This window comes from Mustela putorius, unplaced genomic scaffold, assembly GCF_011764305.1.
Source record: "Mustela putorius furo isolate JIRA1106 unplaced genomic scaffold, ASM1176430v1.1 tig00000450_pilon_pilon_pilon, whole genome shotgun sequence".
Classification (NCBI taxonomy): domain Eukaryota; kingdom Metazoa; phylum Chordata; class Mammalia; order Carnivora; family Mustelidae; genus Mustela; species Mustela putorius.
The window spans coordinates 135,843-258,654 of record NW_025421385.1 but is presented as its reverse complement, the minus strand read 5'-3'; the positions used below and the strand labels follow the sequence as shown (position 1 = coordinate 258,654).

Genomic DNA, 122,812 nt, shown 5'->3' with positions numbered 1-122,812 from the left:
GATCATCTGCTCGGGCTGTCCCGCGCTCATCTCCATGACAAAGCGCGTGTTTACCTGGCCCAGCACCGGCGGGCGCGCCTTTGTCCCGGGTCGGATGACCGCGCAGCTGCTCCCGCCGCCGCGCGCCCGCCCCGAGTGGCCCCTCGGAGCTCTGCAGCGATTGAGCGCGCCAGGGCCGGGAGGGGGGGCGCGGGGCCCGGGAGCGGCTGTAGCGGACGCTGGCGCAGTGCTGGAGGGCTTCCCAGAGGTGGTGGCGGCGCCGGGCCGGGCGCTTGTTCGAAGCAGTGTCTGTGCGGGGTCAAAAGGGCCAGGCGGGCATGGACGCGCACCCCCACCCCGGTCCCGAGCCACTGGCAGGTGCGGCGCGAGGAGGCGCAGGGCCACCCCGCGGACCCAGGTCGACTTGGGGATGGTTCCACGCCAGCCGCGTCCATGCAGCCGGGGAGGGGCCCTTGCGGCGACCCCGAGGGTTGGGGGTCTCCAGCAGGGCCTCGGCGCGCCCTTTGTGCCCTCCGGGATGGGTGCGGCCGCTGGGATCCCAGACGCCCACGCCGGGCAGCGCGGCCAGGCCAGGAAGGCTCGCGGCTCCCTGTCACCTGCGCGAACGCTCGGTCCCGGGCGCGGGCGTCGCACCTGGGAGCTGCGGCCCTGCACTTGGCAGACAATGAGGAGGGGAAGAAAAGGCGTCGGGGGCGCCTTTCGGCCGGGCCTTTCCCCAGGCCTTACTCTCCCGGGACGCGCCCCGCCCGGGGAGGTCTCCGGCACCTGTCGCCCTGTCCCTGGGGCGGCCCGTCAATCACGCGGCCCGTGGGGGCGGGGGCGCGCGGGGGCTTCGGCCCCGCGCCCCAAGGCTCTAAAAGGGAGTCGCCCGGAAACGTGGCGCAGCCCTTGCGCTCCCCACGGAGGGTCCCCGCCGGACGGCGCAGCCCGGGGCCGCGGCCCGGGAGCCCTGCGCGAGGCGAAGCTTTCGAGCACGCTGCCCTTCCCTGGCCTCCCCACCTCCCCTTTTCTGTGAGCATCTGCCCGGGGAAGAACAGATGTGGGCACCTGCGGTGACAGGCCGCATATGTTCCATCCTATTCACAGGCATTCAGACGTGGCCACAATGAGCAGCCTTTGTGCGCGCAGTCACTAAATATATTAATCTGCACTCCCCAGAGCACCGGGCTGTTTAATTTTTCACTAGCAATAACATCTGATCTAATCCCTAAATCGGCTCCCAGAAGCCTGCCTTTTTCCCCTTTTCCCCACCCCCTCTCCCGAAAAACGTGTGAAGCTATTCAACCTTCCACCTGTTGCTGAACTGGGCGTGGGTTCTCGCAGCATCTGAGGTCGGTCCGGGCAGGGGTGGGGGGGGCTGGGAGCGACTGTGTGGGGGCCACTGTTGGGCCAATGGGCATAGCTCCGGCATGTTTGTCAGAAGGAAAATAAGCACAAAGTGCGGAGTGTGGCTCCCCAAATGTTGTGCAAACAAAGAATGATAATTATTAAACAGCTTCCAACCCAACCCAGCATGCCCACCCTTTCTGTGGAAGCGCCCTTAAAAATGTACATGGAGTCCCCAATTATCTTTTTGTTTATTAAACTCCAGCGGTTGTTCTAAACACTGGCCAACAGGCCACACAGCCAAGAGGTAACATAAATCTCAGATGTAAGACTTGGGTTTTTTAAGCAATTTTGTGGCATGACTCTTTTATCTTAGCACCCTTATTCTGTTTTGATTTGTTTTCGGCCACAATGAGTCCTTTAGTGCTATTGTGGGTGTCACAATGCCAACGGACCTCAGGCTGTGAATGAAGACAGAGGCAGTTTAAACAGACCAGGCTCTTTCTTTCCTTCAGTCCATTGTGATAGGAATGGGCCTTCTGCACTCGGCTGCTAGGAGACCGGCTTTGCAGAGCCCTACTCCAGCAAATGGGCTGGAGAGAAAGGGACCCCAATAAACAGCCTAAGTATCGGAGGAGAAAAAAGAAAAAACGGGACAAGTTTAGGCAAATGTCTTTTCACCTTCAAATCAGTACATTTCTTCGTCTCAGAATGTCATCTCATGCTTTCTTGAGCTGCAGTCCTTGCTTTTCGGTTTCCTCCCTCCACACCATTAAAGTTTTAGTCCCTCCCCTGTGCCACCTTCCAGGAAACAGAACGGGGACAGCACTGGCACTCCATCAAGGATTTCTTTCAAAATACTATCTTCTTTTAGGAAAACAGGAACAGGGCGGTGGCTGTTCATCAGTCATTATCACTAATAACTAATGACTGCAAAGTGCTTCAGGTGCTGGTCGCTGCTGGTAGGTATGGAGGGGCAAGACTGCTAAGTCTGGATTTTTTTAGGAATAGTAATAAACTTTTGCTTTCTTTTAATGGTAGGTGGAACTGTTCTTATTTACATTCATTAATTAATCGAGGTGAGAAATGTAGCTGTTTTCAGGGTGTTAAGGGTCCAGTGTGAGTGTGTTATGAATGACCCACCACCACCTTCATTTCTCAGTGGCTAGAACCAGTCACAGGCCACCACAGAGCCAACCGCAGTGAAGGCAAGTGGAAAAACCGAGACTGGCTTACGGAAATGACTGTTCAAAGCTGGGGCCATGGTCAGACCCACTTGCCCAAAGCACATGCATTTACTCATTTACTCATTCATGAACTCACCTGTCTTAGGGGCTGGAAGTCCAAAGTCAAGTTAGACCTGCTTTCTGCCACTTACGTGCATTACACAATGAACAGAGACGTCTTCTATTTTCGGAAAGAGTTTGTATAGGATTAATATGTTTTCCCTAAATGTTTGATATAATTCACCAGTGAGGCTACACGGGTCTGGAGTTTTCTTTCTTTTTTATTTTTTTAAAGAATTTATTTATTTATTTGACAGAGATCACAAGCAGGCAGAGGCAGGCAGAGAGAGAGAGGGAAGCAGGCTCCCCGCTGAGCAGAGAGCCCGAAGCAGGGCTCGGTCCCAGGACCCTGGGTTCATGACCTGAGCCGAGGGCAGAGGCCTAACCCACTGAGCCACCCAGGCGCCCCTGGAGTTTTCTTTGTTGGAAGGTTTTTACCTGGAAATTCAGTTTAACAAATAAATATATGGCTTAATAAATATAGGGTTACTTAGAATTTTTTTTTTTAAAGATCATATTCATTTGACAGAGAGAGAGAAAGTGCATGAGCAGGTGGAGCAGGAGAGGGACAAACAGGCTCCCCACTGAGTGGGGCTCCATCCTGAGACCTGGGGATCATGATCTGCGCCAAAGGCAGACGCTCAACCAACTGCGCCATCTGGGCGCCCCTCAGATTTTCTGTTCTTCTTTGGTCAGCCTCGGTTATTTCTTTGGTTCATCGAATTTGTCCACCTCATCTAAAGTTGCTCAAATCGTCTGCTTTTAACCATTCAGTGTAAGTAAAATCTGTGGTTCCGTCTTCCATCGTGAGTGTGAGTGATCTCTGTCTTCTTCTCGTTGTGGTCACTGTGGCTGATGGTTCATCAGTTTCATTGATACCAAGGAACCAGGCTTTCGTCTCACTGATGGTCTTTGCTGACTCCGGCAGAAAGTCACGGCGTCACCAGGCTTGTTTTCCTTTCTTCAGGCATCTCTGTCCTCCGCTTCCTGTTTCTACTGGCTGAAAATAGTAATTTCATATATTTTGTCTAGTTTTCTAGGTTTAAAGTGGAAGGACAAGTTCTGTAGGAATCACCCTTTCGTGGGCAGAAGCCGAAGCGGGGTGCCCAGCAGCAAGTAACAGGAAACCCTAACACCCACAGCCACACAGCACCCACAGCCCGAAGGAAGGCACATCACCAAAGAGAATGAAGAGGCAGAGCAGTTTTGGTGGTAGTTAATTTTTGGCTCACCCTCATTGTCCAGGCACAAGACGCCCCCCATGTTTCTGCTCCGGTGCTCTCAGACTGCTGGCCCAAGTGTTCGGTGGGCTCCCTTCCACGGCTGCGCGAAAGCTGCTGGGACCCAGAATTCCCAAGTTAGCATAATGATGACCAGGAGAGGAAGACGTACACTGTCTTTCTGTATGCCATTTTCACCAGCAAGAAAACACTTTGGTAATATTTAGAAGTCAGTATATTGTTATGGTGGGGCTTTTTTCTTTCCCAATTTTTGGATGGTGAATTATTATTCAAATAAAACCACATCAATCCGGGGCACCTAGGTGACTCAGTCAGTTGGACGTCTGCCTTCAGCTTGGGTCATGATCCTGGAGCCCTGGGATCAAGCCCCATGCCAGGCTTCCTGCTGGGGGGGTGGGGAACCTGCTTCTCCCTCTCCCTCTGACCCCACTGTGCTTGCTGTCTCTCTAGTGCTTTCTCTTTCTCGCTCTCTCAAATAAATAAAATTTTTTAAAAAACACATCAACCCACGTGATTGCTGCATTCAAAGAAACTCAGTTCAGCATTCAAATAAAATTAAAACTGACTCTGAATAAAATTTGAAGGCTATTTATTACCCAGAGAAACCTGCCCTAATCCTGCCCTTGCCAGAGTTTCGCTCTCACAGTTGACGCGACGTCTTTCTCTTCAACATTTCACTCTCCTAATTCTCCTCTCTCTACTTTCAACGGACAGGTTGTTTTTCTTCTTCCCTTTCCTACTTTTCTTCTCTTAAACCCCCCATCCCATTTTTAGATTCTCCCTGAAACTGCTGTCTCCTTTGTGTTTTCTCTTTTCTCCCCTCCCCACTCCGTGCTCCCCCTCCCTCTCCTTCCTCTTTGGGGGGCGGGAGAGGGAGAGAGAGAATCCCAGGACCCCGGGGGCAGGACCGGAGCTGAAGGCAGATGCCTAACAGACTGAGCCACCCAGGCGCTCCTGCTCTTACATTTCTTAAAAAAGAGTCTCTTAACGCTGTGTCTTCCGTTCTCACTTGGGTTTATTGTCCACGGACTCCCCAGCTCTAGCAGAGGAAGAGTAGTTCTTCTACCAGATTTCCAACACACAAACTTTTATGAACACACAGAAGTTCACCTCCCATTTTTTCAAAAATTGATTATAACATCATTTATATTAAATGACCATTCCTTCTTTACCTTATTAAAACTATGTAATTATAGCTGAGGCATATGCTGTGATTACATTTTCTTTTTTGTACAGATTTTTCTGTTTACTGGAGTCAGCAATTGCCTGATTTATTTGCTTGTTGACTTTTCTATGGACCTATTGCTTGCCATCACTAACTCCGAAAGATCTTTTAAAATATTCAGACACACCTGGTATTTCCTGGGGCTCACCCTCCTGGAACAATGTCCCTGTGGGGCCTCCTGCTCCAATTCAAATGGTCTTTTGTTAGGACTCCCCGCTTTTCTCTTCACTTGGATTCCCTGCTACCCAAGTCCTAAATATTCCGCTCTCTGGACTCATTTTGGAGACCTTTGGAAACCTTCAGCAGGTTTCCGAATAAAGTATTTGTTAGATAATATTTTTGAGCTCCATACCTCAATATTTCTTTATTCTCTCACACTTAACTAATATTTCGATTGAGAATAGAATTCCATGTTAGAATTATATTCTTCAGAATTTTGAAGTTAAATCTCCATTGAATTTCAGTTTCCTTGGATTTGACTGAGAATTCCCATTCTCTTCAGATTGCCAAAACTTCAAATGTGACTTTTTATTTTTCCCTATGGAAATGTTTAAAGATCTTTTCTTTATCCCTGGTGTCCTGAAATTTTGTGATGTGCCTTACTGTGGATAATTTCAGATTCGTTGTGCTGGGTATTTGGCAACTCTTTTCTTTCTTTTTTTTTTAGTTTTAATTTTTAAAGTTTAAATTTTTAAAATTTAAATTTTTTAATTTTTTAAAGATTTTTATTTATTTATTTGACACAGAGAGAGAGATCATAGGTAGGCAGAGAGAAGGGGAAGCAGGCTCCCCGCCAAGCAGAGAGCCGGATGCAGGGCTCGATCCTAGGACCCTGAGACCATGACCTGAGCAGAAGGCAGAGGCCCGACCCTCTGAGCCACCCTGACGCCCCTAAATTTAAATTTTTAATTAAAATTTTTAATTTTAATAATTAATTATGTTCAACTAGCCAACATATCCTTAGTTTTTGATTAGTGGTCTGTGATTCATCAGTTGGGTATAACACCCAGTGCTCGTCACCTCAGCTGCCCTCCTGAATGCCCGTCCCCCGGTTACCCCATCCTCCAACCCCTCCCTACTGTAACTCTAAGTCGGGTTCCCGGAGTCCACTGGCAATCCTTTCAATCTGAGAACACGTCTCTTAAGTCTGGAAGTTTTCCTGAATTACTTCTTGAGTAATTTCCTCTTCATTACCTCTGTTCTCTTTCTTGTAATTCCTATTTTTCACATGTCAAACTTTAATCTTCCAATTTTCTTATGCTTTATCTTTCTCCATCTCTTATTCTTTTTGTTCTAATATCTGAGAGATATCATCAGGTTTACATTTTAAATGTAAACACTTCTTAGACGTATCATTTCTTGTATAATTTTCAAGAGCTCTTATTTTTGGAATGTTCTTTTATATACCCCTCTCTATTTCCCTCATGGATATATTACTTTCAGAGACTGCAAAAAATGTTTTTAATATTTTTCTTTTTCCTAGTTCGTTTTCTCCTTTTTTTCTGTCTTCCTCAACTGTCTGTTGATCCTTGGTCATGTGTGTAAATGCCTATTGGAAGCTCCAGGAGGTAGAGAAGACTGCCAAGTGGTGGGACTCACCCAAGCAGTCAGAGAGGGCTTTTGTTTGACCTGTGCCCTCTGCCTCCTCAGTCTGGCTCTGCACAGACTGTGAGTGGTGTCCCCGCCGGCCCCTTGCACCACCTCAAGTCCGGCTCCGCTTGTTTCCTAGGTTCTCCTGCATGCGAAACCCTCCTCTTCCACTTCTGAGATCCCACTTCCTTCCAGACTCCCCTTGCTCCCTTCTTCATCCAATGTTACAGATTTTACACGGTTTCACTTGTTTCCTAATATTTAACGTATGTCAGTCTTTCTTCCCTGCCTCAGTGTGTGCTCCTTAAGATCAGAGACCGTTTCACATCCTTCTTGCTGTGGTACCCAATCAGTAGTAGGTGCTGAGCACCGGTGACTTTACTCAAAAAAAAAAAAAAAGTCAACAGGAAAGAAGAGCCCGTTAGGCTGAGTGGAGAGATTCCTTCCCAAAACTTTTAACACGTATGTGTGTGCTGTCATTTCAGTTTGGCAATGTTTTTTGAGTGCCTGATCTGTCAAGTGCTTTGCAAGAGACATTGAAGAGAACAGTATTTGGTCATTTTCCTTCCACTGAAGGTTGTTACTCCCTGGGGCTTACAAAGCCTACTGAGGTATGCTGTGTGGACAGATTCTGAGATGCAGCTTAAATAAACTGGTATTAACAATTTGACTTGTCAGTAATTTACTTAAAAATAAATCAGATTGGTTTAAAGGCGATTCTTCTGCCATCACACTTGGCTGCCAGATTGAAAAGAGAGGAGTGAAGTCCCTTCCTTCCCTGAGCCCCACCACCCCAGGCTCTCAGGTGGGGAAACCACCCCCTTGTGAACCGTTCCAGGACTATTCTGCCCATTGTACGTGGATATAACTTTTGTAACTGAGTCTGTCCACCAACCCACTGGAGCCGGTGACTCTCAGAAAAGGAGTAATGGACACTTGTCTCCACGGGCCCCTGGACCAGCCTGGCTCCCAGTGTGCCTCTCCCAGAGCAGTTCTTTCTTACGGTGCCCAACTCTCTCAGTTTCCCTGGGACTGATGGGGCCTTGGGCAGAGGGATTTCAATTTTCAAAACTGAAACGGGGGCGCCTGGGTGGCTCCGTGGGTTGAGCCTCTGCCTCCAGCTCAGGTCATGATCTCAGGGTCCTGGGATTAACCCTTGCATCGGGCTCCCTGCTCAGTCAGGAGTCTGCTTCTCCCGCTTACTCATTTCAGCGGGAGGAATGGGCAGTGGCTGCGATCCGGACCGCCCGATTGCATCTGATCCTCAGATGCCGGGTGCACGCCAGGCGCGGGACGTGCACGTCGCGGATCTTAAAGCAGCTTCACAAGTAAAGTGGACACACGGTGGCTTAGGAGCGGGGTCCAAAATCCGTGACACGCGGTGGAGGCGCTGCCTGACCCGGTGGTGGGTTCACCGCGCAGCTTCACCTGCCGCCACTCCGGCAGGACTGCCTCATCCCCGAAATTCTGCAGAGCCCCGCACCTGCCCTTGCTCCTCCCCCCAACTCTCGCGCGCTCCAGACTGGAAAACCCGCCCGCGGAGCCACGGGGCCTCGGGGCAATGACCGTCCCCCGCGGAGCCACGGGGCCTCGGGCAATGACCGTCCGCGCCACCGTCACGGCCACGCCGACAGGCGGCCGCAGGGCCCGGAGGGCTCGCGGTGGCCGAGCGCTCTGCCGGCTTCGGGAAGCCCCGGCACTGCCCCGACCTCGCCGCTGAGGCGGCGGAGGGGACAGAGAAGCCCGCCCCGGCCCCCGCCCCGCCCCCCGCCCCGCGCCCGTTCTCAGCGGCGCCCCCGGGCCCCCGCGGGGACGCGCGCGGCCGGAGCGGGGGACGCTCGCTGCCCGCCCGCAGCGTCTGAAGCCCCGGGATCCGGAGGGTCCTCGCTCCGCACCGGCCGGGCTTCGGGAAGGTTCCGCGGGACGCCGCCCGCCCCCAGCCGCCCCGGGACGGCCGCGGCGCTCCCCCGGGGCTCGGGGTCACCGTCGGAACCCGCCCGGGAGCGGAAAGAGGCTGCGCCGCCGACGCCCACGCGCGGCGGAGGGAGCGCGCGGCGCGAGCACGGAGCACCGCGCGGTTTCCGAGGCAACGGGCTTGGCGCCTGCGCAGCTCATTCCCGCGGCGCCCCGGGGCCGGACCTCGCAGGCCCCGCCCCTCCCACCCCCACCCCCCCCCGGCGCGGGGCCGTCTCGCGAGCGGAAGCGCTCGGGGCGGAAGCGCTCGGGGCGGAAGCGGAAGTGCGCGGCTGGCAGCGGCTGGGCGGAGGGCGGCGCGGGCGCGTCCCTGGCTGTGCGGGCGCATCTCTAGGTAGGGCCGGGCCTGCGGGGCCAGCGCCGTCCGGACCGCTCGCGGCCTGTCGGGCTCGGCTCGCTGCGCCCGCGGTTCTGCGGCTCCGCGGTTCCGCCGTCGCGGGGCCCCCGGGTCCGAGCCCTCAGCGGCCCCGCCCGCCCGCAGCCCCGCGCCGGACCCCGGGGCGCTCGCCGCCCATCGGCCCCCCCGGCCGTCTCCGTCGCCGTCGCCGGCACCGCCCGGCCCGGCCGCCCGGCCCTGCGGCTCTGCCCCTTGCTTCCTCCTCTTCGGCGCCCGCCCGACCCTCCTCTCCCCGCAGGGATGGGCGCCGGCTCCGGGCGCGCCCTGCGGTGTCGTCCCGGGGCGGCCTCCGACCGCGCGCCCGCGGCGCAGAGCGGCGCTGTCCCGCCCGCGGCCGTGGGGCCCTTGCAGGGGCGAAGGCGGGCGGGCGGCCGCGCGGGCGGCCCGGGGAGTGTCTGTGCGGGACGCGTCCGCGCGGGAGGCCTTGGCGCGGGAGGCCGGGCCGGGGGCCGCTCCTCCGAGGGGACCGCGGGGACCGTGGGCGCGGGCGCCCGGGGAGGTGGGGGAGGCACGCGCGCTCCGAGAGGGCCTGGCGGGAAGCCCTGGGGAGTTCGGGGCGAGGGGGCCGCGGACGGTCGCCCGGCGGCTGTGGGTGAGCGTCCTGCGCCGGGAGCGGAGGAGACGCCTGGGGCCGAGAACCCGAGGACGGCCGTGCGGAGCGGTTGGCGGGGAGGGCAGGAGCCCGTGGTCCCGGGAATGGCGCCCAGATGCTGGGCTGGTTCCGAGGGACGCCGGGGAGCAGGTCCGCGACCTCGGGCTCCGTCCGTTCCCGGAGCCGAGCGGTGCGCAGCGGCAGCCGGGCTCCTGCCGTGGCCGCCTCCTGTGTTCTCGCGGCCTGACCGCTGCCTCCGCTCGGGCCTGCCCGGTGTGGCGACCGTCTCGGACCCGCACGGCCTCGCCCGCGCTGTGTGTGGCCGCTTCCTCCCCGCCCGGAGCGCTGCCGCCCGGAGCGCTGCCGCCGCGGCTCCCGGCCCGGCCCGCGGTCCCCGGCGCCTCGGAAGGCCCCTTCTGCCCCCGGCGAGTTGAGTCTGCGGAAAGCACCGACGCGACCCCGGCTGCGCCCCGCCCCGGCCCGCTCGCCCTCCCGTCCACGCTCCTCCACCACCTCACCGCCGCCTTCCTTGCTGTCATCCCGGCCGGGCGGCCGTCCAGACCCGCGGAGACCCGGTCCCTCCTGGCCTCGGGTTTCTCCTCTGTTAGACGGACCAGAGGCCGGCGGTGACCTCGAGGGCACCTGTGCTTTTCCGTATGCGGAGGTTCTGCCCCGTCCCTGAGCCTGACTCAGGGTGTGGGTGACGAGGTGGACTTACTGTAAAGCTAATGAGGATCGGGCGTCCGGTGCCCTCTCATGAGCCCCTTCCAAGGCACCGGGAAAGGCCTCAGGGGTCTCGTGTCGACAATTTAGTCTTTTCTAAGACGCACGATCCCGTTTGTGTAGATTGCAGGCCCTGCACTTGAATCCTTATGAAACTAGCCCTTAGCTCCTCCTGCTGCCCTGGGGTCCGGTGCTGTGTGTGCTCCTTCCTGAGGCTTGGGCGGGGGAGAGGACCCAGTGCAGAGGACCCGACCCCTGCTGTAGCCTGGCTTGAGTTTGCTCTGGGAGGAGATGCCGGAGACCCAGCTCGGTGCATCTGGCAGCAGTGCCGGTACTGGCGGACCTCACTGCTGGGTGCCCGCCTCTTTCAAGAAGAGGTTAACCGTAAAAGGGGAACGTCCAGCTAATCGAGGTCTTATAGAAGCTGGAGCTGTTGGCAAATCAGGAATTCACTGTGTGCTTGCTTTTCTTGGTTTGAAGATGAGGCAGTCCTGGTGCTATCAGTTATTTTTATAAAGCTTTATAGCTAGCCTAAATAACTTTATTCTCATTTGCTTTTAGATGTCTGTAAGGTGTTCTGTTGGAAAAATTTTCAGAGACTAAAAACATGTTACTTAAGGTTTAAGTTATTTATATAAAATATGATATTATTAAAGGATTTTGTAGTAGTAGTTCAAAATCTACCAAACTGAGAGGTAAATCATTATTTAAGTTTTACCAAAAAGGGAATCAATGATCTACAAAGAGATTAAATGATTTGTCTTCGGTCAAACCGTAAATCAGAGCCATTGCCAACCAAAACCAACCAGCTCCTGAGCACCCTTTTCCTTATAAACAAATTTTACTCAAAATGTGGGAATCCGTTGCTTTTATTATAGAATGTTTGCTGTAGCGTGGACTCCGTTACTAGGCCCGTCAGCATGCCTGTCTAGCTGTGGACTCCCACGTGTGCACGCAGAGTGCCCTGAGCATGCAGCCGTGTACTGTTCTGTTCGTGCTGCAGCCCCGAGGGTGGTGAGTTATTGTAAAGTCATTTGCTAGTAAAACTGCTGCCAGCCAGGGTAAGAGAGAAGTAAGCCTTTTTGAAACAGCAGAGTCTCCTGCATAGTTTTGGGGCTTTGCCCATTAAGCACCAAAATCTTCCATCTAGGATGGCGGTCTTTCTAAAATATGTTATTTCCCTGCTTAATAGAATGTGCAGGATGTGGTATAAGCTTTCTTTAATGATCTCATGTAAACATTTTACACAGAATTTGTTGTGATGTAAATATTGTAGGACTTGTTGAGGCAGGGACAGCTGTTGCCCTGTTACTTGTTTGGAGTTTTTGTGTCTTTTAGGTCTTCTTAGTTTCCCTGTTAATGTCAGCTCCTAGCAGTGTCAGCTACTGTCGGTACCCACGTGCTGCCTCAGACGCCTTTCCGTATTTTTCTCTACTGTGGACGTAGGAGCTCGTCGTCAGACTGAGTAGAAAAGCGTCCGTAATAAATAAGAGCCTGGAGAGGTGTCCTATGAGTAAATTGTCTTAGCTTTGACTAAATTTGAATGAATTTAAATTGCATTCTTATCCTGAAATGTGGATTAAAGCATAAATTTTTACAGGCGTACATGAGTCTTTATTTATGTTCAGTGAGTGGCACTGGTTTTCACATTATGTGTCATTGTTCTTTAAGGGGTTTTGCAGAGCTTCAGAGGGTTAGGGAAGGGCCCAGTGTTCTCGGTTGTCCCCTCAGTCCTGACGATTCTGTGAGTGGCCTTGTGACTGGGAGAGCCTTCAGGAAGGAGAGCTCTCTGGACTGAGGACAGTTCTGCCATGAGTGATTTGGTCATTCCAGCACTGGAGCCAGCAGCAACCAGATCACTCAGATGGGGTGGTTAGGTGGGGGTGTGGCCTAGTGAAAGATGCACAAGCTTTGGAAGCCGGTGGGTTCAAATGTGGGCTTTGCTGTTAGTGTCTGTAACCTCAGGCAGGTGCCCTAACATAGCCCGCACTGCTGGCTGCTGCCCAGCACCAGCTCTTTGGTCTTTGCTGGTACCGCATGGCACGCCTTCCATGAGTCTGACAAACTGAGCATGGCCCAGTGGGACTAGAGATGGCTGGTGTGGGGCTTGTAGAGTAAGTGTACAATATGGTGCATTTTTGACACGTGTACACACTGTTGGACTTTCTTTTCTGCTGGGCCCTGTGCCTTTTAGTCTCACTCTCAGGGCTCATTTCTTAGTCAGGGACTTTGTCTGGTCCGTTGCTGTGTCCATAGCTGCTAGCACAGGGCCGGAGCGATTTCCTGAGCAAATACAAGAGTTTAGAACTCTGGTCTTTGGTAAGGGTGTGAGGGCCGGAAGAGGGTCTCTGCCTCCTTTTTCTTTGCAAAAAGAATTAGGACCACATCCCTTAGAGTTCTTCCAAAGTAGGTGTTTGGGTATTGGGCAGCCAGAACATGCAGAGTCTACCAGAGCCCCTAATTGATCTTCAGTCTTGCCTCTCTCCATCTTTCCTTCAGGGAGTCAGGGCAGTGTTTCTAAGTAGGATTTGCTTTACAGCCTTGACCAATATCTGATTTCCCCTGGGGTCAAGTCCAGGTACAGGTGTCTGGCCCGGTTTGCAGCCTCGTCTCCTCGGTCTTCTTCCTGTACATCAGAGTTCTGGCCATACTGAGAGTTGGTGTGTGTGGTTTTTTTTTTTTTTTTTCCTCTTCTTTTATAATAAAATATACATTTATAATATAAATAAAGTCCCAGGTTAAACTATTTAGCAGGACAGGTATTTTAAGTACCTTAGAAACCTCCATTTAGGGGCGCCTGGGTGGCTCAGTGGTTGGACCGCTGCCTTCGGCTCAGGTCATGATCTCAGGTCCTGGGATCAAGCCCCGCATCGGTCTCTCTGCTCAGCAGGGAGCCTGCTTCCTCCTCTCTCTCTGCCTGCCTCTCTGCCTACTTGTGATCTCTCTCTGTCAAATAAATAAATAAAATCTTTAAAAAAAAAAAAAAGAAACCTCCATTTACTGATAGAAAAAGGTATCACAAAATTTACAAAAAGATACGTTAAAAAAAATCTTCATTCCTTAGGACTCCTGGCCTCCCGTCTTCTGCCGGCTCCTCCTGGCTCTGGCCGCACCTGCCCTTCCTGCCTTCTGTCAGGCTCCCCAGTGCCCTTGCTCAGGATAGCTATTGTGGATCCTGGATCTGGGTTGGGTCTCCCTGCTGAGCATCCCCGCCCCCAGCTACAGCTCTGCCCAGCTGATTTGTTGTGGGTTGAATGTTTTCCTGTTGGAGTGTGAGTTGCTGGAGGGCAGGGCCCTCCTGTCTTGGTCATAGCTAGTGCTGCTTTGGTAAGTGACTAAAGGTACGTGCTAAAGGTGTAAACCAGATTCACGTTCACACAAGATCACCTGGTGGAGCAGAGTATTAATGATACCCCGTGGAAGCAAAAGGACTGCCGTGTGTGCTCTTACTTTGACTCAGCAATTCTCAAGATTTGTCCCAAGGAAATGCTCAGGATGTACTCAAAACTTCATATACAGAGATGGGATACACACTTACGGCACTGAGCATCCATTAAAAATAGCACTAGAGGAGAACATTAACACGGTGATTTGGGAATATATTCATGATAAGACACAAAAGTAGATTACGGAAGGACAAGAGTATCCGATTTTTAAAAGAAAATAATAATAAAGGCTGGAAATATGAACTCTAAAATTGTTGTAGTCGTTAATCTTTGGAAGATGAGATTATAGGCAGTTTTTTTTTTTTAATTTTATTTATTTATTTGACAGAGAGAGAGATCACAAGTAAGCAGAGAGGCAGGCAGAGAGAGAGGAGGAACCAGGCTCCCCGCTGAGCAGAGAGCCCGATGTGGGGCTCGATCCCAGGACCCTGAGATCATGACCTGAGCCAAAGGCAGAGGCTTTAACCCACTGAGCCACCCAAGCGCCCCTATAGGCAGTTTTTTTTCTTCCTTTGTGCTGTCTCTGAATTTTCTGCAGAGCTAGCTGCTTTTAAAATGAGAAATTTTTGTAAATAAATACATTCGTGATTTACTAAAGTAAACTATCTTGAAAAATTATAAATACAGTAAAACCTCACTAAAACTTGCAAGGCTTTGTTTTAAATTCTGACTGGTGCTGGGCTGATTTTACTAAGCTTTAGGCAACCGATGGTATGTTTTATGAATAAATTGGTAATATAAGTGAAATTGCATCAGAGTTTATGAAGTAGCTTTTATAATCCTCCTTATAGATATGAAGAATGAAGCTTATAGAATAAAGTAACGTGCTTGGAGTTTTACTGCTATTTAGTGGACGTTAGAATTTGAACTTCTAGAGCCTTCCCTTTTATCAGCTGTACTGTACTGCCTACTTGCTGTCACTTCTCCCTAGGATGCTGCTAAGAGTTAGGGTCATTCTACCAAGTCCTGAGTGTCTACCTCAGCTTTGCCCCTGTGTTCTGAGTCTTGGCACGTGGCCATAGCCTGACTGTGCTGGAGGGTCCTCCAGGACATCCCAAGTCTGGACGCCTGTACCTAGACACACAGTGTCTGTCATAATAACTAGAGGCCTTCCATTCATTTGACTAAGCTTCTTAGAGATGCAGTGTTGAAGAAGAAATACTCTGACACTGGCTAAAACAGTAAGGACTTTATTTAAGGCTGTTGTGCTAGGGGAGAGAGAACTAGGACTCAGCTTGGAAGGCAGCAAACACCTGGGGATGTGCGGCCAGCAGAGGGAAGGGCTCCAGAGAACTGGGGGGAATGAAGCCTTTGATCCGATCTCGAGGGTGACCGTCTATCAAGAGTAGGGTTTTTCTCCGGACAGACTCAGTAGTGCTCATGCTGAAACTGGATTCAGCCACGATGTACATGGGAGCCCAAAGTTGAGACCTAGTTGAGAGGAGGGCCCTGAGGAGCCTGATTGAAATCTGGTCCCGGAGAGCCTCTGGTCAGTAGTTTAATGAGCCCAGGGTGGTGGTCCTCTGAAGCATGGAGACCACCGCAGTTGGCAGCCCCTCTCAGCTTACTCATTTACCTGGTTTGTGCACTCATTAATACTCAGTAAACACGGAGCTAACGTGGTCCCTTATGCTGGTATGGGGTAAGCATTCATTTTGGGGGAGTTTTTAGTCCCCGGTCTTGCCTTGCTGTGTTGAAGGGGTCCCCTGCGTTTCTGTTTCTGGAGAGGTTAGAGTGAGACAGGGAAGAAGGGCAGACCTCAGGTGCCCCACAAGCCACGTGCGGCCCTCCCTGAGCGCCTGGGCCTAGCCAGCGCATTACCAGCGGAAGAAACATAGTCTGAGACATGGAGATGAAGCCAGGGAAAAGGACTGCGTGTTTCTTGTGTTGTCACCGCCACATGGGTCACTGTTCGGCACAGTCACCCCACACTGTGCTGTCTTCTGACCGAAGGTGGCTCCGGGACTCGGTGGCTTACTCTGGACTGGGGCCCAGGCACTGATGTTGCATGCTGGTTTGTAGCCTTGCGTCTTGTAGAGATACAAATTATTTCTCTCTGATAAACCCAAAGGTTTTGATTTCATTGCTCTGTAGGACTTGAACCTGATTTGTCTCCAAATGAAAATAGTTTATTTCCGTCGACTGCAGCTCTTCAGTGACGTCTGAACTAGCTTCCCAACTTGGGGGCTCACTCATTAATGGATGTGTGCTCGGGTTGTCTTCCAGCCTTGGAGAACTGCGTTTAATGCTGCCGGCTGCTGGGTGTGCTCTAAGGTGGGCACCAGTTTGCTTCTGGTCGTCCTGCAGACCCTGCTGTCTGCGTAGGCAGTGTGTCTGTCATCTGTCTGTCCGTCCGTGCCCCCTTCCATCTGTGGGCTGGCCCTGAGTCCGTTTGTCCCCATGTCCTGAGGGACTCGGCCCTTTCCATCGGTGGCGGACAGGTTGGTATGTCTCAGTGGACAGACTGTGAATAAGGGAGCTTCTGGCCTCTTTTCCTCATCTGCCTCATTTTCTGGTAACCTGGGATGTTGGGCTCGGTGCCCCTGCATGGAAGGAAGCTGTTCCGAGGGGTGAGGCCCCTTGCAGCGGGCCTGCCGGCCCCTCCTTTATAAGCGTCCCTGGGCTGCAGCTTTGCTTCCCGAACCAGCCTGTTAACTCCTTGAGGCCAGTGACTCTGCTTCTGCTCTTCCTTTGCCTACGGTCAGAGTCTGTAACCTACTGGTTCTTTGTTTCTCTTTGTGCGCCTGCCCTTCGATGCCTCTGTGTACTCGTTCATCCACAGGCAGGGGCTGGGCTTGCCATGCCGGACGCCGTGCTGGGTACTGGGGGTGTGACAGAGCGATGTCGTTGGCCTCGAGGAGGCCACGTTAATGGAGGTGATTCCCGGTTTGCCTTTTGGGCAGTAAGACTCCTCCCGAGTGAGCCATCTGTCTGCTTTCTAAACAACATTTATTCAAATAACGAAGACTGTATATACGTGTATACACATACGTATTTGCAATGATCTTTAAAACTGCCTCTAAGGAATGAAAAACCTCCGTGGGGTCGACCCTCCGGCAGTGCAGAAGTTAGGGGCATTGACCCTTTCACACAGCCAAAAATCCTTCTGACCCTGCCGAACTTCACTGATGGCCAACCGTGGAGGAGAGGCCTTGTTGATAACGGGCAGTGAGCACAGGGTGTGTGTGACGTGTACTGTGTACCGTATTCTTACAGAAAAGTCAGGAGGAGGAGAGAAAACAGTATTAACAGCATAAGGAAGGGGTAGTACATTTACAGGACTGGACTGTTTTATTGAAAAAATCCAGGTATAAGTGGACCCCCTCAGTTCAAACCCATGTTGTTCAAGGGTTAACTCTGTATGCTCTGAGCAATATTTAAGGAAATTCTTGAAAGGTAATATTCAAAGAACTTATTTTTTTGGGCATTTCTTGTCCCGCCACACTAAGTGCATTGAGGGGCACTGAGCTCTGCGCGCCGCGACACCGGAAGGCAGCACCCAGTGTCCCACGTTCCCAGGTCTTGGCTTACCCCCATTTTTTTTTTTTTTTTTGTAAATGCCATAGAGGAGCACATTGTAACGTAACATTCCTGCAGTAATTTGTGATTCAGAATGTGAGAAATCGGCAGTGTGAAAGAGGAAAACCCAGTACATGTTTGATCACAATAGTGAGCTTTTCACCGCTGGGTGGGAAAGGAGAGAAGCATTTGAATAAGATCGAAGCAGGGGCTGAGCCTGACTTCTCCCAAAATAAAGAGGAGAGTGTTTTGAGCAACTCAGTGTTGTCACTTGCAGTTTTAGGAGAAAAATGCTTGAAACAAAAATCCCTTTTTCTTGGTGAGGGAAGGCAGCCAACCCAAATGTGGCAGAGCTGCCACGCAAACTGGAGCCCCCGTCTGGGGGAGCAGGGACTGAAGGCAGGTTCTGTTTCGTTTCAGCCTGAGCTTCACGTGTGTCTTGAGCTGCCAGTGACTAACGAGGAGGTGGCCCTGGCCACCGGTGGGCTCGGTGGGCAGGTCTCCCCAGGCGCTGCGCTCCGGGGAACGTGGAGCGGCCACTCTGGGCCCGCGGGAGGGGCGGAGACCCCTCTGGCCACGGGGGGGGGGGCATCCGAGTCCGAGCCACGTGCCACCTGGCCGGTCATCGTGGGCCAACCCCGCTGTTCTGCAGCCAGCCGCGGAGTAACGGCCGAGGGCTTGTGCACCCTGAGCATGGTTTTTAATTAGCTCGGCGCACCCTGCTCTGTGCTGTTCGTTCTCTTTCCAAACCTGCGCCGAAGTACTGCGTTGGAATCTCCTGAGAAAAACCAGCCTGGCTTGGCTTCAGAAACAACAGTGTAAGCTTGTGAGCAGGGTCCGTACCCAGAGGCCCAGACTGTAGCACTGCCTCAGCATCGAAGTAATCTGGTAGAAGTCCGGTTTCTGCTTCAAAAACTCACACCTGGGGAATGTTCCCAGGGTAGAAGCTTGGCTGGGGAGAGCTCTCCGGTGGTTTGGGGTCTGTGGACGCGTGTGTTCCGCTGCGTTTCATAAGCTAACAAGAGAGGTTTCGCCAGAGGTCAGCGCACATGTGTGACATCTATGTCCACTCCATGCTTACATATGTTAGTATTAATGGCAATTAAACAGATAACTTTTCAAATTTTTTTAGGGGCCAGTGTCTGTGAACAAGCAGTAAGTTCTTAAAAAGAGAGTCCCGTGTGAGGGTCCCTTTTCTCAATGTCGTCGATTATTTGCAGTTTCTTCGTTTGTGAGCTGCAGCTGATCGTCTTAGGCCTGTCAGAGTTGTTTCAGAGCCTGGAGATTCTGTGTCTGGAGTGCGCGGTGCTGTGCGGCGGGAAGCGTGCGCACCGTGAGGCCAGAGTCGTCTCTCACGGGTGTGTGTTGGCGGCTGATGGCTGTCGCCCTCAGTCCCACGCCTGGAGAGGCTCCCTCTGTTCCGCCGGAGCTGTCTGTGCAGTAAGGACTTTGTGTCCGTTTCATCCGCGGCCGCGCGGCCCTGATGAGTCTTAAAACCAAAGTGAAAATCACAGGCCGTTAGGATCAAAGACGTCGTCATGGAATTTTTTATGACCAGTGACATTAAGATACTCTGCTTTGGTTTTCTCTAGAGTTTGAGCTCCAACTCGGAACCACCGTGTTTCTGTGCTTCAGAGCGAGCGGTTTTCCGTTCAAAGTCCCTCACCAACTCAGATGTTACAGAAATTTGGCATTGTGAATTTTTATCTTTTTCTTTTTGAGAGCGTCATTCAGGTATACTTGATAGACAGTAAAATGTGCTTTGTTTCAGTGTTCAGTTAGACAAGATTTAGCGTGTGTTCGCCTGTCAAACCATTACCACAGGTGAGGTAGTGAACATATCCGTCACCCGAAGTTTCCATTGTGTGCGTCGCTCCTTCCTGCCTGCCCCATGCCGGGCCAGCACCACCAGCTCTCTGTGCTGCAGCCCCACTCTCAGTGAACTCGAATTTCGTACAGACGGGTCCTCCGGTATGTACACCCTTGGTCTAGCTTTCTTCACTCAGCAAAATTATTCTGAGAGACATGGATATTGTGTGTGTCTGTATATGTTTTAGGTTTTCAGAATTAACTCTAGTCTTGAGTTCTTAGATGGGAAACACTACTTCTTTGAAAACCGTTGCCTTGTTTTTAGTTTGGTTGAGAAATCCCTTGAATGAGGGCCTTCATGCAAATCTTGGCGCGTTGCTGCGCTGTGTGGCCCTGGTGAAGGCAGCCCTGCCGACTCCTGCTTGGGTAAAGAGCCTCTTCCTCTTTAGTGAGAGCTTCAGGCTCCTGACAGGTGTGTCATGTTCCGTATCTTGTTAGTGCTGGAGTGCTTCGCAGCTGGAGAGTGAGTATTGGATGTTGTCTTGTGTTTGCTTGAAAGGGGTCATATGTCCAGTGGTCATCCATAATTACTTATTTTCCTTTCCAGATCCTTTCCGGGAGCTTTCCGGGAGTTCAGTTATGGGCGTGAGAGGTTTGCAGGGGTTTGTGGGCAGTACCTGCCCACACATCTGTACAGTGGTGGATTTCCGAGAGCTGGCAGAACGCCACCGAAGCGAGCACCCTGGGAGCACTCCTACCATCGTGGTCGACGCCATGTGTTGTCTCAGATACTGGTATACTCCCGAGTCTTGGATCTGCGGTGGCCAGTGGCGGGAATACTTTTCTGCTTTGCGGGATTTTGTTAAGACTTTCACAACTGTTGGCATCAAGCTGGTGTTCTTCTTTGACGGCATGGTGGAGCAGGAGAAGAGAGATGAGTGGGTGAAACGGAGACTCAAGAACAATAAGGAGATCTCCAGGATCTTCCAGTATATCAAGTCACACAGGGAGCAGCCCGGCAGAAATATGTTCTTCATCCCGTCGGGGCTGGCCATCTTCACACGATTCGCTCTGAAGACCCTGGGTCAGGAAACCCTGTGTTCCGTACAGGAGGCTGATTATGAGGTGGCCTCTTATGGCCTCCAGAATAACTGTCTTGGGATTCTTGGAGAAGATACTGACTACTTAATTTATGATACTTGTCCCTACTTTTCAATTGGTGACCTCTGCCTGGAGAGTCTTAGTACTGTCATGCTTTGTAGAGAGAAGCTCTGTGAGAGTCTGGCTATCAGCCTAGCAGACCTTCCTCTTCTGGCCTGCCTACTTGGCAATGACATAATCCCAGAGGGCATGTTTGAGAGCTTTCGGTACAAATGCTTGTCTTCGTACACTTCTCTCAAGGAGAACTTTGACAAAAAGGGTAACGTTATTTTAGCTGTAGCAGACCATATCTCTAAAGTTCTTCACTTGCATCAGGGTGAGAAAAAGCTGGAAGAGATGTTACCTTTGGGACCAAACAAAGCTCTCTTTTATAAGGGTGTGGCATCCTATCTTTTGCCAGGACAGAAATCTCCATGGTTTTTCCAAAAACCCAAGGGTTTAATAACTTTACCCAAGCAGGTGGTATCCATGAGTTCAGACTCTGAACCCAAGCAAGGAGTTCCCATGTGTGCGGACCCCGAACCCAAGCAAGGAGTTCCCATGTGTGCGGACCCTGAACCCAAGCAAGGAGTTCCCATGTGTGTGGACCCTGAACCCAAGCAAGGAGTTCCCATGTGTGCGGACCCCGACCCCAAGGATGGAGTTCCCATGTGTGCGGATCCCGAACCCAAGCAAGGAGTTCCCATGTGTGTGGACCCCGAACCCAAGCAAGGAGTTCCCATGTGTGTGGACCCCGAACCCAAGCAAGGAGTTCCCATGGGTGCGGACCCCGAACCCAAGCAAGGAGTTCCCATGGGTGCGGACCCCGAACCCAAGCAAGGAGTTCCCATGGGTGCGGACCCCGAGCCCAAGCAAGGAGTTCCCATGGGTGCGGACCCCGAGCCCAAGCAAGGAGTTCCCATGGGTGCGGACCCCGAGCCCAAGCAAGGAGTTCCCATGTGTGCGGACCCCGAGCCCAAGCAAGGAGTTCCCATGTGTGCGGACCCCGAGCCCAAGCAAGGAGTTCCCATGTGTGCGGACCCCGAGCCCAAGCAAGGAGTTCCCATGTGTGCGGACCCCGAGCCCAAGCAAGGAGTTCCCATGTGTGCGGACCCCGAGCCCAAGCAAGGAGTTCCCATTTGTATAGATCCTGAATCTAGGCAAGGAGTTCCCATATATGCACACACTGCAATCAAGCAAAAGTTACCTCTAGGGGCAGATCCTGAATTTAAACTGGAAGCATCCATGTGTACAGACCCTGCAATTAAACAAGACCACATGCATATGGAGCCTGAAGTCAAACAAGTAACTATGGTTTCAGACCCTGAAATTTTAAAGGTACGTAGATATGCCTGTCTGAATCTGGGATGTCATGATTGAAAATATACCCGTTGACAGATTGATGGATTTGCCAGTGAATATTTATTGACTTCTTGCATAGTTAAGGCACTGTGGGGGACACAGGGCAGGACCTAGCAGTGTAGTTAGTAGGTAGGACATGTGCATTGGCAGCTCACATTATAAAGTATGCTTCATATTGGTGCCTGCCTATCCTAGAAGAGAGCTCTGGGAATTGGAAGGAGAGTGATGACTGGGGTAAATACAGAGAGATGTTCCTGAAGAGGTAAGAGTGAACCAGACCTTTGTGGGAGCTGGACTAGGTAACAAATAGGTGTTGCCTTGGGGTACGAGGTAGACCAGTAGGCTGGAGTATGGGGTCTTAGGGGAGATATGGGGAGAGAGGTTGGAAAACGTGGAGTGTAGCCAGATTATGAAGACTGTTAACATGCCCCACTAGGAGTTGGGACTTAATTCTCAAAGCAACACAGAGCCCTTGAGGTTTTTATGGTGGGTTACTAGTTATTAACTACATGTGTGAGCTTCTGTGCTAGGTGGGTTACACATATTATCTCTTTTTTTTGTTGTGGTTGGTTGTTTTTGTTTTGTTTTTAAGATTTTACTTATTTATTTGACAGACAGAGATCACAAGTAGGCAGAGAGGCAGGCAGAGAGAGAGGGGGAAGCAGACTCCCCACTGAGCAGAGAGCCCCATGTGGGGCTCGATCCCAGGACCCTGAGATCATGACCTGAGCCGAAGGCAGGGGCTTTAACCCACTAAGCCACCCAGGCGCCCCTACACGTCATCTCATACCCACAAACCTGTGGCCCTGACAGTCTCCGTCTTCCGTCCACTTACACAGACCTGGGAATTCTCTGTCCTGGTCGTTGTAACTCTTCTCTCCTTGGAGCTAGTCAGTCAGTCTCGCCACCGGGTGTAGGCTGCTGCTTTCCTGGATGACTCAGGAATCTCTGACAACTCTTCTGTGTAGACTTTGGCCCCTTCCGATCCATTTACTGTGGTGCATGCAGAAATAAAACCCTTGATTTGGGTTCCATAACTCTTTGAAGAGTAGAAACAGTAGCCTTAAGCAAGCTATGGCCTGCCGTTACCTCGCTACGGCCACTTCTCCAGCTGGTCTGTCGTGGCCCTGCAGGTGCTCTTCTGCCCCCATGCTAGGTAATGCCTGCTAGTCTTTTTTGTCATGGCTGGGGGGGTCATTCACTCAGAGATGGCCCCTGGCCATCTGCCGCTGGGCACCTGCTGTGACATACACCTCGCTGGAACTTCATGCTTGCAACAGTGCTGTGAGGGCGGGGGTCGTGTTTGTTTCTTTTCACTGTGGAGCCCCTTTGGCCTGTCCCACTGTCTTGCAGTAGCTGCTCAGGAAGCCTTGAAGGCTCTATTCCCTTTTTCTTGTACCTGCCTCTCCTTCAGTGATGCTCTCCCCTTCCCATACAAGTCCATGGTTCTTCTGTCTTGAGAAGTCTCACCTCTTTCTCTGTTGCATGCATTGTAGCAGATAAGCTAACTTGCTAACATAAAAAATTATAGTGAGAAGTAGGATGTGATGTGTCTTTTTTTTTTTTTAAGATTTTATTTATTTATTTGACAGAGAGAGATCACGAGTAGGCAGAGAGACAGGCAGAGAGAGAGGAGGGAAGCAGGCTCCCCGCTGAGCAGAGAGCCCGATGCGGGGCTCGATCCCAGGACCCTGAGATCATGACCTGAGCCGAAGGCAGCGGCCCTATCCAGTGAGCCACCCAGGCGCCCCTGTGATGTGTCTGTTAAGAGAGTTATAGGTGAAAAAGTATGAAGGGGTTAAAATGATCCTACCTGGAAGCATCCTTAAGTGCTTCATAGAAGTAAAGAATGTGTAGAAGTTGGAGGGAGGGCGGGATTAGAACTCCGGGTGGAAGTGTAGTCGGACAGTAGGAAGAAGTACAGGTGGGCGGGGGTGGGGGTGGGGAGGCCAGATCCCAGCGGGGAACTAGAAGTCATCTGAACAGACTCATTACTCAAAGTCGGGAAAATGAACAGAGAAGGGCTAGACCTAACTTTGCTCAAATTCATTTGGTTTTACTATGAGGTTGGCTGCAGGAATGCTGGGTTAATACCGACCATGCAGAGTGGGTTCCCCACTCGTGACCAGAAGGCACTGTCCACATCATTTCACTTAATTGTCCTGATGCTGGACGCACTTGCCTCCATTACCACGTGAGGACACGGGTGTGAAAGGGCTAACTGACACCGTCTGCAGTCACATAGCTCCTACTCGACAGAGCCCGGTCCTCTGACTGACCCGCCGTCTGACTGCCAGTCTGACCCTTCGCGAGACGACATCTGTGTTCCCTGATGACACGTGGAGGACTGAGACCGTCGCCGTCAGTCGTGTGGAGGCGGGAGCACGGAGGAGTTTGTCAGGAAGCCTCCCCCTGCTCCTGGACTTAGGCGTCAGAGGCGGCGCGGGGTGTCGGCCTTGGAGCCCCTGTAGCAGTTGGCCTGAAGGACGGGATGGGGAAAGGCACACAGGCAGAGGAACCGCAGAGCCAAAGTAGAGCACGCAGGCTGCCTCCCTGTCTGGAAGAGGGCCAGTCTGCTGCTTGGCTGGCCCAGAGCTCCTGCGGAAAAGGACCTGGCCCCTGCTGGTTCCCAACTCACACGCATTTCCCATTTGTGTATGGTGTGCAAATGTCCTCTCGGCGTGAGCTCTTCACGGACCCTGACTTCCATTCACCATCCCAACACGACCCATCCGTGACCTTTCCTCTTTTACTGGACACCCTGGTCATCTCCCCCATCTCCCCTAGTTTCCAGCAAAGAGAGTTCTGACAGATTGGGTGAGACCACAAAGGGCAGCATGTGTCTTATGAAAGAATTTAGGACTTGGTTTTTATACATGTTGAGGAGGTATTGGATATCTTTAAACAGGAGTGTGATGTGATCAGGGATGTGTTTTTTGAAACATTGGTTATACTTGAGAGAATGCACTGGTGTGGCTGTTGCAGAAACCAAGGTAGAACACAAAAGAGCTAGAATTAGGACAATGGCAAAGGGAAGGAAGAAACATTCAAAAGTCAGTCTTGCTGTGGAGGTAAGGGCCCTCCTGTGTTCTGAGATGGGAGTCCCCGTGACTTAAGGGTGGGGAGGAAAAGTTTGACCCAGAGGGTACCTAGGAAAGACCATCCGATGCTTTGAAAACAGGCCTCAAGTTCCATTACTGGACAGGAGACAGCCATCCAGAAGTCATCTGACTGTACGTGGTCATGGAAACCCTCCAAGGAGAGGGTTTTGTAGGATGGAGCCTTCTGAAAACATCCGCTAAGAGAGGTGGTCCGACCAGGAGGGGAATGAGGATCGCTGACCCCAGGGGAGAAACCCAAGGAGGCAGCTTTTAAGAATGAGAGCAGAAATGGCCAGGACTGCCAAGTGCTGCAGAGTAAAGTGGAAACGGGGCTAGGTGGCTATTGGGGTTGGCAGTTAGGAGGGGTTCAAGGCCTGAGAGAGCCGTTGTCACACTGGGGCCTGGTGGAGGTCAGATGGCCAGGGTTTTAAGAGAACCTTGGAGGCAAAAGCCAGAGCTGGGGGTGCTTGCTCCTTCAGGAAGTTTGGTGGTGGAAGAGCCTCGGATGGGGAGGAGAGCGGGAAGCCTGCCTGCAGGGGGAGTTGGGCCGCTGTGAAGGGACCGCGTGTTGGCTGCGCTACGGCTCTCCCATTGATTGTGGGCTTCATGATGTCTTTGAAGATAATCGTGTGAAGTTTCTTCAGTTCTCTTTACATTTTTCCTTAAAATTTGTTCACAGCGGAGTCTTCTAGCCCTATCAGATAGGTGACTCCAATTCCAACATGTAAGAATTTCAACCCCACACAGTCTCCTAGAAACTCTTTGGTAGAAGGCTGTAGCGCATGGCTGTTACCCTAGGCACGTACCATGGCCAGAGACCTATGTGGTTTCCATAATGTTGGATACACTGAATTACACTGAATTAAAAATCCTATGTTAGGATTTTTAGATTAGGTGAATATGTTAAGGTTTTTCCATGTGTGGAGTGCTGTCTAGATCTATAGTTAAGGGCAGCGGTAAAAGGTACTTATTAGAAGACTCTGATCTAATTAGTGGATTAAAGTTCTAATTATAGAGAACTTACCTGAAAACCCCTGTATTCCCTCAGATTCTATACACTTGGCAAAATTGAAGATTTCTTGGTAGGGAGAATACAGTTTGTTACAACTTTCTAGATAGATTTGTTAAAATACATCTCTCTTGAAAATGAAAAAGACTCAGATATGGAAGAGGCAATAGGAGAATAAGTCAAGCTATTTTGCCTCAAAAGGATCGTTAAAAACACAACTATAATGTCGGTAGATTCAGTATCAGAAGGAGCACGTAGAGAAAGAAATAGCTCAGTTCCATTGACCTTCCGTTAGAGAATCAAATAACAATCCTTTAAAAAATATTTTTTAACCTTACTTACCTTAAAGTTGCAAGCTTTCTGCTATCCTGATTTCAAGACATTTCAGCAAGGAGAGAGACGTTCAGTAATGTGTGTGGCCTCGTGACAGTGGGGACGCTGGGAACCACGCGCTGTGGGCCAGGCCTCGCGTGCCGGTCTCATTAACCGTCTGCGTTGACGCATTTAACCCTGAGGATAGCTCTGTGAGGTTGGCACTTTCATTAAACCTACTTTATATCTGAAGAACGGAAGGAATAGAGTAAGATTCGATTCTACAAAAACAAATCAAAATGACTAGAACTGCTTAAAAGTATGTATAACAAGAATACTGATTCAGAGTTTTCAACATTCCAAGTTGTCCTAACACCACATTTTAGATGCCTTCTGTGGCAGACTGTTTGGATTTGAATTTTGAGTAGTAATCTGGATAAATCACTCCTGTACTAGTGAGAATGTTCTTCACAGGGGCGCCTGGGTGGCTCAGTGGGTTAAGCATCGGACTCTGCTCAGGTCATGATCTCAGGGTCCTGGGATCGAGCCCCACACCAGGCTCTCTGCTCAGCCGGGAGTCTGCTTCCTCCCTCCCCGCCTCTCTGCCTCTCTTCCTGCTTGTGATCGCTCTTTCTGTCAAATAGATTAATAAACTCTAAAAAAAAAGTTCACAGAAAAAATAAAAGCGGTATGTAGATTACTATAGGCCTGCGATCTTAGCTCCTTTCTTTAATTTTTTTAAAGTATTTTATTTCTTTATATGCAAGAGAGTGAGCACAAGCAGGGGAGAGGGGAAGGGAGAAACAGGCTCCCCACCGAGCAGGAAGCCAGACACAGGGCTCTCCCCCAGGACCCTGGGATCATGATCTGAGTCTAAGTCAGAGGCTTAACTGACTCAGCCCCCCAGGCGCCCCTTAGCTCCTTTTTTTTTTTTTAAGATTTTATTTATGTATTTGACAGAGATCACAAGTAGGCAGAGAGAGAGGAGGAAGCAGGCTTCCTGCCGAGCAGGGAACCCGATGTGGGGCTCGATCCCAGGACCCAGGGATCATGACCTGAGCCGAAGGCAGAGGATTTTACCACGGAGCCGCCCAGGCGCCCCACAGCTTCATTATGAGGAGAAAGTGGAACGCAGCCCTGTGTCTTGTCACCTACCTTGTGCCCACATTGCTGGTTATAAGGCAGAAACGGGGTGTGCAGTACCTGTGTTTGCTCAGTGAGGAATTACTGAACAGCTGAGCGACTGGTACGGTTCGGGACCCCAGCAAAGTGCAGTTTACTCAGGGAGGTCGGACCAGATAACTACTACAGGACCCGTGCGGGCTGACCCCATTAGGCAGGGGGTGAGCTGCGGCTGGGAGCGGAAGGCGGACCCGGATGAGAGAGGGGCCTATGAGGTGGGAGGGCCCTGAGAGGCGCCTTTCCTGGAGCCCAAGTGCGGATGAAGAAGGTTCGAGTATTCCTGAGGAGCAGAGAAGGTGCTCCCTTGGGGCTGGTTTCTGCGAGGTGGGTTGGTGTCCTGGGAAGAGGACACTGGGGCCTTGAAAGTTAGGGTGAGGGTGCTTTGAGGAGGGCAGTGACGGGGCCTGTTTCTAGGAAGACAGGAGGTCGGGCTGGAGAGCGGGGAGTGGGCTCGGGCCGGTTGGGGTCCGCACGGTGACGCCTCCCGACAGGCGCCCGCAGGCCGGGGGCCGCGGAGTCCGTGCGCGGAGCCCGGCGGGCGGTGGGAGGTCGGGAGGCGTGGTGGACAGCTTGGAGCCTCCAAGGGCCGAGGAGAGGACGCTGGCACGGCTCCGTGCCGTGAGTCCGAGGGACCGCGACCCACTTCCGAGGGCCTAAAAGCACCGGTGTTGGTTTTTCCTTCTGAAGGTCACTGTTTGTGTCCGAGGGGAAAGCAGCTGTGTTTGGATCTTGTGCAGGTGGCTAGAGCGCATCACGTGCAGGCCGAGAGCTACCTGGTGTACAGCATCATGAGCAGCGGCGAGATCGAGTGCGGCAACACGCTGGAGGACGCCCTGGACCAGGCCCTGCCCAGCCAGGCCTTCGTCTACCGCCCGGTGCGGCAGCGCGTCTACGCCCTCCTGCTGGGCGACGGCAGAGGTGAGCCGCGGCTCCGCGGGCCGAGACACACCGGATCGAGCCGAACGCGTTCTCGTCAGAACAGAGATAATCGAAAGGGTTTTTGTGTCTCTGCAAAATCTGTAATTGAGAAGCGCACTCGCATCTGTGGCACGTTCAGGGTCATCGCCGTGCGACAGCTCTGTCCGATTAGCAGACCGCTGAGCAGTATTCATTAGAGGAGCGCGTTGTTTTTATAAAGTGTTGTAGTTTTAGTCCATAAAAGGATTTGTGTTTTCTGGAAAAACACCTTGTTCTCCTGCAGGAGTGTGGGGTATGTTTATTATGAGAAGACCATGTCTACTTATTTTTCTTCCAAATGTGATTTTCATAAAATAATTCCATAAAATCTAGTACATCATATTTTAAAGTATAAGCAAAGTTTTCCTTTAGAGTGTTTTTAACACTTTTTTTTTTTTTAAAGATTTTATTTATTTGTCAGAGAGGGGGAGAGAGCGAGCACAGGCAGACAGAGAGGCAGGCAGAGGCAGAGGGAGAAGCAGGCTCCCTGCCGAGCAAGGAGCCCGATGTGGGGCTCGATCCCAGGACGCTGGGATCACGACCCGAGCCGAAGGCAGCTGCTTAACCCACTGAGCCACCCAGGTGTCCCTCCTTTAGAGTGTTTTTATTTAGGTTTTTCTCCTCTATATTTTCCTTGTGCGGCAACAGCAAGAGAGTGGGAGAGGACTGCCGGTGGCCAGAGCAGGAGAGCTAGGGGGCCTCCCTCACAGTTTGGAAAATCCTCTGTTTTTGGAAGAGTTGGGGGGCACGGGGGTAGAGAACGGCTCTTCATAGTAAAGACGAGTGATGCTTCACACGTGTAGTTACCTCTGAGGTGAGGTCCTGTTCCCCTGTGACAGGCGTCCAGGGGCTCTGGCCTCACTTGGCAGCGTTAGATGAGAAACGGGGCTGTGCACACCGTGATTGGGACCGGAGGCAGAAGCAGTAAGATCCCACTGAAACTGTGTCTGTGGTCCTTTTGCCTAAACTCCATTCTTTCCAGACGTATTAATGTCCTGCTGTTGTTCCAGGAAGTAAGCCTTCACATAGCCTGTGGGTTGGGACAGTCTGACCCAGGTGCTGTCCTTGTCCTTGGTCTGTTGCTGTGGAGCAGCGAGGCTCTCTGGACCCAGCTGCCATCAGAGTCTTAGCACCTACTGCCTTGTCCCACGCATGCTGTCCCAGTGCAGGGGCTTCTGTGCCCTGAGGAAGGCGTGAGCAAGACATTGACACTAACTGAACAACAGAAACCAAAGAACCTATGGAATAAACTTTGGGACCAGATAGTACTTAAATAATTTTTTCTATTTCTTTTCCTTACGTGATTTCTTCTCCATATTCTTTCTTAACTGCAAGTGATTTTGCATTGATTGTCATGATTAAAAAAAAGATAACCATGAAAAAAATTTTACATTGTAGAGGATTTGCTGGGAGTTTTTATTTTTTATTTTTTAATTTTTTTTTAAAAGGTCTTTATTTCTTTGAGAGAAAGAGAGTGAGAGAGAGCATGAGTGGGGCAGGGGACAGGGAGAGACAGGTCCCCCGCTGAGCAGGGAGCCTGATGCAGGTCTGGGTCCCAGGACCCCGGGAACATGACCTGAGCCACGGGCAGACGCTTCACTGACTAAGCCCCCGGCCCCCCTCATTAGTGCGGTTTTATTAACTACATTACAGACGTTCATCAGTTTCATCATCTGTTATACGTTCACTCATTTATTTATTTCTGTGTGTGTGTCTGGTTTCGTGGATTCTGTTCGATGTCAGGACGCAGAATCGGTCCACCCGCATGAAGGAGCTCTCTCATGCTGCCCCTTTGTGTCCTGCCCTCTGGCTCTGTCCCCTGTTCACCACTGGTTCGTCCTTAATCTCTGTATCTTGGTTTTTGCAAGAATGTTGCATCAATGTTTGGTCATGTCAAGAATGTCACCTACGTGTAATCTTTTGAGATTATGCATATGTTTTAAATATTGTAATATGATTCTTACTTTTCCTTTAAACCAGGGGCTGGCGAACTTCTGTGAAGGGCCAGATGATAATACATATTACAGACTTGGAGGGGCACCTGTAGTCTGTGTGACAAGTACACTCTGCTACTGCGCTGTAGACACGAGTGTCACAGGAGCGTAGCTGTGTCTCCATAAAGCTTAATCTACTTTTTCCTTGTGGCAAAATTTGAATTTTATATAGTCTTCCTTTATCACAAAGTACTCTTCTTTTGATAATTTTCTAGTCTAAAGTAATGTGAGCTTATTATAGTTTTCAGACTGTATAAAAACAAGCAAATCAGATTTGGCCCATTGACTGTCATTTTCCAACCATTATATTAAACAGTCACTTGCCTTTTAGAGCAGTTTACAAATGAGAAGTCTCTTAAGTGCATCATTTCTGGTGCTTTCCATTTCTTTGTGTAGCTCCAAATGTCCTTTGGTATCAGCTTTCTTCATTTAGAGAACTTGCTTTTACACTTCTTTTGGTGCTCATTTTATTTCCTAATTTTTTCCCCTGAAAATATCTTTATTTCAGAAGTATAGTTTTGCTGTATATATAATTTTAGGTATTTTGTTGTTGTTTTGTTTGCAAGGATGTTGTGTTATCTCCAGCTTGCATCGGCTGCCGTGTGGTGACTGAGGTCATCCCCACTGTTGTTCCTCATCTGTAACAAGTGTGTTTCCCTCCGGTTGTCCGTAAGGTCTCTCTCTGCACTGGTTTCCAGCAGTTTGTTGAGGCCGAGCTTTGGAGTGATACACCCTGTTTATTCTGCTTGGGATTCCTGAGCTTTTTAGACCAAAGAGTGTATATTTCCTACCAAATCTGAAGGAAAGTGAATTCTGTTCCATCGAACATTGTCTCCTGGCTGTTGTTTTCCTCCTCACTCTGGGCCTCCCCTTCCGGCCTGGTTCACTGCCCGTGGTGCCCATCACACACCCGGGCTTGCCCTCCAGCCTCCTTTCTCGGTGCTTCCGTGTGACTGAGTCCTGCTGCGCTTGCTTCAGGTTCGCTGAGCCTTCCTTCCGCGACACCTGTTCTGCTGTTAGCCCGTCCCAGGCGATGTCTCAGTCTTCACCCCCTGCGCCCCCATGCTCAGCTTTGCCTTTCAATCCTTAAATTTGGGGCGCCTGGGTGGCTCAGTCATGAAGTGTCTGCCTTCGGCTCAGGTCATGATCCCAGGGTCCTGGGACCGAGCCCCGCATCGGGCTCCCTGCTCGGTGAGGAGCCTGCTTCTCCCTCTGCCCCTCCCCGTGCTTGTGTTCCTTCTCTCACTGTGTCTCTCTCTGTCAAATAAATAAAATCTTTTAAAAAATAAATAAATTCTTAAATTTATGCAGTACCTGTTTTCAAGACCTTGTCCACTAATTCCATCAGCTCCCTCTCTTCTGGGCCTGTGCCTGTTAATTGACTTCATCCTCATAAGGGGGCATGTGTTTCTGCTTATTCTCAAACGCACTGTGTTTTGATCGCAGCCTGGAAGATTCTGGATCTGTGAAGGGTATTGTGTTCTGTCAGGCAGTAAATTTACCTGATCCTTTCAGGGATTGCCTTAAGCTTTATTAGGCTGGGTCTGTGGGGACTCTCACTCTGGAGCTGGAATGGCCCTGCTCCTGGGGCTTGGCCTTCCTGGGCTGTCTGTCACCTGAGTGTTAGGTGTCTAATGAGGGTCTCTGCACATTGGCTGGTAGGACTCTGATATTGTGGAGCTCTGTAGGGTCCACTGGTTACATGGCGGGGCAGATCTGTCGTCTTGTCCAGCCTCCCTGCGTTTTGCTCTGGACACGTTAGAGCTCAATTCTCAACGAGGTCCTCAGGGTCACCTCTTCAGATTTTGGAAGCTCCTTTCTGCGCAGTGCCTGCTCTGGTGTTCTGTGCTCCAGTCCCTTGGCTGTCACACAGTCCTGAGCTGCAGATTCTGCTTGTCTCAGAGACTTTCTTGTTCTGGTTGGACGCTCTTTCCCTAGGCTGCAGTCCGAGCAGTGCCTCTGTCCAGCTCAGGAATGCGGTGGTGCAGAAATGTGTCCGGAAATGGAGGTGTCAGACAGAGGACTGGTCCGGCAGGTCTGCCCCCGTCTCTGCCACCCCCCACCTACTCTGCCCCTGCTCCAACCCCTGCCCACTGCCACCCCCACAGTGTGGAAGGCCCTTACACCACGTTTAGCCTTTTTACGCGCAGATGGTCTCATTCACTTGCATTGCTCTAGAAACTCTATCCGTGTTGACAAATACAACTTTTGTTTTTCTGGCTCAGGCCAGTCTTCTGATTAATTCTGTTTGTCCCTTCTTCTGAACGTAAAAACCACCCCAGACTAACTTCCTCATCAGAAGTCCGTCCTCTGAAAGAAGCGTGTGCTTTTCCTTCTAAGCTCCTCTCGGTTTATGAGCTTGTTTGCCTGATGTCCTTGTCCCCACTGGCTGTCGGCTGAGCTCGCAGAAGCTGTTCAGGTGGCATCAGCAGATTCTTGAGTTTATGTTTAGAATATTAGCCTTTCAGGAGTGTTTTCATTTCGCACAGCTTTCCTCGGGAAAGGGTGATGGTAATGGTTGAGTTGCAGATGGCAGGAGCACGAGCTGAGCAGCTTTCTCTGCGCCCAGCCTGATGGACAAGTGGGAGCCACTTGTTTAAAGTGAGGTGTTTTTGGAACCAAAGGCATTTTTAACTCCGCAGGTGTAGACCCTGAGCCCTAGACCCAGCCTCTGACACCTGCACAGCTGTAGACCCTAGGGGTCTGAGCCGGAAGGTGCGGGCACCGGACAGATCCCTCATTGTGGCCACACGTTGGAGAGCGCGTCCGGTGATGTGGGGGTGCTGGTGACACTCCTGCCGGCGTTTTGTCAGAGGAGTGTGCGCTGCTTCGGTGGCCGCGTCGTGTTCCGGCCCCGGGAGGGAGCATCGTGCAGTCATCACCGTGACTTTACGGCACTTCTTCCTTCAGATTCCAGCTCCGTCTCCTTGTGAGAGTCTTCGCTTACTGTGTCACCGTGAAGCCTTGTGTATTTTAGGAAACAGAAAAGAACTGGAAAGATGCCAAAGGCAGAGCCTGTCCTGCTCCCTTCCTTCAGGTCGTTAGCAGAGCTGGGGAAGAGCCGCCTGCTCGCTCAGTGACACCCTGGGAAGCCCACCCGGCAGGAGGAGGCTGGTGGCCTCAGCACGGGCAGTCCAGGCGTGCGGCGCCTTCACAGAGCGCCTACAGGCCAGCAGCTCATTACCATCTGAGGTCTGTCTGTGCAAAAAAGTACGTGTGGGGAATTTTTTAATTTTTTTCAGGACTCAGGCCATATATAAATACAGATTAAACCAGCCTTATATTCCAGAACTACAAGGACAAATATTTTTCTTTAAAAGCCTGAGGGGTGGTTTATTAAACTTAAAAATTGAGCGATTGTAATCAACGAATTCTCCTCACTCTCCCCTCGCCTGCTGTTGCCCCCAACGTCTGCCCACAGGCCCTCCCTGCCCCTGCAGGCCAAGTGAGAGTGGTCAGCGAAAGCTAGCTGGAGCTTCCCTGGGGGACGGGTTGCGAGAGTGGACCATTGCACAGCTTTGCTCCAGGCAAAATATCTTCGTTACATACAGACGATCGTAGAGTGTGCATCGATGTTTCTGTTGTTTGGGAATAGCAGGAGACCAAGTTTGATCATGTCGTTTTCCCATTTTCTATATAAAACATTACAGCTTGGGGCACCTGGGTGGCTCAGTGGTTAAGCCTCTGCCTTCGGCTCAGGTCATGATCCCAGGGTCCTGGGACTGAGCCCCGAGTCGGGCTCTCTGCTCAGCGGGGAGCCTGCTTCCTCCTCTCTCTCTGCCTGTCTCTCGACCTACTTGTGATCTCTCTGTCAAATAAATAAAGTCTTAAAAAAATATATTACGGCTTGAAGGGAGTTAAACTAGCAAGGTCTTCTCTCAACTTCTTTATCCCTTTGAACACAGAGCCGAGCAAATTGAAAGTTTGAGTGAGAAAATCGACTTTTGTTTTTTTTGGAATTGCCAAACTCAAGTTTCCTCTTCTCTTTCTTGATTTTTAGGCATTTAAGAAGATTATTTCATTCTAATTCAGATTAACCAAATTGTTGTAAACATTTCTGCTATAGTTTCAAAGTGCATACCAGGCTAAAACCTTTGAAATTTTGTCTTTCCTATTTAGGCAGTTTTATTTATTTATTTTTAAATTTTTAATGGAGGTAAGTTGATATAAAGTACTGTATTCATTTCAGGTGGACAACGTGGCGACCCGACATTTGTATAAATTACGAGGCACTCAGCACATGGAGTCTGGTCGCTGTCGGTCACCGAATACACTTTTTCCAGGGTTGTTGATGCGTTCTCTATGCTGTGACTTCATCTCCATGCCTGGTGGTTTTATGACTGGAAGTCTGTGCCTCCTAATCTCCTTCCCTGTTTTCACCCATCATCTCACCCCCTTGCCTCGGGCAGCCACCACGTTCTTCTCTGTATTTAGGAGTATGTTTCTGTTTGTTCATTTGTTTTGTAGATTCCACATACAAGTGAAATGATTTGGTATTTGTTTTTGTCTGGCTTATTTCGCTTAGCGTGAGACCTTCTGGATCCATCCATGCTGCCCAAAATTTCATTGTTTTTTAGGGCTGACTGATACTCTTCTGTGTGTGTGTGTGTGTGTGTGTGTGTTGCATGCACCAGCTCTTTGTCTGTCCATTAGTCACTGGACACTTGGGCTCTTGCTGTATCTTGGCTGTTACAAATAATGCTGCAGCAAACATAGGGGTTCATAGGGGTTCATAGATCTTTTCAAATTTGTGTTTTCATTTTCTTCGGGTAAATGCCCAGAAATGAAATTACTGTATCACATGGTAGTTCTACTTGTAATTTTGGGAGGACGCTCCGTGCTGTTCTCCAGAGTGGCCACACCAGCTTGCATTCCCACCAACACTGCACAAGGTCTCCCCTTTCTCTGAGTCCTCACAAACACCTGTTGTTTCCTGTGTTGTTAATTTTAGCCGTTCTGACAGTGCGAGGGAGATCTCACTGTGGTTTCGATTTCATTTCTCTGATGATGAGTGGTGTTGGACATCTTTTCATGTGTCTGTTGGCCATCTGGATGTCTTCTCTAGAGAAATGTCTCTTCAGGTTCTCTGCCCATTTTTTAATCAGATTGTTTGGTTTTTTGATGTTGAGTTATAGAAGTTCTTTATATACTTTGGATACTAACCCTTATTGGATATGTGATTTGCAAATTTCTTCCATTCACTAGGTTACCTTTTGGTTATAGTGATGATTTTCTTTGCTGGGCAGAAGCTTTTTAATTATTTATTTAAAGATTTATTCATTTATTTATTTGAGAGAGAGAGTAAGAGAGAGCACAGGCGGGGGTGGGCAGAGGGAGAAGCAGTCTCCCCGCTGAGCAGGGAGCCCAGTGCAGGGCTTGATCCTGGGACCCTGGGATCACGACCTGAGCTGAAGGTAGACGTTTTAATCAACTGAGCCACCCAGGTGCCCTAGGGCAGAAGCTTTTTAGTTTGTTGAAGTCCCAATAGTTTATTTTTGCTTTTTTGCCTTTGCTTTTGTTGCCTCAGGAGATGAATCCAAAAACAATATTGCTCAGACCAAGTATCCAGGAGTTCATTGCCCCTTGTTTTCTTTGAGGAATTTTATAGAAAAACCTTTGAAATTATGTGGTATCCCAGAGAATCGGCTAACCTCTAGCATTTTTCAGCAATATCTGTTTATTTTAAGAGGATCTCGGGTAACACTTTGCTCCTGGCTCTGGGTTTTGAAGGACTGGGAAGTTTGTGTCTGTAGGAGGGATAATTTGGATTAAAAGTGAAAATGCGGGATGCCTGGGTGGCTCAGTTGGTTAAGCAGCTGCCTTCAGTTCAGGTCATGATCCCAGCGTCCTGGGATCGAGTCCCACATCAGGCTCCTTGCTCAGGAGGGAGCCTGCTTCTCCCTCTGCCTCTACCTACCATTCTGTCTGCCTGTGCTCGCTCTTCCCCCCCCCCCCTCTGATAAATAAATAAAAAATCTTAAAAAAAAAAAAAAAGTGAAAATGCTGCTGCATGAATATTTAGGTTTGGATAAGTCATCATATAATGCTTATTCCTTGTAAATGCTGACACATTTTCTAGCCACTGTACGCTGCCCTCTTACTCTCCTGTGGGAGAGGAAGGAGGGAAGGCACCCTGACGGAGCTCCTGTTGCCCGGCAGCTCACTAGGGTGAGGGCAGGGCGCAAGAGAACCTGCAGACGCTGCCTAGTGACTGCTCACCTCTACCCGCCCTGCCCCTCCTGAGAAAGCACTGTCTGTATCGCTGTCATTTCCTGCGTCCTTGCCGTAGTTTCAGATAGAATTTCATTCAAGGAGTAACAGTTCCGATCAGCAGGTCTGTTGGACCTTGCATCCTCTGGCTGGTCCATTTCTAATGTGGTAAGGGTTACGGGTTTTCCTGTTCACGCCTCTGTCAGTAGCCGTTAGGTACTGCCTTTTAAGCAGCCGGCGCACTCTTGGTCTGTGGCTGCGTGGCGTGGTCACTGAGACTCATTGGAATTAAGTCATTCACCTGAAAAGCAAAAGCTTTTGTTCTTTTGTTAATTAGGAGAAACTGTAGTTAATATGGACTTAATCCTCACTGGTCTAAATTATGAAGAAAAGAAGGAATCTGCTGTCTGTGGTGATGTAAACTTGGAGAAGTAGGACGCTGGAGTCCATGCTGCCCTTCGGCCTGGTTTGTGCAGATCTGGGGTGTGTGGAGCCTGGTGAGCTGGTTTTCGAGGGCGGCTCTTTCTTCCTGGGTTGTAGCGGAGTAGCTGACCGGTGTGTGGCATTTCCCAAAACTGACTTCTCCAGGTAGATTCCCTAGTAAGTGTCCAGTAAATGATGGCCGTGCCTTCTTCCTGCGTTCTTCAACGTTAAAGCTCTGAGAGGGCGACCCCAAACCCCGGGGTGTGGAGGGTTAGAACAGTTTCAGTTGAAAGATGGTATAAAATGTGGTTTTGTAAATGTTTTGATAATTTTCCAAAAAGACAGCCGGCAGGCTGGTGGAGAGCTCTTGTCCGTGAGATACTGCGCCTAGTGAGGTCTGTCTCTGGGTGTGAGAGAGTGCGCTCCGTTCAGAAACAGCGACCTGAAATATTCATTCTGTTGACTGCTTTTTAGTGTAATGAATACATAGGCCAAGAGGGTTACATAGAGAGTTGGGGGGGGGTTGTTTTTAACAACTACAAGAACACTTTTCAGAGTTCTTTCTTTCTTTTTGTGTTTGTGAGATTTAAGTTGAATGTGTTTATTAAACTTTGTGTTAACAGGCATCTGCCCTGGGCGTCGTGCTGGGACTAAGGACTGTGATGAGGTCTCAGGAGCTCAGTTGGGTGGCAGTGAGGGGGGGACGGTGGCGTGTGCAGTGTTGGCCAAAGTGCTGCGGCGGACAGCACAGAAGTCGGGGCGAGGAGAGAAGCGGGCTTGGAGTGGGGGTGTGGTGGACATGGGCCGAGGAGGTGAGAAAAGGCACGGTGAGTTTGAGGGTGTGAGGTTCGCCAGCTGAGGAGCAGGGGGTGAGCCAGAGACGGCTTTGGCTTCCCTGGGGACCCAGCCCAACAGCACACATCCCTGGGGGGTGATGGGCCAGAGACTCGGGAACCCTGCGGGTCACCATGTGCAGGTGCAGCTGGGGGTGCTGGGGCCGGCAGCATGCAGTGGGGTGGGAGCTGGAGGCTTGGCGTGCTCCCAGGTCTGCACCCTTCTGTTGGCACAGGGGGCTGCTGTTGTGGGATCTTCAGTTAGGACCAGTGTCCTGGTCCAGTTTTCATTGTAAAAAAGCAAAAACCAAAAAGCTCGCATTTGCATGGAGAATGCCTTGGATGGGGTGAGTCTGAAGGTGGTCTGAGCAGGGCTGGGCCCGTGTAGGGTAAGAAGCCAGGTCCCAAAGGGCCAGGGGGTGGTCTTGAGCGCCCTGGGGGAGGGGAAGCATCGGGTTCGAGTGCTGGAAAGACAGCAGCCTGGTGACCCCAAGGTAGGTGAGCATGTCGAGTAGGAAAGCCACCTTCTGGCTTTGCTCATGGAGTAAGCTAGAACTGAAGACGGACTGAATTTTTAATAGCAGTTAACAATCCAACATACGGAAATGCCTTTGTTCTAGATTATTCCTGCTAGCTTTTTAAATTGTCTAGTGTAATAATAGTCTTGATAGTTGCACAAAACACTGAATTAAAGACTAGAAAGAACTGTGCTACTCCCAGTTTTCCCTAAGTGTTGTGTGGAGCAATGCGAGAGCCCAGGAGGAAACACGCTGTGGGGATGTGAGAACTCCTTGTATTCACCAACTTGAAATTGGCCCCCAGTGGAGCTGGGTGTGCTCGCGCGTTAGCCTGGTGACCAGTATTGATACTCACGCGCTTCTCCTGACCCTGCTGTCTTCACTCAGATGGCGCCAGCCCCTGCCCCACCGTCAAGGAGTGGTTCGTGTACTCGGGGAACCCGCTGAGGCACCCGGACCTCGTCAGGCCTCTGCAGATGAACATTCCAGGTACAGACGGTTGGGGTTAAGGAAATCACTCATTTGTTCACCAGATACAAGTCCAGTAATGGATCCACCGTAGAAACAGATTTTTCTGGAACTGCACATACACTGATTTTCATGTCAACCCTGGACGCACAAGGAGCGTGTCTGTCTAATAACGTTCTAAAACAGAGGAGTGGGCCTTCGTCCCACAGATGGACCCTGGGCCGGTCTTCTGTCTGCTCTGCCTCTGTCTGCCCTGACTCTTGTACAAGGTCGACATCAGCAGACAGCAAGACACACCAAGGGGAGCACGGCTGTGGGCCCAGGCCCGTTGCTGCCTGATCCCCAGCCCGGTAGCTGGGCGTCGCTTAGTAAACCCGTGCTGCATTAACAGGGATTCTGATGTCCTGCTTGAACCAGCTCTCCTAACTCCTGCCAGAAGCTTGTTGGTGAACTGGAAAGGGAAGACAAAGGAAAGTCATTTTAGCTGAAAAATAAGTTTTCTCTTCTTGAGTGTTATCTTAAAACCTAAATGGGAGGGAATGAAAAGCAAAGTTCACCTAAAAATTAGCTGAAGTCTTTTCTTCCTGCAAGTTCTGAGTGCCTGAAACGAGTCAGGAGTTTGAGTGGGGACAGAGTTGTACCTGAGGGCAGGTCAAGGAAGAGGAGCTGGTGAGGGTCATTTTGAGGGTTCTTGCCATTGTTGCAGAGGACAAATGTTTTTCTGAGACTTTGATATTCCGTTTTTGTATGCGTTAAATTCTCTCGTGCCACTGTTGTTCCCAGCACGCAGGTCTCCAGTTTACCAAATACGGGTGCGAGGACTGCAAAACAATTTTCTTAAAAATGGAATCTTGTTGGGAAGGAAGGTGAGGAAAGTTACTATAGGGAGTATTTCCTTATTCTCTCAGCTGGTGATGGACTCGAACCACAAAAGGTATTTATCAAAAAAAGAAATGAAGATGAATTAACCTCTGCTTATACAGCAAGAGATATTTTTTCAGGCCAGCCAACCTAATTTTTCCATGTTTTATTATATATGTGATTTCTGTCTTCTTGGATCTTTCCAAAAATAACACGCGGAGAGGGATTCCTACTGTTTCTGTCGCGGTTTGAATTCAAGGGCGCATTGGGCTCCGCTTCATTCTATTTGTTAGTTGGAAAGGCCGCTCCCCAGAACCTTGTCGTCCACTCTGGAGGCCGTACCGTGATCACGAGGCCGCTTCTGGGGCTCCGGCAGGCACCCCTTGGCCCTGCGGGGGCTGTGAAGGTGCCGTGTGGGGCCCCCTGGCCGACGAAGAGCTTGGCAGGGGGAGAGCGGGGCTGCCTTAGCTGCTGGGACGGGGTGTGGCGGACACGAAGGACCGTTTGTGCTCCTGTTCGTGAGGGCACGAAAGTGACAGGGTTTCCATACTTCAGTACTTTTCTGTATCCAAGAGGAAAAAGTGCCAAATGGTTTCATTTATTTATTTTTAAAGATTTTGTTTATTGGACAGACAGATCACAAGCAGAGAGAGGGGGAAGCAGGCTCCCCGCCGCGCAGAGAGCCCGACGCGGGGCTCGATCCCAGGACCCCGAGACCAGGACCTGAGCCCCAGGCAGCGGCTCAACGCGCGGAGCCCCCAGGCGCCCGCCCGACGGTGTTAAGCTGAAGCGAGACAGGCCGCGCCCATCTGTGTCCCGGCAGCTCCCCTGCCCCGGCGGCCGCGCGGGCGCCGTCCCCGCCCCGGGCTCGGGAGACCCGACGTGGCGGGTGCCCGTGCCCTTGTTGTGCGACGGCGACCGTCCTGTGGGACACGGGTCCGGTGGTTCTGTTGTCCCGAGACGGCTGGAAGCGGCCGGGCTGCACCGATGCCGTTGCGGGGCGCGTCCCGGTGGGGCGGCCGGAGCGTCCCCTCTGCTGAGCCGCGGCCGTGCGGGGGCCGGTCCCGGCTCTGCGCGGTGGACGGACGCGGGGGCAGGCGGAGGACCCGACCGGCCGGAGCGGGGAATGGAGCGGCGGCGCGGGGGGCGGCTCGGCGGCGGCGCAGGTGCTCCGGGAGCCCCGCGGCCGCCCCGTGCTCCGGTCCGCGCGAGCCGCGGGGGGCGGTCGTGGGTCTCCGTGTTCCGGGTCGCGCCGCGTCTGCCCCGCTCGCTCCCCGCGCACCCGGAGACGCGCCTCGGTCGGCCTCAGACGCGCGGAGCCGGCGCTTCCTTCCCGCGGCCGCGGCCCCGGGCGGGCCCTCGAGGCGCTCGCGTCCTCCTCCGCGTGTGGCGGCCTGAGGAGCCTCGGACCAGACCCCAGACCCCGGCGGGCGCTCGGCAGGGCGTTCTCGTGCCCAGAGGCGGGGCGGCGCGGGGTTCCCTCCGCAGGCGGCCCGGCCCGGCTCCCGCGGCTGCCCGGTGGCTGCCCGGTGGACGTTCCCGGCGACGTCGTGTGTCCTCGCCGCGCGGGTGTTGGAACCTCGCCGTCGCCTCCGGAGCGCGACTTTCCCGGAAACGGGGCGCGTCGGTCAGCCCCGCTCGCGTCGCTTGTCCCCGCGGTCCGTGTGTCCCCGCGGTCCGTGTGTCCCCGCCGTCCGTGTGTCCCCGCCGTCCGTGTGTCCCCGCGGTCCGTGTGTCCCCGCCGTCCGTGTGTCCCCGCGGTCCGTGTGTCCCCGCCGTCCGTGTGTCCCCGCCGTCCGTGTGTCCCCGCGGTCCGTGTGTCCCCGCCGTCCGTGTGTCCCCGCCGTCCGTGTGTCCCCGCCGTCCGTGTGTCCCCGCGGTCCGTGTGTCCCCGCCGTCCGTGTGTCCCCGCCGTCCGTGTGTCCCCGCCGTCCATGCGGCACGTCCGTGCGGCCCCGGTGGCTGTACGAAGGCCGAGCGGCCACGGGACGGCGACGGCCCCGCCCGCTTCCTGCCCCAGAGGCCGCGTTCCGGGAGGAGAATCGGCGTCTGGAGCACAGTGCTGGCTCCTTGGAGGAGCGCAGACGGCGCCGCCCCGGCGCAGCAGCAAGCCCGAGGGCGACTCACTCCCAGGACCCAGGACCACGACCCAAGCCGGAGGCCGAGGCTTCCCCGGTGGAGCCCGCGGCGCCGCTGACGAGTCCGAGCGAGCCGGGTCCCAGCCCCCGTCGAGCGTTGGGCCACATCCCCGCGCCCGAAGCTTCCTGTGGGAGACGTGTGCGTTACCGCGTTCTGCTCTGTTCGTACCTGCGTGAGCGCCTTTACCTTTATTGTTATTTTTCTAAGATTTTTTATTTCTTTATCTGAGAGTGAGCATGAGCGAGGAGAAGGTCAGGGAGCAGCGGACCCCGTGGCGCTGGGGCCCGATGCGGGCGCAACCCCGTGACTCCAGGATCATGACCTGAGCCGGAGGCCGTCCAACCAACGAGCCACCCAGGCGCCCAGAACTCCTGTTTTGAATGATTGTTACAAATAGGCTCCTGAAGTTCACCCAGCCAGTTTGCACGTGAGGGTGTCAGGATTTTTAGTTTGTTTTCCGTTGGTCAGGAATGCTCTAGGAAACGGAATGCTAAGTAAACACTCATGTAAATCACACTTGGGGACTAAAGCCTTCACAGGTGAGCTCGAGACGTCGGCTACGTGCACGCTAATCTCGAGACTCTGACCCGCTTCGTGCTGACCGTGGACCCGAGCCAGACAGGCTTATGGTTTTTCTCCGCAGCCGTGGGCCAGGGAAGTCATTGGAAGAGGACGCTGATGAGGTCATGTGTTTCCGTGTGAAACGCGTGCAGAGCTGCCCCGGTCATAGGAGTCTCCTTATCCGCTCACTTCTGTTGCTGTGACAGCACAAACTGTGGGACGCCACGGCCTTGTTACTCATGGGGTGCAGGCAGCAGCCCTCTGCCGGGCAGACCCTCCAGGTGGCTCTGCAGAAGGTCTTCAGAGTTGGCGACCACAGAAGGGACTTCCCCCTGCTCCTTCCTCCATGGGCTCAGGTCCCTCGGAAGGATCCGAGGCGCTCCTGTCCATCTGTTCGCACAGAATCCTTGACCAAGCTGCAGGATTTGGTTTTTGAAGCTGATGTGTTCTAGATGTGATGCTGATTGGTGGCCTAGAGATGAGATCAGTTGTTTAGGTCTGTGGCTCTTTGAAATATCTCAGCTGCCCCTGGAGCTCTGGGGGAGGTCGAGGAGCCATCCGTGCAGGCACAGTCTTATTTGTCCCAGGAGCAAGGGTGTGTGTGTGGCGGGCGGTGGGGGGGTGGGGGGTGGGGAGGAGCTCTGGGCTGATCTGCCGTCCGGTCCTGATCAAAATAGGTAACTTTTTAAAAGATTTTATTTATTTATTTGACAGAGAGATCACAAACAGGGGAGCAGCAGAGGGAGAGGGAGAAGCAGACTCCCCGCTGAGCAGGGAGCCCAGTGCCCTGGGATCATGACCTGAGCCGAAGGCAGACACTTAACCGAATGAGCCACGCAGGCATCCCAAAATGGGTTTCTTTTAAACTGAAATTATGAGTGGTGTCTTTGTGTTAGGTAGGCTCAGCCCTCTTGGATTATCATGTGTTTAAACCACTTCATCTGGAGTGAGTTTCCCCATGGAGGAGAACTAATCTAAATGATCCTTCAAGGAAATTCACATCTTCTGGCTTAAGATGATGAAATCTATCAACCGAGAAGTAAATCTCTTGGGCCCTACTTAGGAAGAGAACCAACCTTATAATTAGGGCCATTATGTAGGCTCCTCAGGGTCCCACGCAGCCTAGCAAGTACTGCACGTGACATCAAAGGACTACAGCCCCGGGATATGTTGTCTCGTATTGGAGACAGAGATCCTTGGTTTCCGGAGAAGGCTGCAGAGGTATCTTGTCTCCTATACTGATATGTAAACAGGTGTTCAGTACCTAGTTTTGTTTTTTTTTAAGATTTTATTCATTTATTGAACAGACAGTGATCACAAGTAGGCAGAGAGGCAGGCGGGGGGTGGGGGGGGAGCAGGCTCCCTGCTAAACAGAGAGCCCGATGTGGGGCTCGATCCCAGGACCCTGGGATCATGACTTGAGCCAAAGGCAGAGGCTTTAACCCACTGAGCTACTCAAGCGCCCCCAGTACCTAGTTTTTGACCAAATAAATTATTAATTGAATTTAGGATTCACATTCTCGAATTGAATTAGAAATTTTTGAGGACATGGTTTTTCAAACTGGTGGTTTTCTGTAATCCGTTTTATCATTAGACCTCAAGAACCAATTTCTTTATCATTGCGAGTTTTTCTTTTCTTATCTGTGTTAATGATTTCTTGGCTGTTTTGTGGAAAAATATAGAATGGTATTCAAACTCTGCCTGTGTCCGAATCACCTGGAGGGCACGCTACAGCAGATGCTGCTCCCTGACCTCTGGAGTTGGATTAGTAGGCCCGGGGTGCGGCCTGAGAATTTGCAATTCTTTTTTCTCTTTTTTAGGATTTAGCGTGTGCATGTACACGCACGCGTGCACGCACACGCACAGGAATGAGAACAAAGGGGGGCAGAGGGAGAGAATAGTCAAGCAGAGTCCCCGCTGAGCATGGAGCCCAGTGTGGGCTTAGTGCGGGGCTTACTTCCACACCCCATGAGATCACGACTGGAGCTGAAGCCCAAGAGTCGGATGTTCCACCAGCTGAGCCACCCATGTGCTCCACGAATTTGCAGTTATAACAGATTCCCAGGTGACATCAAGGCCAGAGTGACGGCTGCTGGCGTGGAACTGGTTGTTCAGGACATCTCTTGCATATTGCTGCCACAAGTACTTGGCTCTCAGTATGTCCCGTGAACCTCATTTTTTCTGTTTTAAACTCTGTGAGTGAGCAAATGAAATGCAAGGTGCAGTGTTACCACTGACAGTCCCCACTCACTCTGCTGGGGACTTGGCCTCTCGGCTGTGTGTAAATGTTGTGTATGCATCGAGGAAAGGACTAGAAACTGTATTTTCAAACACAGCTATATGTGAGTGGTGGGATTGTAAATTTGCTATTTTCTGATGCTTTTTTTTCCCTTAGTTTTTTACAATGCATGACTTTTAGAGTCAGAAAAAATGTTTTTCAGCTACTTGAGTACATTTGAAATAGCTGTGATGATGGGACGTTCCTCACTTACCTTCTATCAGGGCTTGGCAAACGTCTGTATTTTAGGTTTTGGGGGCATCATGGTCTCTGCTGCCGTGGCCCAGCTCTGCACTTGGACCGTGTGGGACCACAGACAGCACCCAGGGGAGTAAGTGTGGTGCCGTTGTGGTGACACTTTATTCAGAGACATTGAAATTGGCATTTCCTTTGATTTTCTTGCATTTTTTTTTTTAATCACTTAAACATGTGAAAACTTATTCTGAGTTTAGGGCCCTGCAAAAACAGGCGGTGAGCTGGATTTGGCCCATGGGCTACAGTTTGCTGACCCTACAAAATGATTTTGTGAAAAGTATGTTTCTAAGAAGTCATGGCTGACCCTCGATAATCCTGGAATAATACCTCTATCTTATTAACTGGTGCCATACATTGTTTTTTGCCAATTGTCTTCACTATTTTCTTTCTTTCAAGAGAAAAATGATTTTTTTTCTCTCCAAAATAAATAATGAACAAGTTTTTTTAGGTAACACTTCAGCTGTTTCAGGAATGCAGGTGGCTTTGCTGGGTTGTTCCACTTCCGGTGGTGGGAGATCGTGGCCAAGAGTAGTAAATGACACTCTGAGCAGTGGGCGTAGGAGGAGAGCTGCTTCATCGAGTCCTTCAGTTCTGACCATTCGGGTCCCGGGTTCGGTTTCCGTCGTGGACGTGGGACATGGAGACCTCAGCCGCCCTGGCTCTTGAGGCGCGGTGTTGTAGCTTCATGACCCGACAGAAGTCACAGCTGCTGCCCAGAGTGGGGCCTGGCTCGGCCTGGGACCTGCCTGTGTTTGCAGATGCCGGCAAGAGCCCCCCACCCCCTTCTTCAGAGGCCTGGGGCCATTTGTTGTGATTTAAGGAAATGAGTAAGGGTTGTTTTTTTAGACTTAAATAATTTAAAGGCTACAACATTGTTGTTCTTGTTTGCTAACTTTAGGGCCATGCTTTCTGAGGCCGGGCCCACGAATGCCCCGCACCCAAGCCTCCAGGTTGCTCAGTGCAGGTTCCCGGCATCATACACACAGAACCCAGGAAGATGGTGTTTTTTACAGTCTCTGTAGTGGATTCTTTTTACCTTGAAGTTTGAAAACGGCTGGTCTGGAGGAATCAGAGCAAGCTGACAGGATAAGTGGGTGATCTTTGCACCAGCAACACACCGCGGCTGTGTTCTTTCCCATACCCGGAGACAGGACCTTCTAAACATACTCCGAAAGCCTTCCTAATAATGCAGGCCACAGCACCGTAGGAAAGAAGCCCTAGTTTCCCCCAAAACATAGTCCTGGAACAGGAGTGTTCTCCGTGAAGTGCAGACCTGCTGGCCTTGAGCGTTTGTTTCTTACCCCCAGGTGGTTTGTTCCTGCTCACTCTCTTGTCCCTTAACCTAAGGCCCAAAGATGTCAGAAAGGGCAGAGGTTAGGGTCTTTTATTCTTCATTGAAGTTCTACAGGAAGCATGTTGTTAACTTGCTGGTGCAAAGGATAATGGTAAATGGGCTTTTTTTTTTTTTTTTAAACTAGGGGGCACACCGGATTTGAAATCACTGTGGCTGAACCAGGAGCCGGGAGTACAGGGCCGGCGCTTGGACGCCCTCCTGGGCTGTTTCGACCTCTCCTCCTCCAGAGAAGAGCTGCAGGCGGTGGAAAACCCCTTCAAGGCGCTGTGCTGCCTCTTGATCTACCTCTTCGTGCAGGTACCCGCAGCCTTGTCAGGCGCTGCACCGACGCCTCGCGCCTGCTCTCCACTGTGTGCAGTGTGGCACTTGGGGGCCTGGGTGGGCCCATCCCTGTGTCCTCCTGCCCAGGACCTGCCCCTCGCAGCTGTCGAACTGGGACGGGCTCCCTGTCCACACTTGCTGGACGCCTGTCTGTTGGAAGAGGCTCGTGATGCTCGTCCGTGCGGCAGAGGCGTGGGAACCGGGGGCAGAAGCGTGCTCTGAGCCGTGCGCTGCCTGCCCGGGTGCCGCTGGCGTCCGGGGGCTGCTCCCGCCAGGGCCCCGGTGTTGTGGTGTTTACTGAGCATTTCCCTTCACTGCCCAGTCTAGGGCAAGGCAGTGGGTGCCCCCTGAGGTTATTGGGGCATCGCGTTGCGGGAAGCATGAGGCATGTTTTGCAGACATGCCCAGTAAAATGTCCGCGGGGGCCGTCATTGTCATGGTCTGTGTCTTCCTTGCCCGTCTGAACCGGGGGTTGCAGGCCTCACGTGACAGATGCCGTGCAGGGCCCTAACTGCTGTCCCTCGACAAGTTAGGCAGTTTCGGTCTCATTGTTTTACGCCTTGGTTATGTGTGGAAAGTACAAAGGCCCATGAGAGCATTTGTCTTCGTAACAGTTGTCCATGCGCGGGGCAGTGTTCGGACCCCTCGGGAGAGAGGCCGGGCCGCTCCTCTTCAGCCTCTTTCCTCCCACTTTCTTACTTCGCTCTGTTATTTTCTAGATGATTCGGTCTCACATTTGTCACAACAACAAAAAGTTCTTTCTGTTCACGTCTCTCTTTCTTCAGCCCGTTCAGACCTCCTGTCCTCTCGATGCTTTTGGACTGTCTTGCCTTCTACTCTGGCCTCTCTCTCTGGTGGATCTTGGCGCTCCTTTGGCATAAACACCGTATTCTCATTTGCCCGGAATAGAGATATACGTGACTGTTTTTCAGACCTGAATTCACTTTTACCGTGGAATTACATTTCAAGGAGCTTTGTACTGATGCTTCTTTTCCATTTCTAATCTGTAGCTAGTTCTGCGTTTCGCATTTTTAAAAAATGTGGTTAAACGACTTCAAGTTTTATTGCTTTGTGATCGGTTTCACATGGCTGCGGCGTAAACTTGAGCTTCACTGTTTTGAGGAGAACATTTCGTTACTGGTACCAGACTCAGCAATACAATTGAATAGAGCATGGGTTTTTCAGTGTAAAACTGCCTTTCTTTTGATGTCATTTACGGAATACTCAAGCATGTATCCGTCAGTATTTTCTGTCCACCGTGGCTGAGAGAGGCCATTGCGGGGGTTGGGAATGGTGGATAACCTGGAGCTGAGGTTTCTCCTTCAGAGAAACACGTGTGTTTTCTTCTCCGTGTTGTCTGTGTGCATACGAACAGCCATTCCTTGAACACACGTTTTGACTTAGTCTTTCAGTCCGAGGGTTGTACCTGCTGATAGTCACTCCTCACAGCTCTGCGCTTGTCACTCGTGCAGGTGACTGTGTCCAGACCTCGGAACAGCAGCTTCCCACAGGCGCCAGTAATGACGACCTTCACTAAGAATCTGTTGTGAGTCAGCGCGGGGCAGACTTAAAGAGCATGTTTAAATTGGAGCTTTTTGAAACGGAAAAACAGTGAATGGACATATCAGTGACCTCTCAGAGATGGAAAAGGGACTGTAAATTACTCCCAGGGTGAATTTCTCTTAGGGTTTCATAGGGCTGAAAAGGTAAATTTATAAAAGTGTACTTTTCTGTGATTACACTTACGTTAGACGTTCCGTTGTGCGACGTGAGGAGCCGGACCCGTGGGAACGGGCTCTCCGAGGCTCCAGGTCAGCAGTAACACTTTTTATTGAGGGCTTATCTGAGAACTCTCAGGAAGGGTGGGTTTACATCAGAGCGAGCTACATAGTTTTTATAATCTCTAGTTGAGCAGGTGCTTTAAAGAGTAATGTCCGTTGTGTGAAATGCTCAGCGAGCCCATGTTCCTCGCCTCTGTGGTTTCGATCTGTCACTGCGGAGGTGGGTCACCTGTGAGACGGTCTGTGGGATGCCTCTCTCTCCTCTAAGTTGGTGCTTTAAAATCACCCGTCTTCCAAAGTCACTAACGGCAAGAAGTAGAATTACATTCCCACAAAACCAGTCACCACGGAGAGCGATGGGGCTTTAATGGAATGAAAAAGTGTGTTCTCTGCTGGGTCTGGCTTCTGTAGCCTGGGGTCTTTTTTCTCGGTCGTGAGTGCTACGCGTCTGTGGACTTGTTATTCCCTGAAATAGTTCGAGCTGTCCTTGATACAAAGGCAGTAAGTACGTCACAATGGAACAGGGCCAGGTGGTGACGGGGTTGCTGCCTTGGCGCCGGGTGGAGGTGACCAATGCCAGAAATAATTTGCTCTTCCTGGAGAGGGCAGCGGGTCCTGGCTGGGGAGAGCAGGAGTCCCTAGAAAACTGTCTTTGTGGATTATGGTGGGGTCATTTTTATCAGGAGTAAACATGAGCCACTTTTATCACTGAGGAGGAATCAGAATTCTAACCCACGGGTTTGTGGTTGTCATCCTGATTGGTTTTTTCCTTCAGGCCTTTACTTGCCACAGAACGTGTTCCTCTGTAGAAAGAGGTTCTCGATTCTTACGATGGCTGTGGAAATGCTGACTGAGGGAACTGCAGTGCTTTTCTCTGCCGGCAGCATTTGGTGGCTGAGCGGGAAATGAGCGGGAAAGGTCACCACCCCGCAAGCTGGGAGGAGGGGCCCTGGGGCAGCCGCTGTCCATGGTCCTCCCAGGCCCGTCCTTGCCACCGCTGTCTCGAGCCCCAGAGTCTCCCCATCTGTCTCCAAATCCCCGCGCTCCTTGTTCTTGCTCACAGTTTGGTCGGGCTCCTTGATTCCACAGAAGAGCAGAGGGTCTCACATGTGGGGGTCCTGGGATCTGAGTCTGCAGGTTTCACCAGGGCTGGCGAAGGTGGAAGTTTATCCCAGCTTTGATCATCCCAGCTCACGCTGCAAACCCCCGGATTGCCAGATCTGGGATCTGGTGCCCAGAGCAGTCACTTGTGTTGCTGTAAGACTTGGGCTTGGCTGTGAGTCCTGGCCTCTCCCAGGAATTCTAGAGCTTCCCCCCTTGCTATGGAGCAACCAGGGCCCTGTCCAGCTTGGCCCTGGGCATTATGGGCTGTGGGCTCTGGACAAAGAGGCCCACTGACCTCCGCCTCTGCCTCATCTCCTGCCCTGTGTGTGCGCCTGTGTTCAGTCGTTGGATCCGTGTGCAGAGTGTCGCGTTTTTCCCAAGGTTCATGCTGCTTCTCTTTCTTCTCCCTTTCAGGTGGACACTCTTTGCCTGGAGGATCTGCATGCTTTTATTGCTCAGGCCTTGTGCCTCCAAGGAAAGTCAACGGTGCAGCTTGTGGACCTGCAGGTACTGGCCTGATGAACTGTCACGGTTCTGGCAACCGCCTGCCTGACCAGGGTCGGCGCTCTTGCCAGCCTTTTCTTCTGTTGCGTTTTTAAGTTTTGGCTGGTGTTCCACAGAAAAGATAAGAAAGCGCATGTAATCACGGTATTCTTACGATGCTGTGGTTGGTTTCGTCCGTCGCACAGTGGAGCCCAGGGTCTTGCCAGGTTATTGAAGCTCTTACAGAGCCGTATACAGATGGCGCCCTGTATACAGATGGCCACTACTCGGTTTCTGGGGAGTGGCCCTCTAGACCTCGGTCTCTGCCGAGTCACGTGCTCACAAGAGCCCCCTCATTCCAGCACTGATCCTGTCTCCGTATTGTAGTCACGTGAGCAGAATAGTCGGCGTGATCCCTTATAAGCTTTGCTAACTTTAGGAAAATACGACGCCTCTTTCTGATGTTCGTGATTTTGGCCCATACACGGCTTGTCCTGCCTGTTTTGTCTGTGGGCCTCATCTTCCAGACGTTGGTGACCGCTCTTTGGGGCTGGGCCACGTCCCACCCGCTGTGTGTCCTCTCTCAGTGGCTTGCCTGTGGAGCGTTCAGTAATGGAGATTTCGCGCCTGTGTTGCTTTTATTCAGATGTTGCCGCTCATGGGTGTTTATGCCTTGAATTTCATGAACGAGCCATTGGCAGCTGAGCCTGGCTCCTCTGCGCTGTGGCCACCCCTGTATCCTAGAGGAAAACCCAAGGTCAGGTCAGTTTTTGTGGAAACTGAAGACTTTGCTTTATAAATGCCATTGGATAATGGTAATGAGTTTTATCCACAGATTCTAGTTAATTGAATTCGTTTTCATTGGTCTTTTAGTGAAAAAAAAAAAAACAGAAAACAAATTTCATTTATAAACAGCTTCTGATCTAATCTCAGAACTCCTCCGTACCACGTTTACTCCATGGACTGATTCTTGTAGCAGCCCAGTTAAATACAGTGCAGATGGCGTGTGTGTGAGCGGAGTCATTATGTTACAGTCAAGAAAGTTATTTTTAGAAGTGGATTTTTTTCCTCCTTTTGGCAAGGCACAGTTTTAAAAAGTGAATTTGGGGTTATTGCTAGGCTAATGCTAGGGGCCCTTGCCGTGGTGGTGGTGTTGTGCACCATGAGTCGGACCTCACACCAGCACCCCTGGCATGGTGTGCACGCGGGAGCAGTTTGGTCCGTGGTGGACAGGGAGTCTCAGATGGGAGAGCTGTGCACACAGTCCTAGAGTGTGAGGGGTAGTCAGTGTCCAGGCCCGCACCAGCTTCTGGTTGGACTATCCCCCAGGGCCTCAGGAAGACCTGACTTTATCACGGTCTCGCTTGTTCCAGGCACACGGCCACCTGAGTGGCACCTGGCACCTTCGGGGGCCGTGGTTCCCATCAGCCGAACGGGGCGCTCCCAGTGAGGGTCCCTTGTCCTGGCTCCTCCACACCGCAGTCTTCGCCCCTTTCTGGCAGGGTCTCTGTTGTGTGAGCGCGAACAGCTGCCCTTCACCTCCAAGGCGCTGGTAGTCTCTGAGCCTTCGTGAACTCCGGGTGCGGCATGTAGGTTTTCAGCTTCCATAGTTTAATCACTGAAGACGAGAAATTGTAGAAAGAATTTGGAAGATTTTACTTAACGTGGCCATAGGGTTCACGGCAGGTGCCGGGTGGCACCTCTCGCTCTGGGGCTTCTGGTGAGGCCTGGCTCCAACCCCCAGGCCACGCCCTCTGCCCTCCCTGGGCCTTTGCTCTGCTGACTGGGCCCTCCCTCTGTCTTCGTATTCCCGTTCATCCTTTGTCTTAAACTTGGTCTCTTGGACTGGCTCTGTCCTTCCGTGGGTAGAGTCCAGTGTCCCTCCCGTGGGTAGAGTCCAGTGTCCCTCCCGTGGGTAGAGTCCAGTGTCCCTCCCGTGGGTAGAGTCCAGTGTCCCTCCCCTGGAAAACCCCACGTCCAGCCCATCGTGGCTGGCCCATCTTGCCCTTCGGAGGGTGCTCTCTGCGGGACGGAGCGCGTCTCTGGGTCTGCGCTGCGTCTCACCTTCGGCCCCATAGCGCAGTCGCGCCTGCCTGACATGCGGTCGCCGAAGCAAAGGTTAGGGAACACTCGGCTGCCAGCCCCACCGAGCACTGGGTCCCGCGCTGCGTTCGCTCCCCTTCTGAGCCCGTGGCACGCCGTTGGCTTGTCTTTGTTAAGAAACAGTACCTCTCACATGCGGCACTTCTTCCCGAGAGACCTGCGGGCCTCACTCTGGCACCCGGCTTGGTCGTTGGGGAGTGTGGCCCAAGGCAGGCTTTCACGGTGGGGACCTTGGTGGGAGAGCTGTGGGTCCTGTGCGGGGTTTTCACGCTCTTCCTGCTCTGTTGATGCAGGCCTGCCTAGAGGGAGAGACGGAGCTTCTCCTCGTTTGCTTTCAGCGCCCGTCACTCTGCTGACATGACTAGAGCCTGCTTGACTGGGCAGAGTGGTTGTGTAGGTGCGGCCTTGGGGGGACACCCCCTTTGCAGAGCCCCCTGTGCCTCTGCCACCTCTCCCTGGAGCTCCCAGCAGAGCCAGAGAGGCAGCTGTGGCATGTGGTCTGCCCTGGGCCATCCTCTGGGTAGCTGGTGACTTGTAACTTAACCGCTGTTGCTCATAGTCTTTGATGCACCAGCCAGAGTCATGGAAGCCACAGCTCCCGTACACCCGTGGGCGTGGGTGATCGTGGAATAGTCTGGGATTCACGTGATTAGCTCCTGGCCTGAAAAGCAAAGCTAGGACCCTTCCACTTGCAGCATCAAAGCAAAGAGCAGAGGGTAGAGCAGAGGCGGCAGAGAAGGAGGGTGTGGGAGAGAAGACTCTGTGCCCGTCCTGTCTCTGCCTCGTCCACTGGGAAGGCAAACACCACGCCATTTCCTGTCTCCGTCAGCTCCTACCTGGGGCCTCGTTCCTGGGGAGTTGAATGCATGTGTTTGTTTTTGTGAAGCTCCTAAGTGTGTCTCAGATTTTCTGAGACTGAAATGTGATAAGCCGAAGCTCCTGGGAGACTTCCAACTCGATGTTTACATCTGAATGTGGGGATGGGTTCCGGTTGAGCAGCAGGACTCCCCAAGGGTGGCAGGCCAGAGAAATGTCCTTCTAGAACTGGCCTTCTAAACTGTTCTTGCTGGAGGAGGTCTTCGCCACTCACACTGGGCTCGTGTTGTATGGGAGAGGTGGGTCCCTCTGCCTAAACTCTGGGCTCTGGAAGGCTGGGAAGGGTCCTTGTTGGTAGCCCTCAGCAGCTGGCTTACAGCAGTGCCCAGCAAACGCTTGGGAAGTGCTTGGTGGTGGCGACTGGGGTTTTGTGGAGCTCGTCTGCGACATGTGATTTTATCTCTGTGTTTTCTGTATTTTAATCTGAGGCCGTGTCGTCTTGCTGGAGCACTATCTGACATTTAACCAGTAGAATATGAGTAAAGAAATAACAGTATTTTAGCATTTCTGCAGGAGGTTTTCTGATTCTGAGTTGAATCTTTGACTTTATCCTTTGATCTTGTGCCTGGTTCTCAAATAACGTTCTTCTGAGCAGTTTGCAAGTAGTGTTTTAAGGGATAGTAGGTGCCAGACCACAGACCCACAGAGGAGAGAATCCCCAAAGACGAGGGCCTTACCAGAGTCCGCACCTGCCTCAGAACAGAGGGTTTTGTGGACTTGGAAAGGGCAGGTTAGGAGTGGCGTGCGCCTGGCCACGGTCTGTGCTCTGTGTGACAGGTGGTTCCAGGTGGGGCGTTGGGGACAGAGGGGCGCACAGCTGCCTGCATGTGTCCTTGGCCACCGGCACCCATCGGGAAGCCCACTCACCGTTCCCCAGAGAGGAGTGCAGGTGCCTGGGTGGGGCTCCGAGGGCCAGGGGCTTGCGGCTTCCCCATGGAGCGTGGGGAGCTTGAGCTTGCTGGAAAATTAGCCACCAGGCTGGGGAGTAGCCTGGAATTGCAGGCTTTTAGGAGAACGTTTTACACACCCAGGCAACTCCTGATCCTGAGTCCACAGAATGAACGGTGCTGCGGGCCTCTTGTCTTGGGGGGTGGTTGCCATGGACGTGCGTCCAAGCACAGCGCTCACACGGCTGGTTCGCTCCCCTAGCCCTGGGTGAGCACGCGTGTGGCTCCGACGGTCCCCCTCACTGACAGCAGGAAAGTCGCCAGAAGCTGGAGCTGTAAAGCTCACCAGTAGAAATTCAAAATCGGTCTGTGCCATCTACTCTCCAGATCACGTCTTTATCTTGCCAACTTGAAATGCGTTCTCATTCTGCCCACGGCTCTTGCCCAGCCTTAGCCAACTGCAGCCCTTAGGCCAGAGCTGGCCTGTCAGCGATCTTTGAATGGCCTGTGAGCTTGGGACAAGGTTTACATTTTTAACTGGTAAGGAGAAAAATCCGCGAAGTCTTCTTTCAGGATGTGTGGACATGCTGTCAGGTCCATAAAGTTCACACTGCCACAGCAGAGTTGAGAGCTGGGACAGACACCATACGGCCCCCAAAGACCAGAAGTAAGTCCCCGTGGCCCTTCGCAGAAAAGCCTGCTGGCCCCCAGCTTACACGAGCAGGCAGGTGTTTAGGCTTTTCTGGGAGCTGGGAAGTCCCTGGGCAGGGCATGTCCTCAGCACAGAGACCATCCCACTGGCCTTCGTGCTGGCCTAGAGCCCACTCAGGGGTGAGAACAGCAAAAATACCTTCCAGAAATAGGGTGCTTTCGTTTGGGTTTGGTCTTCTTTTTTTTTCTTTTTTCTTAGAGAAATTAGGAGGACTTCATAAATATAAGAGTTAATTTTTATGTCATTCCTTCGAGGGAAATGAAAGTTCTGTCTTGTTACGTCGCTAGGGAAGTGAAGACAAAGATTGGTGTCTTGGCCAAGACCCCTCGGAAGGGGCGGTGAGGGTCCACTGAGCTCTGGAGTTGGCCCACCCATGAGGAAGTCTGGATGTGGGGTCTGGTGACTTGCTCCTTGCTGGATCCTCTGTCGCCTGCTGGGTGCTGTGTGAATGTCAAATGCTCGGGAAGCTTTACCGCTGAAGACAGTGTTGTCTGCTGCAGCCGGAACACGTGGACCTTGGAGGTGGTGCGGGCGGGCTCCGGTGACAGGCTCCTGTCCAGGGTGGTCTGCCCGAGTTTGGGGCACCTGCCGCGGTCGGGTGATGTCAGGGTTTGTCTCCTCTCCCCAGACAGCCTCCCTCCGGGACGAGTAGAGGCCGCACGTGTAGAAGCAAAGGTAGACATCTTCCATTAAAGGAACTTTATGCCCCTGTTGGTGAACCGTCACTTTCCAGAGCAAACACTTTAAATTCTGGTGATGAGATAAAGTTGCTTCCAGGACATCCTGAGATCACGTTTGCTCTAGCACATCAAAGTGAAGCCCATGGAGTGAGGTTTTACTGCTGAAACCACGGAAACAGCCAGAGAAGTACAGCATCGTGGAAATGCGTGTTAGAAGAGTTATTTAGAAAAAAATGCGTTTGCTCTTAGACGCTCAAAAAGTTGATGAATGAATGGATAGTAGAAGTAGAATCTGTCGGAACTTCTGGTAGACTTTTGAAGTTGATCTGTAAGCACGGAAGATGGAGACACCCCAGACGGGTTAAGTGAGACAGGCATGTCACGTCCAACAGGCGGCAGGCCTGCTCTGACCCTCCGTCTCGGCCGCGCGCCCACACGGGTCTTTGCAGTGCCCGTCCGCCGGCGGCCGGCAGAAGGTCATGGAGTGCCTTCTTGGGGAAGGAAGAGAGGATGCTCTCGGGGGCCCGGCCGTCCCTCCCAAGTCTGGCGGCTGAGGCCAGTGTCACTTCCTGTGCCTGTGGCCCTGTGCTCCCGGTGACACGGGTCGTACCGTGTGTCCCTGGCGCTGTTCGGAGGACATGAGCTCCGGGGAGCAGGCGCATTTGTGGAGGAAGAGGAGAGGCCTGTCATGGCTCAGCTGCGGGCCTGGTGCCCTTTCTGTACTTCCGACCCTCGCCCTTAGATGAGCCCCGCAGCCACCCCCCAGGTTGCTCTGGGAGCAGCGAGCAGTGAGGACATGCCTTCTGGCTCAGGGCAGCAGAAGGGATGCCTCACGGGAGTTCTCAGGGGAGATCTCTGGCTCCAGAACGATCCGTGCACAGCCGGTTGCTCCCCAGCTGACTGGCCCTGGAGGAGAGCAGCAGGAGTCACTTGGCAAAGTCGCAGCACAGAGCACAGCAGGCCAGACCTGGGCCACTGTCCCCTTTGTCGGTGATGCTGCTGGGTGTGCAGCTTGCACGCCCGTCAGTGCTGGCCGGCGGCAGCGGCAACAGCACCAAGCGGCCTCGTGTGGAGCCTGGGCGGGGCCGTGGGTCTGTGCCGACGCCCAGGCCAGCCGCACCCAGAGGAGCCTCCTGTGTGTGTGTCCAGGTTCACAGTTGTGGGGCTTCGGAATGGAAGAGCTTTGTGCAGAGTTGGGCCTCCATCCCCTCTTTGTCCTCTGCTGTCCCCACGCCATCCTGATACCTGTCACTGCACTTCTCCCTGGGAACCCCTCCCTGGGACTTCGAGACTGGCCTCTGGCAGGTCACTCGCTCCCACGGCAGAGGCGAAGGGCTGATGTTCAGAGCTCTCACGCTGGGCCGTGGCCTCGCTGCCTCCTCCGCACGCCTTCTGTGGAGGGACTCCCTTCCCTTCTGGAAGGACCCGCACCTGTTCCTCCATACCCACATGGGGCAGTTGCCTGCGTGCCGAGGGATGCCTCACCGGTGTCACCAGACCTGCTTCAGGGCCTGTCCCCTTCCTGTGTCTGTGAGTGTCCCTTGTCTTCTGCTGGAGGACTCCCGGCCCCTCTCCTGGGGCTCACGCTCTTCCAGACCCGACGCTGGGCTTCACGTATGCTCTTATCTTCTCTAGTGCCCGCACTTTCCTGGAAAGCCCCTCAGCTGGGGTTGTTTGCATGGAGTGAGGTGTGTCCTCGGCTCCTTGGGGTGGAGGCGGAGTCTCGTAACTTCCCTGGAATGTTTGTCCGTTGTCAGTACTTGGTGCCGACTGCTTGAGACTTTCGTCAATCACCGTCTGTGTTCAGACTGAAATGCTTACGGGAGTATTTTGTCTTCATGAATAAGAATCTTCAAATAAAAATTGGTTTTTCTATAGCAGAACCAAATCTCCGGACATGATTTGTGTCTCACCTCTCTTTTTCAGACCCCGTTCCGCAGGTTGGCAGAGGCATACCCTGGGTTGAGGGCGCTGGGTGTCCTGATTTCCCAGTCCTGCTCCGTGCCCCTGCTGCCCCTCCTGCTCCCACAGCGCCAGCCCCCAGGACGTGGGTGCCGGCTAGAGCTCATGCAGTGCTGGGGGTGCGGGGGCCGTCTGTGCTCCTCGTCTTCCTGACCCAGCGGTCCTGTCTCCTCGTTCTGGCTCCGACGCTTCATGCCTGTGGTGGATCTGGGCCCCCGAAGTTCCCCCGGGGCCAGGCTTGGTGGTTTTACTCTGTTGCTCGTGTGCATTGACTGTGGGATGTCTTAGGTGACCGGAGGGCCAGGCAGCAGAATGGTGGAATTATGGCAGTTCACATAGTATCCTCCTGTCTTTCTTGCAAAGATTGGTATTTTATCATTTTTTTCAACCTGTTTTTTTCCGACATTTTACACTTGGGAGTAGAATCGCATAATCTCACGGTGGGGGTGGGTCTAACCGGGTGGCCGCAGAGGGGGCCATGCTGCTTTGACGTGCCATGATGGAGACAGGTAGGGGTCGGCCGAGCCCGTCTCGGGAGCTGCAGAGTGCTGTGGGATGGCCTGTGGGCTCCGTGGCTCGGTCTGGAGAGGGGCCAGGATAAGGAGCGCGGTCCGTGGTGTGCTTGCCTATGGCAGCAGGAGGCCTCGTGCCCCAGGACGCTCCCACGCCGTGCGGTTCCCATGGTGGCTTCCTTGGGCACCGGGACTTGCTGTGGTCGGCATGGTTTTAAACCTGGCTGGGCTTGTCTGCTTTGCTCTGCTCTTGGGTACGTTCTGGAAGCCACAGAAAGCAGGTGGCCTTCTTGTTTGCCGCGCGGTGGTCAGGTCTGAACTTCGGGTGTGTGCTGGGAGGGTAGCACGTGGGAATGGGCGGCACTGTGCCGCTGGGAGCTCCGAGCCCCAGACCCGCGGACACGGCACTCCTGGGATTGCAGCACGGCAGCTCAGCCTGGAGGGGAGCACGTTTTTCTGCAGGTCGTGTGCCAGACCCTGTGCCCGAGAGTCCTGGGGCCGTGAGCACCCGCGTCCTGCTTCTCTGTGCAGGCATCTGTCTGCGTCCAGAGGGCATCTCCCGCACAGTGATGGGACACGAATGTGGCCCTGGGTATGAAGGCACTTGGCCTCTCAAGACAGGCATCGTGGAAGGGTCCACCCTGCTCTTGTCCCCAGCACAGTGTTGGGGTTCTTCCTGCGCCTGCCCCTGTGCGTCGGGAGAAATCTAGTCTTGACACAGGGTCATTTGTTTACATGTAAACTCAACAACTTTTTTTTTTAATTGAACTGTGACTGTCGTTTCGAGTGTATAGTCGACAACTGTTCTCAGAGTTCCCGCCGTGTGTGCAGTGAGGGACCCTGGTGACAGGTGTCCCACACACAGGGACTAGCCTGACACGTTGAACCTCCACTGGGTTTTCAGAGGCTCCTGCGTGGCTCGGGCGGACCCGGCTGTGTCGTTCCTCTACTCCCCAGGGCGCTCCAAGTGTCCTGACTGGAGGGCTGAGGACAGCCGGGTGTGAATGGGTCCCACACCAGCCTGTCCGGGCTCACGCGGGTCCCTTGAGGGTTCCTTTGTTTGTGCCTCGCTGCGACCAGGGGACCTGCTAGTGTGTGCAGGCCTGTGGAGCCTGACCTCCGAGTCTGTTCCTGTCCTGTTTGCTGGTGCTCTCCTTGCCCTGTGTGGGGTTCCGCGTGCCCGTGGGGCAGTCGCCCTGGCGAGGCCCTGGCCGCAGCGGAGTTGAGGTTGGCTCGGGCTGCAGCTTGCAACCGTGGTAGTTCTGTTCCGTTTTAGTGTCGTTTTGTGGAACTGCCAATAAGCCCCGGTTAGTGGACCTTCTTGGCCTGGGAGGGGGCACCATTCCGTGGAGCTGTTGACTGTCCGTATTTCCCGGGCAGCCTTGGAACTGGAACTGGTCTTTCCAGTTTCTGGGTCCCCATCAGAGGCCCCCTCACCTGGGCAGGCGTCTGGCAGGGCCCAGCTCTTCCTCCTGGTTCCGCCAGAGCCCCTGACTGCTCCTAGAACATGTCTCTGTTAATTGATCTGTAAGGCCACACCTGTTAGGCACATGGAACCAGTCTGTGCTCGCTGGGGACTCGGAGCCTGGAGCCAGGCCCAGCCTTCCGCCGTGGCGGCTGGAGCTCTCCTGTGTCACTTCTCTGGGAAAGGACAGCTGATGTGGGGTTTCTTTGCTGGAAGATACCCTCGGAGCTTCAGGTCAGCCCTACAGCCTGCGAACATGCTCTGCTCCCCACGCGCCCCAGTTCGTGTGAAGCTGGGTTCTCTGTTCCCTGAGTGGCGGGGAATTGGTCTCGGTCATCAGGAGATGACCCTCCTCCAGGAGCACGGCTCTCCACTTGGTTTCCCATGCATCTCCAGCCAACCTGCTAGAACCCTCTTCCTTGCAGACTCGATGAGCAGGAGAGGTGTGGTCTGTTCTCTGAAACCTTACATTATAATTCGGAAAGTAAAATCACATGGCAGCCGTGGCTGAGAAGTGCTGTTTCCTGTCTCCCAGAGATGGAGACGCGCAGGGAAATCCCACGGACCTGCCAGTTGCCCCTGACATGAGATCCTCACCAGGACCGCACGCGGCAGTTGCTGAATCCGAGAGAACCAGCCAGGCCTCGGGCCCCAGCACCAGCACGACCTGTGCCTCTGTGTGCCATGTGTTCCTTGGTCTCCCAGGGCCTTCTACCCTTGCTCAAAGCCGGGGGGCAGGGGGCGCCTGGGTGGCTCCGTCTGTTGGGTGTCTGACTCTTGGTGTTGGCTCAGGGGGTCGTCTCGGGGTCCTGAATCGAGACCTGTGTTGGGCTCCGGGCTTGGTGTGGAGTCTGCTCGGGAGTCTCCGTCTCCTCCTTCCAAAAAAAAAAAGAGGGAGTTTGTGGGAGTTGGGGGAGGAGGAGAAAGTCATGTTTAGGAAACTGGACTAATGGCCATGCAGTTTCTTGAACCAAAAGTTCCTGAAGCACTGGTGATGTCACCCCGCCCCGTGACCCCAGGGCAGCGCAACTAGGCTTGAGACCAGAGTCTCGTGTTGGTCGTTTCGCCTGCTCTGACGTGTTACATGTTCGCCCTCGAGGCGGGGGCCGAGAAGGCGGCAGTTAGGCATGAGATGAGCACGGCGTGATCCGTGCAGCTCACCTGAGCCTGAAGGAGGCAGCCAGCGTATTGAGGAAGTCAGGGGAGCCGGTGGGGCCTGCAGGGGTCCCGTGGCAGCCACTCCCTTAGCCCAGCTGGACGAATTTCCTCTCTGGGACCACGGGACCTGACAGGGCCCCTGCGGGTGGTGTTCTCAGCCGAGGCAGTGCATTCTGATGTCTTCTAGGGTGGGTTATTTTCCAAGAGCAGACGTCCTAGTTCCTGTCGGTCGGTGCGCAGTGGCCTGCGTCGCTGCCCGAGCTGTCCCTGGACACCTGTGCAGGTGGCACAGCTTGACCTTTCCTCTGCTTTGTTCCCGCAGCACGTGTGACTTCGTATTTCAAGCAGGTAGAGAGCTTTGCTTTTGGAAGACGTGAGTAGGTCATGTTCCAGAGGAAAGTCTGTCTTTGGTCCTCTGTCCTTCAGTTCCCGTGGGCAGGACCCACACGGTTGCAGCGCCTGGGTGGCTCATTAGTACCAGGCGGGACAGCTGAGCCCCGCAGAAGGTTCACAATGTCCCACGGTCCCGTGGCGGGGACGGGGGCCTCCCAGCTCCGGAGCCTGTCCACTGCGTGGCCATTGCTGTGGCAGCTTCCCGCCAGACGGCACTCCCTGTGAGCGTGTCCCATCTGCACAGGTAATGGACAGCAGGGTCTCCTTCTGGAACGGAAGCTGGCACGAGTGTGCCTGTTCTCACCAGCACGTGCCTCGGCCCGGGCGCACTGTGGCCTCCGGCGTGTGTGGACTCGGCTTGCCCTGTGTTGCACGGCACTTACCCAGGAAGACCGTGACCGTGTCCTTGTGCATAAGCGCCCTGCTGTGAGGTGGCGTCGACCCCTTGCCCTGGTAAAGACCCTTAGGCCGTCCGTGTGTAGGGCAGCAGAAGCCGACAGCCGAGGAAGTATCCTGAAGAGCAGGGTCTGGATTTAAGCAGCGTGCTCACTCACTGAGTCGAGAGCAGAACTCTGACTCTGTCAGTCCGGGGGTGCAGGGAGAGAAGGGCTTTCGTCCCAGGAGGCTGGGCTCGGCGGGAGTGTGACTGCCGAGCTGCAGCCCCCTGGGCTGGGAGGACACTCCTGTCCCCTCTTCCGCCTCCTCCAAGCCTTAGCCCCTAGCCTGGAAGGTAACGGGTCTGAGCTGACACTGGGGTAAGGACAGGAGTGCCTCAGAAGGGAGCAGAGACATTGGCTGGGTTCGTTGTGCGGCTTAGAGACTGAAGAGGTTGCTCTGGTCACAGCTGGGACTCCCCCGCGCGCGCGTGTGTGTGTGTGTGTGTGTGTGAGGAGGGCTTCGGCAGCAAAGTGACAGGCACCCCTCCAGGGGCCACATAGGCCAGCCCAAATAGGTCATGGGTAGGGACAGAGTGAGTCTGGCAAGGGGCCCAGCACAGGGGTGTGGGGGCTGCTGCTGGCGGGACTGAAGGTGAGGTGTGCTCAGGGAATGCCTACAGGCCGAGATGGACGACCCAGGTGTGGGGACCCTGTTCTCCTGGTTTGGGTGTCAGAGGTGAGACGGAAAGAGCTCAGTGTGGGGAGGGTCCCACGTGCGATGTGTGTGCACACAGTGGCACCTGCAAGTGTGAAGCTTGTGGAGAGTTAGCGTTGGAGGTGAATTTGGGAAGCGTGAGCCCATTGCGATGTATCAACACAGGGAGAAGAAAGAGGCGTAGCAAAACGATGTCAGCGAGGGGTCCTGCAAACACCTTCCTGAAGGACGGGTGAGAGCTTGGAGAGAAGATGGGTGTGCGGTGGGGGGGCAGAGCGCCCAGGCACAGGACCGTCCGGAGAAGGGTTGAGGACGCGTGCTGGACTTGACCCTGGAACGGCTTCTGAAGAGTGGTGGCGGGGGGTGGGGGGTGGGTAAGTGCCGGGGCTGGAGAGAGCGACACCCCCTTGGGGAGTGTGGAGAAGGAGGGACGGGGCTGTTCACGGGGTGGCCGTGCGTGGGGGGGGCACCCGAGGGAGGAGAAGGAAGGTTCCCTCTTCAGTGCCACCTGCTGTGTGTGCCGTCTCTGGCTTGCGTGGCATTGCCCGACCCCTCGCAGCAGTGAGGGCTCGGTCCTTTCTAGGCAGCAGAGAAGCCCTGAGGATTGAAGAGTTAACCTCGAAAGTTGGGATCCAAAGGGAAGTGATTATGTTTGAAAAATGAAATTATCAACACATCCAGCTCTTTAAGACTCTGGCTTTATTTCTGGTTTACGTGTTTTTCTTGATTTAAAGTTTATTTTTAGCACCTGGTAATTAAAACTGTACTAGAGGTTCCCAAAATGCCCATGTCTGTTGGTGGAATTATCCTCAATGAACACACTTTGCAAAGACTCCGTAAGTACAAGGAAGCAAGTGCCGGTCTCTGGGCTGTGGCCCGTCTATTTAAAGTGCTCACCTGCCAGCGCGTGTGTTTATTTTTGTCGTGCCCAGAATTGCTGGTATACGTGGGATATAATTTTAAGGATTCTTAAAATGAGAGTGTATGAACTGGAACAGGAAAAAAATACATCTTTACTTTTACCACCTTCTAACTTAAATCCATCCTTTTATTTACAACGGAGCCCACAGATCCTAGTAATGGCAGCAGCAGCTGTGGGTGTGTCACCAGTGAGGGTCACGGAGGTCTGATGGCACCTTACAGTTGGGGAAATGTGTGCGTGTCCTTGCCTGTACCCTCGTCTGCAGCTTAGTTACTACACTCACTGCTCTCGCGTAATCATTTGAAGATAGGCAAAGAAGTGGGTAAATTCATAGATCATAAATTCAGGTTATTTTAAAAAGTTAATTAATTTTTAAGATTTTATTTATTTAATTTGACAGAGATGCAGAGAGAGAGGGAACATAAGCCATAAGCAGGCGGAGTAGGAGAGGGAGAAGCAGGCTCTCCACTGAGCAGAGAGCCCGATGCGGGGCTCGATCCCAGGACCCCGGGATCATGACCTGAGCCGAAGGCAGATGCTTAACGACTGAGCCACACAGGCGCCTCAAATTTAAGTTATTTTTAAAATTGTACTTCATTATAATTAATTCTTCAAGCTTCTAAGTTATTCTGAGAAAGAATCCGTATGTTTCACCAGACTGCCAAAAATATTTATGATCTGAAGATGCCGAGACTCCTGGCTGAGGAGACCAAGGGTGCTGGGACTGCCCTCAGGACTGGGAGACTGAGGTCGTCTGGGTGGATTTTCCTGTCGAAGACTAATAAAAACCCTCCCAAAAAAGTATTAAAAAAATAGATTTGAAGTATCAGATGGCTAAAAGGGTCATGAAGAATTACTGAGTCAAGACTGTAGAAAACAGAAGTCCGGGAAGGGCAGCCAAGCATTGGGAACCACTTTTGCTCCAGCGTATATACCTGGTAAGAAAGTAGAAAACATAATTGGCCACAGTCAGGAGTAGAGGAGGTGTCCCACAGGCCCTACCAAGAGCACAGGGGTCACGTGCTCTGGGCAGCTTCGAACGCAGACAAGTTTAGCAGCTTAGACAGAGTGGACTAGATCTCCCCAAAGCACAAGTGACTGTGACCCATGCATTATCTAATAGGTTTTAGACAGCCCCTTAACCGTTAAGAAAATTTCATTCACAGTTTTTAAAACTCTGCAAAATACACCTGTAACCCAGTTGGTTTCACTGGGTCATTTATCAGCGTTCAAAGAGTTAATGCCAGTTCTTCTCATTATCTTCCAGAAAATATAAGAAGATGGAATACTTCCCAACGAGACCAGATTTACCCTGATACCAAAACCAGATAAATGAATTACAAAAAAAAAGCACACAGTGTCCCACATGAACACAGATACAGACATCCTTAACAAAATGTAGCAGACCGAACCAAGCAGTGTGTAGAAAGAAGTCTTTTACCATGGCCAAGTGGGGTTGTTTACTGCCGAGATGCATGGCTGATTCAGAATTCAAAAACCTGTCTGTGTAATTCCCTCCTAGGCTAGTGAGGAAGAATCACACGGCCCTGTCAAGTGTTCAGGAAAATCATTTCACAAAATTCAGTACCCATTTGTGACAAAACATCAAAGAACAGGAGTAGAGGGGGCTTCTTCAGCCTGATAACGCATATCTGCTCAGTGCCCTGCCGTTGACACCGTGACAGGCCACAGGCCTCCCCCTGAGGCGGCAGGGGGACGTCTGCCCGCACCATCCCACTCGAGAGCCCAGAGCTGGCAGGTGTGGCCTGTGCACTGAGGCAGAGAAAGGCGCTAACAGGTATTCGGATCACTGAGGGACAGAAAGACGGTCCCAATTTGCAGATGACGTGATTTTGTACGCAGAGAATTCCAAGGAATCCATCAAAAAACTCCTAGAGCTAGTGAGAGTTCAGGTTCAGCAAGATCTCAGGCTAAAGACCAACATAAAAACAAAAGATTGCATCTCTGTATACTAAGATTTTAAAGATAACACCACTTAAATTGTTCCATAAAAATGAATTACCAAGGTATAACCCTAACAGTATCTGTGTGCCGAGAATTACAAATGCTGGTGAAAGAGGTCCGAGGAGGCTCGAGTTTTGGGAGAGGCAGATACACCGTGCTCATGGACTGCACATGCTTGCACAGTGGAGAGATCCGTTCTCCCCAACGGATTCCTAGCAGAGTCCCAGCAAGGTTTTGTGCTGTTATTGACACGACAAGATTATTCTAGAATTCATACAGCAGAGAACAAAATAGAGCCAAAACAGTCCTGGAAAGGAAGAATGGTGTCGGAGGAGTATCGCTGTTAACGTGGGTGCTGATGCGGCTCGTCATGTCGCTGCACCTGTCAGGACTGCGGATCAGCTGAGGGTCGGACGCACGGGTCAGGGAATTGGCAGCAGGACCACACGGGGACCGCCGCCCGCTTCCTGCGAAGCTGAGGTCTCGGCTGAGGTCTGGGCAGCAGTACGCTGGAGCTGTTGTACAACCACAGGCAAAACACAGGAGTCCTGACCTTCACCTCACTGGTCCTGCGAGCTAGATGCAGCATGTGCTGCTGTAGGACTTCTGGGTGAAAATGGAAAACTTCAGAATCGAGGGCTAGGTAGCGAGTTCCAAGGTTTCGCATCAAAAGTGTGATCCGTGAGAGAAAAAAAGCAGTAAGTTGGACTTCATCAGAATTAAAAACATCTGGTCTGTAAAAAGTGAGGAAATGACAAGCTGCCGAATGGGAGAAAGTATGTGCCAACACAAGTCTGATGAAGGTCTTGTAAGTAGAACACGTAAGGAGTCTCAAAACTCGGTAGTAAAAACCAGTCCACTTAGAAAATGGGCAAAGACATAAACAGATGTTTCACCGGGAAAGATGTTTGCCGTGTCGCACGCTCAGCACAGCGGCAGCGAGGGGCTGCCGGACGGCCGGAGCAGCAGGATGGGGTACTCACGCGCCGGGGGGGCTTGGGGTGGGCGCGTGAGCCCCTGAGCACGCATGTATCGCATGCCTCAGCAGCTCCCCCGACAGTGTTTGTCCCACAGACGTGGGGCTTCTGCCCACGGCAGACATGGCCGTGAGTGTTCCCCACAGGTGCACGTGTGATGGCAGGAGCTGGGAACGAGACCGACGTCTTCACTGAGGCAAACACTCCAAGGCCGGTGGGGCCGGCGGCGAGAGGCAGGACCCGACACACTCGCTGCATGAGCGGATCTCGGGGGACCATGCAGGGTGACGAAGCCAGTCCCCACACGGCCATGCTCTGAGAGCCATGCTGGGGAGATGGAGGAGGGGGCGGGCAGGGCTACCCCCCAGGCTCTGCACGACGGAGGCTCTGTATCTGACGTGGTGATGGTGGTCATGCAGATGACATCTGTGACATCACACACATGTCTACGTGTGGGGACGGGCCCATCTCCTGGTCTGGATGCCGCACTGTGGCACGGAGGGTTGAGTACTAGGGGTGATGAGGGGGCGTCCGTGGGACCTGCGGTACGGCCTCTGCAGCTTCTTGCGAATCTGTCGTCATTGCAAGATAAAAATCCCAGACCGGCCATGTACTGCCTCCGACACACTCCCAAGACGGAGGGACACGGAGACTCTGGGAGACGAGGATAGAGGTGAACGGGGCTCTCACTCTGAGAAACTAGTGTGACAGGATGAGAAAAATAGACTTCGAGTGGGGATGCTTCCTAGAGAGACGGTGGTGGTCCGCACCGGGGGCGTCAGGACCCTAACTGGGCCGGTTCACGTGGGCAGCTTCAGAAATACGGGAAACGGAGACTTCAGGGACAGCAGAGAGAAACGCTCCAGGGCAGAAACGCTCCCAGGCTCCGCGCACTGGGGCCCTGTGGGCCAGACCCAGCCTGCAGCTTGTGCTTGCGCCATCCTGCGAGCTAAGAGTGGTTTTTACGTTTTTGAAGAACATTCACCAGAGGCTCTACAAGGCCAACAGAGCCTGGCGTATTAACCGTCTTGGCCCTTTACAGAAAAAGTTTATTGAGTCCTGCTTTAACCCGTTCCTCTGCAGAGCATGGAACAAGCAGAGGGGAAATCACTAAGGGTCAGAGGCTGAGAGCACAGTGAACACAGGCCCTCCTGGCCCCACTGGCTCCCAGAGTTGCAGGACACTGCGCTCGGAGATGGCTGACGTGGACCGTGCAAGCGTCCTAGAGCCCCCGCTGGTCTCAGACCATTGAGGCCACCCTTCTGCTTTCTGACAACAGTGGGAATGATCTGAAAATCAATAATAACAAAAATTAAAACAGTCACTTGAATATTAAATAGAATATTTCCAACTCATGTACAAATAGAAATCACAGTAGACATTATGAAATAATTTGAACAACAGTGAAAATAGTCATACTGAAATTAGCAGATAAAGCCAAAAGCTGTTCTTAGAAGGAAACTTACAGCATTAAAGTGAATGTTTGAAAAGGGCGGCCCAGAGCCTGTGGCATGAGTAGATGTCTCAGTAATTAGAAATGAACAGACCAAACCCAAAGAGGGCGGTAGGAAGCAGATAGTAAACGAGCAGGAATCAGTGACTAAGTGGCCCATCTGAGGAGGAAGAGGGCCCCCCCGTAGCACCCGTAGGCGCTGAGGGGCGCTAGAGTGGGCTGCGTGGCTGAGTCCGTTAAGCGGCCACTTGGTTTGGGCTCAGCTCAGGGTGAGTGGGGTCAGCGTGCGGTCAGCGTGAGGTTCTCGCTCGCTCTCTAAGGTAAACAAAAATCTTTTTTTAAAAAGATAATCAGGATATTGGGAACAACACTATACCACTAAATTTGGGAAGTTGGTAAAATGAACAAGCTCCTTGAAAAACCCACCATAGGGACGCCTGGGTGGCTCGGCTCAGGTCATGGTCCCAGGGTCCTGGGATCGAGCCCCGCATCGGGCTCTCTGCGCAGCGGGGAGCCTGCTTCCCCGTCTCTCCCTGCCTGCCTCTCTGCCTACTTGTGATCTCTTTCGGTCTCCGACAAATAAACAAAATCTTAAAAAAAAACAAAAAAAGCCCACCGTAGTAAGACTGGAGTGTGATGATAGAGAGTCCGAATGGTTCTGAATCTCCTGAGGACTGTGAAGGAAACCGCAGACCCCACCGGCTCCTGGCCAGCGTCCCCAAACCTCAGGAGGAAGCGCCACGAGGGTCACTTGTCCACCTTGTCTTAACAGGCCCAGCAAAACCGGGGCACCGAAGACATGAGAACACATGAAAACTAGAGGCCATTCTGTTTCGTGAAAATAAATTCAAAGCTTCCACACAAAAATTAGCAGTCTGGCTATACATAACCTTGATGCAAAGTTAACGTTTGAAAACCAGTGCGCTTCACTATAACGCAATAAATAAATAAAAGCATATGTTTTTGTTAGTAGATGCAGGAAAGCTATATGGTTCAATTCAGTACTTGGTCATGATAAAATCTCAGTAAGTCAGACTAGAAGGCCGCTTCCTTGATGTAGCAAAGATTAAATCTACAGTAGAAATCAGACTTAATGGTGAAATACTGAAAGGTTTTTTTTCCTGTCTAGTGGGAGTGAGTCGGGGGAACTTTTTTTTTTTTTCTTTTAAAGATTTGGTTTATTTATTTGATAGAGATCACAAGTAGGCAGAGAGGCAGGCAGAGAGAGAGAGAGAGAGAGAGAGAGAGGCAGGCTCCCCGCTGCGCGGAGAGCCCAGTGCGGGGCTCGATTCCAGGACCCTGGGACCATGACCTGAGCCGAAGGCAGAGGCTTAACCCACTGAGCCACCCAGGCGCCCCTTGGGGGTACCTTTTAGCACTTTGGTTAAACTGGGAGCCTTGGCAAGAAAATCAGTCTTAGGAAAGAAATATAAGGTGTAGAGTTTAAAAGAAATAAAACTTAACCATCTTTGACAGATGGCATGATTGTATAAATGGAAAATCATTTCTACAGATCAGCCCTTAGAATTAGTAACCAAGGGGCGCCTGGGTGGCTCAGTGGGTTAAGCGTCTGCCTTTGGCTCAGGTCATGGTCTCAGGGTCCTGGGATCGAGCCCCGTATCGGGCTCTCTGCTCAGTGGGGAGCCTGCTTCCCCACCCCACCCCCTGCCTGTCTCTCTGACTACTTGTGATCTCTGTCTGTCAAAAAAAAAAAAGAGTAACCAAATTTAATAGGTGCTGGAATCAGAGTCGGGATCTACAACCCACACGAATGCTGTAAAACAAGGCAAGTAAAAATAACCCCCCGGGTTTTTTACGTTTACACTAACATCAAAGGAAGAACATGAAATAGCAAAAAACAAAAGCCATACAAAATGTCTACATTGACAGGCACAGCGTTTCTGAAAGAACCTAACGTGAGACCCCTCCGTAGAAAGGCGTCTGTGGCCCCCAGAGTCACGCATAGAACCCAGGAGTTCCCCGTGGGCGCAGCGTGTGCTGGGACAGTGGGGACAGCCCCCTGCTCGCTGTGGTAGCCTCCCAAGGGGTGTCCCCGGAAGCAGCTGGACACAGCAGTGCCCACTGCCTGATTCCTTCTCGTAAATTCACGAGCCTGCAAAGCCAGTCACAGTTTGAGCCTTTGGCTAGCGCTTATGGCTCCGGGGCAGGGAGGGCGCCGGGGAGGCTTTCTGGGCATGGCGGCGTGTGCTCTGTGGCCTAAGTGTAAGCTGCACTGTTGGTGAAAATGTGGTACCTTGTGGTACACGTGGGATCCGTGTTCTGGACGGGGTGTACCTTCTTTACAACTTACTATAAAATACACAGAGGTGCACAAGGGCAGAGCACAAAGCGTGAACAAGAATTGTTTCTGTTGCAGAAAAATCTGCCAAGTTAGAGAAGTGCCTCCAGCACATGGAGAAAATACGTCAAGTCTGTGTCTGGGCACCTTTGCCACCAGCTGCTCTGGCCGCATGGTCACCGTGGTCCCAGCGCTGGGGTGAGAGCCCGCGGTGATGGGGCCGGGGTGGGGAAGCTCAGGGCTGCCGGAAGTCTGCAAGGAGGAAGCAGCAGAGCTGGGACGGCCTAGACTCCGGTTATCCTGTGGCGCGTTGTCCAGACCGGAGGGCTGAGCCACGTGGGGCCCTGAGCCCCTGAAATGTCGCTGGGGCATCTGAGGAACAGTATTTGATTTGGGCTCCTCTTAAATCAGATACCACATGGCTCCTGAGTCCTGGCTAGGACTGTGCGGTTCTAGACAGACCGTGACAGCACGTGCGCGGGCGGGGACGTGTGGGAGCTCCATGCGCAGTGAGGCCGACAGTGCTGCAGGGCCGAGGCAGGGGGCGCGGCAGCGGGCACGGGCCTCACCCGGAGGCTCCCGCAGAGCAGAGGGAGTGAAGACACCCACTTCTAACTACCCGGCGTCCCCTCAGCCCCACGGACCTGTTTGTGGTTGCTCTTTCTAGGAGAATGTGAAAAGCTGGGCCTACAGCAGACACTTTCATTAGACTCTAGACGGAGGCGCTTGGGGGCTCTGTCAGTGAGGCGTCTGCTTCGGCTCAGGTCATGATCCCGGGGTCCTGGGATCGAGCCCCTCGTCTGGCTCCCTGCTCAGTGCGAAGCCTGCTTCCCACATTCCCTCTGCCTCTCCCCCTGCTTGTGCTTGCTTGCTCTCAGATAGTTAAAACCTTAAAAAAACAAAACCCCCACACACCCCTTAGTTAACTCTGGGGTAATTGTAGCTCGTGATAACTTTTGAAAAGTGATGATCAGTTTTATTTTAATAAGCAAAGTGAATCCTTACTTATTAAGGGGATGAAACGTCTGTGACTTCGTTCGCAGTTTATTTTGGTTTTATAAACTGTACTGGACATGCGGTGACACCTAGAATAGCCACTGTGTAATTTGAGCAGCATCGGTCAGGCAGACACCGAGGAACTCGGTAGACACGAGCGAGGTTACCTGTTCACGTGGGTGCGTCGGCACGGGCCCCGCGTCCCAGAAGCGGACGTGGCTCCGTCCGTGCGCGCAGAGAATGTGTGACGTCACAACAAGAAGAAATACTTAATGTTCGTGTGACTTAATTTGTGAAAAGTTACCCAGTCATCAGTGCTGTGAGATAATTAACCCGTTTATTAGGACAGCTGAGTGCTGCTTAAGCATACGATGGCCTCGCTGGTGTCTCACACCGTCCTCTCTCAGCCTCCTTCCCTGGCTGTGTGCCCGCAGCAGCTGACCTTGAAGTGTTCCTGGTGGACCGGGGCTCTGACCTGTGGAGGGGCAGTTCTGAGTTGCGCACACAGGTCCGGGCAAGCATCTGGGTGTGCATAATAGGTGTGTGAGAGCATGCACACTCATGCTGCGGCTCCCCTCCCGTGGCCGCGGGGCTCCCCGAGGGCCTGGGGGCACAGCACACGTGGCTGCCGTGCAGCACCGAGGGACGGGGTGTCTCCTGCCTCATGCGCGCGTGACGACTCCTCTCCGTTCTCCGTTTGCGCCCCACAGCTTGACTACATCGACCCCCGAGCCGTGCAGCTTGGCTCCCTCCTCGTCCGCGGCCTCACCACTCTGGTCTTGGTCAACAGCGCGTGCGGCTTCCCCTGGAGGACGAGTGACTTCATGCCCTGGAACGTGTTTGACGGGAAGCTGTTCCATCAGAAGTACCTGCAGGCAGAGAAGGGGCACAGCGTGGAGGCGCTCGTGGAGCAGAACGTGAGTCCACGGTTCCTTCGTGTTCGAGACAGCGGGTTTGAGGTCAGGCGCTCGGAGGAGCCCTAGAGCTCCGAATCCTGGGCCAGACATGGGTTCTGTGTGTCCTGTGGCCGCTCTCCTGGGACGGGCAGACCAGACCTCCTTCCCAGAGACCTCCCTGTGGAGAAGGCACGTGTTCCCGGGCTTAGAAATTCTAGTTTACACCGACCGTGGGTTGCGTGGTTGCAGTTACCGTGCTTTCCATAGAGGCTTATTCCAGAAAGGCAGGAACACGGTTGGAGAGGCCTAAGGCTTCAGCGTCACCAGATCTCATAGCTTCTCCCAAAATCCTGCTAGAGGGCTTGAGGAGCCAAAGCCCCGCTGAGGGCCGGCAGGGAGCGCCCCCCACAGTCCAGCGCAGCCCCCCTTCACGGCCTTTCTCTCCTTGGTCTTCACGAATCAAGGACTGTTTCCCCAGAGGCGCCTTCGCAGACGTCAGACTAATTCAGTAGGAATGATTGTCTTCACTTGAAAACATCCCCTGGGGGCTGCTGGTTCCGTTGGGAATGTGGGCTCTGTGATGGCCGGCTGTGCTCGTGCCGTGCACCTTCCTGGGAGGCCTCCCGGGAGGGCCCCCGCCAGGCTCCCAGGGAGCGTGTTACAGTTGCCTCAGGGAGGTGTCGGACCCTGCGGCCGCCGAGCAGTCACCGTCCCCATGTGCTTCAGTTGCATACAAGGCCTCTGGGGAGATGCTGCCGACCCTGTGCTTCTCCCAGACTAATAACCAGGGTGTCCTTCGGGATTTGGAAGCACTAGTATTGCGTGCAGGCACTCGCGGGGTCGTGAGGGAGGGTGTGCTCAGATCGCCGTGTGCGGAAGCGGGGAAGGGTCAGAGCAGACAGCAGCAGACAGCAGAGCCCCAGCTGTGGTCCCGTGTCTGATGTGCCGGCCACACCTGGGGTGACCACAGGTTCGGGCAGGTGAGGCCCCGTGTCAGCAGTGAAGGACCGTTTTCTGAGAACCTCTTGTCAAGTCTCAGTGTTGAAGGAAGTGGTCCCCGGTGTCCTTGGACACCACGGCCACTGTTGTGTCTCCTGAGTGTGTGCATCGGCCTGACACGGCTCCCGCCGTCTGCTCTGTTCGCAGAGGTCCCGGCTGACCAAGTTCCACGCTCTGAAGTCAGTCGTGTGCAAGGCGTGCGTGAAGGAAAACAGACGCATCGTCAGCCGGCAGCACGGGCGCTCCCAGCAGCCAGGTGGGTGTCGCGGGCCTCGGCCCCGCCGGGCGGGCCTTACGGTGCGGGGTGTCGGCAGCCGGCCCACGAGTCTGGGAGAAACACGCACTCACCACGCTCAGCGCTCCCCGGCAGTTTCCCTTCTGTCCCTTCAGGAAAGGTGTCCCCCAGAGATCGCACCTGCTCTCCCCATGACTCCAGCTCCCCAGTGGCCTGCACCGGCCCGCAGAGCTCCCCGCAGCCAGAGCTGCTGCTGAGGTGCTGGTTTATGTGACCAGAGTTCGTTCTTCTCGGAGTAGACCTTGGCATGGAAAGAAGGCAAGCGGAACGGAGCAGAAGCAGCCTCGGTTCTGTCAGGAGAACGAATGTGGACCGATAAGGCGTTTCTGCGTTGTTTCTGTGCTCGTTGTGGTGACCTGCACGGTGTGTGTCCTGCCTGTCCTGACCCCCCAGCTTCTCCCGTTTCCCATGCGCTGTTTCCTAAAACAGAGCACCACAGTTTGCGAATTAGAAGTCACCGTGTAGTCAGAGTTCGACGCGTGTTGCCGACGTGTTTTCTACAAACCCTCCTCTGCGGCTTCACTAGTGACGAGGACCTGCTGTCCCCTGGCCCCGTTTTCCAGTGTGGTGTGTTAGTCAGGTGATAGGCGCACAGTGTGTCTCACTGACCGGATGAGTCTCTGTAAGTGCAGGTGACTGTCGTGGGGTCCGCTTGTTGAAGAGTCTGATTATTTCACGTCCCCCTTGGGTTAGGATCCGTGCCTGTCAGTCCAGCAGCTCCGTCTCTCTGCTTGCTGGAGCTCGGGAACTCCCCTGGGTCCTGCCCCGCAGACTGTCTGCTGGGCTCTGCTGGGCACTGGCTGAGCAGGTCTCCTGTGTCCGGTGCCGCGTGTGGGGCCTGAAGAAGGAGAGGGGCTTCCCTGTTTCCCAGGAGTCACAGACTCCCGTCTAGTCTTAACCCTTTCGTGGGCCCTTTAGCTTTCTCCTGACAGCTGAGGAGAGGCCAGATTTGAGACCCCCAAGCAAGAGCTTATTCCTCTCAAAACAGATGTGCAGCGCTCTGCCTTTGTTGCCTGCACAAAGGCCGGCCGGCGGCCCGTCCTGCGCGCTCAGAGTCTTGGGCTCCTGGGCGGGAGCCACAGGTAGCAGGATGCAGGCCGCTGTCAGCTGGCGGGAGGCGCCCAGACTTTCTCATGTACTTTCTAGTCGAGGCAAGTGGTCGGGGTGTCAGAGCTTAGGAGTCTCGAAGAGTGAGGGGCGCCTGGGTGGCTCAGTGGGTTAAGCCTCTGCCTTCTGCTCAGGTCATGATTCCAAGGTCCTGGGATCGAGCCCCACATCGGGCTCTCTGCTCGGCAGGGAGCTGGCATCCCCCCCACTCTCTGCCTGCCTCTCTGCCTGCTTGTGATCTCTGTCTGTTAAATAAATTAAAAAAAAAAAAAGGAGTCTCGAAGAGGGAACTTGAGGGTGGTTAAGTGTGTGGGGAATTGGGGGGAGGGCGCTCCTCGGTCCAGCCCTTGGGGTCCCGGGACCCCTGCCTACCCAGAGCCCGAGCACTGGAGCCCCGGAGGCAGGGTCCGTCAGAACCGACGACCTGAGGACCTGCTCTGGCCCAGCATCTGCCGGGCCACTCGTCTCACCTGCACGGGGTCTCCTGGGGACCGTGTTTACATTCAGACACCCACCGCCCTCCGCCCCCAGTCCCAGCTGTGGCCCCTCAGTCTGCGTTTTTCACGGGCTTTCCCTGTGACTTAAGGAAACCGGAAGTTTGGGAAGCGCCGACCTGGTGCCACCTTGCTTCCTTCTTAGACGTGATGTGTCCTTGGGGTTAGGTGTGTGGTGGCCTCCTAACGTGTACTGATCTCGTGTCCCCACAGGCAGGTGGGGCAGGCAGGGATCCGGCTCCCACAGGACGAGCTCTGGGTACAGCCGGGCAGGCCACGGACAGCACTGGAGGGACCAGGGAGCAGGTAAGAGGCTGGCGGCCGGCGGTGGCTCACGAGGGCGTCGCGCCTGGGCTGGAGGGCCGCCGGCGGACAAGCGCCGCACGTTCTGGTGGAGGACTGAAGCGCAGGCTCAGGCTCCAGGCCGGTCTGTCCCTGCTCCTTGCTGCTTTTTCTTCCATTCAGGATCCTGTTCTTGACAGTCTACTCGGAGGGAGGCTCTTGTGCTGCTGTCACACACACGCGTCCCTCTAATGAAGAAAGAGCACGTGGCGTGTTCTGTGGCTTGGCTTGTATATGTGGGACCCTTTAGGGGATCCAGGAAATGAATCCTTCACTTCTTGGGTGTGTAGTACGGATGTCTGCAAAAGCTGACTTCATACGTAATGATTCCCATCTTACATACAGAGGAAACCTCATGAGCATTGACCATTGCTGTAGGTGTCGCTCTCACGTGCTGTCCGCTGCAGGGTCCCCCAGCACTGGCTAGTGGAAGCACCCACTGCCACCTGAAGCTACCAGACGGCCGACCCAGTGGGCGTAGTGGCCTCTCCCCTGCCACCTCCAGGCCCAGGGCGGCACGCGGCGACTCCACCCGGACCTCGGAGTGTTGCTGCCGGTGCAGCGTGTGTGGGACGAGGGCGTGCCCGTCTCCCTCACCTCGAGCTTCTTGAGGTGGCTTCTCACGTTGAAGCAACTGCTGCTGATGGAACAAAACTTAAAACAGGGCACCCAGGGGACACAGAGGGTCTGTCAGCCGACCTGGGGTCAGACCGTGTCAGCCACCGCCACGGGTTTGCATCCGCGCGGCGAGCAGACGTCTGCAAGGGCGGGCTCAGCGCTTTCACGCTGCGTCCGCTGGGCGCGCTGCCGGCCGCGGGTAGAGCTGCGCCGCCCGAGGTCCAGGGGTCCTGTGTGGGGAGGGCCCCCCTCCCTGGGCTCCCGGAGGCCCCAGGCAAGTGTGCCTGTGTGGCCCTGCGGCGCTGGCTGTCTGCCTCTGCTGAGTGCTGGTGGGCAGAGTGCAGAATGCCGGCTCCTAGCCCCTTAGGATGCCAGGCCTTCCTCCAGCGACCGGGAGGGCCCGGAGACGTGTGCGTGCAGTGCCGCCTCCCCGCGGTCTTCGTGGAGGGGTCCGATGAGGTCTTCCTGACGGTGTTACGTCCTCAGAGTCCGGTGAGAGGGAGCAGACGCTTCGGGGGTTTGTGCACAGGAGGCAGGGCCCCAGGGAGCCGCGTGGGCCTGGAAGGGCAGCGGGAGGGAGGCTCATGGGCAGTGAGGTTGGGGGACAGCAGAGGAGCGGTGCTTCCAGGGCCTCACAGCCTTGGTCAGAGCCCCAGAGGTCACTCCAGATGAGTTGCTGCATGTGTCCGTTCTGGGCATGTTACCTGTGGCTGCCGGCCTGCCCTGCGGAGCTCAGAGCCTGCACCCCTTCTCCGCGAAGCTGTTTGCGGATGCCCACAGGGTCGGAATCAGGCTCCTGTACCGTTTGGAGTTCAGTACGCACTAGGCCGGGAGCAGAGTGGGGGTCTAGCCCTATGTGCCCAGGTAGCCCACGTGTAAGCAGCAGGAGCCTGGGCCCTGGTCACCCTTGCAGCTGTGGAGTCCGACTGCTGTGACCCTGGCCCTCCGGGGAGGGTCAGAGCACAGCTGCCCGGCTCGGGGAGCAGGGTGAGGGCAACCCCGTTGGACAGGTTTCCGGCAGCTTGACATGACAGGGCGCCGAGTCCTCCCTGTGTCCGTCCGAGCAGATGGCAGAGGCCTCCGCAGCGGCGCCTCTCCGTGCTGTCGCTGGTGTGGGAAATGGTGACTGACATTCCTCTTAATCCCCTTGGGCCTGGGCTTGTCTCCTTTCCTTCCTGCCGGGTCTCGGGAACCGGGAGAGTTTCGGCCATATGACGTCATGGGGAGAAGGGCTGCCAGGGAGGCCTGGGCCCAGGTGGGGGAGGCCGTGAGTCTCCAGGCCGATGAGCACATCAGTGGGGCCCGTGGCCCTGCGCGTGCTTCCCCGGAGACGCTCCCTGGGCTGTGGTCCCCGCCGCGTCATCAGCAGGCAGCCTGGGCAGGCCTTGGTGTCCTACCGGCTGGGTCCCAGGGTTCCAGGTAAGCTGGGTGCAGTCGCCCTACTGAGTCCTTGGATTTGAGTCTCTCAGAACCGTTCGAGGATGTCTTTCTGTCTCTCCTCATCCCCAGAGGAAGCCTGCTGCAGAGGTTCTCACAGGCAGGACCCACTGCTCACCAGTGACCTGACCTGAGCACAGGTCCCCCACGCACATGAGTGACCACCCGGATTTCAGGGAGCGTTTGCAATGCTTAAGGATGTTTGTCAGATGGGGTCCGAGGCCTGGAGAAGCCTGTTTTCCCTCTTCTGTTGTGGTTACATAGAAGCAAGGAGACTGTAACAGACACAAAAGCGAGAGGCTGAAGCTGCCCCAGGTGCCCAGGTTTGCAGGAACCTCCTCCTCAGGGCCAGGACCGCAGCGGCCACACGGAAGACTGGGGATGCTGGTGCAGGAGGGCTCGGGGCTGAAACACGTGCCCTGTGAGACCACAGGTCAGAGGCAGAATTGCACCGGGTGGGTTCTGAGCTAAGATCAGATTTCAGAACTGGGGATGGAATGCTGGCTTCAGGAGCACAGTCCCTGGTGTCATCAGGGCGTGTGGTGGCAGGTGGCAGGTACACCGTGGCTGGCACAGCAGAGCACACGGATGTGCTGAAGCCTGCGCAGACCGCCTGAACTGATGTGACGTGGAGTCGGCCGCCCCGAGAGCCGGAGCGTGGGGTGTCTCCCAAGCCTCCCTGAAGGCGGTGGCTCAGCAAAGACAGATGTCTCACGCGGAGAAACGTTCCCAGAAGTGTTCCTGGTGGAGCCATGTGTTGTCTGATTTCAGATACTCCTGTGTGAGATGCGAGCCACACACGCATAGAAAGTCTTTTATTAGAGCTGGCACGTTATTTAAGGTCAGGGAACCCGCCTTTCCAGTTTTGTCACTGTGGTAGGATTAAGACGTCATTGTTGCTGAGCCCACACACTGTTGGCTCCCTTATGTCTACCTTTGAACTCCGGTCTGAGGATCTTTTAGAGATATTTAAGTAGTCCGAGTAGAAAGTTGTCACTACTTCCTGGACAGAGTTAACAGACAGAATTCTTTATGTAAAATTAAAAATGCCTCCGAACGTGTGTACTGAGTTACCAGGAGACAGGGAGGGCGGAGGAGGGGCGAGCACCAGCAGCAGCCGTGGCCGCCTCCGTGAGCCCACCGGGGCCAGGCGGGGAAGCCGGGGCCTTTCAGGGAGGGGCACCAGCCTCCCTGTGAAACGTTTGCTTCCTGGGCTGGGAACTGGGGAGGGGTCCCGGGACCGGCAGAGGTGAGACCCTCCCTGTGGTGGGGAGCTTCAAAGCAGCGACAGTGAGCGTGAGAACGCGTAACTTCTTCCTTGGTGGTGAGAAATGAGGTGTTATATTCCACAGTCAGTAGCAAATGGCCTTTGCCTGTGGTTCCTTCAGATTCTCCCCTGTCGGCGGTGATTCTGCAGGAGTCCTGGGCTATCGTAAACCCGTCTCTGAGCATCTGTGATAACAAGGAGGGGCCTGGAAGCCTCCTTCTGGCCTCGCTGTGACCCGCTCCCGCCACCCAGCCCTTGACCAGAGCCCCTGCCAGGCTCTCATTTGTGGGAGCGGCTGAGCCACAAAGGCTACCCTCGGCGGGAGAGGCGCGGGCCGCTGTGTCAGGAAAATGTCATTTTCTGAGTGTGCGAACGACCTCCGTTTTTCCCGGCGGGCGGCTCTCCTCTGGTTGCCCGACACTCCCTGTGTCGTGGAAGGTGAGGAGCCACCAGCTGCACGGGCACGGGGGGCACTCAGCTAGGGAAAGAGCCGCACGCCGCTCGCTCCGTCCTTGGCCGAGTGTCCTCCATGATCCATGTGCACGTGCAGCTCCTTTCCCAGTGTCAGCGGCCGCGGAGGCTGTCTGGCTGCCGTGCCCGTGGTTGGAACTGGCTTTCAGAGGAGCACTGGGGACATGCTTCCTTCTGCCAGCACAGCCACCTCTTAATTAACTGCTTCCTACTCTAATGGAATAGTTGGGCAACAAACTTAATGACAGGGGCCACAACAGAAAAGGGAAGAAAGATGCTCTTCTCCAAGTACAGCTCAGCGTGTTGTTTGATACCTACTTGGAAATGTGCTGGCTTTTCTGTTTGAATTTTAGAGAAATGGAATTAACTTAGTTTTGGTTTTCGTCTCTGTTTGGTACAGGAAATAGACCCTATGACCCTGACCATTGGAGGAGATACTCCCCCTCTTCTGGGTAAGTCCCCACTTCCATCCCCAGAACAAATCCGTTTGATCAAGGGCGAAAGTAGAGCATCTGTCTTTGGAACATGTGTCTTTCATATCAGTTGCTGACTTGAAAAAACTTCAGTTGCTGCATCCCGACGTGGGGCTAGGTTAACTTGGTTTGCAAATAAGTTTGCTTCCTCTCAAAAAAGTGTGGAGAGAAGGGGACGGGAGGTCCAGCCCTAAAGCCCTGGGATGCCCTTCTCGGGAGCGAAGCTTTTCAGTGACTTCTCTCGCAGCATATGAAGAAGAGCCCCGTCGGCTTCGTCTCAGGGGCTGTGCCTGACTCTGCTAACATCTTTACTCTCATTGCTTTATCTCGAAAGTGTGGTTTGTTTTTTTTTTTAAAGTGAGTTGGAATCTTACTATGTCCTGCTTTTTTTAATTTAATGCTAGATTGTAAAGACTGTAAGGATTGGAGACATGATGCACTACGGCGGTGTAATATTCCAAGTGTGGTTTCTAGCTCTAAATAGAGGGAAAGAGGTAACCGCCTTCTTCTCCCCTTCCTGGCGGGAGAGCCAGCTCTGCACGGAGGGCCCAGCCCTGCCTGGGAATCATAGTGGTGTGTGGCCCACGGGTCTGTTCCTGCCAAATCCTCCATTTTCCTCCGGCCAGGCTCCAGCTCAGAGTTCCTGACAACAGTGCCTGAGAGGCAGGCCTGGGTCCCAGCCGACAGACACCTGGCATTAGACGGGAGGCCTGTAGGGTTGCGTGGGGAGGAGGCACTCATTCATTGTCAGGAAGCTTAATTTATAATGCTGCTAATGAGAGGTTCATTTCTTGCTGTATCTAAGCATTGAACAGCTCTTGGTTTTAAAAAATGTTCTGGATTTTCCAAGTTTCATGGAAGAATTCTCAAATAACTTAAGAATTGTCATTTCAAGGCCAAAGTTTTACTGAGCTCAACCTCTGGAGTATTGACAGTGGAAGGAAATCTAGATTTAGAGGATCGGCCTGTGTCAGTGGCCTGTCTGGCCCCGCACGCTGTGGCTCTGGGGGTTTCCAGCACTTGCAGATAATGCTCACACATGGTCCCCAAAGACACAGTCGTCGCTGTCTATAGAAGCAGAGTAACCAGTTTGCGTGTTGTACTTCATGCATTACCCCAGCAGCTCAAGTATGCAGAGCTCCTGGCTTTGTCTGGCCTTAGAATCCCATCAAGTGTTTACTAGAATGGGGTACAGTCTCCAGGTGTTTTAATACATGTAGGTTTTATGTTTGAAACACCCTCACTGCTTCCTGCAAGGCCTTCTGAAATACACTGTGTACCTGGTTACTTTCCATGCAAGTCTTGTAAGACCTACAACTTGATGGCCCAGCTTTACTCATTTATTTTTTTTTTAAGATTTTATTTATTTATTTGACAGAGACAGAGAGAGAGAGGGAACACAAGCTGTGGGAATGGGACAGGGAGAAGCAGGCTCCCCGCTGGGCAGGGAGCTCGATGTGGGGCTCGATCCCAGGACCCAGGATCATGACCTGAGCTGAGGCAGACACCCAATGACTGAGCCACCCAGGCACCCCAATTCCCCAGCTTTAGAAATAGATTTGTTGGGGCGCCTGGGTGGCTCAGTGGGTTAAGCCGCTGCCTTCGGCTCAGGTCATGATCCCAGGGTCCTGGGATCGAGCCCCACATCGGGCTTTCTGCTCAGCAGAGAGCCTGCTTCCTCCTCTCTCTCTGTCTGCCTCTCTGCCTACTTGTGATCTGTCTCTGTCAAATAAATAAATAAACAAAATCTTTAAAAAAAAAAAAAGAAAAAGAAATAGATTTGTTTCATTCCACTTACAGTGTCCCTGTCTGTCAACATTCTGTCCCTTTCATTTGTGCTCGTTTGAGACCACTGTTGCTTCTAGAAGTTTCATTTCTTTGCTGCTTATTTTTATAACTTTGAAATGAAGTTTTCATCCCTTAGATGAAAAGAGTAGACCGCCGTGAAAATCGTTCTCCCCTTTATAATATCTGCACTGCAGCTTGTCAGTCAAATGTTCGTTGTCATTAGCAAGCTCGATTCAGTCCTTGAGTTCGCTCAGTCTCTTGTTTGAGGAGGCAGTGTTTACGGTAAGGTTCCGTGATCTTGTTGTGTGAGTCAGTCACCTCTGCAGCTAGTCTGGCTGGGGTGAAATGTCCACGTATCAATTTGAAAATGAAAATAAAACAATAGGGGCGCCTGGGTGGCTCGGTGGATTAAGCCGCTGCCTTCAGCTCAGGTCATAGTCTCAGGGTCCTGGGATTGAGTCCCGCATTGGGCTCTCTGCTCTGCGGGGAGCCTGCTTCCTCCTCCCTCTCTGTCTGCCTCTCGCCGACTTGTGATCTCTGTCAAATAAATAAATAAAATAAATCTTAAAAAAAAAAAGAAAGAAAACAATATATCACTCATAATTAAATCTTTCACATTTCTTTGATTATTGGGAAGACACTTCATGATCTAATATATTGGGATCTTTGGGAAGAGGGAGGATGTTGAATTTTGAGTTTTGTCAAATGCTGCTTCTGCGTCGACTGAGATGGACGTAGGATTCTTTATCCTTCGTTCTGTTAATTTGTCGTGTTGATTGATCTGCATGTGTTGAACCCTCCTTCCTTCCAAGGGATAAATACCACTGGTCATGGTGGTGTTATGGTCACATGGGTCATGGTGTATGACGTGTTAACATTCTGTTGAATTTGGTTTGCTAATATTTTGTCAAGGATTTTTGCATCATTGTTCATCAGGGCTGTTGGCCTATGGTTCTCATATAGTGTCCTTGTCTGGTTTTGGTTTTTTTTTTTTTTTTTAATTTTATTTATTTATTTGACAGAGAGAAATTACAAGTACACTGAGAGGCAGGCAGAAAGAGAGAGAAGGAAGCAGGCTCCCTGCTGAGCAGAGAGCCCGATGCGGGACTCGATCCCAGGACCCTGGGATCATGACCTGAGCCGAAGGCAGCGGCTTAACCCACTGAGCCACCCAGGCGCCCCCTTGTCTGGTTTTGATATCAGGGATTGCTGGCCTCATAGAATGAGTTTGGACGTGACCCTTCAGTGTTTTTGGAAGAGTTGGGAAGGACTGGCGTTAATTCTTTAAATGTTTGGTAGGATTCACCAGCGACGCCATCTGGTCCTGGACTTTTCATTTGTTGGGAACTTTTTAATTACCGACTCAATCTCCTTTCTCATTTATTGGTCTGTTCAGATGATCTGCCTCATCATGATTCAGTCTCCATAGGTTGTATGTCTCGGAATTTATCTGTTTCTTCTATGTCATCCAGTTTTGGGTGTGGATGTGTCTGTCATATCAGTTTTAATTTATTCTCTTTGTAATTTGATTTGAGCCATCTATCTTTTTCTCTTGGGCAGTCTAGCTCAAGGTTTGTCAATTTTGTATATCTTTTCAAAAAACCAATTTAATTTCATTTATTTTTGTTATCTCTTTCTTGTCTCAATGTTTTTTAAATATTTTTTATTTCCTTCCTTCTACTATCTTTGGGCTTAGTATGATCTTTTTCTAGTTCCTTGACCTGGAAAGTCAGGTGGTTTATTTGAGATGTCTCTTTCTTCTGACATAGTCATTTATTGCCATAAACATCCCTCTTAGAACTGCTTTGGTTGCATCCTATTATTTTTGCATCCCATTAGTTTTTGTATGTTGTATTCTGTTTGTGTCTGTATCAAGATACCTTTTGATTTCTTCCTTGACCTATTGGTTGTTCACAAATGTGTTTTTCAATTTCTACAGATTTATGAATTTTCCACTTTTCTTCTTACAGATTTCAAGTTTCATACCATTGGGATCAGAAACTATACTTGATACAATTTCAGTCTTGTTAACTTAGGAGAGTGAGGGACAGAGAGGGGGGAAAGAATCTCAAGCAGCCTCCACACCAAGCATGAAGCCCAATGAGTTGGCTCGATCTCACAACCCTGAGATATGACCTGAGCTGAAATCAAGAGGTGGATACTTAACTAACTGAGCTACGCAGGTGCCCATCAGTCTTGTTAAATTTTTAAGACTTGTTTTATAGCCCAACATATGATCTACCCTGAGGAACATTCTTGAATGCTTGAAAAGAGTGTATTCGTCTGTTACAGATGTCTGTCCAGTCCGTCTGGCCTAAAGTGTGTCCTTATTGCTTTGTATTTGGATGATGCACCCATTGTTGAAAGTGGGGTATTGGACTCCCCTGCAATTGTTATATTGCTGTCTACTTTCCCTTTAGTTGTCTTAATATTTTCTTTATATGTTTACAGACTTTATCATCCTTTCATGGTTGAAGCTGTCAACAAAGTAAACATAAAGAGAGTGAGCCTCAACTTAATGAAGGCCACAAATGACCAGCCCATAGCTGGTATCATGTACAATGATGCAGTGTTGAAAGCTCTTTCTCTAAGATCAGGAACAAGAGCAGGATGCCCACTCTCACTACTTCTGTGTGGCATAGTACTGGAAATTCTAGCCAGAGCAGTTAGGCAAGAAAAAGAAATAAAAGGCATCCAAATTGAAAAGGAGGAGGGAAATCGTTAAAAAAAAAAATAAAAAAAGGTGGTGGGGGGTGCTGGGGGGCTCAGTGGGTTAAGCCCCTGCCTTCGGCTCAGGTCATGATCTCAGGGTCCTGGGATCGAGTCCCGCATGAGGCTCTCTGCTCAGCAGGGAGCCTGCTTCCTCCTCTCTCTGCCTGCCTCTCTGCCTACTTGTGATCTCTCTCTGTCAAATAAATAAATAAAAATGTTTAAAAAAAAAAAGAAAAAAGGAAAGGAGGAGGTAAGACCCGTTTGACGTCACAATCTCCTACATAGAAGATCTGAAGACTCTGTCAGAAAATGACTAGTAAGTGAATTCAGTAAAGTTGCAGGATACAGGTTCAATATAAAAAAATCAATTGCATTTCTATACACTAACAGCAGGCTATCCAGAAAAATAATTAGGAAAAGAATTCTAATTATAGTAGCATTAAAAAGAATAAAATATTTAGAAATAAATTTTCCCAAGGAAATAAAAGATCTGTATAATGAAAATTATGAAACACTGATGGAAGAAATTGAAGACACAAGTAAGTGGAAAGATAGTTTGTGTTCATAGATTGGAAGAGTATTGTTAAAATATTCATACTACCCAAAGCAATCCACATGCTCAGTGCAATCCCTATGAAAATTTTAATATAAGCATTTTTCACAGAAATGGGATAAACAACCTTAAAATCTGCATAGAGCCACAAAATACCCCTAAATCCAAAGCGATTTTGAGATAGAACAACAAAGGTAAGGGTGTCACATTTCTTGATTTCAAACTGTGTTACAAAGCTAAAGTAATCAAAATAATTTGGTACTTGCACAAAAATAGACTCATAGGTCGATAAAACAGAATAGAGAGCCCAGAAATAAAACCTCAAATGTACGGTCAACCAGTCTTCAACAGGGGCTCCACGAACACCATGGAGAAAGGGACAGTCTCTTCAATAAATAATGTTTGGAAAACTGCATATCCACATGCATAAGAACGAAATTGGACCCTTAATTTACACAAAAGTGCATTAAAGACTTGAACATAAGACCCAAAACTGTAAAATTCCCAAAAGAAAATATAGGGAATAACTTCCTTGACATCGGTCTTGGAAATGATTTTTTGATATGACTCCAAAAGCATAGGCAAGAACAGCAAAAATACACAAGTGGGACTATATCAAACTAAAAAGCTTCTGCATGGCAAAGGAAATGGTGAACAAAATGAAAAGACCATCTATGGAATGGGAGAAAATATTTTCAAACCATGTATCTGATAAGAGGTTAATACCTAAAATATAAAAGGAACTATTATAACTCAATAGTTAAAAAAAAAAAAAAGAAAGAAAATTCCTAAATAACCCAATTGAAAAAGGAGCAAAGGAGCTTGAACAGACATTTCTCCACAGAAGGCTCACAGGTGGCCAACAGGTACATGTAAAGGTGCTCAGTATCACTAATCATCATTGAAGTACAAATCAGAACCGCAGTGGGATAACACCTCATACCTGTTAGAATGACCGTCATCAAAAAGACAAGAGAGAAGAAGCACTGATGAAGAGCTCTTGTGCACCATTGATGGAGTGTAAATGGAGAAAGCCACTGTGGAAAACAGTACGGCAGTTCCTCTAAAAATGGAACTGTGGTCCAGCAGTCCTCCTCTGGACGTATACACCTGGAGGAAAGGAAATCAGGGTCTTGAAGAAATATCTGCCCTGCAGTGTTCATTGTGGTATTTTTCGCAGTAGCCAATGTGGAAATAACCTAAGTTATCAGCAGATGAACAGATCAAGAAATTGTGGTACATATACACAAGCAATATCCAGCCATAAAAAAGGAAATCCTGGCATTTTTGACAGTGGGGGTGATCTCAGGGTATGCTCTGCCAAGTGAAATAAGCCAGACATAGAAAGACAAATATTTCATGGCATCACTTGTATGTGTAATCTGAAAAAGTCGACCGTAGAGAAACCGTAGAATGGTAGCTGCCAGGGGCTTCTGGTTAAGGAAATGGGAGGTGTTGGCTGAAGTGTACAGATACTCAGCTACAAGGGGAATAAATTCGAGACCTCTGATGTGCGGCACAGTAAGTAGACTAAAAATAATGTATACTTGGAATTTGGTGAGAGTAGAATGGGTCTTGAGTGTTCTCACTCCACACACACAAGTAGTGCTTACGTGAAGCGATAGAAGGGTTAGATTGATCCCGGCAATTCTTACACAGGGTTAGCTACATTAAAACACCATGCTGTATGCCTTAAACATATACAGGTTTTTATTTGTCAATCATACCTCAGTAAAGCTGGGGGTAAAAAAAAAAGAGGGTGCCTGAGTGGCTTAGTCGGTCAAGCATCTGCCTTTACCTCCTGGGATTGAGCCCCACATCGGGCTCCACACTCAGCGAGGGGTCCGCTGCTCTCGCCGTATGCCCCTCCCCTGCTAGGGTGCTTCTGCTCTCTCCTCTCTCACTCTCTCAAAGCAAAATCTTTAAAAAATTAAAAAAAAAAAAAAAGAGAGAAAAAGCGAGGAGCCTAAAATTGAGATGTGAATTAAACAGATGCATCAGACTGACTAACAGTGGTTGTGTTCAAGGTGGGGATGAAACTACAAGAGACTGGGCATTTCCTGCATTTCTGTCTTGTTAAGAAAGACAGTTACTTGAATTGGAAAACAATTATTTGAGAGGGACCCAAAGACACAAAGTGTTTCTTGATTCAGCATTCTCGTGGCCAGAAACCCTGATTGACTCCGTACAGTGTGTAGGGTTGGAACTGCCTGCTTGTGCTCACTGAGAGCTGTGGGCTACTGGGTGTTTCATGTTACCTTCTGACGTGAGGTCACCATCTCCCCTGCCCCTCTGCCTGGTCAGTTCCCACTGCACACAAGAGCCTTGACCACTCCACTTTTCACTGTATGCAGATTTTTGGCCCTTAGTCTATGGTCAAAAAAGAACAACACTTTAATTTGCATTTCTCTGAGTACTAGTGAAGCTTATCTTTTTCATACACTTATTGGCCATTTGTATTTCTCTTTGTGATCTACACATTCATATCGGGCTAAATCTTGGGTGATTTTTTTAATATTGATTTGGCCTTTTTTATATTATGGGTATTAAGTCTTTGATGTTCACGTATATGGCAGATATCTTCGCCATTTCCTTCTTCCTGCCTTCCTCATTTGGGGAGTCATTATTCGCATAGAAACCCAGGCATCGTCCTTGACGTCTGCACCTCCCCAAGCCCTGACAGTCTGTTGGGAGCAATGATGTGTGGAACCACAAAAGACCACGTCGTATCTGGAATTCGCACTTTTCTTAATATGGCTACTGCTGCCACCATATTCCGTGCCTCCATCGTGCCCTCAGTGGGACTTCTGCAGTCCCATGTCTATGGACAGTGAAGTCCCCTGTGCCTGTCCCCTGTTGTGGCCTCTTCTCTGGCTGTCCCCTTACCTTGCTCTGGCAAACATGGCAGTCCCTTCATGTAGCTGTTGCTCCTGTACCTTCATGATTCTCATCCCTGCTCCAGACTGTTCTGCCAGTAGGTAGAACTACCTAATGAGCTATCCCAGGCCTTAGTGGTGTAAAACCTACAGCTAGTGTGTTCACAGGCCCAGCACGGCCTGTCTCTGCTCCATTGTGGCTGGGCCCCAGTTGGGAGACATGATGTTCTGCGAAGTCCTAGTCATTCACATTTCTGGCTTATGCTGCCTCTTGGCCAGGGATGTCAGTTTCTCTCCACAGGAGCCTCTCTGCTAGTCCCTGGGGACTAGTTTCAGCTTCTTCCCAGCGTGGTAGCTGGATACCCGAGAGCTAAAGACCCAGGCAGAGGCCGTGTCACCTTTTGTGAACTAGCCTCACAAGTCATTCATCAGCTCTGCTACCCAGTTCTGTTCATCAAGGCAGCTAAAAAGGCCTGTCCAGATGAAGGTGACATGAAGGGCACATTCCTCTAGACAGGGGAAGGGGAAGCTCCACAAGAGCATGGGGGACTAAATGTATTTCTTTGGCCATTTTGGCAAAGTAGTAAAATTACATACTTTAAATCTCCTGTCATCCAGCCTTACCACCTACCCTGCCATTGTCCTTCAGATTCAAGATTTTGGCTCCTGGCTCCCTGGCACTCTTCCCACCATGAGTCTTGTAATAACTTTTAGCGATTTCAGTAGCCTGTGGATAGTCTTCCCTGATGACAATGCCTTGACCTGCCATCCCAGCAGTGTGGCTTTCCACCTTGGCCACCATTCCCAGTAGCTCAACCACTCCATGACTTCAGTTTCAGACACACTCCAGCCACCCAGCACAGTGTGTCCAGACCCACATGTTCCTTTGGGCAGATCAGGATCCCCCAGTCCACTGGTCCGACTGCCCTTCAGTGGGCCTCACACCCCTTCTTGTCCTCACTTTACTGTTTCTCCTCGGTGGTTAACAATCAAAGTGACTTCCTTATATGTACTCTCAACTGCTTTACCTTTCTCATTTTACTGTGTTTATTTGGTTAAATCCAATCCTCTGCATTTGGGATGTGGCTAGAGAAAGACCCACAGTCATGCTTCCTGGTCCTACCTTAAATTTATGCTCCTTGACCTCAGCGAACTCTTGGTCCTGTCCAGAGGTCATTGTCCGTGCTTCACTGCTTTCCAGGTCCTGCACTCCCCCCCATTCCTAGCCGTCCAGCACTTCCTCCTTATCCACAGTCACAGCTGGCAGCTATGCTTTCTGTCCATTCCTTTAGCCACATTTGTTCTCCCCCAAGCATCTGTGCACCATCTAGATTCATAACCAAATACAATGAGAAGTGGATGAATCCTTAATAACGGAGGTAATATCTGTCTCTTCACCTACTCGTGGACAAAGTGACCGTGCTTGTAGCCTGGGCCAGGTGCCCCTGTCCTCAGCTGCTCCTCGTTGCTCAGTGTCGCAGCTGCAGAACACTGCCCCTTACTGGTGAGCATCTTCAGTTCTCCCCCCTCCAGAACCTTCTCCAGGCATCATGTCACTTCCTGCTTTGCTTTATAGAAAAATGATTTTGAGTCCAGAAACCTATAATCAGCCAAGTTAACATTCTACCATAAGAGGAAAAATGAGCACATTTTCGGGAATCAGAAAATGTTGACTCCCAGATCCTTTACAACAGAAAATGGGTATGCTGTAGCAAAATGAGCACTTCATCTAAAACAGCTACATGGGCTATGAGAAACAGTGATGAACTAAGAAATTAGTAAAATGCCTTTATTGCTAAACAGTTATTAACTGTAAGAAAAACAAATATGCGAAAACAATTGACTGAAATCCCAGATCACAAGGAGAACGTGATGAGTGTTTCTGGGGAATAAGACAAAAAGAAAAGTAAGGACAAACTAAATTTCTTATCTTGCTTAAGAGAGCAGATAGAATTGTAACAGATCTTGATGTTTTAGAAAAATAGAAGTTCACGTGTGTGTAAAATGTAGGATATGTGCTGGAAGAAGGTGCTGGATGGATGAATAGATGATAGGTACATGAGCGTCCATCAGACCTGTTATGTACCTGGTGTCGTGAGTCAAAACGATGAGGAAAATGTATGGAAAAATAGTCCCGATGATAGGGAGTATTAATTAACACATAGCTACCAGAAATGAATAGGTCATATAGACCAGCAATAGTGACATGCATTTGAACAACACTTTAACAAGCTTATTCTGATGGAAATATACAGAGCAGTGTATGCCCTTTTGTTTATGTTATTTTCCACAAAAGGACAGTTCAGAAATCTAACCATGTGTTAGACTCCAAAGTAAATCTCAGTTAATTTAGTGAAAAGTAGAAACCACACATGCTGTATTTTCTGTACACAAAAAAATAACTAGAAATCAACAACCGAAAAATAAATAGCAAAAGTCTTCCACTTGGAAATTAATCTATTCTAAATATTTATTGAGGAAGTCAAAATCCCTTTCAGAAAGCATAGTAACAGTACTGCATTCAAAAATTAATGGGAGGGCCGTCATCTCAGGGAAGAGAGGGCATAGGAAGTACCAGGAATCTGTCTCTCCACCTAGACAATTGTATTGCCAGAAACTGCTTGAAGGAATTGTTTTGGAACAAGGTGGAGACTGAAGACTTGCAGCTTCCAGTGGATAGCTTGGCTGGCAAGTTGTGGTTAATTTCCATCATTTCTGGCTGCCCGTCCTCCAGCCCCATGGCAGAGAGCCATGCACACAGTCCTGGGGCACCTTGCTGGAGCCAGAGTAAACAATGAGGACCTTGTCCAAGCATCAGGCTCTTGTGTAGTGGCTGCTGGTTTTGGTTGCTGAGATGCAGGCATAGAGGCTGGCCACCATCATGTCAGTCTCCACTGGCTGAAGTGGCTCTCGTAGCATTGAATGGGGCAACGCATGATAGTAGGCACCCCCCACCATCACCACCAACTTCTTGCTCTGGTGGGAGCCAGACACTTAAGGATCAGGACATTCAAAAACAGCTGTCCATTCAGGGGTATCTAAAAAGCCACCATGTGTGGCAAGGAAAAAATGGAGGTCAGAGATGATGTGAGAGGACCTTAGGCTTTTGCCTCAGGCTGGTCTCCAGCAGACACACAACAACAAACAGCAGGCATAAGGAGATGGGAGGAATGTGATTTCTAGAGGTAGAACAGTATGATTCAATTTTTATGACGTCCAGTTTGCAACAACAACAGAATCACAAGGCATTCAAAGAAGTATGTAAGCATGACCCACTCCAAGGGACAAAATAAATGGACAGAAACTGTCCCTGAAGAAGCCCAGATGTCATATTTAATAGATAAGACTTAAAGATTTTCGAAGAGCTATAAGAAGACATGGACAAAGGAAAACAGTGAACAAACTGAAAACACAAAAAGATATAAAGAAATAAAGATTGCGGAAAGAACCAAGAAGGTATCTGGAGCTGGGAACTATAGTGACTGAAACGAAATACTCTCTAGAAGGGTTCAGAAGCACATTTGAGCAGCAGAGAAAGAATCTGTGAACTTGAAGATGGGGCAATTGAAATTTTTAAACCCGGGAAACAAAAAATGATGAATGAAGAAAAGTGAACAGAGGTTGAAGGGACTCGTATGGTATCAGCAAGCAATTGTATGATATGCATTGTGGGAGTCACAGAATGAGAAGAGGTAAAAAGAATATTCAAAGGAATAATGGTTGAAAACTTGCCAAATTTGATGAAAGGCATGAACCTACAAATCCAGGAAGCTCAACAAACTAATTAGAATTAACTCAACCCTTGCCAAAGTGCATCATAATCAAATTGTTATGGGCCAGAGACAAAGAGAAAATCTTGAAGCAAGAGAGAAGTGACTCATTAGATACAAGAGATTGTCAATAATCATCACCAGTTTCTCATCCAAAACCTCAGAGGCTAGAAGGCAGTGGGTTGATATACTCAAAGCACAGAAAGAAGAAAACTGCACTAAAAATTCAGTACCTGGCCAAACTGTCCTTCAGAAATGAGGGAGACGGTTTGCAGGTCAATCAGAGGCAGTGCTGCAGGCCTGTACCTTGCTCCTGTGACTTCACTGCTGTCTGCCCAGCTTGGCCCCACAATGCCGGTGGACCTCAGCAAGTGGTCCATGTCTTTGAGCCTGCAGGAAATGGGCAAGTGGTCACAGCATCTGCAGGATATGCTGGGGCGGGGATCAGTGAGCTGGGCAGAGTGCTGATGCCCACCCAGGTTAAGAGCTGGCCCACCGCTGTTGCGAGGGTTGGCCTTGATGCAGGTACACACTACACCTTGGTCATGACAGATCCATATGCTCCCTGCAGGAAGGACCCCAAATACAGGGAGTGGCACCATTTTCTGGTGGTCAGTATGAAGGGCGGTGCCATCAGCAGTGACACAACTCTCTCCAGTTACATTGGCTCTGAGTCTCTCAAGGGCACAGGCCTTCAGCATTCCGTCTGGTTGGTTTACGAGCAGGATGGGCCACTGACATTTGACAAGTCCGTTCTCAGCAACTGATCAGAGACTGCCATGGCAAATTCAAAGTGGGGTCTTTCACAAAAAGTTCCAGCTCAGGTCCCCAGTGGCTGACATGTGTGATGAGAGTGGGGTGACTGTGCTCCAGGTCTGTGAGCAGCTGTCTGGGAAGGAGGGGAATGTTAGGGAACAGAGTCCCAGAGGTCTCAAGCAGTGCTCTCAAGGTCACTGATACATGTAGTTACAGGTGAGGCTTGAGCACTGAGATCCTGGCTTAGGGTGATTCTTCCTTATGCCTATCTTTTATAACCCTGGATAGTCACATCCCAATTTATGTTTTGATCTAATTTGAACTCCATTTGGGGGGATATTCTGATATTAGGATGTGGTCATCAAATTGTTAACATAAGAATAGCAACCCAGAATTTAAAGAAGAAAAATTTCAGGTAAAAACCCTGGTCTACAGCAATAGAGCAGAGCACCAAAGAGTCTTTAAGAACGGTCATAAATAAATAAATAAACAAACAAAAAGGATTCATTTCCTCTGCCTTTGGGAACCTGAGTCCTGAATTGCGGATAATGGCACTTCTGTACCATGTTCTCATGGCTGTGTCTCTCACCATAGAGATTGGCAGGTCTCCTACCCCCCAGTGTGGTACTCCTCAGACTGGTTACCGGTGGGGGCAGGGTTCAGTGTCCTGCTCCAGCTCCTCTAAAGAGCAGGACTGGAAGAAGCAGGAGGTTAAGGCCAGGCCATCTAGATGAGCCGAGGGCTGGGTAAGAGGTTGTCAGAAATCCTGAAGTCTGTGCCTTGCTACACTGGCCCCTCTTCATCTGGTAGGAAAAGCCAGTCTGGAGGAGTTGTGGAATGTTGTGTTAATTTTGCTGTTTGCTTGTAGTTGAATAAAAATAAAAGCATGTGGATGAAAAAAAAATAAGAGGGAAATGAGGACATTCCCTGAGGAGTGTGAGCCGAGAAGGAGGAGCCATCCCCACAAGACCTGCCTGCAGGAAGCGCCGAAGGGAGACCTGCAGGATGAAATGAAGGGACCCTGGGCCAGACTCCAAAGCCTTGTGAAGACAACGCAAGGCAAATGCTCGGGCAGTTACATGGCCAGCACTACAGTTCTGGTTTCCTGTTACACCTTTTAGTTTCTACATGATTTGAAAGACAAACACATAAAAATTCAATTAACAATATATGTTACTGGGCATATAGTGTATAAAAATGTGGATTGTGACTTAAGTCACACGGTAGTGTGGCGCTGTATCAGAGCAGAGTTTTGTTTTTTTGATTTTTTAAAAATGCAATTTAATTAATGTAGGCTGTATTTTTAGCTTCAGGGGTGGAGTTCAGTGACTCGTCAGTTGCGTACAGCGCCCAGTGCTCATCACTTCATGCGCCTTCCTCGCGCCCGTCACCCAGTTACCCCCACCCCACCCACCGCCCCTCCAGCGGCCCTCAGTTTGTTTCCTGCAGTGAGAATCTCTTATGGTTTGCCTCCCTCTCTGATTTTGTTTTACTTTTTCCTCCCTTCCCCTGTGTTCATCTGTTTTGTGTCTTAAGTTCCACATAAAAGTGAAATCATGTGGTATTTGTCTTTCTCTGACTGACTTATTTCCCTCAGGATGACACCCTCTATCCATCCGTTCCCTCACGCATGGCAAGCGTTCACTTGGTGGCTGCGTTATATCCCACTCTACATTATAAGCACTTACTTCATCCATATATGTCGATGGACATCTTGCCTCTATATTTGGGCTGTTGTGGACATTTCTGCTGTAAACACTGGGGGGCAGGTGCCCCTTCAGATCACTATGCTTGTGTCCTTTGGATGAATACCCAGTAGTGCAGCTTCTGGGTCACAGGGCAGTTTTTACCCTTCTGAGGAGCCACAGAGCAGAGTGATGCTGTTGAAGTTACTGGTTAAATTCAACTTAGAGTGTTACAACTTGAAGGTGTTAGATGTAATCCCCACAGTAAACACAAAGATAATAGCTATTGAATATACACACAGACAAGGAAATGAGAAGAGAATTAAAATGTGTCTGTACGAAACAAAATCCACCAAAAAACAGTTAAAACACCGAAAAAGGCAGTAATGGAGGACAGGAAGGACCAAAAGCTCTAGAGCACATAGAAAACATGCAGAGTAGCAGAAGTCCCTACTTATCAGTAATTACTTTAAATTTAAATTTATTAAAGTCTCCAGTCAAAAGAGATTGACAGAACAGAATTTTTAAAAAATGTGACACGTGCTCTGTTTGACAGATTCCTATTAGACCCCCAGACACAAGTAGGTCGAACATAAAAGGAGGTGAGCGGCATGTCTGATGGTCGTGGTCATGAGGACGCCCACTAGACTGCAGAGAAGAACCTCCACGATGAGAAAATAAGAGAAACAGTTGAAGAAAGCTGCGGCTGAAATGAGAACCGCGCTAGAGGGAACCAGCCGCAGGTTGGGGGACGCGGGACGACGGATCAGCGGTCTGGAAGACAGGGTGATAGAAAGCACCTAAGCCAAATAGGAAGAAAAAGGGATGTTTTAAAACTGAGGGTTTTAGGGGCGCCTGGGTGGCTCAGTGGTTAAGCCGCTGCCTTCGGCTCAGGTCATGATCTCAGGGTCCTGGGATCGAGTCCCGCATCGGGCTCTCTGCTCAGCAGGGAGCCTGCTTCCTCCTCTCTCTCTCTCTCTCTGCCTGCCTCTCTGCCTACTTGTGATTTCTCTCTGTCAAATAAATAAATAAAATCTTTAAAAAAAAAAAAAAACTGAGGGTTTTAGAGGGAAGGGGTGGGGGGTGGGTGAGCCTGGTGGGGGTGCTGAGGAGGGCACGGACTGCGTGGGGCGGGGGTGTGCTGCGCACAGGAATCCCGGAACGTGGTGTCCGGACCGAATGCTGTATTGTATGGTGACTCGCAGAAAACACACCCACAAATAAGGATGGGTTAAGGGATCTCTTGGACAACATCAAGCAAACAGACGTTCACGTTATAGGGGTCCCCGGAGGAAAGGAGACTGGGAAAGGGTCAGAAAATCGTGTGAAGGAATAACTGAAAACTTCCCTGGGGAAGGAAACCGACGTTCAGGTTCAGGAATCCCAAGGTCCCGGGCAGGACGCATCTAAGTGGACCCGAACGTCCGCAGGCCCACAGGAGGGTGCAGAGGAAGCAGAGTGTCAGAGTCAACGGTAAGATACAGAGTTTTAAAAGCAGCCGGAGAAGCACCTAGTTGCATGCGAGGGAAACCCTGTAAGACCGTCAGCTGATGTTTAGCAGAAACTTGGCAGGCCGGACAGGAGGGGCACCATCTGTTCCAAGTGCCGAAAGGAAAACTGCAGCCACAACTACCGTTTCCGGCGGCCGCATTCGGAGTAGAAGAGGAGGGAGTTTCCCAGACAGGAGTTACGGGAGTCCGTCACCACTAAACTGGCCTTTCAGGAAGTACTGAAGGACTTCTCTGGAAGAGACAGCCCCGACGAGGAGTGGGCAGACGAGGAAAGGAAAGGGGACGCACGAAGAGACGGAGACACGACGGTGCCCAGAAAGCACGAAGGAGCTAAAAACATTCTTTCAGGATGTGCTTGACCTCGCGTCCCTGCCAACAGGACCGACGACTGCGGACTGCGGACGCGTGTGTGGGCTTGTGACAGACCAAAAAGGTACAATAGATACATAAGAAGTAAAGATAAAAACGAGCAACAGTAAAGAAAGCCGTCAGTCACGAGGGAAGAGAGCAAGAGACAGACCAGAGACCGCCAAAGTGGCAGGGAGTCCACACACAAAATGCGATGGTGCGGGTGCTCCCATGAAGAGACACGAAGTGGTGGAATGAATGAAATGGAGAAACGAGACCCATCTGTGTGCTGCCTACAGGGGCTCACTTCCCATCTAAAGACACTCGCAGACGGAAAGTGGGAGACGGGGAAAGATTTTCCATGAGAATGGAAGCGGGAAAAAAGTTGGGGTAGCAATTCTTGGAAAAAAATGGACTTTAAAAGAACTGTAACAAGAAACAAAGGAAGGACATCACGTAGCGATAAAGGATCAGCCCGCGAGGGTGCGAGTGTGGATGTGTGGATAGCCAGCGTGGGCACGTCTAGACACACAAAGCAAAGACTGACACATGCGGAGAGGTTGACAGTAATTCAGGCGTGTAGGGGCTTAACACTCCCCTTTCCTCGTGGATGGATCGTCCAGGCAAAAAACAGGAAACATTCTTTGAATGAAAGATACATTAGACCAGATGGACTTAACAGATAAATACAGAACATTTCATCCCCGAACAGCAAAATGCACATTCTTTGCAGTGCACATGGAACATTGTCCAGGAAGGATCACGTTAGGCTATAAAACAAGTCTCAATAAATTAAAAAAAATTAAAAAATTTTGATTTAATTTAAAAGATTAAAAGTCGGGGCGTCTGGGTGGCTCAGTTGGTTGGACGACGGCCTTCGGCTCAGGTCATGATCCCGGAGTCCCGGGATCGAGTCCCACCTCAGGCTCCCAGCTCCACGGGGCGTCTGCTTCGCTCTCTGACCTTCTCCTCGCTCATGCTCGCTCTCACTGTCTCTCTCTCACCTAAATAAATAAAATCTTTAAAAAATTAAACAAAAATAAACGATTAAAAGTCGTGTCCAGCATCCTCCCCCACAGTGATGTGGAAGTAGCTCTCACTCCCAGGATCTCAATTACAGCTGGAAGAACCCAAACGCACGGAGGTTGGACCACCGGTGGGTCAGACAGTCCCCACCCCGAGGGCAGTGGGAAGCGCCACCCAAGCCGGCCGCCCCAGGAGCCTTCCCACCTGGCCGGCACCGGCAGGAAGCTGCTTCCTGTGTCTCAGACCTGGAGCTTTCCTCCAGGGATTTCTTCTCTGACCTCCTCCTCCTCTTCGCTCTCGGCCCTTTGTCTCGGAGGTTAGGCACCGTATTCCAGCTCCGGAACTGTCCTGTGTTTTCCCTCTTAGTATCTTTCCTGGGCGATCTCACCAGCTTCGTCTCCCCTCCTTTCTGGTCTTTAATTTTGAGGTTTCTAAATTGTGGAATTCTGATTCTTTTCTTTGTTTAACGCAGACTCTTCATTGCTTTGTAATTACAGCATTTCTTTTGCCAGCAGTAGTTCTATTTCGTTTTTTCTTTTTCTTTCACAGACTCTTCTTCCAGGTTTCTGTGTTTGCTTTGGCCCTTGTTTTTGTTTTAGATTTCTTTTTCTCACACGGCTGGTAATTCTTGAGGCACGTAGTGTTGAAGAGTCGGGTACTAAAAAGGCCACTGGAAGGCTGTGCCCCGGGTGGGACTTCCAGCCACAGGACCCTTACCCTTGGGGGTCCCTGCTCTTTCACTCCCGATCCGAGGACGAGTCTGCCACTCTTCCTGGAGACACCAAGGGAATGACACGGTTAAGAAACTCCAGGGAACCCCGGAGCGGCCACTTGAAACTGGGGTGAGGGCAGCAGTGCGTAAGGGCCGTGGGACGATCCTCAGGGCTCTGACTCGCGTCAGGCTCGGATTTTAGTGCCATTAACTTGGGTAGGAAATGCGAGGGGAGGAAAGCTTCTGGGTACACTGTGATTGAGGTGCCAGTGCTGGCTGTGGGTTGGCTTCCGGCTCTTTGGCCTGCTGTGTGTATGGCCTTGGACAGGGGTGATGTCACCCCCACCCCCATGTCAGTGAGAGGGAGCGTGTGCTCCCGTGTGACCACCATGCAGACCCGCAGTGACCACCTGCTCCGCGGCTTCTGCAGCACTGGGCACTTGTCAGAGGAGTCGGGGCAGGGGCTGGCAGGGCTGGAGTCCGTCAGCACAGACCCCGGGCGCCAGCATCTACCACCATCTATGCAGGGGCCACTTGAGGGGTCTGGAGAGGCTGGTGAGCTGGTGCCCTGCATCCTGGGGAGGGGCATTCAGAGGGAGGGCAGTGGGCAACTTCCAGAGTCGCCACGGTGGGAATGATCCCCAGAATATGGAGGGTGCTGGCCCTCGGGGCCGCATGAGTCAGCACATAGGAAGCACGCAGCGTGTGGTGTCAGGACAGGTGATGGCTGCCCCATGAGCTAGGAAGTCACAATGACGGCCAGTGTTCTTCCTTCGGTGAGGGTGTGTCCTCTGCTCATTCTGGAATCAGGCTGCACACGCGCCAACATTGTCTCCTCTCCCAGACTCACGAGTAAGGTGTGCGCAGGCACGCACACGCCAGGTGCCCCCCGCAACCCCGGCCAGGCATGCCCTCCGCAGGACGCGGGACCCCGGCCCCTCTCCCCATGGGCCGGCTGCCAGCCTGCACTTGGTCGGAGGCTCACACGGTCCCTTGTGTTGCAGGTGGCCCAACTGAGGCCCGCTGGAACAGGACCGACCCTCGCGATCGAAGAAAGAGTTGTTTCAAAGCGTGGACGTTGATCACAAGGCCTTTTGTGTTCTGACGCCCCTCTGTGCCACAAGCTTGCTGCTAGAACAAGGAAAGAAGACCCGCTTCTTTGTCCTGTGCCGCGTTTGGACCCGGCGTTGGAGCTGTCCAGCTGGAAGAGCCTCAGGCAGCCGACCGCCTGCAGCCGGGTTTCCTGTGGGCTCGGTGCCGGCGTCTTCACGCCAGGGTTCTGCCGAGTTCAGCAGTTGCCCAGTGTAAGTCTGCATACACCCTTGACAAAAACGTGGTGACCCCTGTGCCAGTCCACCGCTGTGGCTCCAGAGCGACTTCCATTCCTGCACGTGTGTCCGCGTCCTCCCGCTCCGAGCTCTCCTAATGCAGCTTTCCTTCCAGGTTGTCGTGTCAATAAAGTGGAACTTGGTGATGAAACAAGTGGTGGTGTTCCGCAGTCCCCGGCAGCTCCCGGGGGGCCGGTCGGCCCCGTGCTCGGGAGGAGCAGGTCCGTATGGGGCGGGCCTCTTCTCCGGGAGCTGCTCCGCCCGCGGCCACAGGAGGGACAGAGGCTGGGAGAAGGGCGGTGGGCAGAGGCCTCCCCATCGCTGTCACCCTTGGTGCCCGTGACTGGAGCCCTGAGCACGCACCCCTTCCTTGAGCTTGTAGGGCCTCTGCTGTGGCGGAGCCCCAGGGGGCGTCCGGCGTGCTCCCCCGGCTCGCCACGGGCTGCCTGTCGCGCGTCTTCCAAGAGGGACTTGATTTCCACAGGGACGTGGCGCTAGCCATGAATTTCTGCAGCCAGAATGACTGTGTATGACGTAGTTGAAAAGAGAGCAAAGGTGACGGCCAGTGGCCGTGGTGAGAGCTCAGGTGTGTGGATTTAAGAAGTCCTGGGCTCACGGGGTTTGCAAGGCTCAGCGTCCACAGGGCTGGCCACGTTCACGGTCTTCCCCATCCTTTGTACTTTCTGTTTAGTCTCAAGCTCTTGGGGCACCTGCCACAACTTAGGAGGAAAAATAAGTCAGTAGCATCAGCATTTCCTGACTGTCACAAAACAAAACAAAACGGAAAAAAGGCCTATGTTGTGTGTGTGTGTGTGTGTGTGTGTGTGTGTGTGTGTGAGCTCTGCGTGTGCAGTGTTGGAGCCCAGCTGTGTTCACTCGCGCACGGTCTCCGCGGGAGCTGGGCTTGCCGGCTGCTGGAGGAGAGGGCTCGCCGCCGACCTGCACCCGGTCCTCGGGAAGCTGCCACTCTGGTGGGGAGGGGGCCCCGGCCTGTTCCCCTCTGGGAAGCCAGGGGCCTTGGGGTTCGTCGTCTCCTCTTGCTTGATGCCGAAGGGTCACCCGGGGGCACCATCCGAGTCTACACCGTCAGCCTCCCTGCTCCGTCGCGAGCGGGACGTGGGCCTTGTTGGCTGCTGGAGAGCCTTCAGGAAGAGCTTTAACATCTCGCATTGACCCTGAAGCGCAGCTGAACAGTCATGAAACCGGCCGACGGCCGGCAAACCGCAGTTCTCTTTATTAACGTATTGTCTGCCCTAGGGGCGCGGGTCTGTGACTCGGCAGGCTTAGCCCGTCGCCCCCCCACCCGTGTCCGTCACCCAGTTACCCCCCCGTGTCCGTCACCCAGTTACCCCCCGTGTCCGTCACCCAGTGACCCCCCCCGTGTCCGTCACCCAGTTACCCCCCCGTGTCCGTCACCCAGTGACCCCCCGTGTCCGTCACCCAGTTACCCCCCGTGTCCGTCACCCAGTGACCCCCCCCGTGTCCGTCACCCAGTGACCCCCTGTGTCCGTCACCCAGTGACCCCCCCCGTGTCCGTCACCCAGTGACCCCCTGTGTGTCCGTCACCCAGTGACCCCCCCCGTGTCCGTCACCCAGTTACCCCCCCCCGTGTCCGTCACCCAGTTACCCCCCGTGTCCGTCACCCAGTGACCCCCCCCGTGTCCGTCACCCAGTTACCCCCCGTGTCCGTCACCCAGTGACCCCCCGTGTCCGTCACCCCATCTCATCTTTTTTTTTTTTAAGATTTTATTTAGTGAGCGAGAGCTAGAAAGCCCCTCCCCAGGGTGCTAGAGGAGAGGTGAGGAGCAGAGCAAGCAGATTCGCCACTGAGCGCAGAGCCTTTGTGGGGCTCGACCTCAGCACCTGAGATCGTGACCTGAGCTGAAACCGAGAGTCGGACACTGACTGAGCCCCCAGGAGCCCCTCTTTTCCCTCCTCCGGAGCCAAGCTCAGAAGAAGGTCTTTCGTCATCCAAATCCCCTCAGTCTCTGGTGACGCCTGAGGCCTGGTAGCCCGTTCCCTGTCCCCCAGTGGCCGTCCCCTCTCGTGACCACTGGTCTGGGCAGCGTGTGGACACGACACAGGCCTCGTTCGTGAGCTCTGTGTGGTTCTGAAAACCACTGCGGGACGGTGATTACTCTCATGATGGCAGCTTCATTAAGTGTTAGAAGGAAACTAAAAGGTTAATTCTTCCCTTCGCTATTCGGCCGGCCCTCTGAACTAGAAGAGGTGAGAAACAGCCGTTCAGCACAGACGGGTGGGCCTGGAGAGGCTGAGGTCGGACACCCTGTGGGACACCCGATGAGTCCCGGCGATGCCTCGGGGGCCTGTGACCAGACCTGGCCGGGGCTGGCGTGTCTCCAGCGACCCCTCAGCCAGGAGACCTAAACCGAGGGTACGCGTGACCCGGCCCCTGGGACCTGCAGCGCCACGGCACGCCGCTAGGACGTCACGCTAAAGCTCATACGTCCGTGTTCCCTTCATCCTCAAACGGAGTGTCCCCACTGGGACACTCCGATCTTAGTAGTTTCTGATGAAACCGAGCAGAGTAACCCAGGGAAGGACCGTCTCTGGGAGGACCGGAGGGACGGGGGTTTTCCCACCGGCTGTTGTGCGCTTCGTCTTCGGACGCGCGCCGCGGGCAGTGCCACCCCAGTTTGGCTCCAGAAGCTCATTTCGCCACTCGGCGTCTCAGCCTCCCGTTCGCCTCCGATCTGTAAGGCCCCGTGAAGTGGTCTGAGACACGCCCTCCCTGGTCGTGGTCCCTGTAGCTTTAAAACACAGGAAAAGCAAGTAATTCCATTAAATTAAACCACCTGTCTGTTGATGAACCGAATGCTTCAAGCCACGGCCCTGAGCAGTGCGATCCGGAGCAGGACGGAAGCCTGTCAGGAGGCCTGTCGCCTGCCGTGGAAGTCAGCCTGGCGCCTTCTCCAGCTGACTCCACCCTCGCGGCCCAGGCAGCGGAGCAGGGGACAAGCCACTGCGCTTGGGGACACCTGAGTCCATGAGGAAGGGGGAAGCTGTCCCGAGGAAACCACGTTGCAGGACCCGAGGGGCATCTGGAAGGAGCAGGGCCCCTTCGGGCTACGGAGTTTGAAACGTTCTGGAAGCATTTCCCGGAGAGTCAGACTCTTGTCCTCAGAACCTCCCCCACTTGCTCTCTTCTTGCACGTTTCCTCCTCCCGGTCTGACCTTCCCGAGGCCGAAAGCTGGCTTGAGACGGCTGACCGCAGCTCTGTGGGGCGGCCGGCGTCCCCCACGGAGCGCCAGGGGCATGTCACGGCCCACTGGCCGGCGGGCGCGGACGCGAGCCTGAGGGCGCGGGTGTCATGGGACTGACCTCCTGCACATCCCTGGCTCGTGACCGGTCCCTGCACAAAGGGGCAGCGGTCACTGTGCCACAGCCCTCCCTGGCCGTGTGTCGGGACAGAAATTAGGGAGTCGTGGAAACCGTGGCTTCTTACGCAAAAGCCACGTCACCCTTTGAGAAGCAATCCTTGCTTTCTGGTCTCAGACCCCTTCACTCTTCACAATTATTAAGGGTTCCTTCCTTTCTACCATGTTGAAAATTTCAAGTGAGGGAAATTTTTATTTAAAAATAACAGTATACCAAATGAGGGCTGATTTTTTTTTTTAAGACTTTATTTATTTATTTGACAGACAGAGATCACAAGTAGGCAGAGAGGCAGACAGAGAGAGAGGAGGAAGCAGGCTCCCCACTGAGCAGAGAGCCCGATGCGGGGCCCGATCCCAGGACCCTGAGATCATGACCCGAGCCGAAGGCAGCGGCTTAACCCACTGAGTCACCCAGGCGCCCCGAGGGCTGACATTTTTGGTTCAAACCTGTATCCACCTGCAGAAAACCGGAAGAGGAGCCTTGCGTTACTTCTGCGAATGCGTTTAATGTCTGGTTTTATGAAGGACAACCAGGCCCTCACGCCTGCCTCTGCGCTCACCTGCGGCCGTGCATCGTCTTGGCTGAAGGCCCGAGGAAACCCCTCCTCACAGGCCTCCGGGGGAGGGGGCGGAGGCCCTCCTGGAGAGTGTGGACGCCCCGTTGGCGCCTCCCAGCCAGGCGCGGTGCGGGGTCTGAAAACATGGCGAACACGGGTGTCTCCCCATTCCTGGGTTTCCCTCCCTTGGTCTGTCTTGCGCCTTGGGTGGGTTTTTCCCTCTGCGCAGTTGTCACACACACTTCGGTCCCTTGGCCAGCGGTGCTTGTGCGGCTGAGCCGTGCAGGTCCCTCCCCACGGGTGATCGGAGGTGAGCCCCCGTGACTGCGGGTGCAGGGTCGTTCCGGGAGCTCTGCGTATGCTCCAGCTGGTTCGGAACAAGCCGGGACCGAAAGCAGCAAGTCGGTCTGGAGACGCTGCCGCGCTAAGGCCTCGCCTCTGAACGGGGAAGAGCACGCTGGCCCCTTCATGCGCTGAGGGTGTAGTCGGGGGTTAGGGGTGCAGATGCCTGATCCCAGGAACAGCCTTGGGAACCAGAGGAAGGAGGAGTGGACAGAGGCACCCAGGAGCCTCAGGACGACGTGGGGGAGGCTGGGGAACCCTCGTCTGCCAATAGTCGCTCTGAGGGCAGCATTCCGGATGTGGCGTTCGCCTGAGGGACAGCTGTGGCCAGGTCCGAGGTGGCTTTACCCAGACCAGCCACCCAGTGTGCGCTGGGGTTGGGCAGCTGGGACACACACACCCACCCTAGCTGTGGGACAGAATGTGTTCAGCCGAGACATCAGAGAAAGGGTGACCTGTGCTGTCACCTGGCAGGCAGGCCGTGGGGAGGGACAGGGAAGAGTGGACGCAGGACCCCGATGCCCACAGCGCCTGGGCTGGACTGTGGGCTCCTGGAGTTTGGGGGAGGCCGTCCGGGAGGAGCAGGGTTGAAAGAGGCTGGCAGTCGCCATGGGGGTCCCCTGAGTTCCCGAGCGCGCTCAGAAACTGGGCATGTGTCCGCGGCCGCGTCCCGGCACCGGGAGAACGGTAGCCTTTGCAAGCCTGCGGTCTGTGCTCAGCCACGTGGGGTCCTCGCGAAAGGGCTTTTGCTAAATGGTCACAGACCCTGTCCACCGAGAACATGGTTTCTGGAGCTGTCACACCGACGGGTGGTCTGGATTTGAGTCTGCAAGGTGTCCAGGAGGCTCTTGGTTCTCTCTGGGCGTCTCCCCTCTGTGCAGACGGCCTCTGCCAGGTAAGCGCTGCTCCTGCAGGACAGGGTCAGAGGAGCCCGGGACCCCCAGGTGACGGTAAAGCACCGTCACGTAGCAACGGGGGGAGGTCTCGGTTGTAAAAGGACTAGAAGTGAAGAAGAAGATGAAGCGCGACTTTCTCTGGAAAGGCGGCCGTTCCGTGATGTTTCCTCGACTCTCCTTCCCCCCGCCCCCGCGGCTGTGTTGGGGAGGCGCGCCACCGGCCAGACTCTCGCCTCAGTGGACTCTGAAAAGTGGACGCATTGAAACCCTAAAATGTGAGCAATTCAGGGGAAGCTGATTCAAACCCGTAGCCAACTCCAAACACTTATGCAGATAAAAAACTCATCGTCAAAGAAACAGGTCCGTCTGATGACTGACCCTGACTCAGGTGGTTTCTGTCCTGTGTTCAGGAGACTCGCCCTCGGGGGACCTGAGAGCAGGGAGCCTTGCGCTGCGGGCGGGGGCAGCGGGCACAGGGCCCAGTACCCAGGGACCAGCCTGCACAACGCGTAGGGGTCTCTGAGCGCGAGGGGCCCACCGCTGCACGCCTGCTGTGGGGTGAGCCTCCGTGTGGGGCCACGTGTGCACACGTGTGTGCCGGCACACGGGCAGCATGTGCCTGGGCTTCCAGGGTCCTGGGACACACGCCAGCTGCCAGCACGGGGGCTCTCCTGCCTCATGGAGATGCTTTCCCTCCCACACGGTGCTGACTGCAAGCGTTTTGTGTCAATCAGTCACTTCCACTAGGATTTAATTTTGGTAAAGGTCTTTTTTTTTTTTTGCACTATTAGCTGTTGGAAACAAACCAATAAAAAGCAAGGTTATACTTTTAAATTCAAGAGTTTCCTGCATGTCATTTAGCTTGCCGACGTCAGTGGGGCCCTCAGACGCGAAGTCCGCTCAAGGCCCGACTCCCCACCCCTGATCTGAGCTCACTTGTGCTCCCTTGGTCTCCATCTGTCCGTGTCGCTATCTTCCTCTGTGTGTTCGTCTCTGACGCTGGGTCTGTGTCTCCGTCTCCCCAGGGACCGTAGATCGCCTTGTCTTCACCGAAAATAAACTCGGCCCCTGCATTTCCTACCCAGCTGTCGCCCAGACCCCCCATTTCTCTCACCTCTGGCCTAAGCAGAAGCTTGTGTCCAGTGGGTGCCTGGGGTGGCCTGGAGGGGCCCGGGTACAGGCTGTTCCCTGCTGCCCAAGTGATCGTATATCTCGGGTGTGCACAGAGCAGGGTGTGTGTCCCATAGCGTGGGGCGTAGGGCCCCCCGTGAGTGTGAGTGGGCCCCCTGGACCCTGAGTTCCATGCAGCTCCTCAGCACAGGCCCCGGCCCACCAGAGGCAGTTCCTGGAACAGCGGTGGGTCCGCTCCCCGCCACACGGCCAGGGAGCGGCAGCCGCACATCAGAGCCGGAGTGAAGAGGTCACCGCATTGTGCTGTGGTACAGCTAGTAGCCCCGACACTCTCGGGGCCCAGGGCAACATGCCCGGGAATCCCTGCCTTGGCTTGGAAATGCTCTTAGGCCCTGAGCTCACTGTCTTCTGTGACCCCTTGTGCATCACAGACCAGGTCGAGACAGAGAGGAGGCCACGGCACTCCATGTCCCCGGGGTGCCTCCCCATCAGCCTGTGTGTGTAGGCCTCAGGGTGGGGTCCTCTGGCGCCCAGGGGTCCTGTGCAGGCAGACCCTGCAGCAGCCTGCCGGGGCTGCACGTCCCAAAGGAAGAATAAGCTGGGGCACAGAGCCCGCCCGTCCAGCAGGTGACCTCCCCCTAGGTCAGCACCTGAGGACCGCAGGGCCTGGTGCCCCGCGGCTGGGGCCGGAGGGGAGCAGCGGAGACCGGAGAGTTGTGCAGCTTCGGGGGCCCACGCCCGCTCCAGTGTGGCTTTGGGGGACAGGGCTGTGGGGCCCATGGCCCTTCAAGACGAGATGACGTCCCTCCCCGTGATGCTTGCTGGCAGCGGCGCTGGGCTCCGTCCGAGCTCCCCGAGGAGGTGGGTCCATCTTCCCCGGGTCTCCCCGCGAAGGCTGCCCGCAGAGACGGCCGGGAAGGGTGCTCGCAGAGAGAGGGGAACGCGCAGCCCTTGGACTGTGTCTCCGCTGCGTCCCGGCAGAATGCACTGGCCTGAAGTTACTCTTCCTAAAGCCGCAGAACGTCCTTCCTGGGGGCAGCTGTCCGCGTTTCAGCGCCCTTGTTTGGTACTTTGTCACGCAGATTCCAGCTGGCCTTTAACTCACCTGAAGCTTAGTTTTTAGAACCACGGAGCCCTCAGCTGTCCCGGGGTCCCCTGTTCCCAGGGAGCCCATCAGTCGTTCGTCCGCTCATCCGATTCACTGAGCGACCACCGAGTGCCGTGCTGGGCAGGAGATGAGCCCCTGGGGGGCCCCACCAGCCCGAGAAGGCCAGGGACGCGCCGCGGCGTGCGTGGGAGTCAGGAGGGCGTCCGGCAGGCGGGGGTCTCCTGGGGCCGCTCCCGGCTCGTCCTGCGACGCGGCGGCGCGCTGAGGCCCTGCGCACTCAGGGCTGTGGCAACTGTTAGGAAACCAGAAAGGCTCCCTCCAGGACTCGGGCCTCGCGTGGTTCATGTCAGGGACATCGTTGAGTCGGTATCGCACCTAATGCCTGCTCTCGACTCACCCCACACCCGTGACAGTGTTTGGTGGTTATTGTTACTGAAAATTCCGGAGTCCAAAGAAGAGAGGCGGGAGTGGATGAGATACAGGTGTTCTGCGTTCTGAGAGCACAGACTGTGCGGTGACACTCTGGACGTCAGCATTTCCCAACTTTACTCATGCACTGTGCAGCAGGCCAGGGTGATGCTCCGATTGGGTCCCGCACTCCTCAGGGAATAGAAGCAGCCGCCCGGCGCCTCCACAGGCCCCCAGACACAGCGGCCCTCTGTCCGTCCACACAGTCACCTAGGCAGTGTGGGTGGACAGTGGGGGGCACTCACCGTGTCCCATCCCCGGGATGCCTCTGCGATGACCAAGTTCCAGGCCTGTGTCGTGCTTCCCCAGAGGGCTCTCGGGGGAGGTGCTGTGGCCTGGGTAGGGCGTGTTTGGCATTTGGGACGCTCAGCTGTTAGATGACGGAGGGCTCTCCACAGGCCCACCCTGCCAGGCCCTGAAGACCGACACCAGTGGAGATGAGCAAAAAAATAAATCATCCACACGCCCCTTGGAACCCGTAGCTCTTCTGTAAATCTGAGAAGCCCCGTCAGCCCGGGACATAGCCGACTCCGAATGAAACACATCAGTGTGACCGTCCAGTTCTGCAGTTTTGGTTCTCAAAGTGCACGTGGAGAAAATCTGTGTTCTGTGTCTCCCCACCCCCGCCACGTGCCCCCGGAGTGCGGTCCCTGCTCTATCACCCTGCAGAGCTGAGCCGCTTCCTAAAGGGACCGGGGATGCCCAAGGAAACAGGCCAGAGGGAGTGGGCTTCCGGGGCGCTGTACCGTGCTGGGCCCCACGGGCCACAGAGCACTAGTCCTCTGGGCCCAGTTGAGAGCAGGCTGTTGCTAAAGCAACTCCACAGAGGGCAGGACAGCCTACCCCCAGAGAGCCCCTACCTGCTGTCCTGCCCCCCCAAAATAGTGTCTGTGACCTGGCAAGGCCCAGCGTCACGGGATGTGCCAGCCCACTTGCTGCCATGAACTGGGCTTCATCTGTAAAATGTACTCAAAAGACCCTTGCTGAATCTTGGAGGGACGCGGCCTGTCCCCTCAAATGTTCCTCTGGTGCTGGCTTACCCAGGAGTGACACAGACATGGACGTAACATGAGAAGCCTCTGAGAAAAAAGCCAGTGGGACCGTGCCCTGGCTGGTCTGCGCTGTCGCATGCTGGTAAATCCAGAGAGGAGGCCCTCCGCCCCTCAGCGCAGGGGAGACACCTGGCAGGTGGCATGGGCAGCCTCCCAAGGAAGCCAGGCCTTTGTTTTTAAATGACCTGAGTCGGTCTCTCCTGATTTGTTATGGGAAGGAGGACCGGTTGAGACCTCTTCCCATCACCTTCCAGCTGGCGGGAGACTTCTGCAGTGTTTGACCTGAGCAGCTCTGGACGCGGCATCTGGGCAGGGGAGGGGCTCCCCAGGGGGTTGCCAAGGACCCGGGCACGTGGACCCGAGCAGAATCCCATGGGACATTCCCCGGAATGAATGGGCCCCTGAGAGCCAGATCCGTGCTGCTGCCGGGCACCAGCGAGTGGTGAGGTAGTGAGACCCCGGCAGCCGGCAGGCAGAGAGCAGACCGCGCTGGGCGGGCGGGCACTGCCCGAGGCACCCTCGCTGCGGGTGTGAGACGCTCCCGGCCCTGGACCCTGCAGAGATACACCAGGGCGCCCCGGCTCAGGAGAATGCCCGCGGGACAAGGTGTGCCCGCGCACCTGGTAGGGGCTTAGCCCCAGGCCGGGACCCTCCCCCAAGGCCTGGCTGCGCCCAGCCGGCCTGCCCTGTGTCCTGTGACCGCAAGGCCCCTGCCCACGACACCCACCCTGCCCGAGCCGCCTGGCCAGCTGCAGAAGGTCCAGCGCATCCGGGGGCCGGCGTCCGTGGTGAGCAGGGGCTGGGGCTGTTGGCCTCGGTGGAACCAGAGGGTTGGGCCTGACGTCAAGGGGCAGCCCCAGATGCAGACTGAAATGAGGAGCTTGCTGCTTGCTGCCCGAGAGTCCAGTCACTGGCCAACATGCAGCCGGTGACCTGGAGTCCGAGAGTCGCATTTCCCCTCCCCCACCTCTCTGGGCCCCGCATCTGCCCCCAGGCCTGAAAACCATCGGGACGTTTGCTTTCTTCTGTCAAAGCCGCAGACACCCTACCCTGGCAGCAGCAGGGCTGTCCCTTAGGGCCTCCGAGGAGCGTCACCAGGGCCCTGCCCGGCTTCGCCTGCTTAGAGAGAGCCTTGAGCCGCTCAGCGGTCCCGCCACGTCCGCGGGCAGCACAGCGCCAGCCAGCGGCAGAGGGGACACGTCGCCCGAGAGCCCTGCCCACCGTCCATCTGTGCCCGTGTCAGCGCTTACGGACCAGATGCTGCCTGTTGCTCACTGACCATCTGCTCCCGAGCTGATGAAGTGTCCCCGTTACCGTGGCAACAGAGTCCTTGATTGGCGGTGGCACCACAAACATTCGCTGCTCAGGTTTCTCTTTTATCTGTGCTCCGGAATGGGGCTGGGGGAGGGGGCAGGTCTCGGGCTGGGGGAGGGGCCCCACAAGGAGAGGAGCCGGGTGGGCGTGAGGAGGGGCAGGTTCCTCTGTGTCGCCCGCAGTGCCCCCCCCACCTCTGGGCCGGCAGCCCTGTGAGCAGGTGCAGCTGGGAATTCCGCTGACAGATCTGGTGGGGGGGGGCAGTCACAGCGCTGTAAGGACACTGACCCCGGGCCCAGGCTCTTCCCCTGCACCAGGAGGCTGCCCAGGGCGTGTGGCTGAGGAGCCCTCCTGAGTCCTGTGCTGCCTGCTTGGGTGACCATCCCCAAAGCAGGCAAATGTCCCCGGTACTGAAGCATCGGGCACCTGCCAAGGGATGAGAGGTCTCGGGCAAGACAGAACCTTTGTTGTGTCCTGGGAATTGGACACCACAGAGCCGGATTCCATCTGTCCCACCAGTTCTCAGTGTCAGCGGCAAGAGCCGCCTCCCTGGATGGGACTCCGGGGCTGCCTTCTCTTTGGGTAGGGCCTGGGGACGCTGCCCAGTAGCACAGACACTCCATTGCACGTGGAGGCCAGCCAGCCCCTGGGCCCTCGTGAGCAAGAAGCTGGGCCTCGTGCTGTACTGACAGAGCCTGTCGGTCTCAGCCGCAGATTCCCTGGGAACCAGTGCTCCTGGCGGCCACACGAGCTGAGGAGCCACCTCTTGTGACAAGGGAGCCCACCTCAGTGGCCGTCGGCAGGCCCACCCAGAGCCTTCCCGTTCCCCAAAGAAAGAAGGCCCTGGACTGCCGTGGCCCACTCTGCTCCCAGTGCTCCATGAAATTCCCTTTAGGGGTTGGTTTGTGGCAAATTTGAGAACGTGACCTTCCCACAGTCACCGAAGCTGGTGTCACTGTCCTGGTCTTGGCGCCCCGCACATTTTATCAGCATGGCCCTTCCCACAGCCAAGGCTGACCTGGGCTCACCTGTCCTCCGACCTTGACTGGAGTCCTCCTCCCAAACCCCTCCCAAACTCCAATCACACCAGCTTCTCTAAGGCCTCCTCCATGAGCACGTGTGTGTGCATGTGTTTACACATGTGGGTATCCACATGCACATGTGTCCCTGTGGGTGTCGTGTGCACCTCTCTGTGTGCATTCTGTGGATACACGCGTCTGTGTACGTTCCGTGAGTACACGTGTCTGTGTGCGTTCCGTGGGTACATGTGTCTGTGTGCACGTGTGTCCACATGGGTGTCGTGTGCACGTGTGTCCGTGTGAGTGTCATGTGCACCTCTCTGTGTGCGTTCCGTGGGTACATGTGTCCGTGTGCACGTGTGTCCGCGTGGGTGTCATGTGCATCCCATGTGTCGTGCCCACCCGGTGTTGGTCCAGCAAGCAGTCCCTCCTTGTCTTGTAGGAACCTGAACTCTGTAATGCAGGCACTTCGTTGCTTCTTAAATTATATTTTACTTTGTCATTCATTATCACAGCTTATGAGCATAAAATAATGTGTTTTAAATATAATTAAAATCTGGCCTCCCAACGACTTCCAAGCTACCTGACGAACACGTGCTGGGCACCGAGTGGCACAAGAGCAAATCGAACTTGGAATTTTCCCAAAACAAAACTCCCATTAGTCTGTATTATCTCAACTGAAATTAAAAATATAAATTTCTCCCTCAGTATCATTCATCTTCTAATTTCCAGCAGCTGCGCACCAAAGACCCGTTTCCAGCTTACTTGGGTAGAGTGGGAAATGCAGAGCCCGAGTCGGGCCGGGCCCCTCCCTGTCTGCCCCAGACAGAGGACAGAGAGCATCCGTCACTCACTACTGAAGCCTGACGGACGGTCGGTGTTCTGTTTCTTTCAGGGGAACAACATCCTGAGCCTCGCTTCCAGGGTGTTTTAGGGAAGCAGGCGTGACTTTGACGAAAAACACATCAGCAAACAGAAAACCATCAACTAATCTAATATATAAATAGCACTGAAAATCCCAAAGAAGTTCTTAGCAAACAGAATCTAGCAGTGTGTTAAAAAGATGACATACTGTGACCAAGTGTTTTTTCCCACCGTAGCAGGAACGGCTCAATATCAGATCTATGGATATAAACTCCATTTGTAGAACAAAAGGGAAGAATATGATTGTCTCCATAGTTACTGACAAAACACTGGATGAATTCGACATTCACTCTCTTTTTAAAACGTTCACGATCAACTAGAAATTGATGAATACTTCCTGACATCACTGATGACGTGCCCCGACCTGACAGCCACACGGCTGGGGAGTGCCAGGATCGTGCCCACGGCCTTCAGTGCATCCCGGCCACAAGAAGGCAAAGCCGCGGACGCCTTGACTGGGGTCTGTGTCCCCGGCCCGCACGGTGTTGTCAGCTGCAGAACGTGGAATTACGACGGTCAAGGGGATCATGTGGTTTTTTTATGGTCCATCTGGAAACCCTAGAGAAACCACAGAAACAAACGCACAAAGGTGAGAGAATTTGGCAAAGTGTATAAAATCGGGAAGAAGAGCCACTGGGAAATACCCTAGAAGGAAAGACTGCCTTTATCAACAGAGGACCCGCCACGGACGTGTGTGGTGAGGAGGACATGCGGCTGCCGTAGCAGGAAAACTGGACAGTATCCCCGAGGGGCCCGGACAGCCGGCGCAGGCAGGTGCTCGACCGAATGTCGTGTGGTGAGGGCGCCCTTTCTGCAAAGCTAACCTGCCCGGAGGGTGCAAACTCCCAGTGAAGTGCTAACTCGGGGCGGGGGGCAACTGGGGTCTCCGTTCGCGAAGCGTCTGACTTTTGACTTCAGCTCAGGTCATGGTGTCACCATCTCAGGATGATGAGATCCAGCCCTGCGTCGGGCTCTGTGCTGGGGGGGGGTCTGCTGGGGGTCCGCTCTCCCTCCCACTCGGCTCCTCCCCACCCCTCGCTCCCTGGCTCTCTATCTATAAAATAAAATCTTCTAAATAACGTTAACTCGCTTTCGAGGAATCTAGACAGGCTAAATGAAAATTCGTGTGAGAAAAGAAATAAGATTAGGCTGGACAAACCCAAAAGAAAAAGCTGTTTCACATATTAGAGCATCATGAAGCTACAAAGTATGTCCCGCTGGTACGTGCACGAGCAGGGCATGGACCCAAGATGCTCGCAAACATTGCATAAAAGTGTTTAAATCTGGGAAGCAGATTTCCCTACAGTGACACGGAGGTGCGAGGGTGCGTCTGTAGGAAAACTATAGGGCCCAGGTATGAAGGGCTGGGCTGGGCTGGGGAAGTGAGGACCAGGCTTGGGGCAGGTGTGAGTGGCTTTGTGAGCCCAGAACCATGGGGAGTGTGTCCTCTCCTGGTCACAGACCATCCTAGAGTGACCCTTGTCCCTTCACCATAAGGTCCCTACCCTCAGGGGACGTGCCACCCCCCGCCCCCAGCCTCGTGTTGACTTCTACAGTATCAGCAGGGCTCGGAGCAGCCTGGTGGGGCCCAGACTTCTGGGTGAGAACCACCAGCAGGAGGGCACCTTCTGGAATGTAGCTGCTCCCAGGCTGACATGGGCCTCACCTAGTGGTAGGAGGCGCCAAACGCCAAACGCCGAAGGGCTGTTGGGCCATCAGCAGTGGTGCCCACGCCAGCTTCTCTGTCCACAGGGGCCACGGAGCCCACCAGTGGGCCCCCCCAGAGAATGACCACAAGCCGCCGGAGTTTCCAAGCACACAGCCCGTTGCGTATGGTTCCCGCAGAACAGTCCTGCTTCCCGTCAGAGCACGGGGCCTCTTCCAAACCATGGAGGGGCTGTCAGCACCCAAACCTGTGTCTTTCCTTACTTGTGCTTTGGGTTCGAGAGCCTGCCGGCCTCAGGAGTAGCGTTTCCCCATGGACAGCGGGATGACACCGGCAGCAGGGCCGTCTCTGTGACAGCAGGACAAACCGAGGCTGTGAAAGCAGAGACTCCATCACGGCTGAGTGGGGGGCCGCTCCGCAGCAGGCCCGAGGTCCTCCTGGCCTTGCCTTCCAGCGGTCAGCACAGCTCTGCGCCCGAGAGCAGGACCGGCGCCTGCCGTGCGAGCACGAAGGGGAGGCTCCAGAGCCTCCAGCTCCGGGCTTTGACACAGGGGCTCTTTTCCTGGTTTTCCTGCTTGGAGCCCGAGCCCTGAGACGCACATGGTGGTGCTCAGGCCGCGGTCTGCTCCTGGCTTTCCCTGCCTTCGTGCCCCCAAGCGCTGCCAGCGGCCTCGCATTGCCCAGCGCCCGAGGTCTGCGGCCCCAGGGGGCGATCTGGATGCGTAGGTGTTGAGGGGCCCCAACCTTGGTGGCGGGTGAGCAGTCCTCACCACTGCGGAGCCCGTGGCGCCCCGAAGGCTTTGAATCCCCCGCTGCGAGGTCACACAGGGCCCCCACCGAGGGCAGGGGAACGGGGCCATAAGGCCCCAGCATCCTCTGGGACCTTGGCTGCGAGGGAGGACCCACCATGGCCACAGACTCCTGGACACGAGCTGGCCTTTGTGGAATGCAGGGGAAACCCCTGTTGGGCCCCTGCCCGAGGGGCATTGGAGCCCACCACCCAGCCACCCAGGAAGCAAGTCCGGATAGCACCTGTGTCCCCCGGTTGGTTTGTAGCGGAGGTCAGAGTCTAAGGCCCACAAGGTGACCTCATCTCCAAGACACAGCAGAGCTCTGCTCCCGCTCAGCCAGACTCGGGCTGCGAGAACCGCCCCCCCCCCGGCCTGATGAGGACGGGAAGATACAGTCTGAGGTCCTACTGTGGCCATTCAAAATGGCTTTTCCAAGTCAGCCTGCACTGCAATTAGCTTTCTCTGGTTTTATGAGAACAGTCTCAGCCAGGCCCAGGCAAGCTGCCCCGGGCCCAGAGGAGCGTGTAGAGGTGGGGGTTAGAGCAGCGAGGCCCTGGGAGGCGTTTCTAAGTCTCCCAAACAGAGAGTGAGCGTCTCTTCCTGCTGTACTTGTCGGCGTGGATCCGAGGGAGGGCCTGTTTGTCGCCTGTGGATTAGTTCCCAGAGAAAACACGGCAGCCCAGAAACAACGCCTCTAGGCCCCTTCTACAATTTACAAAGTGAAAAACCCTCAGTACATTTCCCGGTAATTTGTTCAAAGCCACAAAGCTGTCCGCGTACTGCACCAGGATTCAGTCTCGGGGTGGGGGGGCCTGGAGCAGGACAGCCCCTCCCGGCCGCGGGCAGGGGTCGGAGAGTGTGTGAACGGGACGGAGAGCGTGAGCGACGTGCTTTCTGTGGTCGGGGCGCCCCACCCCACGGGGAGCACGGGGCCCTGCCTTTCGGCCCAAGAGGTGGCACCTCTCCGGAAATGCATCTCAAGGGATGAGGAGAGAATCCATGGGTCACGTGGGGGGAGTTCACTCAGGGAAGAAATGGAAGTTAGATCTTCTCTGTAGAATGAACTCAGTGTGAACACGGTCCAAGGGGCCAGAGCCCAGACGCAGTTCACCACGGAATTTCTGGTTCTGGGGTGCAGACTTGGGTATGTGGCTGACATGGCTCCTCCCTGGGACTCGGGTCACATCCCCAACACATGCAGGCCCCAGCTGGGCCCGGCCAGGCCACAGAGGACGCACAGAGCAGGCCAGACATTGTCATGGGTCACCGGGGCCTGGGGTGCGGAGCTAGAACCTGCCTCTGGCAGCCGGGTTGGCAAGTGGCCCCTCCTCGCCCTCCCCCAGCACCCCCACACAAAGCCTGGCACACATTTCTGGCGGATCTCCCAGACCTGAGAAGAACTCATGGCTTTACAAAGTGGCAGGCAAAGGAGAGCATCAGAACCTTTGTGATTTCGGAATACGGGAAACGTGCAGAAAACCATCTTTCCCAAACGAAGCGCGTTTCTTCCTTGTCCCAAGTGCCTTCTTTCACTGGGGATGGCATCGCGCTCTGATTTACAGATGAGCACTGGCTCCGGAAGCTTCCACCTGTTGCCGGGCAGCTGGGTGGGCACCTCCCGCTGGGTGCCCCTCCCTGGCAGGGCCCGGCTCCAGGTTTACGCCCGTACAGCTGTTCTGTTTCGGCCGCACGGTCATGATTACGGTCATCTCGACCTCCTGGGCTGACTGAAACAGATGCTTCTCGGTATCTTTGATCAACGCGCAGAGGGTCTGCCTGTGATCGTGAGCGCCACATGTGCTCACGGGAACAAGGAGTGTGCCTGGGTGTGCGGGGCGTGCGTGGAGAACAGCTCAGGCCACCCTCCACCAGGCTGAGGGGTCCTGCGCTCTGTGGCCTTCATGGGAGAGCCCAGGATCCCACGACCTGACCTGTCCACCCTGTTCCTCCTCCAGGATGCGCACACAAGCACACACACGTGCGTCACACAACTGCACGTATGCACGCGGCCCCGCTGGCCCCCGCTGGCCCCCGCCCGGGCCCCACAGCTGGAAGCAGCTTCCTGGGCGCCGCGCTCTTGACGTCAGGGGCCCCTTGCCTTGCGCACTTCCCTCCCGCGGCTTCTCCTTTGAGCCCTGGGTGGAGGGACGCGGAGCCGCAGGAATTCCCGCCACTTCCTGTCCTCTTCCGGCCCCTGCCTAGAACTTTCCTCAGCAGCCAGTCCCTGCACTGGTAGGCTCTGCCACCGTCTGACCGCAGACCCTCCGGCCCTGGCCATCTAGCCACCCGTGCCCTTGTGCTCTGGGCTCCCAGACCTGGCACACCGTGTCCCCCATCCCTGCAAAGCCCTTGGCTCCAAGCCTGTTGCTCTGTTGGGTTTCTGGGAGGGCACCTGGCGAGACAAAGCCTCACGGCCCCCGCAGGATGCCCCTGGCTGTGCCCCGGTCCAGGTCAGAGCAGACACAGCTGCCGGGGCCTGAGGGTAGGCTGGGAAGTGGGTGCAGTCCCTGCACGGGGTGAGACCTTCACCCCAGTGTGCCTGCCCATAGCACAATGCTGGCAAATACACAATGACGTCACACGGTAAGGGTACCACCCGATGCTTTCCTGAGACCCTGTGTTCTCCGAGTAGCTCTGCAGCCTTAGCGTGTGACAGGTCCCCAGGAGCTACAATAGGACATATGCTGGGATCTTGGAACAAGTGGCTTGTGCAGAGGACAGAGGAAGATGAAGAGCTTGTAAGTAAATGCGAGAGGACCGTGGTCTGGAAGGAGGCACGGGGGTGCGGCTCTGCCTGCAGCTGGGCCCCTGTGTAGCCTCACCACCCAGCTCGCTTGTCCTGAGCAAAAGACAGAGCTGGGCAGGGCCAGGCGCCCCTCCTCGCCTGCAGCCAGGGGCTCTGCTGGCCTTCTCCGGGCGATGTCATCACTGCAGGACATCGGCCCTTCAGGTGCCAGAAACAGCTCCTTCACTTTTTTGTGAACAAGGCGTCCCACAAGGCTCTGGAAAGCAGAGTCCCCTACACCTGGGGGAAGGCGCAGGGCCTTGGCCTTGGGCAGCGGGCTCAGGTTCAAAAGAAGCCGTACTGGCACTTGTCCTGCCCTCCAGCTGGCTGGAGGCAGAGAGGCAGGGTTGAAGGAGAAAGGCCCCAGACAGGGCCCCTGCTTGCACCGCCCACTCACTTTTTCTAAGAAGACATGGTTGGTGTCTTTGGCTTGGAATAGGGGTATCGTTCGTAACTGGAACGTGGGTGCCTTGCAGATTCCTTAATTCAGCCCCCTTGGCCTCGAGCACGTCTACAAGCTTAGATAAAACCCTCAGGACCCCGCGGGAGGACCTCAGACTTTGCGCTCAGAACCACAGGTGCTGGGTCCTGTCCAGGGTTCAGGACAAGGCGGGCCTGTTGCCCCTGTGTTTGAGGCTAGTGGCCGGGCCTTCTTACTCCTTAATGCCCGGTCCCTGTGGGGACGACCCCTGGAGACCCTGACCCCTGGAGACCCTGACCCTTGAAGGCCAGAGTCCCATAGGCCTCTCAGGGACAAATCTGCCCACAGCAGCACTGGGACCCTCTGCCTGGGATCTGGGGTCTGCTGGGCTGGGTGCCCACCCCCAGCCCCCAGTAGCCATCGAACGGCCTCTCCGCAGAGTTGGCGGGCAAGCACGCTGGCACCAGGATGGGAAGGGGTTGCCAGAGGAGAGCCCTGGGGCCTTTAGAACTATGTGACTACAGGCTGAGGCATGGAGAGAGCCCTGACCGGGACCAGGTGCAGCCCGGGGGCAGAGGAACAAGGTCAGCAGCCCCAGGAACAGAGGACCCACGGGCGCTACTGGCGGCGGGATCAGGCACGTCCTTAAGAGCTGGTGCAGACGGTGGGAAAGCCCACGCAGAGCTCTGGGAACAGCCTGAGCTGTGGGAGCAGATTCACTCAGTCATATCCATGCACCGACTAAAACGGGCATCGAGTCTGACTCTGAGCCAGACACAGAAAACAGAATGTGAGTGAGAAGAGGTCTTTCCGCCCAGGCGCTGGGGAAGCAAGCCTACATAGACAGGAAAAGCTGGAGAGAAGAACAGAAAAGCCTGGACTGGAGACACGTCCCAGAGAGCCCACAGGGTCCAGGACCTACATCCTCCGGGACGGGGAAGTCACAGACTCCCCGTCCTCCAACCTTGATAAAAACTTCCTGCCTCCGAACACGGGAGCACAGCAAGGTGTTTCCCCTCCAAGCACCACCTCCAACCTTGATAAAAACTTCCTGCCTCCGAACACGGGAGCACAGCAAGGTGTTTCCCCTCCAAGCACTCCCTGGACTTCTGCCTTCTTCGGAGGGGCCCCGGAGCTGCGGAGCTGCGGAGCTGCGTCGCACCTGCTGTGTGTGGCCCAGAAGGGGAGGGAGCAGCCTGGGAGGGGCGGGGTGGTGGTGGGCGCTGCTGTACGTCAGGTCATGGAGTGTCCAGCAGGCCAGGCCCTGGGAGGTGGGGTGTGTGTGGAGCGTAGGGACGAGCTCTGGGGGACGGGGAAATCGGCACGGGCTGGGGGAGGCAGGGGAACGTGTTCGAAGGACGCAGCGATGAACAGTGTGCTTGTTCTGCTAAGGACTCTAGACCTCTGGGGAGCGGTGGGAGTGATGCAGATATTTAAGTCTGGGAGTGACATATCGGACTTTTCCTACAGGACAGCCTTGCTGGCAATGGCCTGGCCAAGGGAATGAGGTGACAAAGTGGACAGAGGTTCTGTGGGGACAAATAAGAGAATCAAGGTTCCCAGAGGAATGTGCACTGAAGGCTTGAGAAAGGAGTTACCAGGACTGTTGGCCTGTGCACAGCCCGTGACCCAGAGCTGTGCTCCACGAGCTGCCCACAGGCTCCCAGAAATAGTGACTCAGAAAAAAGGTAACTTGCTCCAAAATGTGAGGTAGAATTAAGATTCAAACACTTATATTATACCCAGGAGCCCAAACCAACCCCATTTTTACGCACTTCCCGCTGATTCTCTCTCACACAGGTTACTGGCTCGGTGCACCACATTTCGGGCCGTGGGCAGAGGTCTGGAGCTGTTCCTGCCTCTGGGCCGCTCCACACCCCCACACGGAGCCCACCCTCCCGCCTGGCCAGGTCTCCGCAGGCACCGCGGACTCAGGTGGGGCCGGGCGGACACCTGCTCCCTCCATCTGGGGCACTCCCTGCACGGGGCGGGGGGGGGGGGTGCTGTGGGCCTCTGCTCCAGCGGTACCTTTCCCAAGCCCATGGCCCACCGCCAGGGTGGAGACGCTCCCTCTCCTCGGGGTGCTAGTCTCAGGCAGTGACTGTACCCCTGTATGTGGGTTATTTCATCAGTAATTAAATAATTGCCTGTGTCTCTGGCTGAGCCACGTCTGTGCCAGGACAAGGCTTTGCTCATTATTACACCCCAGCACCCAGAATGCTCCCTGGCGGGTAGTATGTACTCGGTACACGTTGAGTGATCACGTTAATTTTGTCCCTTGCTCCATGACCGACACAGACCTACCGGTCTTTCTGCCGTCCCATGAACATAAAATGCCATCTAGCCTTTGGTTGCTTTCTTTCTCCTGGAATGATCTCCATCCACTTCTTGGTTAACCCAAATCCTGCGTGTGCTGAAAGGAATGCTTTAAGCTGTAGGTAACTGAGTCTAGAATAATGATGACTTCGGCAAATAGACGGTCTCATGGGATAAGAAGTCTTGAGGTGGGAGCTTAGGGCCAGGATACCAGGGCACTGGGTGAGCATCTCTGGGGTTCTCTTGGCCTCTCCTCATGGTCACAACATGACTGCATCAGCCCCACGTATCACAGGCTCACACAAAGCCCCCAAAGCCAGACAAAAGAGGGAGTGGGCATGAAAACGTCCAGCTTATAGGGGTTAGCAGACGAGAATCTTGGCGGGGGAGTAACTACTTTTTCCAGCCACCAGAGACCCCGAAAGTCTCTGTTCATCCCCAACAGAGTTGCAGGGTGTGTGTGGACCCGTCCGAGGAGAAGGGAGCGGAGAGGGTGGAAGCGCCGTGCAGGTGCTTGGGTAGCCAAGCTGAGAAGAAGCAGTTCAAGGGGCATCTTCACTATTTGGCGAAAGCAAGCAGTGCGGGGCCTGGGTGCTGAGCCCATGTGGACAGCTGAGCCTCAGAATCAGACGGAAGAGGTGAGCTCACTGGCCGGGCTGGAGGCTCCGCCTGACTGACCACAGGGATGGACTGGCCCCAGCGCCCGCTGGCTCCCTCTCCCCTGCCCAGGGCCATCCTGCCCCCCCCCCCCGCCCCTCACCCGCCCCACCTGGTTTGCTCTCCCCCGCCCCTCCCAGGCTGCTCCCTCCCCTTCTGGGCCACACACAGCAGGTGCGACGCAGCTCCGCAGCTCCGGGGCCCCTCCGAAGAAGGCAGAAGTCCAGGGAGTGCTTGGAGGGGAAACACCTTGCTGTGCTCCCGTGTTCGGAGGCAGGAAGTTTTTATCAAGGTTGGAGGTGGTCCCTGGGTGAAAAGCTTCCTGAGCTGGACTGGAAGTGGTTCTCACCGTGCCGGCCCCTCTGTGTGGAGAGTTGTCAGCAGCCCCTGGACAATACACAGAGCTGTGAGGACAGACAAGAGGAGGCTGTCCCCTGGCTGGACTGGGAGTGGAGGGGTTGGGGTGCCGGTGGCCCTGCAGGGTCCCGGCTGGGGACCAGGTGTCTCGGGGCACTAGTGCTCCTCCCAGGTCACCTGCCGAGCTCATACCATCTCCCTTCCTCTCGGCACAGAGCCGGTGGCTCAGGGTGCCCAGGCTTGGGTGGGAAACAGAGTGTCTCCTGAGACCTGCTAGGCAGGTGTGCTTTGGAAGGCCGGCTACGGTGCAGCCCCATCTACACTGGCGATTCCAGGACCCTAGACGCCAGCCCGCAGCTGCAGAGATGATGCCGTCCGACCCTGCCCTTCCCGGTTGTGGGGCAGAAAGGCTGTCCGGGAGAGCCTGGCAAGCAGTGAGCTCTGACTGTGCTCAGGAGCCCTTGAAAGAAGACCTCGGGCTGCCAGTGCTGCGCTCTGGTCGGCTCCCGGTCCCGCGGACAGTGAGGAGGCCTGTCTGGGCCACAGGAAGCTGAGACGGACCCGTGGGCTAGGACCCAGGTGCAGACACCCGCACCAAGGGCCCGATTCCTTGCGGTGGAGGCTCGCTGAGGGCTTTGAGCACAGGAGGGGCAGGATGGAAGTCACGGTTCTTGGGGCCGCCTGGTGCGGCAGGAGGCCCGTTGCTCCAGGAGCTCTGGGAGCTGTGAGGGGGAGGCCGTTGCGCGGGGCGCCAGGACCTCTAGTGAGTGAGCTGGGAGCTTGTCCATATTTGGACCGGCAGGAATGCCCTGAATAAGCCTTGGGGTCTTCTCTGGAGACCCGGACTGGCAACACCAGGGCACCAGGGCCCTCACGCGGGCAGAGGCAGCAAGCAAGCAGCAGGGGCCCTGGGGGCGCGGGAAGGTCCTCAGCTGCAGCGGGTGACAGGAAGGAGGTTTCTCTCCAGGGGACAGGGTGGTGGGGGTTGTGTCTTCTCTCCAGGGGACAGGGTGATGGGGGTTGTCCCAGGGAGGGTGGAAGCAGCTTAGAGACCGAAAGAGAAGCTCTGAAGTTGCCTTGAGGGGAGCACTGGGGGCTGCTCACGCTGTAGACACACGTGTGGGCCAAGCGGACCACGGGGACCTGGCGGGGGGACTTGCTGCAGACTGGCCTGCGTGGCCTGCCTGTGGCCAGCATCCCTCAGGACGTCACCTGTCGGCTCCTGCCCCGTCTCCCCCAGACACAGAGACAGAGGCAGCAGGCCCCACGGACTGGAAGAGCCCTCCCTGGGTTTAGCCTCAGGGACTTGATGTTTGGTCTGGCCCAGGGACCGGCCCAGGTCAGCATAGGCCATGGAGCAGCCCCACAGCCCCCGCAGCTCGGGGAACCAGCAGGGCTTGACGCTCCCCCCATCACCCCGCAAGGCAGGCCAGGCCCTCAAGACAGGGGACGGTCAGTGAAGACACCAAGAAAGGCATAGAAAAGGGTCTCAGAAATCCTAAAAGAAGAAGTCCCATTTACAAAGAGAATCTGATGAAAGGTCTTAAAACGCGCAGTCACGGGCCTTCCCATGCTCTGCTGCTGAGAGGCAGTGAACTGAACGGGGAGACACACTTACAGACGGACGTCACGTGCAAAAGGAAACAGACCCTTGGCTTTGTTTTTGGGTGACTTGGGGGCACCTCATGCAAGTCCAGCCGATGGTGGCGTCCCGTACGGGCGGTGCCTGCCTGGGTCTGGGCCCCGCGTCCGCTCCTTGGCTGCACAGAGGCGGTTCTCAGCGCTGCAGAACGCTGCCTCCGTTGTTTCCACCGAAACAGGGAACGTACACGAGCAAAAAGCAGGAGTTTGAGGTGACGCACAAGTGCGGTGTCACCCGCACACCGTGAGCCGGTGGGGAGCACATCAGCCGCCCCCCGCGGACACGGGACCGGACGCTCAGTCCCAGCTCTGCTCCCGGGCGGGGTGCGCGCAGGGACGGACGCGCATACACCCTTCCCTGCAGGACGCGGACCGCCGTCAGGCTCGGGTCTGCGCTGGCGGTGTCTGTGCACAAAGCCAGGGGCTGATGCCTCAGAGCCCCCCTCGGCTGCTCCTGTCTGTGCCCTCCACAGCCCTCCCTAGGCACCACCGCCCAGCACAGGGACTGGTCTTCCTGACGTGGGTCGTGTGTGTCAAATAGTCACGCGAGCAAGGAAATGCTCGTGGGCTTTGCAGCATCAACACACACTGATTAAGCACCTGCTAGTGGCCAAGTTCTGGGGCTGCGTGTGCAGGGGTGGGGTGAGGGCAGGTGGAGACACAGGTGTCCCCAGGACACTGGGCCAGCCCTGCGGAGAGGACCCCCAGGCCCCAGTCAGTGTGCTTCTGTATGCGAGTGGGACCAGCACCACGGTGCAGACACCCCGCAGCCCCGACAGCCCCTCGCACACCGCAGCTGGCTACCCCGCGGGTCTCCAGCCCCTACTATGCCAGGAGAGGCAGGGCTGCTGCTCCCTGTCCTGCCTCCCCCTGAGCTGGCAGGCCACATCTGTCCTGGAAACGTCTGGGTGGGGCCCTGCCTGGAGGCGGGGAGCTCCATCAAATGAGCTTTTGAGGTCCTTCCCTCCCAGAGTCCTAAAGGCTCTCCAGTGCGGCCCAGAAAGGTCACAGACCAAACCTGCACGGAGTCGGGTTTCCACATGAAACAAATGTGAATATAAAAGTGTCAAAGGGAAGATTTGGCCCTCACCCCCTGCGCCCCGCTCACACCCCCGCAGCCTGCTCTGGGCTTCAGAGGACGTTCGCACCCCTGCGGGCTGGAGAGTTCAATGGAAAGGAGCCATCGACACTTGGCTGAGAAGTGCAGTTTGGCTGAGAAGTGCAGCGTCCCTCCCTGCTGCCCACTCCCAGCCACAAAGGACCCTGAAGGGTGTCTGAGATCAAAGGAACCAGCCCCCTCCCTGGCTCCCCCTCAGTCCCACAGGAATTCACACCTGCCTGGGGCTGGAGCCCAGGAGGACCTGCAAAGGTGGGCTTTGAAAGGGCGGCCACCTCCAGGGGGAAGCGCTAGGGGGGCTCCCACACTGCGGAAGGAAGCCCCAGCATGGGATTTGCATGCTGGCTGGCCCCGTTCACAGAGCCTTGGTCCTGCTCCGCACCAGCTGTGACCTGGGGTCTGCCCCCGAGCTGGGCAGATGGCTGCAGCCCGGTAGGGAGGAGGCAAGGGCACACTGCGGGGAGGCGGTGGGGAGGCGGGGGGGGGGGGGGCCTCAGCCGACGGACACTGAAGCCCCGAGGCCTTCCGCAGAGCACACATCCTCCTGAGCTTGTCCCACTCAGCGGGCTCGGCTCTAGCTCACCAAAGCAAGTGAACTGGCTACTTGCGTTGTAGCCGGGGCTGGCGTGTTTGGAAGGAGAGCGTCCACTCCAGACGGTCTCTGGGAAGGAGCCTGTGGCTGGTGGGGCCTCGCCCTGAGAGTGGGTTGATCTCTTAGAGTGGCTTGTACACACTTGGTGCTCAATAAATGTTTGTTGCCTGAATGGTTCGATACGTGATGTAATGATTCTTGTGGCTTGGCCTCTGTCACGGAATGATCATTTACTGGAAACTCTTGAAACGATGTTTTATTGGTGTTTCTGCTCATTTCAGTTGCTGCTTTGCAGTAACATCTGAACAGCTGGGATCTTTGCCCCCCAGCTCCGTCGTGTGCAGAAACGTCAGCCCCGCTCTTCAAGCCGTTTCCCCAGGACGTACCGTTTCAGGGGCAGCTTGAGTTTTGTCCACGCAGAGTGCCCCAGTAACAGCCGCCATGTGCCTTGAACGAGTGGCATCGCTCCCGGAAGAAACACTTTTCTGTTCAGAATTTGCTACTGGAAAAGTACAGGCGCAGAACGCTTGTTTCTGCTGTTTTCTGCACCCGGACTCATAGCTACGCCG

The 122,812-nt window shown here is 53.7% G+C and overlaps 2 protein-coding genes and 1 pseudogene across 19 annotated transcripts; all 3 read left to right on the top strand.

Annotated features, from left to right (window-relative positions):
- The first annotated feature begins 7,936 nt into the window (after nt 1–7,936).
- On the top strand, nt 7,937–10,261 carry LOC123392143 (collagen alpha-1(I) chain-like). The gene is made up of 3 exons (XM_045080299.1): nt 7,937–7,996; nt 8,091–8,906; nt 8,981–10,261. The coding sequence occupies exons 1-3, from the start codon at nt 7,937–7,939 to the stop codon at nt 10,259–10,261; spliced, it is 2,157 nt and encodes a 718-aa protein (XP_044936234.1).
- FAM120B (family with sequence similarity 120B) lies at nt 8,898–97,841 on the top strand. Of its 18 annotated transcripts, none has more exons than XM_045079960.1 (11): nt 8,906–8,976; nt 19,736–21,606; nt 27,972–28,152; nt 38,557–38,658; nt 46,210–46,382; nt 49,706–49,798; nt 70,937–71,143; nt 72,269–72,377; nt 74,231–74,323; nt 78,553–78,604; nt 82,384–83,078. In XM_045079960.1, the coding sequence occupies exons 2-11, from the start codon at nt 19,768–19,770 to the stop codon at nt 82,442–82,444; spliced, it is 2,910 nt and encodes a 969-aa protein (XP_044935895.1). In that variant the 5' UTR covers nt 8,906–8,976; nt 19,736–19,767; the 3' UTR covers nt 82,445–83,078. The 18 variants fall into 18 exon arrangements, 17 of the variants coding, with proteins under 17 accessions (XP_044935908.1, XP_044935895.1, XP_044935909.1 ...); XM_045079963.1 differs by lacking the exons at nt 8,906–8,976; nt 82,384–83,078 and adding exons at nt 19,091–19,651; nt 97,367–97,841; XM_045079962.1 differs by lacking the exons at nt 8,906–8,976; nt 82,384–83,078 and adding exons at nt 19,091–19,651; nt 92,388–92,532.
- LOC101671480 lies at nt 83,588–91,942 on the top strand (annotated as a pseudogene).
- Nucleotides 97,842–122,812: the final 24,971 nt, after the last annotated feature.

Coding starts and splice junctions, on each gene's coding strand:
- LOC123392143 (XM_045080299.1), top strand. CDS start 7,937: ATGCCGGGTGCACGCCAGGCGCGGGACGTGCACGTCGCGGATCTTAAA. Junction 7,997..8,090: donor ATCTTAAAGCAGCTTCACAA/GTAAAGTGGACA, acceptor TTCACCGCGCAG/CTTCACCTGCCGCCACTCCG. Junction 8,907..8,980: donor CGCTCGGGGCGGAAGCGGAA/GTGCGCGGCTGG, acceptor ATCTCTAGGTAG/GGCCGGGCCTGCGGGGCCAG.
- FAM120B (XM_045079961.1), top strand. CDS start 19,768: ATGGGCGTGAGAGGTTTGCAGGGGTTTGTGGGCAGTACCTGCCCACAC. Junction 72,378..74,230: donor CGGGCGCTCCCAGCAGCCAG/GTGGGTGTCGCG, acceptor GTGTCCCCACAG/GCAGGTGGGGCAGGCAGGGA. Junction 74,324..78,552: donor CTGGAGGGACCAGGGAGCAG/GTAAGAGGCTGG, acceptor TGTTTGGTACAG/GAAATAGACCCTATGACCCT.